General features: G+C 38.0%; 2 protein-coding genes across 2 annotated transcripts; one reads left to right on the top strand and one right to left on the bottom strand.

The window, feature by feature from the left end:
- Window positions 1-33,486: 33,486 nt before the first annotated feature.
- LOC149183054 (GEM-like protein 5) lies at window positions 33,487-69,310 on the top strand. The gene is made up of 4 exons (XM_089414804.1): window positions 33,487-33,565; window positions 68,509-68,634; window positions 68,728-68,885; window positions 69,005-69,310. Exons 1-4 carry the CDS (start codon window positions 33,487-33,489, stop codon window positions 69,308-69,310), a joined length of 669 nt encoding a protein of 222 aa, XP_089270930.1.
- Window positions 69,311-76,903: 7,593 nt separating this feature from the next.
- Window positions 76,904-96,263, bottom strand: LOC149183055 (cysteine-rich receptor-like protein kinase 43). Its single transcript, XM_089414805.1, has 7 exons — window positions 96,180-96,263; window positions 79,700-80,348; window positions 78,330-78,454; window positions 78,030-78,273; window positions 77,651-77,885; window positions 77,404-77,554; window positions 76,904-77,292 (listed from the first exon to the last, which is right to left on the bottom strand). Exons 1-7 carry the CDS (start codon window positions 96,261-96,263, stop codon window positions 76,975-76,977), a joined length of 1,806 nt encoding a protein of 601 aa, XP_089270931.1. The 3' UTR covers window positions 76,904-76,974.
- Between the last annotated feature and the right edge of the window lie 47,916 nt (window positions 96,264-144,179).

Here is a 144,179-nt window from a genome sequence, read left to right on the forward strand (position 1 = left end):
CATGGAATAATAAATTCAGGTGATCAAGAAGAATATAAAGGCAACACATAATAGGCAGAAGAGTTATGCAGATAGGAACAAGTTGTTCAAGGAATTCCAGGTTAAGGAACATGTGTACTTGCACATCAAACCGAAGAGGAGCTACTTGTGGATTGGATCATGTGCTAAGCTGGCACCATGCTTTCATGGACCCTTCAGTATCATTGATAGGATTGGGCCAATAGCCTATGGAATTGCATTTCCTCCAATAGTAAAAGTCCATGATGTTTTACATGTGTCTTTGCTTAAGAAGTATGTTAAGGATGTTGATAACGTGATTGACTGGTCTGTATTGTAGGTGGAACTAGATGAAGAATTCCAGTCAAAGCCTCAGTGTATATTGCAGAAAGATGTGTTCATGCTCTAGAACTGAGTAAGTTAAAGAGAAATGGAAGCACTTTGGGCCCGATAAATCTACATGGGAGATGGCAGATCAGATGTGGGCTATGTATCCTTCCTTGTTTGTCGGTTGAGGCAAAGCAGCTTCAATATGGTGGTTTGGTATATGCTTTATGGTGGTCGGTATATGATTTATGGTGGTTTGATATGTGCTTTATGGTGGTTTGGTATATGCTTTATGGTGGTTGATATATGCTTTATGATGGTTTCATATATGCTATATGATGTTTTAATATATGCTTAGATATGGTGTTTAGTATATGTTTTGATATATGCTTTGGTATATGATTTGGTATATGTTTTTGGTATATATTTTTGGTAATGTTGCTATATGTACACATGTATATGGATGTAAATACCACCATGAGTTATGTTATAAAGCTCCACTATGTGGTATGGGTGTCATGTTTTCATGTTACTATGTTATCATGTGGTTATGTTATCATGATGTTATGATATCATGTGGGTTGGTACTTAGTAGGATGATCATTATAAATACCGTAATGAGTTGTGTTATAAAGCTCCATGAATAGTATGTCTTCTTTTAGCAGGTTACTGAGGTATATGTGTGATTGAACACCGAGGATGGTGTCCCCCAAGGGGGAGGGTTTTGTAACAACCCTGGTGAAAATTCCATGTAATAAAAGTTAAAAACAATAACCACGGTTGATGGGACACTTATTCCAAGCTGAATGTTGGGCAAGACATCATAGGGGGTGTTCATTTGGTTGTTTATGGCTAAGGAAATTGGCAAAGGCAATGGCTAAGGCTTTGGAAAGGCAAAATGGCATTTTTGGCACATTTATTTATGAAAATAATGGAAATTAGGAGAAAAGGAAGGTGAAAGGTCATAGGTTGCATGTGAGGAGGAAAATGAAGGAAAATAATGGAAAATGAAGAAAATAGAGGCCTCATTCATAAAAAGGCTTATGGGGATCAATTGGTAACCTTTTGTCAGTTTAGCCCTGGAGCTCTCTCATTCTTCTCTCTCTCTCTCATTCTTGGGCACTTAGAGTTTCTTGGAGCACTTGAGAATTGGAGCAAGAAAGGAGAAGAAGGCAAGAGGAAGCAAAGATCAAGCAGGGAAAGACAGGATTAAACAACTACAACAGGCTTCATTGCAGGTTTCGACTTGCATGTGTATTTTCCTTGCTAGATTTGGCATGCATGGGATTTCATGTGTTTCTTTTATACGATAGCATGGGTTTTTCTAGGCGTGAAAGTATTTTTAGCATAACCTTGCCCTTCCCTGATAGATTTGATGAGATGGTTTCTCTCATTAGGTTTATGTGGGATGACCGGATTGGATTCGAAGTTCAGTGGGATGGATCTTCGAATTGACAAACACATTGTCTGAGTGGTCCTTGAACTAGACTGAGGATCACGAAACATGGGCCTAGTAACCCCTAAATTAGATGGTGGGTTGTGGTAAAGCCAGATTATGTGCCTTGGTGGGCCTAGGATTTGTTGCATATGAATGGAGGGATATACGGTAAAGCCAAGAGGTGGATTTTCTCTCAGTTAGGCCTAGTGGTCCCGAGATGGGATGCACGATAAAGCCTGGAGAGTATGTCTCGGTGTAGGGCCTAGTGATCCCTGGATCAGACTGTGGATGCATGGTAAATCCTGGAGAGTATGTCTCGGTGTAGGGCCTAGTGATCCCTGAATCATATTGTGGATGCACAGTAAAACCTGAGAGACTAGGAGGCACTCAAATTCCTCACGGTGTAAGCGGAGAACTCCTGTGGCATCCATGTTTATTGGTGTTTTTGATGTGTTCTATGAGTCCCACATTCATGCTTGGAATATGGCACAGGGGTGATTAGGTGAAGAGAGACTTGGCTCGGTCAATCTATTGTCGGGTGAAATGTGGTAGTCCCATCTCCGGTTGGTTCATTGCATTCATTAATGAGATTCATTCCTTGATTTTCATGTGTAAATGTATTGATATATATATTTGGATTTTGATGGCTGGTATGTTTATGGTATTTCTGTTCCTATTATGCTAGTTATATGTATATTTTATGACAACAACAATGTATGGCTCTCAACATGTTTTTACTTGTATATGAATGGATAATGTGTCTTTGACCTAATAGAGGATAATGGAGCAATTGACATGAGGGAACAATGGTTCATAGCAATTCTCGAATAAGTATGAGATCCCTACACTTAATTTTGTTGTTTACACTTGTAGCTTACATGTTAATGATGTGTTTGATGAAAGTTTGTCATGGATAGTAGAGGTCTGGTTATGGCCTTGTTCATCTTATTTCTTTTGCATCATTGTTTCCCTGTACTTTTACTGATTTCAAGCTATCACTCCATTTTGGGCAGTGAAAAAGTGACTTAAATCTTGGGGTCGCTGGAAGAGAACTAGAATTTTTGGTCTCTAGTCGCTGGAAGGCAAGCCTATAAGAGCGAATTTGGGTTGTTGGTCGCTCCCTTTCCCATAGCATGAGAGCGACTATGGCCTAAGAGATCCAGAACAATAGTGGGACCCAGGGACAGGCTGTTTGAGTGGCTGACTTGTCTCCTGAGGGTTCTGTTGATGATGTTGGATGACTGTGTGTGATGTTCTGTCGATTCCACTTCCTTAAGGTTACATAGGAGGTTGAATTTGATCATAGTAGCCTCTCGTCTCATGTTTACCCTAGTTGGCATGGTTACTTGGGTGGATGTGGGAGGAGGGTGTTACACCCTGCCCCATTCTATCAACCAGAAGAAAAAAAACCAACTTTGGAGTGTAGGTTTCAAGGGTGAGATACTTCATTTAAGTTCATCATCCCTATCCATCAATTTGATATGGCCATCCAAGAGGGTTTTTAGGTATTCCTGCCATACTATTCGATATTTCCCCCTCTGCACACAGATCCTCAATAAATATCCAACCCTATTTCTAAATAGAGGTGAGAGCAGGGTTTGCAATTTAAGCTAGTTTACAATATCCACAATCCCTTGGAAGATTAGTAAGAGTAGGGGGTAAAAAAATATTTATACCACTACCAGGCCAAGGATCAACGACAAGTTTGACTCTATCACCCCTCCCTACCCTCTAGTCGAAACCACTTCCAAGGATATTAAAGGATTTTATAACTACCCTCCAAACAATTGATATATTAGTTCTTGGCTTATCCAGTCTTCTTAACCATTCTTTTAAAGAATTGGAAGCAATATACTTTTGATAGACTACACACATCCACAAAGTATGAGTAGAGATTAGGTGTCATCCACATTTTGCAGCTAAAGCTTTGGAGAAATGGAATAATCATTTTAAACCATGACCACTTAAGGCTTTTGGTTCATAAATGGAGTCCCATTTTACTTAGGGCGACACCCCTGACTCTTTGTTACCTAGCCATAAAAAAAACCAGAACATAGATGCCTGATTTTATCCAAGACACTCTTAGGGATCCAGGCTAAAGACACCTAATAAACCAGAATAACTTCTAATACTTATTTTATAAGGATCGAATGACCAGATTTGGACAACCGCTTGCAGCACCAACATTTTAGGTGTTTTTCCACCTTTGCTACAAGGCACACCGAGTCTGTGTTGTTGTGATAGTTTGGTTTTAGCTGGAAACCTAAATATTTTAAACCAAGCTCCAATGGATTTAAGTCATAGGGGAGAAGCTGGCAAATTCTAAGGAGCTCAGCTTCAAAGGGATTGTGATGAGATAAGGATGCTTTATGGGATTTATTGACATACCTATGGTGTGTCCAAAAAGAGATAACGTCTCCACTAACACCGTAATTTATTTGACATCACCAATGAAAAAGATAAGAATATCATTAAGGAAAAGAAGGTGGGATATTGTCATATTTTTGGTAATAAGTGAACCATGGAAAACTCCCCTCCTCCTAGCATCAGACAAAAGGTGACCCAGACCCTTTGCAACCAAAAGAAAAATAATAGGAGAAAGGGGGCATCCCTAAGGCAATCAACTTTGTGTGTGGAAAATGAGGGATGTTGAACCATTTATGAGTACAACAAAAGAGACTAATTGAATAAAACTCATGATCCAGTTAATGAAGTCCAGATTAAGAGTCCTAGATGAGGAAAAAGAAGTTGGATAAAAATCCAATTTACTCTATCATATGCTTTAGATAAAGAAATTTTGATAAAAACCCTTTTTAGGTTTTGTGTTTTAATATTGTGAATACCTTCTTGAGCCACCCCAATAGCTTTGTGAATTTTTCTCCCTTCCAAGAAAGCAAAATGCTTGAGGGAGATGAATTTGGAGATGATGAGTTTAAGCATGGAAGCAATAACCTTATCTATGATCTTGTAAATGGATTTACAAATAGATACGGGTCTGTAGTCTGAGAAAGAAAGAGGGTGGCTAGATTTAGGAATAAGGGAAATGAAAATTGAGTTGAAGGGTGAATATATCTTATTCTCTGTCCTTGATTCTTTGATAACCCTTAATATCTCAGTTCCTAGAAATTCAAAGAGTTCCAGGAAAAATTCCACACCCCATCCATCTGACCCAGGGATTTTGTCTCTGTAGAAACTGTGGAGAAATCCTAGAGTTCCTCTAAAGAAACCTCCTCCATTAAATCCTTACTTTTGTCTTCATCCAGTGTTCTAAAAAATTATTGAGAGATTTGTATAATTTGACAATTGATGTTTTTGGAGGGGCTCTTAAAAGGTTTTCAAAGTGTTTTTTTCTCATCATGTCCAACCCCTCGAAGGAAGAGACCTCAACACCATCTTCATCATATAAGTTTTAGATGGTGTTCATCATTTCCTGGCCTTTAGTAAAGGTCTGGAAAAACTTTATGTTTTCATCACCACTCCTTAACCAATTGGCTCTGCTTTTCAAGAACCATACCTCCTCTCTTGCTTCGAGAAGGTCAATCTTCCTTTTTTTTAAGGATTCTATGGGTTTTACTGGGTTCCAAAGACGAGAATCCTTTCCCATATGAAGATGAAATAACCATGATTTTCCTTTCAATCTCCTCCAGTTCTTGTAGTTCCATCATTTTCTTCCCTTTTCCGCAATCCTTAGTATTTTGTCTAATTTCTTTTAAATTTGTTGCAAATTGGGTTGTTGTTGAAATCTCTGTGTGAGGGGAGAACATATTCAAAATATGTTTAACTAGGGAGAGGAAATATTTATCCTTTAGCCATGTTGAATTCATCTTAAAGGAGATTTCAAGTTTCTTCTGGGTTCCCCTTATTTATAAGAAAATGGAGTAGTGATATGAGATGCCTCCCTCACTAGTCCATTGTTTGATCAGGGGAAGTGAATCCAAAATAAATTCATCGATGAGAAATATATTTAAGCATTTATCCATCCAATCCTCACCAAAATGATGATTCTACTAGGTGGGGAAAATTTTGATAGGCTCCACATCCACTAGCCTGCTACGGGAAAACCTCCTTCTAAAAACCATTGTTAAAGGATATGGCCTGGCCCGAGGGCCCCAATATTCTTAAGGTCCTAGGGAAAAATTCAGGTCAATAATAATGATAATGTTCTCTATTTGAATGAGAAATCTATTAAGGAGGGTCTCCCAAAAATCAATATGATTTTGGAAAGGATCGTAGACATTAATCAATGAAGGGATTGACCCAAAACTAGGGGAGAGACCTGATTACCAATTCCATACTCCATATATTCAACACCAAAATTCAATGAGGATTCCATCCCACTGCAAGACCCCTTGATCGACCAGAAGCATCCACAACTGTGAAAGTCCAACCCTTTAGGAGAGATTCCAGACATTGAGAAATTTGACTAGAAGATCCAAGGATTTCTTGAAGGCATACGATATCTGGGTCATTGGCATTGATCAATTTCTTTAGGTCTTGTTTTTTAGAGGGAAAATTAATACCCCTACAGTTGAATGATATTGATTTCATTGAGGAGGCCTCACAAGGGTTGGGATTTCTCTAAGGATCCCTTTAATAGATAGTTGTTTACCTGTTTCAAGATATTCATAGGATTTTTCCTTAGCTTTGTATAGGAAGTATTTCCTACTATGATATAATCCTTCCATGGGGCATAGGGAAATATGACCTAGGCCCCAAACAATACCCCCAAGGAACAACCATGCATGAATAAATATTGTAAAGAATTGTGTCAAAGACATGGTGCTTGTTACCAACCACCAGTGGTTAACCCCTATAGGAGGAAATTTCTCTTAGATTTGTCTTTAGCCGACAGAAAAAAATCCCTTGCAGCCACCTAATAGCTCGATGTGCTACCATTCTCTACCACCTGAGCTAGCTATTGTGATCCCTCACTCACTTGTCATGATTGTATGCTTGAAGATGGTGCATCCAACCCCAAAGATATGATTTCTCATTATGTAACTGGGTGTTTAGGCTTGCTTTTCTTGGGCACACTTGGGCATGGATTAGTGTGGGGATTTGGAGAAAAGAACGAGCTTATGAAGAAGGATAGAAACAATAGACACAATATTTTTAGATGGAAAACCCCCTCCAGTTCAAAAACCACTAAACGCTTCTTAGTAATTGCCTTCTCCTCTTTTAAAAGAAAATAATTACATCAAGTTTCAGTTACAACTGAAGGAGGCTCTAACCTCCTGGTTTACATGTACCAACTTGAAGGACACACAAACACCTTGGTTTACAACCACCAACTTGAAGGATGCACCACTGCCCTGTGTTTTATCAACACCTATTGAAAGGATGCACCAATACCATGTTGCAGGCTCTGGCGTACCCTAGTACCACCCTGCCACCCTGAAGAGTCGATAGACCACATTTCACATTTTTCAGACTAGATCCCCTTGTACTCTTAATAAATATAAGAAATCTATAAATAATATATTGTTTCACTGTATATGATGCACAAAACTGCTCAAACTAACCACTACCCAATCAAGCTACTGGACAAGTTGCACATCAAATCATGTCTATTAATGTTGTCACATCAACTGACAACTGCTCAACTCGACCAATGCACATCACTGCTCAAATTGATCATTGATTATTGTACATCATTGCTCAAACTAATCAATGCATAACAAATTTTCATTGTACTGCATTGCACACATATGAATATGCGATCAATATCTCATGAAGCAGTCAAACTACATCACTGTACCAAACTACTTATATTGCTGCAATTATTGGGACAAATGTATGATGATGGCTCAATCCTAGATGCCTCAGGTCATCCCTATGACCTACTTGTAACGCTGTCAAACTTGGCCCAATGAGGGCTACCGGCATATTCCTTATCACTGCTACTGTTGATCATAAGTCATACACTGTTGTCCATGTCTTATATCAATAACTTGTATAACAAAATTTATTGTCAGTACCGATGTGTGTTAAGTCTATGTGCCAAATCACTAAACATGTCAAGCCACTAACATGTATATTGGTTTATGCCAAGTACAAGATCACTATAATCTATAGGTTAGGTCTTGGATATTAAGTTAGTATGTCAGTGTGTCAAATCACATTCATAATAGTTCTATTAATATAATCAACTATATGTCAAACATCCAATTCAAATCACTGTTAAGAGTCCCTATCTGAGGTCACTATAGATGCACACTTTCACAAGGTCATATTCATTGCTAAGCATATCATCAAAAGTTTATGGCCATACTGCACATACTCATTAAGACAAGACTCATTGTTCATCATGGAGGATTATTTTTACATATACATAGGCGTTACATATATACTTAATTCTATCACTTGTCAAGGGTTACAGTCATCAAATACTAGACCTATGAATAGAACGCTATCCAACAATGTCTCATGTTTATGTCATTAGCAGGTGTATAGATCTATGTCAAGTATAAATGTCAAATAAGGTCTTATAGTGTAAGGTTTTAGGTCATTAAATTCACTACCCTAAGATCGTTGTCAAGTCATGAGTTGTATATTCATTGCCATATCATCAAGTATTTATATATATCAGTTCACTATCAAGTGAACTATTGTCATTTCTTTCACTTCATCACAATGAATGTCATAAGGCACAATTCCATTTCTCAAACACAACTATGTGCATCAAGTTCACTACATAGTCAATATTAAAGTATTGTCCAAGAATGAATTGAACAAGAATACTTAGGGCCTAAAAACTATACTCCAACGAATCCAAAATTCCAACAAAAACACACAAAGACTCATGAATAGTACTATAAGAAGTGCCCTAATTCACATGTTTAGGTATGCAAGAGAAGCACAATGAACACACAAGTCAGAGCCCTAAAATTAGCTTAAGTATAAGCCCCAAACTCCGCTGTCTGGTAGAGTGATTTTCCTAAGAGGGATGAAGTCAGAGGTGAGGGAAAAATATAATGCTTTAATCCCTAGTCACCACAGGTTTGAGGCATTATCTACAGGTTCGAAATTACAAGAGTTTGATGCCAAGAAGAATAGATCGGTAGAAGGCTGAAACACCATCTCAAAATTAATTGAAACCAATCCAAAATTTATTCACCGCAAGTTGTGTGTATTAGAGGGCCAAAAATTTGCAAGGGATAAAGAACCCTAGCCGTAGGGATATATAAAAAACTTAGCCACAAGGATGAACAATGCTTTTTCAGTAAAGGAAAACCATACCTTGAGTTGTTTTAGAACTAATCACCAAGCCCAAAAATATAACTCTTCCTTCTTTCTAAACTTCTCTTAATCTGCCTCAGGTGTCCTTAGACAGGCTGAAAATTGTAGAGGAGGATTATTTTTTATGTTGTTGAGAATGTTGTGTTTTGGAAGGTTAGGATAGGTCTAATTTTATAGGCCTAGAGGGGCTATAAATAAGATGAACGTTGTGTTGAATTTCCATGATCTTGGGTATAGGATAGAATCTTAGAATCTCTGATGCTACCAAACCAAGAATCTCAACAAGAACTACTTTTCGTAGTGGAAAATATAAAGCAGTAAATCACATATGCACAAGTATACACAATTTTTAACAAAATATTGTACAATAATGTACAACCCAATATTCATTATATTAAACCAATCTGAATAATACAACAATCTATGGATCGTAAAATACAATGATAATCTTCGCTGCAACTTTTATGTCATATCTTGTCCAGTCTATCCTTTGCTTCCATACTGATCTCTAGCTGCCCCTTAGTCCTTCAAAGGAAAAAACATAGAGACTCCAGGAGGGATGCCACCTAACACTGCTATAAGTCACTTCTACTACATGTACATGGGCTGATCCAATCTGCTCTATAGGCTGGTCAATCCTTGAGCTCTAATCTACCAATCTAGCAGTCACTTTTGTCCATCAAAGTGTTGCACATTAGGCTTCAAACTTCATCCAATCTTCAACTCTCTTTGTCACTTTAGGATTGTTTTTCTAGGGCTACTTTAGGTAGCCAACACACTTCCATCCACTAGATCAATGGAACCCAACACTCCATTGTAGGATATGCTCCTAGAAAGGCTTTTGATCACCAAATCAAGCCTTCAAATTGGCTCCCACATGCTTCTCATGAAATCGATCCAAAACTGATCCAAATCATGGATCCAACACCTAAAAAAAAATACACTAAAATACATACCTTAAGCTCATTTTTTTAGGGTCTGTTCCTTTATAGTAACCTCGGCCTAGTTAGGGCAACATCATAGTCCCTTTCCAACCCTTAACTTCTGCCTAGAATTTATCCCCTCAAATGAGGTTATCCGTCCTTGAGAGGACAAGGTAGTTTTCTATTTTCTTAACCTTGAAATATACCTCAGTCTTTCTTCAAGTCACTACGACTACCCTATATCTCCACCTAAAGGTTTGCGACAACCTAGTTTTGAGACTATCTAACCTCAATTTGCCCTCAAACAATCCCTCTTTGCCTTGGCCCTCTAGCACATGTCCTCGGCCCTCCAACCATCAACTTGGTCACCTAAAATGGGCATCAAAACAACCCTACGATGCCTTCTCCTCTTTGTTATTCAACCTCCTTTTGTTGTGGCCTAGACAAGGTCTCCTTTTCTCCTCAATGAGTTATCTTCTTGTGATGTGTTGCACAAATTGATGAGGAAAAATGTCCTTCTTTCACCTTCCATTTATACGTAAAAGAAGGGCTTCTTCCAACATCCTCCATGGGCTTCTCCAGCTATTAAGAGAATTACTAAACTTAAGCCTACCTTAACACATTTGGTGCAAACCCACTCCACAACCTCAAAAATTCATATCTCCATTTCTACAACTCTGAATCAGATGATCTTAATTGCACCATATTTGTCTCAACGAGTGATATCATCCTCATCCACACATGTCTAAATTTTCTCATTGTTCTGGCCCAAATCACGATGGGTGCAAAACCCCAACCTTGGGTTCCAGGCCCCCAAGTGACTCTTATGGTGCTTTTCTCTCCAAACCCTGAACCCTAGGGCTTGGAGTACCTCTCAAGCTACTAAAAAATGAACACTCCCTCTTAGCAAGGGAGGTACATCTAAGACTAGGAATTAACTTATCATCATCGCCACTACTTGCAACACTTGCCCAACTCTTGGCATTCACCACTGCAGCAATCCCTGTAGCATGAAATACGCTTCTCTCGGAAGTGTCACTATCACTCGAAGCATCATGCTTCTTCTTCTTCTCCTATATCATTCTCTAGTCCCTCCATGATTCCTTCTTGGTAGATGTTGAAGCACCCTTGCTTCCCACTGACCACACACTTTTATTTGGCTTAAAATTATCCCTGTGAATCAAAACGCTCCCACTAGAACTTGACTCCCTATGAGCCTCTGGAACTTGGACCTTCTTCTCGGGAACTTGTACCTATACCTCTGAAGCCTGCACCTGTAACTGCTTCTCTAGAACCTACACCTGCTCCATCTACTTCTTCCCATGATCCATAGGCTTGATTGTCAACCTGTATAGACCATGCACTCTAACTCCAAGTGCAATCCCATCGGAGCTAGAGCCTCTAGGCGTGAGTCTTTCCTTCCCATCCTGGAACAAAACCTCAAACCCCTTCTTCTCGATCATCGAGACATAAATCATGTTATATCTAAGTCTTGGTACAAATAGTACATCCTGGACCTACATCACTCATCCTATCTCCATCTTGAGTGGCACAACTCCCGATCCTCAGATCTCCTTCTAACTCTTGTCGCACAACACCATGTGAAACTTCGAGTCTAATTCAATTAGAGTCTCAAAAACCTCTTGTGACCCTGCCATATGTTTCGATGCACCATTGTCCACATACCATCCATCCTCATCGATAGCACCTTGTGAGAAATGAGAGATCATAGGAAAGTACTCCTCCTCCAACCTCCTGACGAGAACATCTATCTCAGCAGAAGTGGAAACACCGATGAACTAATTTCCTTTCTTCTTCTCATCATCTCCCTTCTTCTTCATTGGACATATCGACGAAAAATGACCCAACTTGCCATAGTTGAAACACTTTACTTTACTCAAGTCCTTTTTCTGCTTACCCTTCATTCGTGCTACAAGTGTCATGTCATATTCTGAAGTCCTCTTCTTTGGATGAAGATCCTTGTCTCACAACTCTTCCTGAATGAAGTCATCCCACAATCTATTCGAGTATGACAACTTATCTATGGCAACAATCCCTTTGATGAAGGGCTTCCATTCCTTAGTGAACCCTTTCAAAGCAATCCTCATCATATCTGAATTTGAAATAGTCACACCCATGACAAAAATCTCATCTTTGACTTGAGACAATCTCGTCACTCTCATTATGTTCTATTGTTCACATCACAACTCACAAGAGGTAGTATAAATATTTCATTCTCACTCTAAAACCGCAAAATAAAATATTTCCCTGTTCATGTTAAATAATATAATTTTATGTCAACTTTAAAAATATAAAGTAACTAAAAGTAAAAAAAGATATTATTGCAAGGAGAGGCACATTCTATACTCCAATATGAGAAAGATGTGTATCTAGTTGGAACGTGTCCTTTTGAAAACAAAAATAAATATTTTCTAATTTAAAAAAAATATCACCCACAATGCATGTGATGACCACAATGTAAGCGATTGTAGCAAAAGGGGAATGATAATGGGCTATAAGAGGGAGTAGAAATGGCAAAAAAATCCCACTGATGAGAGTAGCAAGGGCTTCAAAATGAAGGTCCAATGTCTCCCTCACACTTGAGACTTTGGAAGTCCTCATGCAATATTGAGTGAATGGAAAAAGCTAAACCCAAAGAGGTTCCTCAAAATGGATCAATGTTGCCAACACATCCTTGATTATTATAAGATAGGGGTATATATCACATATCTCATATTGTCTCCTTAATTTAATTTATTACATTTATAATATTTGTAAGACTAATTTACATTTCAAATCTATGGGTTATTGAATATACACATAACAAGAGAAAAAGCTAACTAAATCATAATAGAATAAAATCATTTTATACTCGGAACCCAAGGATGATAAAACCCACTTAAAATAATAATAGTAGTTCAACAAAGTTACAACTTCTAGACAAGTTGGTCACCACTAAAATGCTCATGGATTAAACTTAGAACACTAGTGAAAACTACTTAAAAGCCATATGGTTCCCCAATTAGTCATCTCCAACATTGTCTCAATTTGTTGTAACTCTCAACCCTATTGCTCATTTGGCTTTGGTGTCCTATCAAGTATTTAACTCTTTATACTTTTCTCCAATTTCACTTCCTCACATGCTCCTTATCCATGTCAATTCAAGAACCATTTTTATTACTATACCTACACAAGTTGATGTAATGGATCTTTTGTTAAATGAAATTAAACGATAGGATTGCAAACAATTGGAGACAAGTGTAATTAGTATACCTTCAATTTTGGGATAATTAAAAAAAATACTATTTAATACTCTCATCGCTCTTTTTATCTTATATGGATGTGAAGTTTGGGGATGAAGTATCTGTAGATAATATTGAAGAAGGATAGATCAAATCTAAATGAATTTTATAACTTATAATCTTAATATTAAAAGTGCACGCCCTATCAGGTCTCTAGGGAAAAATCAATTGAAAATGGTTATGAAAGTGAAGTATTATGTTACAAGAGGTTCTAGGTTCAAATCCCCCAAGTTTACCTGTGGTTGATGTGCTGGGGAAGCGTGGCTCACCTAGAGGTTATAGTGTTAGTGGTTGGAATTGACCCCATGTCACGCGAGTACGAGACTAACCCAATTGCCAACTCCTCTAGATAAAAGAAGAAGAAGAAAGAAAGTGTACACCTTATCCTGTCCTCCTCATAGAAGTAAGCCTCTCCCTCATTAAGTGCAAGGCCTGATATGATTAACTTGATTATTTGAGATACCACTCTCGCCACTCTTACATCTTTAAAGAAAAATTAAAATGTATATGGTAATATTATAAAAGTAGTGTTACATCTTTTATTAGTTTATGGAAATGAAATTGTAAAATTTATAGGTCTTTAAAATATACATAAAATTAATTATCCACCCCTCATTATAGAGAGAATGGACAAAACTCTGAAGACCCCTGCGACGGATAGGGTTTTCCCCTAGCTGGCCAATCTATGACTAGATCGTGTGGATCTCCTTGTATATCTTTGTTTCATCCAGAAAAATGGTGAATCTTAGTCATCCAATGAAGAAGGTTTCTTTTGAAAGAATAGTTGTCAGTCAAGCAAGCTCTTCTTTGGTTACGTATAGTGCCATTTTGAACTCTAGATCTATTATTTTTGTATCTCAAGAAGCTACTTCCCTTAATGTTCTAATATAGGTGGAAGACTTTAGTTCTGAAAAATATTTTTTGGAACAAGGTCAGTTCTACAGGTTTAATGGGGTTTGGTTGTGGTTGACTAAACTTCAAAAATGGATCTTTGATTCATGGAAACCTCTCTTGATGAATGATATGAATATGTGCCCAATGTCATGGGAATTTTTTGATGTTTCTTTTGACAATATTGAGGAAAATAAGGTTTTTTGTGAATCAGGGTCGTGGTTTTGGAGTAGTATTGTTCTCTTCATGAATCCCTGGTCTCCCACTTTTGATCGGTTTACGAAATTAATCTCCAGAGCTCTAGTTTGGGTAAGGATTTTGAACCTTCCCCTGCATCTTTGGAATCTCCCATCATTATCTTCTATTGGGAATGCATTAGGAAAGTTTTATTGTCGCAACCCAAAAATAAAAAATTATTTTAGAACTACTTATGCTCGAATATGTCTGGAGATGGACTTCAATAAGGATTTTCCTGTTGATATTAAAGGGCTCCAAAAGATTTCTAGGTTCAAAAGCTCGATTATGAAAATGTGACATTTCCTTGTAGAGTATGTTATGAAATTGGGCATGTAATAAAAAAATTCCCCAAGCGTTTGCAGAACAACAAAACCTAGAAAAATAGCCAAAGGCTCAAATAGTGGCAAGGAGCTTAGAGTGAACATTATTTGGTTTACGAAGAAGAAGAGCCCTAGGATAATAAAGGAGTAGACTATAAACAGTAAGAAGACATTGTCAAAGAAAATGCAATGGAGACAACATAAAGTAGTCAAGAAAAAATGCAATCCAATGAGGACCCTTCGAACTCAATCACAGTGGAAAACCAGCAAACCCTCCTGAAAAAATGGATCGCCTCCTGAAACCACAAGGAATAAAGTTGGAAAAGTAACTTCTTGGGTAGATTAGGCAAATGAGGAAGAATTCAAAATTAGCAACACTCATCCATTAAAGAGCGACCAATCAAAATTAGCAGAAAACACAAGTTGGATTCAAGTTGGGAAGAAGGGAAAAAAAATTTTACCAAGGAAAACAAGAAGTCAACAAAAATCACATCAAAAGTAATGAAAAATGGAATGTAATTATATTTGGTACTAGGAGATTTTTGGAAATTTGTTAACTGGAAAGGGATTGAAATTTGTATATCATGGGGTTCTCACTTAAGGGTTTGGATTGAGTCTTCATTCTCAATATCAAACCTGCAAGGAAGATTGGAAGATGTAAATGTTTTGGCCTTAACCATATTAATTTTTAATACAAATTGCTACTTTTTATTATGTGTGTGTGTGTTCATTTTTTAAAAATATGCGGTCCATTTTTTAATTAATTTTTGGTAATGAAAATTTTAAAATTTATATCCTTTTAAAATATAGAAAATCAAGTATGAGGTGTTACAGATGCATGGGAAGATAGTATACAATTTGAAAGGAAAGTATGTGCATGTACATAGGGAAGAGAGGAGAGGGTACGAGGATATGAGCCATCTTAATTTCATCATAACATATAATAACTCTCCATCACTTGATTGCCAAGCTATTATTATTGCAAGAAGTGAAGACTCACACATTAAATTAGGCAATTATGAAAGTAATTAGGTTCAAAGTTTGCTTTATTATATATCAAGAATGTATAATGGAGCTTTGAATTTTTAATGGAAATGTCATAAACATTGGCTATTTAAATGGATGCTAGTAATTACAACCAACTATGAAGGTATGCCAAAGAGGGGAGGGGTTACAGTTGTTATTGATAATATAAATTTTCATCTAACTTTGTAATCTCTAAGTGGAAAAAATGGAGGAATTAGTTTGCAAGCCTCATCGTAGGGGTGGGTCCTTGTTTGATAATTTATGATTAAAAACTTTCGAGGCTAATTTTAGGCATATAATGACACCTTTTGTAATAAAAAAATTCCAACAATAGGTCTCAACTCCTCAAAGTTGTTTTACATACTAAAATAATTTCAACACTAAGGAAATCACCTCAATTAAAGTTCATATGTAGAATTTATGCCCCCTATAAGTTGACTTATCTTATTGGAAGTTATGCCTCCTACAAATTGACCTATATTATTAACCATCATGGCACTGAGCAGATGACACATCAAATCCCTATTTCACACACACAATGGTAGTTTTGTGTTAGACTTCCAAGAATATTCTAGAGAATCCAAAACCATTATATTGGTTAAGAATTGACACATGTGAAAATACTAACCCTAACTATAGATGAAAATGAGGTTATGTTAAATAATGGGCCACTTAATGATAATACATTGCATAGATATTGAGCTAGACCCTATTATTCACAAGCCCACATACTACTCATTCATTTAGAGTAATGTCTAGAATAAAGAAAATCTCCATTGTTTCAAAAGTTTGACTGCTCGATAAAATAAGCTAGTGACAAATTGTCTCAAGATCATTTGAAGCTGAGGATGAAGCCTAATGTGTGTGTGTTGATATATAAAATACTATTACTAGTATAAATACTAGTATATACAATATATCAACATAATATTCTTGTATATGTACTGACATAATATATACATGTATACATCCTAGGATATATAATACCATATTATGTTTACAAATACATACATACATACATGTGTTGACATTCCAAACCTACTATAATATTCTCTTATCCTTAATTTTGCAGTATGTGTATCCAACAAAATTCTAATATATAAAAACAATTCAACAATTCTAGAAACTATACATAATTTTTCTACTCTTTAAGTCCACTGGTTGTCTTCTTTTGATTTCTCAACAATTTGTGTTTCTAAAGTGAAAATTCTAGGTAGATAAATAAATTATACTCTTCAATATTCCCAATCAGTATTCCCTTTCTCAACTCTTAGTTCTAAGCAGAGATTTATAGTCTTCTGAATTTTTTGAATTTACCCCTTTTTTATAGTTGTATGCCTTATACAATTATATTGATGTCAACTTCTATCGATTGTAGAGGAGAGTCTAAAAATATATAGAAAAAATATTGTAGGAAACATTGATAATAATGATGATGTTGCACTCACAACAACTCTCATATTTATGATCTAGTGTTCTAGTTAAAATCCACAACAATTTGGAAAGATGTTACATGTAATTTTTAACCAAATTGGCTACATCACAAGTTCAGTAGTTCTAGAAAAACTTATTAAATAAAAGTTATCTAGTTTGACGAGTAGATAAAATGAGTATATATAAAAACCCCCGAAAATCCCACAAAAGTGGTTTGGATAAGTGGATGGCATTACGTTGTTATAGCTTCTTGTCCAAACTATTTGGAATATGGCTAATTACTTCATTGGGTATTTTCATGTCTTCTTTTCTGATACCTTATAAAAATATCACTAGTAATATCATCTATGATAGTTTCCTTCTTTATTTTGCAAGTTCATGTGCATGAATCAATAAGGGTTAGTAAGTTGATAGCTACTAGTATCTATCATAGGCTAATGGGAATGTGAGTGAGATAAACTCTCGAGCAATAGAGGCAAAATCTAGAAAACAAAAATGGAAACTCCACTAGAGAGTGAATTTGTTAAGATTTACTTATTTATTAGAGTTGTTTTACTCTTTGATGACTTAATTGTTTGTCACTTTTTCCTTTTTCTATTTTTGGGTTGTGTTTAGGGATTATGTAGGAGTTAGAGCTAATTTTTTTCTTAAAACTTGAGATTTTGGTTCAAAACCCTCATCAACACCCTTCTATAGTGTTGAAATAATTTCCTATGCACTGAGGCAAGATTCTTAGAGCATGGAAATGCTCGAACATGTCATAGCCAGAGTGTTGAAGCCTTATTTTTTTATTTTCTAAAGAAATCAACCCTTGTATTTTGGTTTTTTTGCAAAATTTTGGGCCTAGAGATTGGATAAAACTTATATTTAACTCATTAGAACTTGTGCACAATCACCAAACCTCATATCCACTTGGTTTTGTGGTATCTTTTCTTTTCTAAAAGTGTTTTGAACTCAATCGGTTTTGATTCTAAGTGTGTCTTTGTGTGTGTGTTGATAATATGTTGGTATATATATTTGTTTATATATCTACATAATGTGTATGTAATACCTTGTTCTTATGAAAATAGAATATTTTGAGGAGACAAGTAGGTTGGTAAATATTTGGATAAATGAAAACCAAAAACAATGATTATGTAGAATCATAAAAACAACCCTACTTTAGTTGGGAACTTGGACATGACAAAACACCATATTTGTTTTCATAAATTAGACATAATTGCTTCTATTGATAATAATAACAAGATACATAACAATGACAATAAAAATTGAAAAGCATATAAATAGTGTATGTGTTAAAAATCAGGGACACCACAAAACTAATCATCTAAGATAGAAATAATTTTAATGTTTTCAACTCTCTTTATACTCTGACCCTTTAATGCAAATTGAAGAAGAATGAAAGGCAACCTTGCTTGTACATGATTTTTGCAATGAAAAGCATATTTATTGTTTGAAAGAATACGTCTATCTCTTGATGATGAACTTTTTCTTCAAAGTTCAAAATGTCGAAGTCTTTAGACATTCTACTTACAAAAAAATTTCCACTAAGTTATCCCCAATATACATTTCAAAACAAGAATATTTTGTGAATTTTTTGTCACATCTTATGTATCCATTATTATTATTATTAATGGTAATAAGACCAATAATATTTATCTTAGGGTTTATATTATTCCCTCGGGTTTTTCGTTTAATCCCTTGGGTTTATAATGTCAATCATGGTCAAACATGATTTATCAAAATCAATCCTGGTCAACCATGGTGCATCGTTACATTGTGACAAAGGTTGTTTCAATATGAAAATAAACCATGATCAACCATGGTCCAATGTCGCATTGTGAACAAGATTGTCTCGATATGAAAATCATTCATGGTCAACCATGGTCCAACATCGCATTGTGACAAGGATTGTCTGAATATGAAAATCAACCATGGTAAACAATGTTTATTTTAAGGTTTATAATATTTATCTTAGGGTTTATATAACTTGGGTTAATAATATTAATCTCTTGGGTTTAATATTATTTCGTTGGGTTCATAATCCCTTGCAGTTTTAGTATTATTCCCTTGGGTTTATTATTCCCATGGGTATATAATATCAATCCCTTAGGTTTATTATTCCCATGGGTTTATAATATCAATCCCTTAGGTTTATTAATCTAAGGGTTCATTTTCCTAGGGTTTAATATTATTCCCTTGGGTTTATTATTCCCTTGGATTTAGGGTGTCAATCCCTTGGGTTTATAATATCAATCCCTTGGGTTTATTAATCTAATGGTTCATATTCCTACAATTTAATATTATTCCCTTGGGTTTATAATCCCTTGGAATTTTAATATTAATCCCTTGGGTTTATTATTCATCTTGGTTTATAACATCAATCATGGTCAACCATGGTCAACCATGGTCCAACATAGCATTATGAGAAAGATTGTGTCAATATGAAATCAACCATGGTCAAATGTGTTTATTCAAGGGTTTATAATATTTATCTTAGGGTTTATATTATTGCCTTGGGTTTAATATTTTTCCATTCAGTTTATAATCCCTTGGGTTTTTATTATTTATCCATTCTATTTATTATTCCCTTGGTTTGATAATATAAATCATGATCAACCATTGTCAATCATAGTCAACCATGGTAACTCATGGTCAAGGATTAACAACCATGGTCAACCATATTTTATAAAATCAATCATGTTGAATCATGGTCAACCATGTTAATTTTTGAGTTTATAATATTTATCTTAGGGTTTATATGCCTTGGGTTTATAATATTATTCCCTTGGGTTTATAATCCCTTAGGGTTTTAGTAATAACCATGGTCAACCATGATCAATCATGGTCAACCATGCTCATTCATGGTGAACCATGGTCAACCATGCTCAATAATGGTCAACCATGATCCAACGTTGCATTGTGACAAAGATTATTTCAATATGAGAATCAACCATGCTCGACCATGTTCCAATGTCGCATTGTGACAAAGATTGTATTGATATGAAAATAATCCATGGTCAACCATGGTCCAACATCACATTATGACAAGGATTGTCTCAATATGAAAATAAACCATGGTCACCCATGTTTATTTTAGGGTTTATAATCCCTTGGGTTTATAATATTAATCCTAGGGCTTATAGTCCCTTGGGTTTATAATATTAATCACTCATATGTATAATAATATATTAAGGTTTATAATCTTAGAGTTTTTAGGATTAATACTAAAAAATCAAGGGATTATGGACCCAAGAGAATAATGTTAAACCCTAGGAATATGAACCCTTAGATTAATAAACCCAAGTGATTAATATTATAAACCCAAGGGAATAATATAAAACACCAAGAATATTAACGCTTGGGTTTGTAATAATAATAATCTCTTGAGTTTTTAATATTAATCCCAAGGGTTCATATTCCTAGGGTTTTCTATTATTCCCTTGGGTTTATTTATCTAAGGGTTTATATTCCTAGGGTTTAATATTATTCCCTTTGGCTTTTAGTACTAATCCCTTGGGTTTATTATTCGCTTGTATTTATAATATCAATCATGGTCAACCATGTTTTATAAAATTAATCATGTTCAACCATGGTCAACTATGGTCCAATGTCGCATTATCACAAAGATTGTCTCAATATGAAAATCAACCATGTTCCAACGTCGCATTGTGACAAAGATTCTCTAGATATGAAAATCAATCATGGTCAACCATGATCCAACGTTGCATTGTGACAAGGGTTGTTTCAATATTAAAATCAAACATGGTCAACCATGTTTATTTTAGGGTTTATAATCCCTTGGGTTTATAATATTGATACCTCATATGTATAATAATATATTACAGATTATAATCTTAGAGTTTTTAGGATTAATACTAGAAACCCAAGGGATTATAAACCGAGAGGAATAATATTAAACCTTAGGAATATGAACCATTAGATTAATAAACCCAAGGGAATAATATTAAACCCCATGAATATTAATGCTTGGATTTGTAATATTAATAATCTCTTTTGTTTTTAATATTAATCCCAAGGATTTTTAATATTAATGTGTTAGGTTCATCGATTTGTTAGGATTGTAATATTAATAATCCCTTGGGTTTTTAATATTAATTCCTTGGGTCTATTAATTCCTTGGTTTAATGATGCTTTGGGTTTATAATATTAATCACATTGGTTTCTTAATTCCTTGAGTTTATAATATTAATAATCCCTGGGGGCTATAATTCCTTGACTTTATAATATTAATCCTTTTGGTTTAATATTATTCCCTTGGGTTTATAATATTAATTTTTGATATATATAATAATATATTAGAGTTTATAATCTTCAAGTTTTCTATATTAATCTTAGATTTGATATATTAATATATTTTTTTTTTCCCAAAGAAAAAAATTGAACTTTTTATTAAAATAAAAAGTTACATAGCATATGCATTAAGCATTCAATTTGGCTGTGTGAAAGAAGATCATACAGCCTGCAATATACAGCACTGCCTAAAAGCAGAAAAAGAAAGAGCTGCTCCAATTTTCCGGAGTGCAGCCAAAAAGGAAGCCCAGCTGGCCTAAGTCTTCCTGCCCTTCTTCTTCTCCACTTTTCGCCAACCATCCATGTTGGGAAGGGAGTCAATTACAGCTAGCTGGTTTTCCATCGTACTCATTGGTTGCTCCTTATCTGAATCCGATCCTTCAGGACTGTGACTTCGTTTGTTACCGCTTATTTCCAGCTGGAGCTCTTGTTCCTTTTCCTCATTAATCTCCTTGTCCTTATTGTCCTGATTTTTATCCTTTGCTGTATTTTGTTCTTCTTTCTTTTCTGTAGTTGCCTTCTTAAATACGGCGTCTATGTTCTGCCATCCTTTCGGCTTCCTTTGCTGTTGCTTGCTCTTGTTGAGGCTTGGACATGCATTGTACAGATGACCTGTTTGTTGACATCCCCGGCATTTGAAGGCTGTATTCTCATAGTCCAATGGTTGTTTCCATTGTGTATTATTGAAATTCAGGATGATGCTCTCAGGTAGTCCTCGGCTGAGATCTACCTCGACACATATTCTGGCAAAAGTAAATATTCCTTTTATGTGTCTCTCTCCGTCTATCTTTAACATTCTCCCCAGGGTATTTCCAATTGCTATTAGAACCTTTGAATGCCAAAAATGTAAAGGAAGATTATGCAGCCTAACCCATACTGGCATCCTTGATACCACCATGGTGTTAGCATCAAAATCAGGAAACCAAGGGGTAATGAAAAGTCCAGCACTGCCCCAGAACCATGGCCCTTGGTTGAGAACTGTTTCCTTTTCTTCCTCTGTATCAAAACATACTATAAAAAACCCTTTAGGGTATAGGTAGATTTGGCACTTTTTTGTCCAAACCGAGTGGATCCATTGATACAATGCATCAGTTCTAGGCCAAAAGCCATTAAATCTACAAATAACTGCATTTTTTTGTAGATCTGAATATATATTTTTTACCTCTGGTATTTCGATGGAGATAGATGGGCTCTCCGGCATTTGATCTACAATGTACTGCCCTGGAGATTCAGTGACAGCTGTGGGGTTTTTTCCTTTTCCCTTCACTGCTTCCTTAAAAGACCCTTTGCTTTGCGAGCTAGTTCCAGCGTCTTCGGCTCCTCCTCGTAATCTCATATTGAGAATGATTGTGGAGCCTGGCTTGATGTTGTATTCTTGCATGGTTCTGCATTCCTGCAGCGATCTGCCCTCATTTAACAGGTGTTGTTCCTCTGCCGGGTAGCCAGTCTGATCGACGATATTATTCTTCAAATCTGAAACCTTGTCGCTGTCATAAGTCCAGATCACGATTGTGGTTCCTTTTGGCGTCTTAACAAAGATTTGAAACCCGGACCTGGCAATCTGGGTTGGCTCGTTTCTTGTCAGATCTGAGCCATCAAACTCCGTATCCGAGAGAGGTTCCAGATCTCTTGGATTTTGGCGTTTTCTTCGATTGTTGTCCGGATCGGGTAGATCCAGGCCAGATCTGGGAGTCAATGATCCACCCGCTCTGTCATGGGCAATTGTATCCAGCGGGGAGATCCAGGTTTCCGGGCTCGTGGCCGCTATGGGTAGGGTCTCTATACCCGACTCCCATTCGATGGCGTAAACCCTCGCCTGTTCAGCAGGGTACTGGGGCGTCACAGTCTGCACAGACCATATACTCCTTCGTGCTGTCCGGATCGGCCTTCCCGCCTCGCTTTTGTCCTCTACTACTGGCTGATCTGACCAATTACCGACCTGCATGTTGCATTTGACGAGATCCAGAGGGGTTAGGCCAGTGTGGGTAAGACCGCAGCTGAGAATGCCTCCCATGGTGCAGGCTGCATAGAAGACTGGGGAATACATGGCAATTTTCCCCGGCTCGCTGGGCGCCGGCACGAAAAATGTCTTGGGAGCATTGGCGTTGTCACTTACATTTTCTGCAGAGCTCCTGGCGCTGTTGAGATTCGACAGAGGATTCCTGTTTCTGTTCATAAGAGTCTCTGATACAAACGAGCCTCCTCTGAGATGGCTCACAGAAGAAGAAGCAGGGGAGTAAAGAAAGCTTGGAATCGGAGATCGGGTGGCTTGCTCAGTGATTTCCATGGACATGGATTCTGAGGGTTTCCGCTCCTGCCCTCACTAGAGTTCTCAGTTCCCAGAACCTATTAATATATTAATATAGCATATTAAGTTTATAATATAGCATATATTAAATTGATTCTCACGACGTATATCAGCTACATTTATTAATGTGGTCGTGCTAGTTAAGTTGTTAAGAGTTCTCCTATTGATGTAGGGTTGCAATATTAATATCAGACTCCTAATCAAGTCTCTTTTTATGCAGGTTGGGCATTCAAACATTGTAGTGTTGTTCTTTTTAAAAAAATTAAATGAGAAGATTAATGTTGGTGAGAGAAATTTTATTATATTTGAATAAATCAAATTAGTAATAAGAAATTTTTAGATCACATTCTATGTCTAATTTAAGTTCATTTATGTTATGATGTATATGTTATCTAGTAGTCTTGAAATTGATAATGAAAAATATTAAGCATAAATAATAAGTTAATTGTTAATTTATTATGTTTCCATCTTGTCTATTGGATGAGAATAATGTGATATTTAAGGGACAATATAAGAGGTAGTAAGCTAATTATTGACTTAGTGAGGGGTGTTTAATATGTTACTATCGAGATACCATTATACAACCATTTGAGTATTTGACCCAACTTTCACCTACTCAGGTTCGTTAGAGCTATTTGACAATGATAGATTTGATCCAAAGTGTTCATATTTCAGACTTGTAATTCATGTTATAGGAATTGATATCATTGTATTCGTAGCATTTGGAATGAAAATATTAAGTGCCATGGAATTCCATTGGATGAGAATAATATAATATGCAATAGACAAGATGAAAAGACAATAATCTAATCATTAGCTTACTGCATAGTGTTTAATATTTTCCCATCAAAGTATCCCACTAGATGTGAAGGTTGTCATTGGATTCAAGTCTCACGAACATGTACTCATTTTTATTATCGAAAATAGGAGAATCCATTTACCACTCATAATAATTGATTTGCATTAGGTGAGGAAGAAGAAGATAAAGATTTGTTGATAGTTTCATTGATCGAAGTCTTCTATTGATCGTTGGGATTGATCAAATCACAATGATAATATGTGAGGGATTTAATCTCTCCCCCCTCATTTCTATAGAGTTGGAACTCCTCTTTCACAAATAATTATTACAGAAATGAAAAATAATAGGAAGAAGAAAGGGCTTAAGATAGGACTAGGCCTTAGGATAAATAAGAAAAAGAAAGGACATCAAATAGGACTAGGGCTTATATATTTACATCAATATGGTATACATTAATACAAACCTGAATAAAATTATAAAATCATGAATGTTTATTGGATACTGAATCGAGATATATCCTTCAAAAAATATATTGACTATTCATAATTTGCAGTTTTCAATGCTATTTCTTTGGGTCATTTTGTAAAATAGTCTATAAGTGTCAAAATATATGAATATCCTTTACAAGGATTTGGATTTATTGGTCCAATGACATCGAAATCCCTATTAAGGGAATTTTTGAGGTAAAATTTGGGCCTAAAAACAAAGAACCTACAAAGAAAATCAAATTAAAAAAAAAAAGGTTCAAGATGACAATGTCATCTATAAGGTGAAATGTTTTGTGAGGGAAAAGAATAAAACTATTTTTTATTATCTTTTTGGCTTAAATCCTCATAGGTTTACCCAAATGTCAAGTGTAGGAACCCATTGGATGTTATGCCACATATAACGAGTACACATTTTGCATGTTTTTTAGTATATGCGCACCAAAAAATATTGTAAACACATTAAAGAAACATGTCTCTTTTGAAAAACATATGTTTTAATGTATATTCAACATTTTTTGGTGTGGATCTACTCAAAAGTATGTAGAGTGGATATTCTTTGAGTATGGAATTACATTCTACATCCAATAGGTTTTCATGCTTGACACTTGCAAAACCTATAAGGAGATAAGCTGAAAATACAATTAAAATGTTTAGTTTTTTTTCTTTTGCTTTAAAATTACATAACTCTTATTTTATTATTTTAATCATTATTTTATTATTTTCCTTAAGATGCCCATTTTAGATCTCAAAATTCCCATAATAATTGTGAAAATGGGCTTTTCGGAGAAATGGGTTTCAAAGGCATTTTTCTTCATTTCATTTTTCTTGAAAATTTGTAGCAAGAAAAACATTTTTTGATTATCACATAAGCATCTTTAAATAATATCGACCATTAAACTAGTTAAGATAAATTTATGAATACTTACCAAAGGAGAAAAGTTTCCACCACAAACCCCTTCATGTAATTCATGAAGAACTAGTTGATATTTCCTAGGATTCAAACATCTTAATAACATTCCATTGAAATTTATTTTGAATAAAATCCCAAAAATTAAAACATTGTTATTGCTTTTTATTTTAAATGTGTTTCTCTCTTTTCGAGTTGCGACAACTGAGAATTGCCCCCTGTTATTAAATAAAAGACAATGTATTTGTACTAGACACATCTTGCAATGATAAGACACATCTTGCAATGATAAGATTTTCCTCATAATCTATAGTAATAATATTTACAACTTCAATACTTGTAATTACATTGCACAATCTATGTACCTTCACTTGTTTTTCAAAAAAAAATATTGTATTCTTATAGCTTGTTAATTAAGTTTCTGATATTCCTTCTTTGAACTATTGGTTGAGCATATGCTCAATAAGGAGATTTGGTATTGAAGAAATAACATGGCCTGATATGATATAAGTTCTAAAGTGAGCAATTGTTTTTTCCAAAGCATAAGCTTGCTTTTCCAAATCTAAATATTTCAAATCATAATCATGTATTATTTTACTCATGAATGAATTTGGTAGTTCCTATCCTATCATATACTTTTAAGTAGAAATGGTGGTGATGGTCTCTTCTCAAACAAAGGAATAAAGTATGAAATCTTGATCAAAATCAAAATTTTCCAGCACTAGGGTTGTTGATATCACTTATTTAATTTTTTTTTAAATCCATTAAAAAATATCATTATTCTTTAAAAGTTTGTTAATCATATTAAGAATTGAGATATAATCTAACATAAATCTTTGGATATTTTTCAAAAGAATGATTGCACTCTTTTACGAGAAGTTCGAGGTTGCAAATCATTGATTTTTTAAACTCTATCTACATAAATAAAATAATCACATGACACATATCATAACAAAGAATAAGACATATTAGTAAGGTCACTTAGCCTGTGGCTATATTTTGTTAATGTCAACTAAATTCTTGCTTCATATTTTAGACTGTGGCTATATTGTATTAATGTTAACTAAATTCTTGCTTCATATTTTATGCTATTGTATTACTATTAACTAAATTGTTGCTTCATACTTCATGGAATTAGACTATTAATCCCACCAAATGCATACAACTTGAAACACAAACAAACAAAGACAAATTGCTAAGCCAACCAAATACATGTAAGTTGAAACACACAAACTAACAAATGCATGTAAACAAAGGAATAACAAAGCACAAAAAAACCAACAAAATATTATTCAACTTGAAACACATTGAAAATAAATGCTTTGCAAACAAAAAAATATGTACTTAATAGTTTCGTTCATATATATATATATATATATATATATATATATATATATATATTTTTTTTTTTTTTTTTTTTCCCCTGGAAAAATCGTAATCTTTCATTAACTTTGAAAAATTACATATTGTAGATGCATTTTGCATATGCTGTAAGTTCTTCTGCCACATATGGGTATAGCTATATATCTATTCTGTTCAAAAAGCAAAAATCATCACGCAAGATGTTCATTGTTGATCTGTTATATATATACATATTGCCACGCAGGGTTGCAAGTAGATAATATTATCAGCTATGTACAATAAGTTCAAAAAGTATCATTTTTCAGATCTGTATCTCATGGGATGGCTGCACTGTGATAGTGTGTATCTATATACGGATGATGGTAGTATTGGTATGCATTTGATCCACGTTGCTCCTGGATCATCCACTCTCCTCTGGGTAGTGCCGTGGCCTCCTTGGATAGTTGGTCGGCACTGCTGTTGTATTCCCTGTAGATATGTTGGCAAGAGATATCAGTGAATTGTGCCTTTAGAATGTTTATATCATCCAATATGTTGCTGAGAGTGTGTGTGTGGCATACAGTAATATTGTTGAACCAATCAATGACTATCTTCGAATCTCCAAATATATGTATATGCATGCAGTTGTGTCCTAATGCAAAATGCAGGAGGTGTCGGAGTGTGATCAATTCAGCAAAATTATTAGTGCCAGATCCCAAACCCAGTTTCGCTTTGTAAAAGTGTTGTTCATTGATGTATAATAGGAAGCCTCCCCCACAGCCCTGCTGTTGGGCTGCGCCGTCGAAGAAAGCCCATGGAGTGTTATGATCAATTCTCGGAGGGTCGTGCGGTATTCTAGCTCTAGGCTGAGGCGGCTCAGGTAGCTCATTATAGGCCGATGTGATGAGGGCAGTAAGATGCACCCAGTTAACAGGTTTATCATCGAAAATCAATCGATTTCGGGCAAGCAATAGATACCAGCAAATGACAACAGGCAAACTTTGAAGCTTGGAGTTTTTGTGGTTGTAATACTGAGATTCCCAAGTTCGAATTATATCATCTCCCTCCCATTTTCCAAAGTGTTGAATAGAGGTTGATAGAGCTTGCCATAATGATTTTAATGAAGAGCAGTTTATGAACAGATGATCGCTCGATTCTGAGGTGAGTTTGCATAGGGTGCACCAGGTCGGTCCATGGACTGCACGACGCATGAGATATTCCCCAGTGGGGACAACACCTTTTAATATGCACCAGAAGAAAAGTTTCTGCCTGGGGGGAGCTGTGAGTTTCCAAACTGATTTCCACCAAAATGAGATAGTGTCTGGAACCTTGTGTGATATCAGAGTGAGGTAGCCAGACTTTGGAGTGTAGATTCCGTTTTCCGAGTGATACCATATGAGCTCGTCCTGCCCTTGTTTGATCCTGATATGCGAATCTAATAATGCATTGATATATGCATACCAGTCCTGGTGCCAGAGGGGAGGGATATTGATCTGAACAGCTGATTTCCAACGCTGGTCAAATATGGAAGAGTTTTGTGGATCTGCAATGTCAGCCAAAACTTTAATGTTCTGTGAGTGAAGATGATGGATGAGAGCTTCAGGTAGAATATGCCTACCGCCACTACCATTCCATGGGTCCAAACCAATACGAGCCAAAGTTCCGTCATTGATTTTCCATACCAAATTATCCCTGATAATTGGCATAGAGTTAAGAAGAGCTTTCCATACTGATGATATGCTAGATTTTGGCCACGTTGGGAGGCGAATCCAATCCCATAGATTGTTACCAGTGAGTAAGGTCCATCCCATTTTTTCCGCGAGTGCTTGAGCGAATGTAGGAAGATCTTTTAGGCCCCATCCTCCCCATTTTTTTGGAGTTGTGATCTTTTTCCATCCGACCCAAGCATATATGCGCTTATCCTAATTCCCGTTCCATAGATATCTATTGCAAGTTTGCTGTAACCTGGCCAGAATGCTTTGCGAGATCTAGGCTAGGGCCATCCAGAAGACCGGGGTCGCTTCCAAGACAGCTTTAACCAGTACAAGTCTGCCAGCTCGGGAGAGATATCGATGGCTCCAGATATTGAGGAATTTCTCCAATTTTGCGACTAGCCAAACCCAATCCATGATCTTTGAGCTGACAGGCTTGATCCTGAAACCCAGATATTTGAGGCCATTGTCTAAGGGTTGGATGCTATAAGGAAATAGATGTTGGGCCAGTTGTGATTCATGGATAGAAGTTCTGGAGAGAATAATGGAGGATTTTGTGTGGTTGGCAAGCATCCCTGTGGTGGATGAGAAAAGGGAGATAATGTTAGAGAAGGAGCGAGAATCTCGAATGCTGCCATCAAGGAAGATCATAACATCGTCTACAAAAAGAAGGTGAGTGAGGAAGCAGTCATCTGTAATTTTGAGGCCACAAAGATCCCCATTTCTCTTAGCCGATTCAATAAGGCGACTCAAGCCATCCATGATGATCAGGAAAAGAAGGGGAGACAAAGGATAGCCCTGTCTAAGACCACGTTCAGAGTGGAAGAACTGGGATGCAGATCCATTTATCAGAACACTGAAGGTGGGAGTGGTGATACAGGCCATGATCCAAGTAATGAAGTTATTAGGGAACCCTAGATGGATGAGAAGCATCTTGAGGTAGAGCCAACTGACTCGGTCAAAAGCCTTGGCTAGATCAATCTTTAAGATGATGGCTTTGTGATGCTTGGTCCAGATAGAATGAAGGGCTTCTTGAGCCACTCCATTGGCTTCATGAATCTGATGGTGTTCGAGGAAAGCAAATTGTTGAGGAGCGATATGGCGAGACAAGATGGGACGGATGCGATTTGCTATGATTTTGGGGATAATCTTGTAGAGCACGTTGCAGAGGGATATGGGACGATAATCATCAAAAGAGGAAGGGGAATCAGATTTGGGGATCAGAGCTATGAAAGTTGAATTGATAGCATTGTATAGCGATCCAGATACTCTACATTCCTCTACCACCCTCAGTAAATCATTGCTAATTAGCTCATAGAAGGCGATGTAAAACTCGATGGTCCATCCGTCCGGCCCCGGGCTTCGATCCTTCTTGAACCACTTAATGGTGCTTTCAAGTTCCTCAGGTGTCACTGGATCAAAGAGGTTCTCCGCTTCTTCTTCATTTACAAATCTGGGGAAGTGACTAGCAATGTTGATGATGTCTGCAATAGTTGCACCTAGTGGCTATTTGTAAAGGTGCCTAAAGTGGGATGATCCCAGCTGTGAGAGCTTGGGGAAAGTGTCTGCTACACCACCATCTGGCATAGGGAGGCTCCATATGGTGTTCTTTACCTTTCTACCTTTTGCATAATTATGAAAGAAGCGTGTATTGTCATCTCCGGCTTTTAGCCAAGTTGCTCTGCTACGAAGTCGGGCAGATTCTTCTCGCTCCCTTAATATTTTTAGCTTCTGGTTTTCAAGTTCCACCAGGTGGGCTTTGTCTTCAGCTGAGGTAAAGCCCAATCCTCTTTCATCTGTGAGAGTGGATAGCTCGGATTCTATGAGCATAAGAGCAGAATTCTCCTTTAGATTTTTTTCTCTGGCCCATTCGATAGTATGATGTTTGAGCTGCGATAGATTCATGCAGAAGCCTTTTGCCAGTGAGTCTGTTCTGTCAATCGGATGTTGTATCCAGAAGTCCTTAACCAACTTAATGTAGGAGGGGTCCTATAACCAGCCATGGTTGAACTTGAAGGGGGCTTTTGGTTTTTTGTTAGGGCCCGCAATCTCTAGGTAGATAGGATGGTGATCAGATATTCCTCCAGAACCGACCCATTGTTTGTACTGATGAAGCTGCTGAAACAGAGTACCTTTCATCATGAATCTATCTAGCCTGCCTACCAGGGCAACTTCTCCAATTCTTCTGTTCCTCCAGGTGGGGAGAGGTTTATTCATGGGAACATCAATTAGGTCATGGCGATCCAGGAGGTCGGTCATATATTCAGTTATCGAGTCTATCTGTGCCATAGACCCCCAAGATTCGCTATAGCCCAGTGAAAATTTTAGGTCACCCCCCAGGATGATATTCTCAACTGTGAAGATAGATAAACTCAATAGGTGATTCCAGAAGGATTCTCTTTGATGGCAGGGTCCATAAATGTTAATAACCCGGAGGTTTATACCCAGATCAGCCGAGAAGAGGTCGAGTCCCATGAATCCAGGTCCCCCCCATGTACCATGTGCCCTGATAGTAGCTGGGTTGAAACCAATCGCAAGACCCCCCGAACGACCCGTGGAGTCCATCGCCGAGTATTGCCATCCCGGGGTGATGGAGGAGAGAGAAGCAGATATGGAGTCGGCAGGGCCAAGGGTTTCCTGGAGGAGGATTATATCAACAGGAGATGATCCAAACAGTCTGTTCAGGGCTAGCTTCTTGGAGGCGCTAGCCAGGCCTCTGCAGTTGAAGGAAAGGCACTTCATGGAGGAAGATTCCCAGGGGTATTCATCGCTCTAAGAACCCCAACGATAGTGGATTGTCGCCCAGTGGCAACTTCGGCTTCCGCTCTCCTGATAGCTTTAGTAATATGAGATTTTCTCCCCCGAGCAGATAAAGGGGTCGACCCTGATGATGAGATGCCCAATCCAGCAATTTTCAGATGTGAGCCTAGGGTGTGGGTACGAGGGCGAAGATTATAGTTATGCTTTGATCCCCGGGAGGATGAGGGAGAGGATGATGGCGAGGGGAGCTTATGAGATGAGGGCGCAGAAGGTGCAATGGCCGGTGAGGTGGGCAATGTACAAAATGCAGCAGACAATGAGGGAGAGTGCAAAGAGGGAACATTTGAGAAAAAAGACAAAGGAGAGAGATGAGATGTACCTGGAGCTATTGTGGCTGCTGAGGTTGCCCGTGATCTGGTGACCGGCGCTGATACAGTGCATTGAGCTGCACCAGGTGCCTGATGAGCTATGCTGGTGGGGGTGCTCGCTGCCGGAGTGCGCTGTGCGACCGGAGATATGGTCCTCGAGGGTATGGTAGATGTCAAAGGAGCTTCTTGTTTTTTGTTGAGAGGGAAATCCTTGAATATATGACCCACTCTGTGACATCGACGGCATCTGAATGGCACCCCTTCATAGTCCAGAATCTGAACCCGCATGAATCTACCCCAGTGAAGAGTAATCTTTTCCTCCAAGCCTTCGTGAGTGTCCAGATGAACGAGGATGCGAGCAAGCGTTCTGTTCCTGGATTCCACAAAAGTGCGGTCATGGTCGAGGTATGATCCCAGTGCGTTCCCGATGCGAATGAAGACTTCTTCGCTCCAGTACTGTAGGGGGAGCCCAGGCAGACGAACCCATAAAGGCCCAGCCCCTATCTGTTCTCGTTCAGGGTCGAAGAGGGGGCTCCATCTCTTTAACAGCACCGGCGCCATCTCGATGTGCCAGTACCTGGCTAGTACCATATCAGTGTAATTTTCCTTGGCGAAATGCAGGGCGAACCAGCCTCGGGGCAGAACTTGCACCTCAGGGAGTTCCTTTAGAACCCCTCCCCAGATCTCCTTCACCCAGAGGGTGAGCCGGGCCACCGAATATGCACACCCTCGAACATGCCCTACTAGGATGGTGTTCGCCATTCTGGCAGCCTCCCCAATAGCCGAAGTCTCTCCAAACTGAATAGAAATGTCCCTGGAGGTAGCTTTGACGCACCTGGTTCTTTTCTTTCCCGAACACGGAGCTGAAGGGTGGTCCGCCAATGGATCCGGGGAGCATTCCAGAGGAGTCGCCTTCGATGAGCTGACCCTAACGGCAGGGGTTTCAAAACAACCCGAGGGTGAGTGGATGGGGGCAGAGGGCCCGACCGTCGACGAAGGGGGTAGTCCAGAAGAAGATGCGGCCAGGAATGAGGTGGACGGAGGGTGAGGATCAAAAGAAGGCGACGGGGGGATGACAGTCGACAGGAAGCGGAGGGTCCCAGGAGACAGAGGGGGGAGTTCCAGGCCCGGGGGCTCGTGAGGAGAAGAACCTTCAGGTAGGCGAGGTGGGTGGGGATCCGGGAGAGTAACCACAGGAGAGAGATGCGGCGAAAGGCTAGGGCCAGCAGAAGACGAGATGAAATTTGGGCGACCAAAAATTACCTGTGAAGGGAGCGGATCCTCAGAATAGTCAACCTCCTCCTCCGTTTCCATAACATCACCGACAGTATTCGAGGTCATATTGAAAACGACAGATGGGGCCTGAAAATCCGGGCCAGGTAACAGGCGGTTCAGGTGCACGGGTTGCTTCAGGCGGTTGCGGGAGGGCTTACTGTAACCCTAACCGAAACCCTCGCGGGCAGCTGTAAAGCGCGCCATCGGACCGTGTATATATATATATCTATATATCTATATATATATATATATATATATATATATATATATATATATATATATATATATATATATATAGATATATATATATATATATATATATATATATATATATATATATATTTCTTTTTTTATTGACGACTTCATAGACTTTAATCTCTATAATTTTCTTCTTCACATTTTTCTACAACTCCACGTCATAAAAAGTTTCACAACTATTTGTATGATGTTAAATGACTAATGAGTTTGACATCTTTTTGCAGAATTCTAGATGACTAATGGCCCTGTTGACTGTGTTGGACCCGCCAACAAAGGGGATCTCCACGGTATTAAGTCCCAACTAGAGCTCACATCGTTTTGTGTAGGAGTCCCATCTGATATGATGGCTTGGTTTATATTATCTTAGAGATTTTCCTTAGCTCTTGTTGTTCAGTACATGAGAGTGTTATGCTTATAACTTCAAGAAAGCAAGGTGAGTATGCCTGATGAGAACTTTATGTCCGGGTTCTCTTACTGTCAAAAGGGGGAAGTAAAGTGAGCCTCTTGATGAGAGGGAATAGTCCCAACCCAGGAAGAAACAAATGTGAAAAACAACAAGGGTCTTTCTAGCATCCAACAGAATAGTCCACAGCGGATGCGACAGTCGTGAAAACCAATGTTCAAGGGAAAACACGTACACTGTCCAACGGAATAGTCCACACGGGGGTGACGGTCATTAAAACCAAGAAAACATAAAGATGGTATGTCTAATGTCTGACAGAGTAGTCCACACGGACGGGACAATAGTGATAAACAATACAACACATCTTCAACAATATGAGTACTAAAATAACCAAAGTAGTTCAACTATCTTAGTACAGGTTAAGAAAACATGCATTACAAATGTTTAAAGAATAGTCTTACAAATGAATAAAAAACATGCGTGAAAATGTGCTGGCCTGAGAAAGGCTTCTAAATTAAGCAAAAGATCCAAGACACATCTGTACACCATACATCACTAGTCCCATTAGAGGGATGTTGTATCCACTCCTCGCTCCTCAAAGAACATACTGAAAACTCTCAACGCTATGCGGGAGGAGCCAAGGTTAAAATTCCTTTGCTCATACAATGAGGGGTATATATAGACAAGGGGGTATAACTAACACTTATGACAATTCGACTTCCCTCATGACTATTTGAATTCCTATGACTTTTTGGATTTACATGACTCTTCGACTTCATATGTGGGTATCTGTGAGTTCCACTTTACATTACATTGATCACAACAAGTATGGTGCATAATAGTGATGTGGTTGAGACAACTCATCACAAAACTCAACATGAAATTGTTGACATGTATCGGTTGACTATGGCATCGATGTCAAGCTCATGTGCTGCTGAGTTATGGTATGCTGTCGGTGTAATATGTCTTCACCTCTGCATGGAAAAGTGCGCAGGGTCTTCGATGGTCTTGGTATTTGCTTGATGGTGCATGTGAATGTGTCCCTTTGGCTCACTTGCTCGATGTGGTTCATGTGTTCATTCGACCGTGAGCAAGTATTCTAGCATGCACCTCTTTTCCATCCCATTCATTATCGCACATGTTTTGTCGATGTACCTGTTCCTGCAATCACTTATGATGAGACGACATCAAATACAAAAATCTCCTAGTCTATCATGATGCATTAATTTTATTTTCGGTGCAAGTGACAGGGAGAGGGACAAGGCATAGAAACTACATAGAGCACAACTCAGGCTGGGATGCAAGGCTCTGGAGCACTGTCGGGAAAAGCTGTGCATATGTCACTGGGAGAATGTTTTTTTCAATTTGAGATAGTAGTGATAACTGCGGGGAAAATTCCAGCTAGGAGGAAAAATGCATAGTTTCTGGGAGGAAGGCCAGGTGGGGTGTTGGGGAGTAGTTGGTTTAATCTGTGCAATTTTCAAGGGGAACACTGGGCAGGTCATCTACCTGGGATCTGCACAATTTCTCCAGGGAAGATAGTGCGGGTAGTAGGAGGCACTGGCAGAAAAATTATCGTAGTTTTCTGAGGAGGACAAGATCAAGCTGCAGGAGTTGCTGGTTAAAGTTGTGCAATCTTGGGATACTATCGGGGCCGAGACATTTTTCACAATTTCTTGGCTGATTGCAGAGCGGGGTAGAAGGGATGGTGACATCTAGTTCTGCACATTTTTTAGAGTGAGAGTAGAGCAGGTCAGCAGGGAAGCCTGCCTAATAGTTCTACGCAGTTTATAGGTTGGTTGAAGAGTGAGGAAGAAGGGATGTTGGAGGATAGCTCTGTGCAATTCCTGGGTTAGTTGCAGAGAAAGGAATAAGGGTTATGGAGGACATCTCTGCGCAATTCCTAGGTTGGCTGCAAAGTGGGGAAGAAGGTTTGTGGAGGACAACTTTTCACAATTCTTGGGCTGGTTGCAAAGCAGGCCAGCAGGGAATCCTGCCTGACACATCTACGTAATTTCCCAGGAAAATGTAGTGACAAGTAGCAGAGACCTGTCTCTCATGTCTGCGTAGTTCCTACAAGAAGCACAAGGCAATCAAGCTAGACAGGTTCTACACAGTTTTGGAGATCAGTACAACCCTGGGTCATAGCTCAAGTCATTTTTTCTAGTTGACTAATGGGAGGCTTGATGGCAGATCTCGAGGAAAGCACAGACTAGATCGGGTTCTGGGACAACCTCTGCGTAGTTCTGGGAGTCAATCAATAGGCTCATTTCCAAAATTATGTAGTGCAAGCTTCTCGGAGGATAGCCTCAAGCTTTGTGTAGTTCTGGGCAGTAGTGCAAGGTCATTGAGATCGGGTCCGGTTAATGGAGGGTTGTCCGGTTGACAGATTTTTGGGAAAACTGACTAGGTGTGAAAGTAAGTGTACTTGTGCATACAGGTCAATGTGATCACACACTTAGCAAGAATTGATGACAAGACACCTCAAACCAACATGACAACATGTGCTCAATGACACTGACTCAAAGGTTAAGAGCGATAAGTGCGATAGTTTAAATATGTCTGCGACTGACTGTGACGATGCTTACGCGATACTATTTACAACTTTGTGTGTGAGTGTGAGTGATGTCAACAGATCAAAAACAACTCATACACACAAAGACAATCCTTCAAAATTTCCAAAACAAACTCACAAGCATGAAATAGTGATCAACATGCCGAAAGATGATCGGTGGTCGATCAAGCAAAAAGGGTGTGAAGACTCAACAGGAGCTCATGGGATGAGCCCGAGTGTTTGCTACCATCAAGGGAAAAACCAAGGAAGGCTCTGAAATTTGGATGAAGGCCAAAATTTTTGAGGGTGTTGCAACCGCTACAACACTTGGCGACACACTAGTTGAATACCAGCTTCTTTGTTTTGGTTCATTTGTAGTACAGCGCCTTGGCCTTTCAAAAAGTATTGATTCATTGTGCAAGTTACTTTGGCTTCCCCACTTACCCCATGGATAGACATGGTTCACCTTGTACCAACTCAGTCAAACACATCAAAATTTTCATCTAGACCACAGTGTTTCAAAATTAGGAAGGGTAGTTTGGTTCGCGAGCTTAAGATTTGTAGAGTATAAGTTTTCATTTTTGGTGTTGCTCTACTACCAACGGGCCTGGACAGTACCCCGACGGAGTCACATAGGAACACAAGCATTGCTCCATTGCCAGCGAGCTCAGTCAGTACCCCGCTAGAGTTGTCTGCTTCACCTCTCTGCGGAGGAAGCCTTTCTCTTCTTTTGCCTTTGTATTTTTTTTAAAGAGGACTCTACATAGAAACTTATTTATTTTTGTGGCAAAAGAGGGATCCCAACTTATTGAGAGCAGAAGAGGTTGTTCCTTCAGAGAAGCATATAAGACCTCTGATTTAGGGTTGCTCATTTAGATATTTTCCCTTCTCTATTTCTATTAGTTGGATTAAGCTTGAACACATAGAGCAGAAGATAGAGTACATGCATGGGGTTTCCTAGTTTGGACACACGTTCATGGTCTGACTAGAGCTTCCCTTATAGATGGATCATATTTTTCGTCCAAGCTTCATCGGCCAAAAGTTACAACCAAGAACGGAGAAGACGGACAGAGGACTAGAAAAGTGTTGCAGTGTCACAAGACTCTTTAAATTCAACCACATACTTATTCAAAAGCCAGAACACAACATTGGACAACCCTTATTCGCATAGTGAAAACAATATGAAAACTCAACTTGAAAGGGAAAAACAAGACAAGGAAATGAGTACACAACAAGTAAACAAAACCAGAAGACAAGAAAGAAAAATGGCTAAAGAAAAGATAATGAAAATAAGAAAACCATGAGGGACTACGAGTGCAAGACGAGTGCAAGGAAGGAAAACTAAGATGCATCTAATCCTACTCCTATCCGAACAGTTAGATTATCGGGATTACATGAAATGAAATTTCCATTGAAGCCACCGTAGTCATTCCCGACCTACAACCAAAAAGATACAAGTAGTTAAAACATATAACAAATAGTGTGCAACAGAAAATACAAAACCTTCAAAATATTGCACACGGAGGGGAAGGTCTTGCCGGTGGGTAGAAAAATGTGTCACGACTACCCAATACACATGCTTACTTTTTCAACAGATACTATTGTCTCTTGAGAGTGTGTGTTCATTTGCAACAAGATTGTTAGTGAGCGTGGGGAAGGATTGAAGCTTGTTGCCTGCAACATGGCTCGTCAAGTAAGATTTTTCCAGCCATTGAGCAATTGGATCGTGAAATTCATAATGGTTGTTTGGAAGGTCTTGTAACCTCTAAAAAGATGGCTTTCTAATTGGAGAGACTATATCACGAGGGGAATCTTATATAGAAAAATAAATCTGATCATTCTCATCACTCATGCCAAGACAATGAGGACCTACCATAACCATCAGTGTAGGCTGAAGTACCTCACTCGCTTGACAAAAGTCTGAGGAGAAAGATGCTAAACAGTGAAGATCAGAGAGCATGAAGTAACTGTCATTGAATGTAATGTTGGGAAAATGATGAGCTACATGACATTCACCCGAGATGGGGGAATGATCAGATGAGTTTGTTGAGACAAAAGATTCCCAATTTGCAATGAACAAAGAAAAATTCATCTGAACAATCTTGTGAATGCGTTGAACAATGGAACCAAGTTCGTTGTGAGCTAGACATGACGAACCACCCCCTGAAACTAGTGAAAAATTGCATAGGCATCATGGTCATCACAGGAATGTAAAAGGGATGCCAACACTGTGAATGCGTGAAAGTAATTGGAGCATGGTGAAATGAAAGGAACTCGATTCACGTGATAGCTTGTGCGCTCATCATCACACACGAGAATTGTTGGTGTGATGAGCGAGCAAATTTGAAGTACAAGATTTGCAAGGAGACTGAGGAGCTAATCATGAGATGGAAAATATGATAAGTATGATTGCACGCAAAGACAATATTTAAGATGATCAACTTTATAATTCCATGATTTCATGAGGGACAGACATTCCCATCCCAAGTTCGATGCAAGACATGTGCATGAAGACGGATGCATTGTGATGGATTTATGAATTTGGTCATAAGTGAAATTTTCAAAATTTGAGAGATCACATCCAGAATACCAAACATTTTTTACATGTGAACTCACATCGAGTGCAACCATGAAGATAGATGGATTCCGCATGAGAAACCAGATCTGACTGAGTTTTGGGGGCTTACGAGAATCACGAGGTCCTAACATAACCATCAACGGACGTTGAAGTGCCCCAACTCCCTATCACGTCTCGAAACTTTCTAGAATTACATAATCATATTTTGAAGCTTGAACCAGATCGTGCATGGCTTGAGGGTGGTTGTTGTTGCTGATTTTAGAATTTCTTTCAGGATGGAAACCCTCTCTGTCACAGGTTGCACTAGATTTTTCAACTTCAGCAAGCTGACTTGAAGGGTTGTCTTCATGAAAGAGAAGATATTATGAGGAATGGGAAGTACGCTCTATGATTAAACTGTTTTCAACTTCATCATGGACTGCCTCACTTCCTTGTGTCAATTGAGGATATAACTCATCGAATGAAGAAGTGAGAGAACATGGAGTATCTCCGACGCATGTGGATGCGTTGTGAATGGTAGGACACACATGAAAGTGAGGTGAAGAAGAAGTTTCTATATGAACATCTTCTTTGACCGAAGGAAATTATAGATCTGAGTTAGAGTATTCATAATAAAACGGAAAATCACATGATGTGCTTGAGTGTTCATCACGACATATGGAAGCATGGGATTGATGACTGCCCAAGACTGGTGGTTGATCGAAAGAATTAATTATACAAGATGTTTCACCGAGATTAGCAGATTGAGAATTGTTAGAGAATGGAATCCCATTGTTTTGATGCAGACAATTTTGAATCAGAGAGGGGGAATTGATAATGTCCTCACCTTTCTACTCCTCTGCTGGTGTAATGTGACTGCCTTGCACTTGATCAAAATTTGAGCCAGTAGCTTGAGAATCGAGAGAATGTGCACAACTAGCTGGTGAAATAGATTGATCAAGCGAGTCATGGTACAAGGAGTCATGGCTTGTGAATGATGGAGGATGGCAAAGAGGAAAATAAACTTCGAGACTTGAGTTGTGAACGGTGATGTCCTCTTGCAGAATGGAGGAGTGAGTCTTGGCTATAGGCTCTCTAAGCCATTTTGGAACTTCCTCCATGGAAGCGAGAGACAAATGAGAAGATGGGTTGGGGACATGCTATGCAAATTCCTCAGCTATGTAATCAACGCAAGGGGGTACCCACATCAAGGCCAAAAAAGGAGGAGGACAAGGAAAAAACGGGGTGTTGGGCTCCTCCTCTATAATTTGAGGTGCCTCATGATCTGCAAGAGTTGGGGAAGCAGAAAAATCAAGAGGTTCAGGTTCACCGTATGAAGAGACACGAACCAAGTGCTTCAATTCTTGTTACAGGAAATGCCAGTTCAAATCTTCTTCTGGAATTTCATAGCAAAGGTGGAGAAATTGATAAAAAAATTTCTCAACCGATTCATTAGGCTCCATTCTTAATAGGTTAATTCTTACACAAAAATCTTGGTAGTTATACTTACCAAAGGCTTGATGGAGCTCCTTGAGGAAAGGGAGAACAAAATGGATGGAAGCAGGTGGCAAGGTATGACACCACCAATTAGCACAACCTTCAAGGGTGAGGAAGAAAAGCACACAAGAAGACTCTTCATTATCAATTTCATAAGGTTGGAAAAATTGAAGAAAATAAAAAATGTGCTTGGATATGGATGTTATGTCCTCACCATCAAACTTTAACTGGGACAAGTGAATGAGAAGCTCATCAGGGAGTCAAATTTTATCAAGGGAAAAATTGGAGAAACACCCCAGGAGCATGATTGGTGAATGAGCCATTTTAAATAAGAGATTCAAACCAGATGCAACGGGCTCAACTTGTCATATGGACCTCCTTCTAGCACCATTTTGTTGATGGTTTTGGACCCGCCAACAAAGGGGATCTCCTCGATATGAAGTTCCAACTAGACCTCACACCGTTTGGTGTAGGAGTCCCATCCAGGATGATGGTCCGATTTCCATTATCTTATATATTTTCATTAGCTCTTGTTGTTAAGCACATGAGAGTCTTATGATTGTAACTTCAAGAAAGCGAGGTGAGTATGCCTCATGAGTGTGTAATGTAACTTTGTGTCTCGGTTCTCTTACTATCAAAAGGGGGAAATAAAAGTGAGCCTCTTGATGAGAGGGAATAGTCCCAACCCAGGAAGAAACACACAGAAACAATAACAAGGGTCTATCCAACATCCAGCAGAATAGTCCAAAACGAATGTGGCAGTCGTGAAAACCAAAGTTCAAGGGAAAACACATACACCATCCAGTGGAATTGTTCGCACAGGGGTGACGGTCGTTAAAACCAAGAAAACACAAAGATGGTATGTCTAATGTCTGGCAGAGTATTCCACATAGACGGGACATCAGTGATAAAAAATAAAACACATATTCAACAATATGAGTACTAAAATAACCGAGGTAGTTCAACTATCTTAGTATAGGTTAAGTAAACATGCATTACAAATGTTTACAGAATAGTCTTACAAACGGATACAAAACATGCGTGAAAACGTGCTGGCCTGAGACAGACTTCTGAATTAAGAAAAATATCCAAGACACATATGTACACCATACGTCACTAGTCCCAGTAGTGGGACATTGGAGCCACTACTCACTCCTCAAAGAACAGACTGCAAACTCTCAAGGCTATGTGGGAGGAGCCAAGGTGAAAAGTCCTTTTCTCATACAACGAGGGGGTATATAGAGCCAAGGGGGTATAATTGACCCTTATGACTCTTCGACTTTCCTCATGACTACTTGAATTCCTATGAATTTTCGACTTTACTTGACTCTTCGACTTCATATGTGGGTCTCTTGGACTTCCACTTTACATTACATTGATTACAACAAGTATGGCCCACAGTAATGATGTGACCAAGACAACTCATGACACAACTCAACATGACATTGCTGACATGTATTGGATAACTGTGGTGTCCACGTCGAGCTGTTGTGCTACTAAGTGATGGTATGCTCTCGGTGTAATATTTCTTCACCTCTGTATGGCAAGGGGCGTGGGGTCTTCCATGGTCTTGGTCTTTGATGCTTCATGTGAATTTTTTCCTTTTGCTCACTTGCTCGATGTGATTTATGTGTTCGCTCGATTGCCAGAAAGTCTTCTAGCATGCACCTCTTTTCCGTCCCATTCATCGTCGTGCCATGTTTTGTCGATGTACCTGTTCTTGTAATCACTCATGATGAGACAACATCAAATCCAAAAATCTCCTAGTCTATCATGATGCATTGTTTTCCATTTCAGTGTAAGTGACTAGGAGAGAGACAAGGCACTGAAACTGCACAGACCATAGCTTAGGCCGGGATGCGAGGCTTCAGATCACTGTTAGGAAAAACTACGCAGATGTCACTAGGAGACAAATTTTCGCAATCTAGGACGACAATGACAGCTGCGGGGAAAAACGCAGCTAGGAGGCAGAATTGCGTAGTTTACGGGAGGAAGGCCAGGCAAGGTGTCGAGGAGATGTTGGGCCAATATGTGCAACTTTCAAGGGGAACACTTGGAAGGTCATCCAACTGGGATCTACTCAATTTCTCTGGGGAAGATAGTGCGGGTAGCAAGAGGCACTGGTAGAAAAATCTCCATAGTTTTCTGGGGGAGGACAAGATTGCGCTATAGGAGTTGCTGGTAAAAATTGTGCAATCATAGGAGAGAGTCTAGGCCCGGACAGTTTTGCACAATTTCTCGGTTGATTGCAGAGCGGGCAAGCAGGGTTACTGACAAAAATTTCTACGTAGTTTTCTGAGTGAGAGTAGAACAGGTCAATAGGGAAGTCTGCTTAACAGTTCTGCATAATTTCTGGGTTGGTTGTAGAGCAGGGAAGAAGGGCTATTGGAGGACAACTCTGCATAATTCCTGGGTTGGTTGCAGAGTGGGGAAGAAGGGTAGTGGAGGAAAGCTCTGCGCAATTCCTGGGTGAGTTGTAGAAAAGGGAAGAAGGGATGTGGAGGACAACTCTACGAAATTCCTAGGCTAGTTGTAGATCAGGCCAGCATGGAAGCTTGCCTGACAGATTTGTGTAATTTCCCGGGACAGTGCAGTGATAGGCAACAGAGACCTGTCTCGCATGTCTGCACAGTTTCTGTAGGAAGTGCAAGGAACTTAGGTTGGACAAGTTTTGCAAATTTTTGGAGATCATTACATCCCTGGGTCATAGCTCAAGTCATTTTTCTAGTTGACGAGCGGGAGGCTTGATGGGAGACCTCACCAGAAGCACAGACTAGATTGGGTTCTAGGACAACCTTTACGCAGTTCTAGGAGTCAGTCAGTTGGCTCATTTCCAGAATTGCGAAGTGTATGCTACCTGGAGGACAACCTCAAGCTCTGTGTAGTTATGGGCAGTAGTGCAAGGTCACTAAGATCGGGTCCGGTTGACAGAGGGTTGTCCGGTCGATATATTTTTGGGAAAATTGACTAAGTGTGAAAACAAGTGTACTTGTGCATACATGTCAATGTGATCATGCACTTAACACGACTTGACAACAAGACACCTCAAACCAACAACACAACATGTGCTCAATGAGACTGACTCAAAGGTTAAGAGCAAAAAGTGTGACAGTTGAAATATGTCTTCGAACGACCACGACGACACTTGCACGACAATGTTTACAACTTTGTGTGAATGCGACCAATGTCGATGGAGCGAAAACAAATCATATGCACAAAGACAAACCTTCAAAATTTCCAGAACAAACTTGTAAGCATGACATAGTGATGAACATGCCAAAAGACGATCGGTGGTCAATCAAGAAAAAAGGGTGTGAAGATTCAACAGTAGTTCATGGGATGAGCCCGAGTGTTTGTGATCATCAAGGGAAAAACCAAGGAAGGCTCCGAAATTTGGATGCAGGCCAAAACTTTGGAGGGTGTTGCAACCTATACAACAGGACCCTACAAATGCACCTCCAGTTCTCAATGCCATTTTTTTTTTGCGCCGAGAGGTGCATTCTACAACCCAATATGACCCTGATGTGTAAGTATGTCACGTCCTCAAAAAATAGTAAAAATATTTTTTATTAATATCGGCCAAAACATTAGCTTGAATCTTAAATTATATATATCTTGGATATTTAGATTATATATAACTTTTTAATCTTATTAATGGATTAAGATTAATTATTAAAATATAACTATATATTATTATATATAATTTGAATGGATAGTAAATTATTTCATGTGTTTACTAGTTCCTTTTATTAGATACTTGAATCTAAATGGATAATAAATTTACCTTTAACAAAAAAATTACCACATTAAAATTCCAAATTAGGTAAAATATTAAACATCTTTACTCAAATTTACTAAAGTCGATACCATTTCTTAAATCAAAGGAAAAAGGTTAATTCAACACAAAGAGTCTGAAATCTTGCTCCAAAATATTTTAATATTTCTTTTAATTAAATATTTTTAAAATGAATGTTTAAAGGAAAAAACCATATCCTATTGATATATTGAAGCTTTTAAAGACATAAATATTTCCACAGCAAAATTAGAATATTTGAAAATATTAATTTTATTTTAAAATTTGTTATCATGCCATAAAAAACATTATTAAATCTAATATTAATATTATTTTAAATTAATACAATATTAAATTTAATATGATATTAAATTTATTATATTATAATATATACTAATATATCCTGATATATATTAACTCTATATATATATATGGAGGGAAGAACAAATACATAAAGTGATAGAGGTGGAGAGATAGAGGGAGTGACAAAGGATAGGGGAGAGGAGGAATGAAGAGAGAGAGAGAGAGAGAGAGAGAAAGAGAGGAGTGAGAGAGGGAGAGAAGGGTAAGAGAGAGAGGGAGACACAAAGATGGAGGGGAGAGAGAGGGGAGATAGGGACAAGATTGGAGAGGAGAGAAAGCGATGTAGGTTTTAACCCCGTACATAAATTACCTGCATACTAATTCTAAAAACCACAGAAAATAAATAATGCGAGAGCATAACACATAAAACACATATACATAGAGATTTTCCCCTAGATCCCAAAATCGGGACTACCAGCTTGATTTTTCATTATGTTCCTTTCAATGTTATAATAAATATTTATACATGCTGAAGCATCCAATACCATGGACCAAAAACCATCACATCCAAAACCATGGACCGAAAACCATCGCGTCCAAAAACATGTGTGAAAATCATGCACAAAACCATAGGTGGGTCCGCCCAACCTAACATAGGTTCTAAAACCAAAATTTTCCGAGGCGTTGCCCCAGACCCCATAGAGTGGGGTTACCTGCACCACTCAAACCCCCTGTGATCCCCCCGCTATGCAATAAGCGCAACAAAGGGGGGACTCCGTCCCCCCTCTAACCCCCCGGTTAACTACGTGGGCTAGTCGTGGAAAGAATATAACACAACCCAACATTCTCCCACTTGTTGTTTTCTTTCCATAGGGGGACACAAGAGAGCTTAGTCATTTAGCTAGCCTTGCAACGCCCATTGTTTTTGTACACCAAGAGAACTTCTCAGAGCTCACAGATTTTGTCAATGCATCTACAGTATTCTTCAAAGTGTCCACCTTTACCAGCAACACCTTTTTGTCTTCTATCATATCCCTCACAAAGTGATACTGAACAACAATGTGCTTTGTCTTTGAATGATATGCAGGGTTCTTTGCCAAAAAAGTTGCACTTTGGCTGTCACAGTCTATCCTTATAGCTCCTGTACTAACCCCATACTTGAACACAATCTCTGCAACCAAACTGTTTCCTTGCTTGCATGAGTGGCTGCCATGCATTCTGCCTCTGTAGTTGATAGTGCCACTACAGATTGTTTCTTACTGATCCAACTGACTGCACCTCCAAATAGGTTAAACACATACCCACTTGTAGATCTTCTCTGATCCAGATCTCTAGCCCAGTCTGCATCAACAAAGCCATGAATATCCAACACTCTGTCCAATCCTGGTCTTGCTTGGTAGCACAAACCATAATCACTAGTGCGACAAAAATACCTGAAAACCCGCTTCACTGTTGTCCAATGCTCCTTTCCTGGTTTTGACATAAACCTGCTCAATACTCCCACTACATGTGCAATGTCTGGTCTAGTATAGACCATTTCATACATCAGGCTACCGACTACACTTGCATATGGAACACGGGACATGTCCTCTTCCTCTTCTTGTGTCTTGGGACACTGTTCAGCAGATAACTTCACACCTACAAGAATAGGAACCTTCAACGGTTTACTATCTTGCATATTAAACCTCTGCAATATTGTCTCGACATACTTCTTCTAGTTTAACCAGAGCTGTTGGCATTATGATACATATGTTGTACTTGATGGAAACCCACTCATCTCAGATAATAAATTATAGTGTAGAGAAAAGTTCACGCACTTATATGCAGAGAAAAGTTTATTTCATGTAGAGAAAAGTTCACGCACTTTTATGCAGAGAAAAGATTATTTCATGTAGAGAAAAGTTCACGCACTTTTATGCAAAGAAAAGTTTATTTCATGTAGAGAAAAAGTTCACGCACTTTCATGTTGGAGAACTTACCTTTGGTCCATGGTATTTGAACCTATGGTTTTGGACCATGGTACGCACTTTCATGCAAGGAAAAGCGCGTATATGTTGGAGAACTTACCTTTGGTCCATGGTAGTTAGTCCTTGGTATTTGAACCTATGAGGAAAACGCGTATATGTTGGAGAACTTACCTTTGGTCCATGGTAGTTAGTCCTTGGTATTTGAACCTATGGTTTTGGACCATGGTACGCACTTTCATGCAAGGAAAAGCGCTTATATGTTGGAGAACTTACCTTTGGTCCATGGTAGTTAGTCCTTGGTATTTGAACCTATGGTTTTGGACCATGGTACCTCGTCAAAAGTGTTGATCTCACGCACTTTCATGGTTGGTTCATGGTATTAGTCCGACAGTTTTTGATCCTATGGTTTTGGCCCGTGGTATTGCATCCAAAAGTGTTGATCTCACGTACTTTCATGGTTGGTTCATGGTATTAGTCCAACAGCTTTTTGATCCTATGGTTTTGGACCGTGGTATTGAGAAAGGACTAAGGCTATAAAAGAGGAAGGAGATCATTTGGCAAGGCATCTTCTGAATTATCGAATATCTGATAAAGTGCTAGATCTGGAATATTGTGATTGGGTTATGGTGCAGATCTGGATCTGAATGAAGAAGGAACCTGAGCGTAAGGAGAAGGATAAGTTCTATTGATGGGTCAAAATATTAAGGCTGGAATAGTGGTATCTCTATATGATTTTGATCTGTGATATGTGGCATACGCTTGATCTATAAATCTAATAATCTAGGTCTGAATTATTGATGCATGTTTTATTTTACACATGTTATGATCTGGGTATGTCTGATGTAACAACTGCAAAGTTATAAGGAAATATTTGTAGATCTGTATGCGGGTTGGCTTTGGTGAAATCAGAGATTGATGATGCAAGTGTAGTTGATGGGTTTTTGATGTTCTTGGATCCAGTTTGAAAATTTATGAAAAGTGGTCCTTGGAAGAAAAGAAGTAGGGGGTTGTAGCTCCCTTCCAGGAGAGACTGGAAAACGAAAGAGAGAGTTGTAGCTCTCTGCAGGTTGTAGCCTGCGTATTGGTAAAGGACTGCACCAGTACAAAATCATTGTAAAAGGAGTTTCTTATTAAAAGAAGATAGAGACATATTGCAGCAGGTGGTTTTCACCCACATTGGGTTTCCACCTTATATCTGGTGTTCTTTTGTGTGGCTATTTGCTTTTCTTGTTCCTGCTCATTATTTTATGATTCTGACATACAAAGTAATGATCAATATTTGAAGAATTATTCAAAGTATAAATAAGGAAGATATATTGAAAAGAATTTGATAATACTGATTCACCCCCCCTCTCAGTATTATTTCCAACAATTGGTATCAGAGCAGGTCCTTCTGAAGAAGCTTGATCGCTTGAAGGAAGATCTAACATCATGAGCAACTACGAGAGGGAAGCATCAATCAGGCCACCGATTTTTGATGGGACAAACTTCGTATATTGGAAGGTAAGAGTTACTGCCTATCTTCAATCTTTCGGTACAAAAGTATGGGACATTATAGAAACAGGGTATACTTTTCCATCAGCTACTCCTACAGATTCAGCTGAGAAGAAGAAATATGAAACAAATGCAAAGGCAGTTAATACTCTTCTAGGATGTCTATCTCAATCTGAATTCGTGAAGGTTATGCAATATAAATCCGCAAAAGAAATATGGGACAAGATTGTTTTGAGCTACGAAGGAGATGAACAGGTAAAACGTGCAAAACTTCAAACCCTCAGGATTCAGTATGAGAATCTCAGAATGTATAATGATGAAAGTTTGGCTAACTATTTTCTTCGTGTGGATGAGATTGTTAATTGTATGAAAAATTTGGGTGAAGAAATAAAAGAGGCTGTTGTGGTTGAAAAAGTTCTAAGATCTTTGTCACCTAGGTTTGAATCTAAAGTCTCTGTTATAGAAGAAAAGGAGAATCTACAAAATCTTAAAATGTCACAACTACATGGAATTCTAACTGCTTATGAAATGAGAAAAGGAGGTCCATTTGACAGGAAAGAAGTTGCCTTCAAGGCTTCAGGTAAAGGAGAGTACTATGAATCAGGACATGGGTCAGAAGAAGAAGAAGAATCAAATTTTGTCAGAAATCTTCAACGGGGTGCTGGACGATTCAGAGGTAAGTTACCCTTCAAATGCTTTTCTTGTGGAAGAGTAGGTCACTATGCTGCCAAATGTCCTCATAAGGATAAGATCGACAAGGGAAAGGAACCTATTAGATGGAACAAGAAACAGAATGCAAATAAGAAAAGCTACTACACTCATGAAGACAGTGATGGTCTATCAAATAGTGATGAAGATGAATGAGGTAATGAATATAAACTTTTAATGGCCTTTGAAGATGATGATTACATGGATGCTATAGATGTGGATAGTTTTAATGAAGAGATTTCTAGACTTAAGACATGTATAGAAGAAAAGAATATGATCATTGATACTCTACAATTTCAAATTGATGAAAAAGAAAAATATCTTGAAAAGTTAGAAGGTGAAATTGTTGGCCTTAGAAAAGAAATTGAGAAAACAAAGGCTATTAATCTTAAGTTTGTCAAAGGATCTGAAACTCTGGATGAGATCATCAATGTACAGCGTTCTCCGCTAAACAAGACAGGTCTGGGGTATAATGGAGAAACATCTCAAGCATCCACCTCAAAGAGTTATCTTGATGCAGCAAGAAGGAATGAGCAAAAGAACAATGGAGATCACTAGGTAAAGCAGGGACGAATTACATCAAGAACGAACAAAGACTATCAGGTAAACCAGGGGAAATCTGTCTTAAGGATGAACAAAAGCTACAACCAGCCACAGGTAAACTCTTCTCAATTTGCTTCAAGAATGGATGGCAATAGAAATTACAATCATTTGGCCGGTAGATTTGATAATCGCAGAAGTTTCTTCAATGGGCAATGTTTCTCTTGCCATAACTTTGGTCACAAAGCAGCTCAATGTGTTGCATATAAAACAATCATGACTAGAGAAGCTCAAAAACAAAGAAGTATGATCGGGATTACAAAAAGGACCTATAACAACTTTTCAGCTCTTGAAAATGAAGTTGAATGTTCTATTTGCAATAACTTTGGTCATGAAGATTCTGAATGCAGGAGCAGGTTTCAGTAGACAAAGGAACAAGCCTCAAGCACCAAAACATGGAGAATAAAGGAACCACAAACAGAAAGATGTGGGATAGCCTTTTATGCAGAGGGACAGGAAAATCTATGGTACATCGACAGTGGATGTTCGAAGCATATGATAGGTGATAAAGAAAAACTTGAATCATATTCTGCTTTAGAAAAGGGAAAGAAAGTTTCTTTTGGAAATGATACTCCAGCAGCTATAAAAGGAAAAGGCACAGCTCAGTTAAAAGAAAAGGTCAAAGCTGGAAATGTTTTGTATGTTGATGGCTTGAAGCATAACCTTCTGAGTGTCAGTCAGATGTGCGATCAAGGAACCAAGGTAATATTTCGATCAAATGGATGTAGCGTTCGTGATCTTGATACAGGGAAAACAGTGATCAAAGGTAGAAGAACTCCAAATAATCTATACATATTTGAAGAAGGACAACAACAATGCTATTTGACCAAGGATGATGAACACTGGTTATGGCACCGGAGGTTGGGGCATCTAAGATTTTCACAAATAAGGAAAGCATGCAAATATCAGGCAGTTCGTGGTCTTCCAGATATCAAAATTCTAGACAACACCATATGCAAATCATGTCAGTTTGGAAAGCAAACCAGAACTAACTTTCCAGAGAAGGAAGGATCAGCTAGCATGCCTCTTGAGCTAGTCCATACAGATGTATGTGGTCCATTTAGGAAAAGGACACCTCGAGGAGAAGAATACTTGATATTATTCATTGACGATTTCTCCAGGTTTGTTTGGTTAGGACTTATGAAGCACAAAGATGAAACATTCGAGAAATTCAAATCCTTCAAAGCCTTGGTTGAAAATGAATCAGGTTACAAAATTAAGTGCCTCAGGTCTGACAGAGGTGGGGAGTTTACCTCAAATGAATTTTTCGATTTCTGTGAAGAACATGGGATAAGAAGAGAATTCTCTACAGCTAGAACTCCTCAGCAAAATGGAGTGGTGGAAAGGATGAATAGAACAGTCCAACAAATGGCTCGTGCTATGCTGGATGAGTCTGGAACTCCTGCAACTTTCTGGGGTGAAGCCGCATATGCTGCAGTTGTTATTCTCAACAAAACAAATGTCCGAGTGAACAACACTCAAACTCCTCATGAGCTCTGGTATGGTGAGACTCCTTCGGTAAAGCACTTCAAAATCTTTGGAAGCAAATGCTATATTAAGAATACTGATGAGAAACTTGGAAAACTTGAACCTAGAGTAGATGAAGGCATTCTTCTTGGTTATTCTCCACACAGCAAAGCATATAAGTGCTACAATAAAAGACTTGGAAGAATTGTTGACAGCATTGATGTAGTGGTTGATGAAAAGGGATACATTCCTAGGCAAGTAAATCATGAAAATATCGAAGAAGATGAAGACTACCCTCAAAGACAGAATGATGAAGAAGAAGAACCTCAAGGAGCACCAGAGGAACAGATAAGAATAGAAGAGAAGACTCCATCCCGGTACGTTCAGAAGAATCATCCAGAATCTCAGATTTTGGGGCAGAAAGAAGCAGGTGTACAAACAAGAAGAACAATTGCAGAAGCTTCAAGCTATTTGGCATTACTCTCCTCCACTGAACCACAAAATGTAAAAGAGGCATGCAAAGATGAATGTTGGGTCAAAGTAATGGATGAAGAACTTGAGCAGATTGAAAAGAACAACACTTGGGAGTTGGTTCCTAGACCAAAGGATAAGAATGTTATAGGGACAAAATGGGTCTTCAAAAATAAGTTGAATGAAAATGGGGAAGTAATTAGAAACAAGGCAAGACTTGTCTGTAAAGGGTATGCGCAGCAAGAAGGAATAGATTTTGAGGAAACTTTTGCTCCTGTTGCAAGACTTGAGGCCATCCGAATGTTCCTTGCTCTCTCAAGCTTTCAAAAGTTCAAAGTATTTCAAATGGACGTGAAATCAGCCTTTCTGAATGGAGACTTAGAAGAAGAAGTATACATTGAGTAGCCAGATGGTTTCATTCTTGGAAATGATCCAAATCTTGTATGCAGATTGAAAAAGGCTCTCTATGGTCTTAAACAAGCTCCAAGGGCTTGGTACTATCGTTTGGGCAAATATCTTCATCAACAAGGTTTTTCAAAAGGATCAGTAGATAGCAATCTTTATATAAAAATTGAAAATGACAAATTGCTAATACTTGTTGTGTATGTAGATGACATTATCTTTGGCAGCAATGAAGAATCTATGAGTCAAAGCTTTGCCTTGGTGATGCAGAAAGAATTCGAAATGTCCTTGCTTGGAGAATTGACATATTTTCTTGGTTTGCAAATCCAACAAAATGGAGGGATCTTCTTGTCTCAAACTAAGTATCTCAAGTAGATTTTGAAGAAATATGGTATGGAAGAAGCAAAACCAGTATGTACACCCATGGTCACAGGATGTAACCTCAGTGCAAATGATGAATCAGCAGCAGTGCATCAACCAACTTACAGATCTATGATTGGAAGTCTACTTTATTTAACAGGTACCCGACCAGACATCATGCATGCAGTGGGAATAGTTGGAAGATTTCAGGAAAATCCAAAGGAAACTCATCTTCAGGCAGTAAAGAGAATCTTCAAATATCTTCAAGGGACTCAAAACTATGGCTTATGGTATCCTAGAGATACAGATCTCACACTTCATGCTTATACAGATGCAGATTGGGCCGGAAGCGTGGATGACAGGAAAATCACAAGTGGTGGTGCATTCTTTATGGGTTCCAGATTAGTATCTTGGTTCAGCAAGAAACAGAGTTCGATTGCCTTGTCTACAGCTGAAGCAGAATATGTTGCTGCTGCATCTTGCTGCACTCAACTCCTTTGGATGATGCAGACCTTGCAGGATTTTCAAATCACTTGTACACCACCCATCTCCATCTTATGTGATAATACAAGTGCAATCAGCATTTCAAAGAACCCAGTCATGCATTCAAAAACCAAGCACATACCAATCAAGTATCACTTTCTCTGGGAACAAGTGCTTGAACAAAAGGTCAAGTTGGAGTATGTTCCTTCTAAGGAACAGGTTGCTGATATACTCACCAAACCATTGCCTAGGGAGACCTTTGAATACCTCAGGCAAAAGCTGGGGGTTGTTGATGCATCATCTTGTTGTTGAATCTCTTCTGATTGTTGGTTGTACGCAAGGTTCATCTGAAGTATATGCGTACATGTGCTGGGTTGCGGATTGGTCAAAGATCGAATGGCACAGGTTCAGGGGGAGCATATCATGCATTGTTGGCATTATGGAGGAAGTACAGAAGGAGATCATGGATGCTGGTCTGAATATTGCTGCAATACGTCTCTATCTCTTTCATGGTCATGGATTATGGTTCTTCTTTGCAGATCTGGTTTATAGTCAGGGGGAGCATGTTCTTAGGGGGAGCATAACCCTTTGCCCTTGATGTCAAAGGGGGAGAGTGATTGGTTGTTGTTGCCATCAAGTCCAAAGGGGGAGATTGTTGGAATTATGATACATATGTTGTACTTGATGGCAACCCACTCATCTCAGATAATAAATTATAGTGTAGAGAAAAGTTCATGCACTTATATGCAGAGAAAAGTTTATTTCATGTAGAGAAAAGATTATTTCATGTAGAGAAAAGTTCACGCACTTTTATGCAGAGAAAAGTTTATTTCATGTAGAGAAAAAGTTCACGCACTTTCATGTTGGAGAACTTACCTTTGGTCCATGGTAGTTAGTCCTTGGTATTTGAACCTATGGTTTTGGACCATGGTACGCACTTTCATGCAAAGAAAAGCGCGTATATGTTGGAGAACTTACCTTTGGTCCATGGTAGTTAGTCCTTGGTATTTGAACCTATGAGGAAAAGCGCGTATATGTTGGAGAACTTACCTTTGGTCCATGGTAGTTAGTCCTTGGTATTTGAACCTATGGTTTTGGACCATGGTACGCACTTTCATGCAAGGAAAAGCGCTTATATGTTGGAGAACTTACCTTTGGTCCATGGTAGTTAGTCCTTGGTATTTGAACCTATGGTTTTGGACCATGGTACCTCGTCAAAAGTGTTGATCTCACGCACTTTCATGGTTGGTTCATGGTATTAGTCCGACAGTTTTTGATCCTATGGTTTTGGCCCGTGGTATTGCATCCAAAAGTGTTGATCTCGCGCACTTTCATGGTTGGTTCATGGTATTAGTCCAACAGTTTTTTGATCCTATGGTTTTGGACCGTGGTATTGAGAAAGGACTAAGGATATAAAAGAGGAAGGAGATCATTTGGCAAGGCATCTTCTGAATTATCGAATATCTGATAAAGTGCTAGATCTGGAATATTGTGATTGGGTTATGGTGCAGATCTGGATCTGAATGAAGAAGGAACTTGAGCGTAAGGAGAAGGATAAGTTCTATTGATGGGCCAAAATCTTAAGGCTGGAATAGTGGTATCTCTATATGATTTTGATCTGTGATATGTGGCATACGCTTGATCTATAAATCTAATAATCTGGGTCTGAATTATTTATGCATGTTTTATTTTACACATGTTATGATCTGGGTATGTCTGATGTAACAACTGCAAAGTTATAAGGAAATATTTACAGATCTGTATGCGGGTTGGCTTTGGTGAAATCAGAGATTGATGATGCAAGTGTAGTTGATGGGTTTTTGATGTTCTTGGATCCAGTTTGAAAATTTATGAAAAGTGGTCCTTGAAAGAAAAGAAGTAGGGGGTTGTAGCTCCCTTCCAGGAGAGACTGGAAAACGAAAGAGAGAGTTGTAGCTCTCTGCAGGTTGTAGCCTGCGTACTGGTAAAGGACTGCACCAGTACAAAATCATTGTAAAAGGAGTTTCTTATTAAAAGAAGATAGAGACATATTGCAGCAAGTGGTTTTCACCCACATTGGGTTTCCACCTTATATCTGGTGTTCTTTTGTGTGACTATTTGCTTTTCTTGTTCCTGCTCATTATTTTATGATTCTGACATACAAAGTAATGATCAATATTTGAAGAATTATTCAAAGTATAAATAAGGAAGATATATTGAAAAGAATTTGATAATACTGATTCACCCCCCCTCTCATTATTATTTCCAACAAGAGCTTCCTCTTTGCCCGATCTCTTTTAATTTCCATGCCCAAAATATAGTTTGTAGCACAAAGATCTTTCATGTCGAATTTGGAGGACAATTGGGTCTTCAAATCCTTGATAATTTCTTTTTCATTTCAAACCAACAACATATCATCCACATACAAGACCAAATAAATAACACAGTCACCAATTAATTTAAAATACACACAGTGATCTACTTTGCTTCTGGTGAAGCCAAGTCCCTGTATAAATGTATCAAATTTCTGATACCACATCCTTGGTGACTGTTTTAACCCATACAGAGACTTCTTTAACTTGCATACCAATTCTTTCTTACCCTTCACTGCAAAGCCTTCAGGTTGCTTCATGTAGATCTCCTCTTCCAGACCCCCATGAAGAAATGTTGTCTTCACATCCATATGTTCTACCTCAAAATCAAAAGCAACAACAATAGATAAAAGTAATCTAATAGAAGTTACCTTGGCAACAAGAGAAAAAATATCACCAAAATCAATTCCTAGCACCTGGGAATAACCTTTTGCTACCAACCAAGCTTTGTATTTCTCCACCTTTCCTTCTGCATTTGTCTTCTTCTTGAACACCCATTTGTTGCCAATGGGTTTCCTTCCAGCTGGCAACTCCACCAGATCCCAAGCCTCATTTTTGTGCAAAGGTGCCATTTCATCAACCATGGTCTCTTTCCAGAGTTTTCCATCCTCTGAATCTACTGCTTCCTTCACAGTTTTGGGATCATCACCAGTAATAGATAAAGCAAAATTTGAACAGAAAGCAGATGGACTATACCTTTCTGGCTGCCTTCTTTCTTGAAATAATCTTCTCACACTCGAAGTTTGTGGCTCTTCATCTTCTGATTCCTCCTCTGTTGTAGAGTCTGATTCTTCCTCCTTTAGCTCAAACTCTATCTTCTCAAGTTCCTTTAGTTGGACTTGATGTTTAATAACATCTTTCACCTCTTTGAACACCACATCTCAGCTGTACACAACCTTCCTTGTTACTGGGTTCCAAAGCTTATAACCCTTTAAACCATCCTTATACCCAATAAAGATGCACTTTTCAGATTTACTATCCAACTTGTTTCATTTCTCCTTTGGAATATGTACATATGCATCACATCCAAATACCCTCAGATGTGAAAGAGAGGGTTTCTTACCAGTCCATACCTCTTGTGGAGTCTTATCCTCCAATGCTGATGAAGGTGATCTATTGACCAGGTAACATGCTGTCTCCACCGCCTCTGCCCAGAATTCCTGTCCTAACCCGACACCACTGAGCATGCTTCTTTCCCTTTCCATCAACGTCTTGTTCATTCTTTCTACAACTCCATTTTGCTGAGGTGTATATGGAGTAGTCTTCTGCCGTACTATACCACACTTCTTACAGAATTCTTCAAATTCCTTACTGCAAAAATCTCCACCATTATCTATCCTCAGCACCTTTAGTTTCTTCTCTATCCGGTTTTCCACCAGAGCCTTAAATTCTTTAAACCTGTCAATGACTTCAGATTTCTTCTTAAGGAAATATATCCATGTATTCCTTGAGAAGTCATCTATAAATGATACATAGTACATAGACTTACCCAGTGATGGAACCTCCACAGGTCCAAACACATCACTATGCACAAGCTCTAATATATGTTTCGCCCTCTTACCACCAGAGGGGAAACTCACCCGATTCTGCTTCCCATATACACAATTTACACAAAAATCAAAATACAGACAGCTATTATTGATACCTTCTACCATACCTTTACCATGAAGTATTCAAAGGCCCTTCTCTCTAATATGTCCAAGCCTTTGATGCCACAGCATGGTCTTCTCTCCAGAGACCACTAGATTTTCTGCTCCACTTTCAGGAACCACAGAACAGTTGCACCCATCAACAACCGCGCTACGTTACAGCTTGTACAGAGTTCCAATCCGAACTCCCCGCATCAATGCCAGTGCTCCCTGAACCATCTTGTAGGTATCCTTATCGAACACTGTTTTTACACCTGCATCATCCAACTTGCTTATAGAAATCAGATTTCTGGCCAATGCAGGAATATGCAGAACACCCGGAAACGTTCTAACCCTTCCACCTTGCAACTTAAACTTTACTTTTCCACGATCAACGATTCTAGCCTTCCTATCATCCCCTAAGAAGACATCACCACCATCATATTTCTCATATTCGCAGAACCACTCTCTAGGGGGAGTGAAGTGAAAGGATGCACCTGAGTCAATCAACCATGTGTCATGATCTACATGTGTACTTGAAGAAGCCAAGTACACATCCCCAACCTCATCTGAGGTGGTTTTTGCCTCTGCAGAAGGAGCATCATCAGATCCCTTTCCTTTATCAGGAGCTTTAGATTTACAGTCCCTTTTGTAGTGCCCTTCCTTTCCGCATTTCCAACACACCACCTTTATAGGTTTTCCTAGAGATTTAGATCTCCCTCTAGATTTAGATCTCCCACTCGATGACTTATTTTTGTTTCTGTTTTGGGATCATCCTCGTACAAGACAAGGAATCACCATTCTGGCTCTCCATATTTTTCCATCTCATCTCCTCCGTCAGGAAGGATGAGACTATTTCATCAAACTGCAAGGCAGTTGCATTGATACCTATTGCAATGACTAGACTATCCCATGAATCTGGTAGAGAACACAACAAACTAATGCACTTATCTTCATCTGAAATTTTGATATCAACAAATGATAACTGACTTACCACAGTATTAAATGCATTCATGCTTTGTCACTGAGTCTCCATCTTTCATCCTCAGGTTATATAACTTTTTCGCAGGAACAATTTATTCACCAGAGACTTATATTGGTACAAAGTCCCTAACTTGTCCCACAAAGCCTTTGCCATAGCTTCCCCTAATACATTCAGCAATACTGAATCTGAGACACATAATCATATTGTGCTCTTTGCCTTCTAATCCAACTTTTTCCATTCTTCATCGGACACTCCTGTTGGTTTAGTACCTGGATCTACCACGATCCACTGATCTTTATCCACCAACAGATCCTCCATCTTGAGTTTCCACAATTGAAAACTCTGACCATTAAATTTATTTATCTCTATCTTTCCACTGCTCACTATCTTCTTTCACCACCAGAATCAATCTTGCAGATCTCCCACTAAACGAGGTCTACCACAGGCTCGAGCAAAACCCCTCAGCAACAAAGGTGTCCCCTTGAAGCCAAAACAACTCCGACACCAAATGTAGGTTTTAACCTCGTACAGAAATTACGTGCATATGAATTTTAAAAACCATAGAAAATAAACAATGCAAGAGCATAACACATAAAACACATATACACAGAGATTTTCCACTGGATCCCAAAACCAGGACTACCAGCTTGATTTTTCATTATGTTCCTTTCAATGTTATAGTACATATTTATACATGCCGAAGCATCCAATACCATGGACCAAAAACCATCGTGTCTAAAACCATGGACCGAAAACCATCGCGTCCAAAAACATGTGCGAAAATCATGCACAAAACCATAGGTGGGTCCGCACAACCTAACATAGGTTCCAAAACCAAAATTTTCCGGGGCGCTACCTGAGACCCCATAGAGTGGGGTTACCTGCACCACTCAAACCCCTTGTGACCCCCCCACTACGGAATCGGTGCAACGAAGGGGGGACTTTGCCCCCCCTCTAACCCCCCGGTTAACTACGTGGGCTAGTCGTGGAAAGAATATAACAAAACCCATCAAGCGAGAGAGTGATGGGGGTAGAGAGAGGGGAAGTACATGACTTGAGAGAGAGGGGGAGAGAGGTAAGGATGGAGAGGGAGGGGCTGAGAGATGGAGTTGGAGGGGGGAGAGGGAGTGAAGAAGAAAGTCATAAACTGCGAAAAATGGACAGAGAGAGAGAGAGGGAGTGACAAGGGAGAGATGGAGAGGGTGTGTGTATGTTTTGGAGTGAGATGGAGAGACAAAGAAGGAGAGATGGAAGGAAAGGGGAAGAAAAGGAGAGAAAAGGAGATGGGGAGGGAGATAGTGACAAAGTTGGAGGGTCAAGAGAGAGAGATAGGGGGGAGAGAGACAGAGGGAGGTGAGAGAGAAAGGGAGAGAGAGAGGAAGGAAGAGAGAGAGAATGTGAGAGAGAGGAGAGAGGGAGGGAGAAAGAGATGGAGTTGGAGGGAAAGAGAGAGGGAGGTAAGAAGAAATACATAGAGAGAGAAAGGTGGAGAGAGAGAGGGAGTGATAAGGGAGATAGAGAGAGAGGGAGAGAGGAGAGCAGGAGGGAAGAGAGATAGAAGGGAGAGAGAGAGTGAGTGAAGGGGAAGAGAGAGGGAGAGGAAGAGGGTGGTAGAGATATATAGATATGGAGAAAGAGTGTGCATGTTTTGGGGTTGATATAAAAATTCAAAGGAGAGGCAGACAGAGAAAGAGATATAGATGGGAGGTGAAGAGAGGGAAGAAGAGAAAGATAGAGAGAGGGAGGGAGAGATATATAGATATGGAGAGTGAGTGTGTGTGTTTTGGGGGGGCGGGGGGATGAGATGGAGAGACAAAGAAGGTGAGATGGATGGATATATAGATATAGATGGAGGGGGAGAGAAGGAATAATATTTCTTGTACTATATGCATTGATTTTAGTGTAGATGATTTCTAATCATATTTGATTTCTTAGACTAGATGCATTGATTTCTGTGCAAATGTTGATTTCTAATTATATTTGATTGCTTGCATTAGATGCATTGATTTCAGTTTAGATTTTGATTGCTTGCTCTAGATGCATTGATTTAAGTGTAGATGGTGATTTCTAATATTATATGTTTTCTTGTACTAGATGCATTGATTTTAGTGTAGATGTTGGTTTCTAATTATATTGATTGCTAGCATTAGATGCATTGATTTCAGTGTAGATGTTGGTTTCTAATGTTATTTGATTGCTTGCATTATATGCATTGATTCCAGTGTAAAAGTTGTTTTCTAATCCTATTTGATTGCTTGCTTAGATGTTGTTAATCTTGAAACTGTAAATTATTAAAAATATTTTCCAAGATTAGATGGATGGGGGAGAGAGGGAAAAAAAATCTTGCACTAAATGCATTGATTTCAATGTATATTTATTTCTAATCCTATTTGATTGTTTGCATTAGATGCATTGATTTCAGTGTAGATGTTGATTTCTAATTATATTTGATTGCTTCCAATAGATGCATTGATTTCAATGTAGATGTGCATTTCGAATCTTATTTTATTGCTTTCACTAGATGCATGGATTTCAGTGTAGATGTAGATTTCTAATCCGATTTGATTGCTTGCACTAGATGCATGAATTTTAGTGTAGATGTGGATTTCTAACCCTATTTGATTGCTTGCACTAGATGCATTGATTTCAGTGTAGATGTTGATTTCTATGATCATTTGATTGCTTGCATTAGATGCATTGATTTCAGTGTAGATGTTGTTTTCTAATCCTATTTGATTGTTTTCATTAAATGTTAATCTTGAGGCTATAGATTATTTAAAAATATACTTTTCAAGATATATTTAGTAATAGGTAGAGGAACACTATTAAGAAATAATTAGCTATCAAAAGTTGTGATACCTAGAATTAAAATGAAAAATATGTGCATAATCAATCCTCTGTGCATAATCAATCTTCCTACAAAGTGCAAATTAATTCTTGAAAAGATCACCTCTTTTTTTCATTACCAAATAGTTACTAATAGACAATTACATATATTCAAAATTACTAATAGAGTAATTGCATACAACAATGTATTCAAAAATATTTATAAGACGAAAATGTATATTTATAACATAAAAAAAAGGAAATCAAACTATTCTTGAAGTTCAAGAAATAAAATCTTTCAAACATAAACAAAGAAACAAATTATTTCAAGAGTAAACTTGACATAGTAAATTATTAAAACTACTCTTCAAAATATATTTTGTAATATTTGGAGGAACACTATTTAGAATTTTACTTAGTTGTCAAAAGTCGTGATACTTAAAATCAAATGAAATAGATGTGCAATTTCAATCTTCTTGTAAACTATTGTATCCCTTCTTCATCACCAACTAATTACTAATAAACAATTACATACACATACAAAAATATAACACATCAACTATAATATTCACAAATATTACCATCCAAATCCAAACACATAAACACACAAACCACTCAAAGCATCCAAACTGAGACGTACAAATCATTTAAGGAACGTAGCGCACAGACCAAAATAAAGAAGAAAATGATATGGTCATTCCAAGCAAAGTAAACATAACGTGAATTTGAATTTTATCTCAAAATATACATGATAATGATAATATAAAAATGTGACATTGTTTCCCTCAACTGGAACCAACTTAGATCCTTCTAACACTGATCTATCATGTGCCTAGAGGGATCATATCCCTCGAGGTGCAAACATTTCCTCAAGTTCTACACACCAAAAAGAAGGTTTGCACCTCGAGGGTTTGATCCCTCTCGGCGCATGATATATCTGGTGTTAGATGGATCTAAGTTGATATAGCATGAATCCCAAAATGTCCCCTCAATGTTCTTAAATGCCTAGAATATAAATTTCTTTAATTAAATTTCAATGTTCACTCCGATACTTCAAATTCCTCTTAATTTTCTTTTAATTAAATTTTTATTTTAATTAATTAGGATAGAGAGACTTTATTATAGTCTCAAATAAGCATATCCTTTTGTCAAGATTTCAATAGTAAGTCTTGCGAAACACAATACACATGTTATACTCTTTATTATTACTTTCAAATATATTTTGTCATATAAATACTAATACACCAATAGTAAATCAATTTTTAATATTTTTGAAATAAAAATATTTATTTAAAATTGAAACATTCATTGTCATAAGATTCAAGAGCGGTACTAATTAGTTAATCAGAGATCGATATTAATCAATTATGAACGGTATTGGTCAATTATGAATTTTAACATCCCAACCATAATATGCCATAGTCAGAGATTGGGTTGAAATTCTATCTGATGCCAATCACCGAATTTTTGGGCGAAGAAGGTTGAGAATTTGGCCTCAAATGTTGTTGAAATATAATTTCAACGCAGCCGTACGCTCCCCAAAACCGCCAGCAAAAACCACAAACCGGTTTAAAGATTTCTCGGACCGCCTACCTGCAGAGAATGGTTTTCGTACACAAGGGCCCGAGAAAATGTGGAGCTGACACGTGGTTCAGCCCTGACGTAACGCAACGTCATTTTCTCGGAGGATAAAGTTCAACACTTGTTGGTCCTCCGATATTGTTCTCCACCTTTGGATTTGCTCCCGTGTTCTCCGCCGTTGATCACCTGGAGCTGCATACGAACCCACATCAATTCAATGTTTTGCGTGGAGTAAATTAAAAGCATGGTTGACCATACCTTTCATTAATGCTTGTCATAAACTTAGGTGAATAGTTAAGTTTTTTACATAGGGCACGTAATGCATTTAGTTTTATATATACGGCATATATTTATTTAAGTGTTGACCATATGTAATGTAAAAAAAAAGGGGGCCACGGTAATATAGAGTTTTTACGCATTATGTTTTATATAGCGAGCAAAACATATATGCTTGAGTTTTTTGCTCATTGTATTTTTTGAAAAAGGGAAAACACACAGCAGTGTGTAGAAAAACAAGAACAGGGGTGTGAGTTTTTTTTGGTGATGTAATTTTTTTTGTGTTGGCCATAGCGAAAAACCATGTGTGGTTTTGCACAGCAGTGCATAAGGAAAATGGTGGAGCGAATTTTGTAAGCCTGTGTAAGTTTTGCTTTTACAGCAGTATGTAAAATTGTTTTACACCAGTAAATGTGAATGGAGGTTTTACAGCAGTAAATGTTAATGGGAATTTTTCCAGCAGTGTAAATTCTCATATGGAGACACAGTGAATGTTTTTTTTTGTTTTAATGAATAGAAATATTTTATGGTGAAATCCTCTGTTCCTCAGTGAATTTTTTTTAAGTCTTCTGTGTGCACAAAAGATCCTGGAGCAAAAGAAACAGAGCATTGCCTCTGTGTGTTTGAATATTTGGTTTTTGGTATTTTCCCCATCAAAAATACCCAACAGTGGTATCAGAGCAGGCTTAGGCTCTTTAAAAAAAAGTTAAAGAAGCTGAAGGGAGAAGGTTGTTGCTGCAGCAAAACTTCTCAGGCAGACAGAAAACTCAGACAACAAAGGATTCAGGTATTCTTCATAGCTATCTTGTTTGTTATTGAAGAGACAGTCAGTGTTTTAAATACACAGTCAAGGAATGGCCAGCACAAGCACTGGTATGGGTTTGTTTAACACCCAGCTCCCACAGTTTAATGGGAAGAACTATGACTACTGGTCAATAACTATGACAGCTCTGCTTGCTTCCCAAGATTTATGGGAAATAGTTGAAGAAGGCTTTGAAGAACCAGCAGATGAAACTGAGTTCAATGCATTAACTCAAGGAGAGAAGGATCTGCTGAAGAACAATAGGAAGAAAGATTCAAAAGCCTGTGTGTTGTTGTATCTAGCAGTAGACCAGAGTATGTTTCCAAGGTTAGAAGCAGCTAAGACAGCCAATGAAGCATGGCAAACCCTCAAGACAGCCTATCAAGGCATGGAGAGAGTGAAGACAACAAAGCTACAATTGCTGAGAAAGGATTTTGAGAACTTGAACATGAAGGAGTCAGATAACATTGACTCATTCTTCACTCATGTGATTGGTGTAATCACACAAATGAGAACTCATGGAGAAACCATTGAAGACAGAAGAATTGTGGAGAAAATTTTGAGGGTCTTACCCTCAAGGTTTGATGCCATAGTCACCACCATTGAAGAGACAAAGGATCTCTCAAGCTATTCAGTTGATGAGCTGCATGCATCACTGATAACACATGAGCAGAGGTTGAGTAGGAATGAAAACTCATCTCTTGAGCAAGCCTTAAAGACCCAGATGTCCTTTGGAAGAGGCAGAGGTCAAGGCAGAGGAAACAAAAGAGGAAGAGGCAGAAGCCAGAATAGAGGTGGAAGGAACAACTCATCAAATGCACAAGGAAGAGGCAACAATCCAAATCAGAACCAAGGCCAAGGCAGCAGCCAACAAGGAGGACAACATCATGCTCAAGGACAAAGGTATGATAAATCTAATGTTCAATGCTATTATTGCAAAAAGTATGGACATTATGCAAGTGATTGTAGAAAGAAACAACATGATATGAACAATAGACAAAATGCAAATGTTACAAGAGAAAACAGCAGTCAAGAAAATGTCCTGTTAGCTTGTAACATGGCTGAAACACATAGTGAGGACATATGGTTTTTAGACTCAGGTTGCAGCAACCATATGACAGGGAATATAGCCCTCTTTTCAGCCTTAAATCAGAATTTGAAATCAGAGGTCACACTAGGAACTGATAGTAAAGTGTCTGTTATGGGAAGAGGAGAAATAAAAATACTTTCAAAGCAAGGAGAAAGGAAAACCATAGCAAATGTATACTATGTCCCCGGAATGAGATGTAATCTCTTGAGTGTTGGACAGCTTGTCCATAAGGGGTACAATGTTTTCTTTAAAAATGATGTGTGCACCATCATGGATATACCACCCAGCAAAAGATGCATTGCTGAAGTGAAGATGACAAGGAACAGGATGTTCCCTTTGAGGATCAGGGCAGATTTGAAAAACAAAAATGAAATTGCAGCAGTTACCCAAGAGGCCTTCCAAAGCGTGCCAAAGGATGAAAATTGGTTGTGGCACTTGAGATTTGGGCATCTCAATTTTGGAGGTCTAAATTTGTTGAGTAGGAAAGGAATGGTAAAGGGATTACCATTGATAGAGAAACCGGACAGCCTATGTGAAGGCTGCATTTTGGGAAAACAACATAGAGAAAGTTTTCCATCAGGGAAAAGCATAAGGGCAAAGACACCCTTAGAGATTATCCACTCAGATTTGTGTGGACCAATGCAAGCTCCATCATTAGCAGGCAGCCTATATTTCTTGACATTCATTGATGATTTTACAAGAAAGACTTGGATATATTTCCTCAAGAACAAAAGTGAAGTCTTTGAGAAATTCCAAAACTTCAAAGCATTTGTTGAAAACCAAAGCGGGCTGCACATTAAAGTTTTGAGAACTGATAGAGGAGGTGAATATATCTCCAAGGAATTCCTAAGATTTTGTAGAGAAAATGGAATACATAAACAGTTTACAGCAAGGTACACTCCACAGCAAAATGGAGTTGCTGAAAGGAAGAACAGAACCATCATGGAGATGGCAAGGAGCATGTTGAAGGCAAAGCATTTGCCAAATGAGTATTGGGCTGAAGCTGTACATTGTGCAGTTTATATATTGAACAGGTGTCCTACAAAAGCAGTCATGAACAAAGTGCCAGAAGAGGCATGGAGTGGGAGAAAGCAAGGAGTCACCCACATGAGAGTTTTTGGGTGTGTGGCCTATGCACACATTCCGGATCAGCTAAGGAGGAAGTTGGACAGCAAAGGGGAGAAATGCATCTTCATTGGATACAGTGATGAATCCAAAGCCTACAGGCTGTACATTCCATCTACCAAGAAGTTCTTTGTCAGCAGGGATGTTCAATTCATTGAAGAGGAAGCTTGGGATGGAAGCATAGAGAAAACAGTGAATGTCAAAAACTGTTTGTCTCACGATGAAGATGAAGAGGAGGTGGCTGAAATGAATCCCCAAACAGCAGCACCAACACAAGGACAGCAAGGGACACCATTGAGGATAAATGAGAGTGCTTCTCCAAGCACACCACAAGGAGGAAATTCAAGTGCATCTTCAAGCACTTGCACACCAAGTGAACGAGGTAAGAAGTTTAGAAATCTAAGTGACATTTATGAAGAAGGAATGAATTCCTTATTTGCCTTATTTTGTCATGTTGATGATCCTATTCATTTCGAAGATGCAATCAAAGATAGGAAATGGATAGAAGCTATGGATGAGGAGATGAATGCCATAGAGAGAAACAAAACATGGGATTTGGTTGAGCTACCGAAAGGCAAAGAAGTCATTGGTGTGAAATGGGTCTACAAGCCCAAGAGCAATGCTGAAGGCAAGATTGAAAGGCATAAGGCAAGGCTGGTTGTCAAAGGCTACAAGCAGCAGTATGGGAGAGATTATGAGGAGACTTTCGCCCCGGTTGCAAGAATGGAAACCGTGAGAGCAGTGCTGTCCATAGCAGCTCAAAACAAATGGAAAGTCTACCAAATGGATGTGAAATCAGCATTCCTAAATGGAGTGTTAATGGAAGAGGTTTATGTGGAACAGCCTCTCGGATATGAGAAGAAAGGTGAAGAGCACAAAGTGTGCAAATTGAAGAAAGCTCTTTATGGGCTGAAGCAAGCGCCAAGAGCATGGTACAGCAGGATAGATTCATATCTATTGGATAATGAATTTGACAGATGTGAAGGAGAACCCACAGTCTACATCAAAGAAAAGGATGGTAAGATTTTGATTGTGGTCTTATATGTTGATGATGTTATTTTCACAGGTAATGATGATCAGCTCATTAAGAATTTTAAATCAGTCATGAAGGATGAATTTGAAATGACTGACATGGGTTTCTTGAGATACTTCTTAGGCATAGAAGTAGATCAAAATGAAAAAGGAATTTTTATATCTCAAGCAAGATATGTAAATCAAATTTTGAGCAGATTTAAGATGGAAGAATGCAAGGCAGCCATCACTCCCACAGTAATGGGATTAAAGCTCAGCAGAGAGGACAGCAGCAAGGATTTTGATCCTAGTTTGTACAAGAGTATTGTAGGCAGCCTCATGTACTTAACAGCTACTAGGCCTGATTTAATGTATGCTGTTAGTTTAATTTCCAGGTTCATGGAGAGGCCAAAGGAGGCACATTGGCAGGCAGCAAAGAGAATTTTAAGGTATGTCAAAGGCACCAAAATGTTTGGAATTTTATATCATGCCTCAGAACATTCAGATTTGGTTGGATACACAGACAGCGATTGGGCTGGAAGTGTAGATGATCGGAAGAGCACTTCCGGTTATGTTTTTAATATGGGTTCAGGAGCCATTTCATGGGCTTCTAAGAAGCAGTCCATTGTAGCATTGTCTACAGCAGAGGCTGAATATGTGGCAGCTACAGCAGCAGCATGTCAAGCAGTGTGGATGAGAAGAATGTTGAGAAGCTTAGGCCAAGAGCAGGCAAAAGCGACAGTGATTTTTTGTGACAATAGCTCAGCTATTGCTTTGTCAAAGAATTCAGTGTTTCATAAGAGAACGAAACACATTGATACAAGGTTTCACTACATCAGAGAATTAGTGAACAATGGAGAAATTGTCCTAGAACATTGCAGGACTCAAGAACAGGTAGCAGACATCTTGACAAAGCCACTTGATCAGAAGAGCTTTGAATTTTTGAGAAAGTGTCTCGGTATGACCGAATGCCCAGCTGTTGAAATTAAAGGGGAGTGTTGAAATATAATTTCAACGCAGCCGTACGCTCCCCAAAACCGCCAGCAAAAACCACAAACCGGTTTAAAGATTTCTCGGACCGCCTACCTGCAGAGAATGGTTTTCGTACACAAGGGCCCGAGAAAATGTGGAGCTGACACGTGGTTCAGCCCTGACGTAACGCAACGTCATTTTCTCGGAGGATAAAGTTCAACACTTGTTGGTCCTCCGATATTGTTCTCCACCGTTGGATTTGCTCCCGTGTTCTCCGCCGTTGATCACCTGGAGCTGCATACGAACCCACATCAATTCAATGTTTTGCGTGGAGTAAATTAAAAGCATGGTTGACCATACCTTTCATTAATGCTTGTCATAAACTTAGGTGAATAGTTAAGTTTTTTACATAGGGCACGTAATGCATTTAGTTTTATATATACGGCATATATTTATTTAAGTGTTGACCATATGTAATGTAAAAAAAAAGGGGGCCACGGTAATATAGAGTTTTTACGCATTATGTTTTATATAGCGAGCAAAACATATATGCTTGAGTTTTTTGCTCATTGTATTTTTTGAAAAAGGGAAAACACACAGCAGTGTGTAGAAAAACAAGAACAGGGGTGTGAGTTTTTTTTGGTGATGTAATTTTTTTTGTGTTGGCCATAGCGAAAAACCATGTGTGGTTTTGCACAGCAGTGCATAAGGCGAATTTTGTAAGCCTGTGTAAGTTTTGCTTTTACAGCAGTATGTAAAATTGTTTTACACCAGTAAATGTGAATGGAGGTTTTACAACAGTAAATGTTAATGGGAATTTTTCACAGCAGTGTAAATTCTCATATGGAGACACAGTGAATGTTTTTTTTTGTTTTAATGAATAGAAATATTTTATGGTGAAATCCTCTGTTCCTCAGTGAATTTTTTTTTAAGTCTTCTGTGTGCACAAAAGATCCTGGAGCAAAAGAAACAGAGCATTGCCTCTGTGTGTTTGAATATTTGGTTTTTGGTATTTTCCCCATCAAAAATACCCAACAAATGTCTGGACCAACTATAAGTATAACATCAGCTGCTTTTCTTAGGTTCTTGCGTGCCTGCTTGCCTACGTTTTCAATTGACGGATTCCTTTTAAATGCAGTGAAAACTAGGCACATCATATCGGATGGAGCATGGGGGAAGCTGAGCCTGGGTGCCAAAGCTCTAACAGAAGGCGGCTTTGAAGCTTTATTCCAACAGACGTTTCCCAAGCTCTATTCCGACAAACGTTTCTGTCTATCCAGAGGAGAAGTTTTTACCCAAAGCTCTAATAGAAGGCGGCTTCGAAGCTCTATTCCGACAGACGTTTCCGTCTCTCTAGAGGAGAAGTTAAGGAAAATGTATCCCTGCTATCTCTCGACATCCACCGGCCGCGTTGCCGGAACTCTCTACATTTCGACCATGAAGATTGCATTCTGTAGCGATTGTCCCTTGTCGTTCACTGCTCCCTCCGCAGAGCTATCATGGAGTTACTACCAGGTGAGTGCTGCCTACATTCTTGAATCCTTTTAAATAATAGTAATTCTTGAATTCTTGAAATTGAAGTAATAATGGTAATGAAGGGGAGAAGTGTAAACTTGAAGTAATAATGAATGTAGGTTGTAATTCCATCGGCGAATCTGAAGGTTGTGAATCCGTCTACCAACAAAGATAATCCCGTTGAAAAATATATTCAGATCGTGACGGTGGACTGTCACGAGTTTTGGTTCATGGGATTTGTTAACTATGAGAAAGCGGTGTGCAATCTGCAGGAATCGACTCGTCAGATTCAGTCCGCTCAGCTTCCAATTCATACGCATCATCCAGAACCTTCTACCTTCAACCCCACAGCTGCCCACGTTTATATTCATACGCATCATCTAGAACCTTCTACCTTCAACCCCACAACTGCCCACGTGTATTAATTTTAATGGTGGAATGTGTTCATGTACAAATGTATTCATAGTGGCAAGGAGAGTATTTGGCATTTTATACTTCACGACTACAACTATTGCTGGTTTGTAATGATAATATATTTTAAATATACTTTGTTAGGTCAACCTTTGTTTTATTCTTTCACCAAAAGGCTATTTTTTGAAAGTTTAAACAAAATAAAAATATTCTTAATTTTTTATTTTAATATATCTTATTTTAATTCTTATTACCATTATGAAGTGAAATGGCTATTTTTTGAAAGTTAAAAAAAATTAAAAATATTCTTATTTTTTATTTTAATATATCTTGAATTAAAAATTCTTATTACCATTATTATTATTATACAATACCTAAGTTTACATGGAACTATTAAACAATAAATATTTTTCAAGAGTGTTTCAATGGAGTGATTATCGACGGTAATAAGGATAGCTGGGGTACATGGTGGTCCAGAAGTATCATAGTTAATTTGAAAGCATGGAAAGGAAATTTTAAATAAAGTTATTATAATAGAACTTTATGAAATTAATTATTATTTTTTGATATATTTCTTTCTCGATGGATTCATCCTCCTAAAATTGCAACGTTAAATTTCCCCATTTGATTTGGTTAAACATTTATGTGAGGGAGGGCAACGTTAAATTTCCCCATTTGATTTGGTTAAACATTTATGTGAGGGAGGGCACCACAACGACAAGGTTTGGTCTGCTTATGTGGGTCAAAAGAATTTCAATACCGTTTATATGGAAGAATTTCAATACCGTTTATATGCGTGACGAGGTGATGAAGTGCACTAATGACCTTGCTGGAAGATTTTAATTTTGTCAAAGCCTTTACTCTATTTTGAATTAATCACATTTTAATCCATTAATTAATAGTTTTTAATCAATTAATTATATTATGAATTAATGGTGTAGTTTAGTTTTTAGACAAAATGGTATTTTGAGTGCATAAATAAATTTAACAACTTAAAAACCCTAGGGCACTGGAATTCTATAAATTAGACAACTTAAACCTAGGGCACTAAAAAACCCTAAGGCACTCGAATTTTATAAATTAGACAACTTAAATCTAGGGCACTGGAATTCTATAATCTATCAATTTTTACCAAGAAAACAAAACCTTAATTTTATTCAATTCGAAGTAAGGAACAAAATTAAATTTTGTAGATGTTTTATGCTTGGCCATTTAGTCTATCAACTTTTACCAAGAAAAAAAAATCTTAATTTTATTCAATTCTTACCAAGAAAATACTAAGAAAAAAAAACTTAATTTTAATTCTTACCAAGAAAAAAAAAACCTTAATTTTATTCAATTCTAAGTAAAGAACAAAATTACATTTTGTAAATGCTTGAAACATTTAGTGATATAAGCCTTAGACTTATGTGCAAAAGTAAAGAAAACCGAAATTTACATAAAATATGTGAAAGTTAGGTATCATAAAGATCTCCTAATTTGTCATATGTGAAAGTTAGGTATCAAAAAGATCTCCCAACTTGTCATTTTTGTCTTTGTTTTTCTCTACTTTGCACCAACCCAGAATTGGGATCAACCAAAACCATTGCCAATTCATCATTTCCAATTATCTGCATAAAGACTTCTTTATTTTAATCGAATCCCTCAAATGTGTAATTTCTCTTAATACCCCTAATACATTTTTCATTATGTTATTCATTTTCATATTGCTATTATGTCATTCATTTTCATGTTGCTCCAATGTTGGGTAAGTATTCTGATTTGGCCTCAATGTATTAAGAGAAATCATATAATAATATTTTAATAAATCTTTTTAAGTGATGATAACAAATCTTATGAAATGGTGAACATTAAATTTAGTAAAATTCCGTTACTTCATGATGATGATGCGGGGTAGAGAAGGATGTGATCACCACAGCAATTACGCAGAAGGTTCGAAGTGGAAAGACAACTGCCATTGATGAGGGAAGCATCCCATTTATTAATCCGCCACAAGTTGAGTGCTGGCATCCCATTCCAAGTTACCCTATGTCATCGTCGACCAGGTTGAAAAATATATCTCACAAATGACTTCACTTATATCCTAAGTCACAGGACACGTCCTCCAAGGTCCCGTGTCCCGTATTTTAAGTGTTGAACATGAAAACGGCTCTAAAATGTGTCGAAAACGTTTTTCATCATGTCCTGTAAAATGTAAAACGTATTCGCCGGTTTTCATCGTGTCCTGCATTTGGAAAACGCGTATTCCGTTGATAGAAAACGTTGCTTGCATAAGTTGCAATTTTTTTTGAAAGAAACAAATAATTTTGAGTGGGGCAGCTTAATGATCAAGTCTAGGCCCTAGTATTGATATGCTATTCATGGTAATGTTAAATTCTTAAAGTAAAAGTGACATTCTCCTTAATCTTCATTTTCATCCTTTTACTTAAATTTTTAACATTACCATGAAATGACTCAGGATGTTTGAGAGTGGCTCTGGCCTCATTGGATTTCATATGGAGAAAGTAGAATTTTAGATTTCATTCAAAATGCAGCAGACTTATCAGTTTTTCAGGATTTCAGGATTGGGAGATTGTAATGTTTCCAGGTGACACCACCTGCGCGTGCTACCCCTGCCACCAGTAGAGGACGTGGTCTACCTCCTATAGCTCCTACTTCTAGTTCTTCAACTTCTAGAGCATAGCAAACTCCACTGCCAACTCCACCAGCACCAGCATCTACATCTAGAGGGAAAGGGAAAGCTGTGGTATTTTCTCGCAAGAGGGGCAGAGGAAATCAATAGGATTAGACTTTAGTTATTTTCTTATGTGCTTGTAAGTTGTACATGAACAATGAACATTGAATATTCAAGAATCAAGACCAAGCATATCACATTCTAATTGCTAAATAGTAAATTTTGATTCTATTTATTTTTTTAAAGTGAACTATGAACTTTGAGAAGTAATTATATTTTAATTTGATTAGATAAGTTGCAACCTACAATTTAATATGGATAAAAAAATATATTTCGGTATATATATATATATATATATATATATATATTTATTTATTAAATATATATAAAACGTGTCCCCCGCGTCCTGTTTCCAGATCGCTGTGTTTCGTATTGAATACTCGTATTTACGTGTCCTCCGTGTTTCGTGTCCTCGTGTCATGTGACTTAGCTTATATCCATAAATTTCAAATTTAAATCAAGAACTGATAGGTAAATTATATGAAAATAAATTTAATTAATAAATTAACGGTGAGTGTCAATGTGTCATCAGCGGAAGAGTTAAAGGTACCGAGGCAGTAAATGAAGCTATCCGGTGGCCGCATCTAAAATTATATTAAATGGAGTCATGTAAGAAACAAAACGTTTATTAGAGTAACTAAGAAACAAAACGTTTATTAGAGTAACAAAGTTCAATTATATGTTTCTATATTTCTATATATATTAAAGAAACAAACCATTTATTTGTATATGTATAAGGCATATTGCTATTTATTAGTTTTTTTTTTGAATATTTAAAAGAATTTTATATTAAATTGTTGGAATTTATAGTTGATAAGACTTAAACAGTTGAATGGGATTGCCTAACTTCCCATTTAAACAATTGAGTAAAACTCATAAATAATTTTATGGAGATATTTTTTGTTTTTGGTTTTCTAAATAAGTTGAGTATTATTTATGGAGATATTTCTTTGTAAGTAATTATGTTCACATTGGTTATAAAAAAATCTTTTACATTTATTGTTATTATTATTATTTTGTTTTAAACACATTGGCTATAAAAATATATTTTACATTTACTGCTATTATTATTACTTTGTTTTAAAGATCTTATTTTTTAATGGGAGATTTGGGTTTTAAAGTTTTTATTAGGTTTTTGAGTTTGCTATGATTTCATTGAAAGCTTTTAGTATGAAGAGTTGTGAGTTGGACACATTTTGAGACAATTGATAAGCTTTCGAGATATTTTATTCTAAAACTTTGCAATTTTTGAATATTTTTAATGAGGGAGTACTTTAACAGAGAAATTCCAAGGTGGAATGTTATTACTATGTTCTTGTGAAGTTTAAGTTTAGTTTAGTTTAGATGTTTTTTGGAATAATTTATTTATTTTAAATGAGAAATAGGTGTAATTTTTGGATATGCCAGTGATAGGTGTGGATTAATTAACATTATTTATTTTTAAGGGCAGTAATTTTTTATGCCAGTTTAGCATATATGCCTTTAAAAGGACTAATTAGCATTATTTATTTTTAATAAAATAAATTTTAAAAATCATGTAAAGAGCAGTTTAAAAATAAAATTCAGAGATTAAACACTTACCACAAAGAATTGGTTTTTCAATGTTAAAATATTTTTTTTCATTTTTTCTTCAAATTTGCATTGCATTGTTTGTTCTTTTGGAATATTCATTTGTTGTTTCTTTTTCATTCCTATCTATGAAATTTCTAAATCAAATTGTAATAAATTATAATGCACATTGTTATTTATTATTTTTTCTTCTCAATTTTTTTATTATTTTTAATATTTAAAAGAATTTTATATTAAATTGTTGGAATTTATAGTGCACATTGTTTCTTTGTTGTTTCTTCTTCATTCAGGTCTAAGAAATTTCTAAATTAAATTGTAATAAATTATAATGCACATTGTTATTTATTATTTTTTCTTCTCAATTTTTTTATTATTTTTTTCTTGAATATTTAAAAGAATTTTATATTAAATTGTAGGAATTTATAGTGCACATTGTTTCTCATTCTGGCTAAGAGATTTCTATTTCTACCTTAGATCGTAAGAAATCATATAAATCATATAGTATATTAGGATTTTTGACCCTTTGGTATCTGTATTGCAACACTTTTAATATGGATTTGGTTTTTAATTATATATTTTTGCTTATTTTGTCAATTCTTTTAACTTTAGGAGTAATAAAATAATTTTATTATTTTATCATATATTATATTTCTTTTAACTTTAAGAGTAATAAAATAATTAGATTATATAAATGATATAGTATATTAGGAGTTTTGACCCTTTGGTATTTGTATTGCAATTTTATTAATGCTTTTAATATGGATTTGGTTTTTAAATTATATATTTTTGTTTATTTTGTCAATTCTTTTAACTTTAGGAGTAATAAAATAATTAGATTATTTTATCATATATTATATTTCTTTTAACTTTAAGAGTAATAAAATAATTAGATTATTTTTATACCATTGTAAAAGGAATTTTTTATAATTGAATAACTTGTTTTATTATTAATGAAAGAATAATTCTAATAATTTTAGTTTTTTTTTTTTGTTTTTTGGTTGCAAATAATCTTAGTAGGGTGTTTTTAGTGTGTAAGATCTATTTCTTATATCTAAATATTTAAAGAATATATTTCTTTTAATTGTGTATTACAATTAAGGGGGTTAGGTGTTTTTCAATATGGAGAGAAGTTGTCAAGAAAACATAATGTTACATAAAAAGTTCAACATAAGATTATATTGAAAAATTAAAAACATGTAGATCTAATCTATCTTCTTTTTTTCCCTTTGTATCTAGAGGAATTGGCAATTGGACCAATCTTCCAACCACTACTACTATAACCTCTAGGCTAGGCGCTTAGATATGACCATTACAAATATATATGTGAATTGGGGTGATGTGAACCGAAAACCTCTTCACATTTACTTACACAACCATCATTAGTTGAGTTGTCCCAGGGCTACAAATATACTCCATCATTAACAACATAAGATTAAATTATATATATATGAATGACAACATTTAAAAGAAGATATTTACTAATTGAAATATTTGGTTCCTCTCATGTAATCACCCCTTTAAACATTTGCATTCCCTTCTCTCCTATCACCTAGGTCTACTCCAAGAAAGGATAGGCCAAGTCTTACTTTTGGGTGCCATATACATGTAATTTACAATTTTCATCTCCAAAGTAATATTTCCTTTTGTTATTTCTATTCAATAATTTACAAATTCGGTTTCCAAAGTAATCTTTTTGTTATTATTATTCAGTACTTATGTCGGTATTCTCTCATTTTCATTTTAACACACAGTTGCTCTCCTCACTAGATCTCACTTTTTTAGTTGCATATCACCGTACTAGACCTTTATTTCCTCTCATACAATATTCATGTATGTAAGTAAAATCCCAATCAGGCCTCTCTATGTTAGTTTTAGCCTCAACATATAATGCTTTGACATTTGCAACCATCTTACATTTGGGTGCCATATACATGTAATTTAAAATTTTCATCTCCAAAGTAATATTTCTTTTGTTATTTCTATTCAATAATTTACAAATTCCATTACCAAAGTAATCTTTTTTTGTTATTATTATTATTCAGTACTTATATTCTCTCATTTTAACACACACTGGATCTCCTCACTAGATCTCACTTTTGTAGTTTCATATCACCCTACTAGACCTCTATTTCCTCTCATACAATATTCATGCATGTAGGTAAAATCCCAATGAGGCTTCCCTATTGTAGTTTTAGCCTCAACATATAATGCTTTGACATTTGCAACCATTGTCTCCTTCTACAAGCCACAATCCCTTGGCTTTGAAACCACTTGTCAGTAAAAATGAGATAGAAATAAACACGTTTTATAATACATGATAACACATAAACAATTTTTTTTTTAGGCTGTGGTTCACAGACACCCTGGTCAACGGGTGGCACTACGTCCACGGAAAAATTTGGGTTGATCGACCGTGAAGGGAATCTAGCCCCGCGGCCCACTAGCAAGGCCTGATCCCAAGGGCTTCGGGGAGATTGGACCCTGTGACTTCCCGAAGACGAGGCTTTGACCAACTTGACCAACTGAGCTAACCCTTGGGGTTGATAACACATAAACAATTAAAAATACATGAACACCATTATTTACCCTCCAATCCCTTAGGAGAAAATTGAATAATGTATCTACTATTTCTCATGGCTTAAAACAGCGAAACCAGCCAAAATTGAGCCCTCTACTCAATTCACGAATATTACAATAGAGAATAACAACTTCATCACATATAATCCATGGCCTCTAAGACCATGGGTCACAAAAGTGATGTGCCCACATTTATGATTTCCTTTTAACTTTATTGTTATTTAGTATACAAGCAAATGATGTAATCACTAGTCAAAAACATACTAAATTACTCCATAATGGCTTAGCTCATCATTTTTAATACTAATAAAATTCTTAGCTATATCCCTCATAACTTTGTAAAAATCTTCTTTTAATAAGAAGTCAAAGAAAACTTCATATGGATGATCTAATTAAATACTTTCTTTTCAATATTTATCCAGTTTCTAAAATTTTTTATAACATACACAGCCTTACGGCTTTTCCCTTGCAACATTGCAACATATGATACAATTGCTAGTTTTATTTACTTGACGTATCTCACCCACCTAAAAGATTGAAACTTCATTTACGAAGGAGACAAAAATCAATTATTTTATTTACGATTTTGTCATAAACATTGCATTTTACATAACATTACAATAAACTATAAACATTGCATTTTACAAAACATTACAATAAACTATAGCAAATTCCACAATTTTTTCAAAATCTATCGAATAGACGCATCTAACGCATTGACTTCTGGGTTTACTATAGCTGTTGGTGCACTTACTGGCTTTAGTGAGAGTTGCTGTAAAATGCTAAATACGTTACACACTAACGAGGGCCTAAAGACACGGTTATTGAGCCGTGAGATGGATCAGGCGCCGATGATTCAGAGTTAGAGGTGGCATTGGAATTCGTAGGCCTGCTTGTTGCCGCATCTATGAAATCTGGCTGCGTAGGTTGGACTGGAATATCGCCATCGTTGTTTAGCATCCTTAAAACATGTGACATCGCTGGCCGCGTCGAAGAGCCTTGAGTACAAAGAAATGCAATTGAGATTATTTTGAGCACCTGTTCTCTTGAGTACTGTCCCTCTACTGTTGAATCAACAATATCCAAAGCTTCATCCTGTTCGTACTTATTCCAAGCCTGCACCATCATCAAGTTTCTACTCTGAAATTTTATGCAAAATAATTTTCCTGTAATACTCAAACCAAATTATCTGATAAAAGATTCTTTCAAAGAGAGACAGAGACGCACCCATTGGAGAAGAATCTGCACAGGCTCTGGCAGTCTATAATCCAAGCACTTTCTCCCACTCACAATCTCAAGAACAACAATCCCATAACTATAAACGTCAGCTTTTTCTGATAATTGCCCATGGACGGCATACTCTGGAGCAGCGTAGCCTCTGCCTCATAATAAATTCATGGAAGGAACAATGCTGTGAGACTCCTTATAAAGAGGAGCTGCTGAGAGAAATTAATAAATGGATTGCACAACTTACCTTGTTCCTCCGAATCTGCTGGTAGAAACATGGGTTTGGTCATACGGGAAGAATCTAGCCAATCCAAAATCTGCTATTTTGGGATGAAATCTCTCATCTAAAAGTATATTTGCACATTTGATATCTCTGTGTATAATGCGCTCATTAGCATCCTCGTGGAGATATGCAAGGCCTCGAGCTGTGCCCTCTATAATCTTTAAACGATTTTCCCAACTCAAAGGATTCCTTATCTCTCCTGTAGATCTCGAAAAATATATTTGCAAGCTTCAATACAGATAATATTTGAATGCTTCAATACATGTAATTGAACCAATACAATTTTTTTTTTTAACGAACAACTTGAATCGCTAAAACCACAGCTTTAATGAGAACAACTTACCAAACAAATGCTTGTCAAGACTGTTATTTGACATAAATTCATAAACCAGCAAGCGTTCATGCCCTCGCGTGCAACATCCAAACAAACGAACAAGATTACGGTGACGGACGCTGCTGATGAGCTTCGCTTCTGTGAGAAACTCCTGTGCGGCTTGAGTAGTCTGATGCCTTCCATTCAGTTTTTTAATCGCAACTTCCCTCCCATCCGGAAGTCTTCCCTGCTCGTCTAAATCATTAGAATCCATCTGCAAATAATCCATATAATTGAACAGACTCACAAAAGGCACTTTTGATATTATACCTTATAAACTTCACCAAATCCTCCTCTGCCAATTATATTGTTTCTTTCAAAGTTCCCAGTAGAATTTTTCAGAACCTCGTAATCGAAAACCTCAAAGCTTTCCTTAACCGCAGTTAGGTTGTCATCTGCACACAGTATTTCTCACAACGATTAAATAAGACCAAGTCAAAGAAATCTGGAAAATGTAGTTTGGAAGCCCTAATAGTGATGATAAATCACCTGGTCGACTGTAACTCTTCCATTGTCTACTTCGTCGACATAACAGTACGAAACACACCACCGCAACCAGCACTGCTCCGCCAATGCTGACCGACGATATGGCCAGTTTTGATGACGAATATAGATTCGTTTTAAATATATCTAACTTGGAGTTAGAGGTATAAAATTTGTGTAATTTTTTTTTTGTAAGAATGTAAAATACATTGAGTTATTTTTCATTTTTTAAATTATATTTTTAAATGTTAAATAGAGTATATATAGGATTAAATAAAAATTTTAACAATAAAAATTTAATTTTTATATACCTATATATATGAAGTTTTTTTGTAAGTTTGGTAAAACTACATTTTTTTACATGTTCAATTTCTCACTTTAATTAGGAGATATCATAAATTTCCACAACCATTGTAAATTAAGCTACACCAAACTAACTTATTTCTTATTTTAAAAAAGTATAGACCAATTAATAAATTTACACATCCCCTCATACCCCTGGTACTAAATTATTAAATTTACTCAACAAAACAATCAACCCAAATTGTAAAATAAACTTTTTGGGTCAATAAAACAATCGACACAAATTGTAAAATAAGCCTTTTAGCTTAACAAAACAAAACAATCAACAATCCACAACAGAGATATTATATGCGAATTAAACTGCAAATAATTGCAACAGATCTAGAATACTCGTACCGGAAGTCTGGTTATAAAATATGTAAGTTGAGTAGCGCATAAAACAGCCCGCCTCGAGACCCCGTCCTTCACTCATGGGAGTACACTTGAGTAAAAGAATCCTAGTATCATTCAAGCATATTTGGCAACCGCGTAGTCTAGCGGTGAAGGAGTTGTTAGGAAAGTTATGAAAATTCAGGTAAATTTTTGCAAATTTAAATTATAGTTATTAAATATTAAAATGTAAGTGTTTTAGATTAATTATAGTTATTAAATATTAACATGTAAGTGTTTTAGATATTTTTGATGGTGTTGAATCTATTTCCACAATCAAAAATAAGATTCAGACATTATTTTTACAAAAAAATTTTAAATTACTCTAACCGAGATTCCAGCCACCTTTACTGACAAGTCTCCGCTAGGGTACTCCATTTGGCAACTCTTATCGGAAAGTCTGGCAAGGGTGGGCCAACACTGACCGAGACCATATAAAGATCTGTTAATGGAGCCGACAGCATAATGGTTATTTGCAGAAGCGTTCGTGATTAGTTGCGTGGATAAAGCCTGCGTTCTTTCAGAGAATCGCGGATCACTGGAGTTTGTGCTGTACAGACAGTTGGAGGAATTCCCAGCGTCCACAGCCTGACCATCGAAAGAAGAATCCTCATAGCGAACGAAACAACCGTCCAGATAAATCCGACCACCAAGAGATCGGGAACAGTATGCTTTTAGTTGAGTAACTGTTCCTGTAATGCATTTGGAGCACTCGCGCGAGGTTAAATACCTCCTACACACTGCAAGGGCATAGATATTACCATCGTTGTTAGTAGCATAAAGTTGTGGGTTAAGATCAGAGCTGAGGGATGCCAAAACGGAATCCCCCTTGCCCCTGAAAGCTGTGAACACTGTATCACTAACGTTATTGGGGCTGCACCCTTTACCCACCTCCAACTCGAACACCGGATCATTGGCCGAAAGGCCTACTGGAATCATAACTGCGATCATAATGGCCAGAAATGGAAAATGGGCAACTTCGGCCATGGAACCAATGTTTGAGACCCAGGGGCTGCTTATCTCAAAAGCTGCCGGTGTGTTGGAATATTGAGGCAGAAACCGAGTCTGCTGGTACTGCTAATGAATGCAGCCATGGAACGAATGTTGCAAACTCCTTGCAGTTCCAAGTTCCAACAATGCAGTTCCACAGCACTTTCTCGCGGGATTTTAATTAACATTTACGGGACAATATGAATCCACGGAACAAGAAGCTGAGTCTTCGGCGTGTCGAGACATTGACCGCCGGTCAATATGGATTTTCAGTAACATTGGCGGGAAAATATGAATCCACGCAACTAGTTGATATGTTACAATGTTCAGCCAATTCTGACCCGCTTTATGGTCGGCGTGTCGAGATCGTATTCAACTGTGACTTTGTGTTCGCCTAGACCAGGCGTGGAATTTGACGAAGTATTTCGTACTTTTTGACAGTTGGTGTAAATTTGTCCACGTCAAACTTGACATGCTTTATGTGCAGGCTCATAATGCAAACGCATACGGTATGTCTGTTTCACATAGCGAGCCTATCGCTATCCCACTTGGTTGTAACTTGTAAGATGACCATTTGTCTACCTAGCCGCAAAATTGCCCGTACTCAGAAAATCGTTCAATCTAGCTTATTTTAAAAAAATCTGAGAGGAGTGCTTATAGAGCAGTCCCTGTCTATATTATCTGGGGTATTTGGCGGGCTGGTAATGAATACATTTTCGATGGATCAGCTCCAGATTTTCTGTTGTCTTTACTACATATCGTTTCACATTTTATGGAAACAGGTCCATGGGTCCCCGAGGCTTCCCCTCGGAATGCAATTTTGGTAGATGTGAATCATTTTCATCCTATTTGTTATTTTGATGGAGCTGGAGGGCAGTGTGGGTGCGGAGTCACATTTCACATGGATCATTCTATATCTTTCTGCTAAGATGTTGGGGTTGTGGGGTGCATTACATGTTGGGGTTACGAGGCTCATTACAGGTAGCCTAGTGGCTCTGCCTTGATAGCATTCGGGTGGTGGTGATTCCCTATCTACTATCTGATGGATCCAAGGTTGTTTCGCTGTTCAAATTCCAGCTCTTCATAATTGGATGCAGCGCATTATTGTCCTCAAAGATCTATTCATAATTGGATGCAGCGCATTATTGTCCTCAATGATCTATTCTAAGTGTTCACCCTGCAGCCTTACAGAGAACAGAACTCTAAGGCAGATTCCCTCTCTAAGCGAGCTCTGGCTCTTCTGCCCGGTTTTATGCACTATGAAAAGGTTGTGGCCGGTTCTATTCTGTGACTGTCCTCGAGCGCTGCCTGGACCCTATTGCCCTGCATTTTTGTTGAAAATATAATTTCAACAGCGATCGCCGATATCGCATATCGGCAAGTCGGCACATCGGCAGGTTGAAGCATAGGAGGCAGGCAGTGGCAGCGATATAAAATATTGCCGACGAGCGATCGCCGATATCGCATCGGCAAAGTTGAAGTGAAGGAGTCATAAGGAAGCTCTTGTGTTTGCGATGGGCGATCGCCGATATCGCATCGGCACATCGCTATCGGCAATGTCATAGAGTTGAAGTCTTTGACATGAGTAAAGTTGCGATGCGATGGAGTGGACCCGATGGCTTCCCAAAACCAAATTGCATAATGTTTGAAATTCACCCGACGGCAAATATTAAATGTTGCCTGGAGTAAATCTAAGTTTTGGTTGTCCATACGTCTTAATGAAATGTCATAGTGGTAGGTAAAATATTAAAGTTTTACATAGAGTTCGTAAGTTTTTTTTTATGAGAAGGAATGGGCGTATGTACTTATCACATAAATTCTGTATGGGATAGGTGTATGTAATTTATTACTGTGTTGACTTGTGTTTTTATGAATGGCACACGGGAAGTGAATGTGATGTGCTCGCAGCAGCGAAAAGAAGAACCAGAGGGTGAATGCACAGCAGTGCACAAATGTATTTGGTAATGTTTTGTAAGGAATTGTAAAACAGAGGAATAAAAAAAAAAAAACCATGTGTGGTTTTGCATAAAGATAATGGTGAAGCGAGTTTTTGTAACTCTGTAAGTTTTGTTTTTACAGCAGCATGTAAAAGTGTTTCACACCAGTGAATGTAAATTTTGTTTTACAGCAGTAAGCTCATGTAAACTTTTGTTACAGCAGTAAGTTGTTTTTCACAGCAGTGAATATGAAAACAATTTTACAGTGGTAAATCCCTCTCAGTAAAAGAGGATGTATCAGTTTTGTTTTAATGAATAGAAATCTTTTATGGTGGTGAAATACTCTAGTTCTCTCAGTGAAATTTCTTTTAAGTCTTCTGTGTGCACATAAGATCTTGGAGTAAAAGAAACAGAGCATTGCCTCTGTGTTTAGTTTGAATTTGGTTTTTGGTATTTTCCCCATTTGAAAATAAATACCCAACAGTGGTATCAGAGCAGGCTTAGGCTCTTTGAAGGAGACAAAGAAGCTGAAGGGAGAAGGTTATTGCTGTAGCAAAACTTCTCAGGCACACAGAAGACTCAGACAACAAAAGGTTCAGGTATTTCTCTAAAGTTTTTTTTTCTTGTGTTGCTGAAGAAGCAGTGATTTGTTTTAAATACACAGTCAAGGAATGGCCAGCACAAGCACTGGTATGGGTTTGTTTAACACCCAGCTCCCACAGTTTAATGGGAAGAACTATGATTATTGGTCAATAACTATGACAGCCCTACTTGCCTCTCAAGATTTATGGGAAATAGTTGAAGAAGGTTTTGAAGAACCAGCAGATGAAACTGAGTTCAATGCATTAACTCAGGGAGAGAAGGATCTGCTGAAGAACAATAGGAAGAAGGACTCAAAAGCCCGTGTGTTGTTGTATCTAGCAGTAGACCAGAGTATGTTTCCAAGGTTAGCAGCAGCTAAGACAGCCAATGAAGCATGGCAAACCCTCAAGACAGCCTATCAAGGCATGGAGAGAGTGAAGACAGCAAAACTACAATTGCTGAGAAAGGATTTTGAGAACTTGAACATGAAGGAGTCAGATAACATTGACTCATTCTTCACTCATGTGATTGGTGTAATCACACAAATGAGAACTCATGGAGAAACCATTGAAGACAGAAGAATTGTGGAGAAAATATTGAGGGTCTTACCCTCAAGGTTTGATGCCATAGTCACTACCATTGAAGAGACAAAGGATCTCTCAAGATATTCAGTTGATGAGCTACATGCATCACTGATAACACATGAGCAGAGGTTGAGTAGGAATGAAAACTCATCTTTTGAGCAAGCCTTCAAGACCCAGATGTCTTTTGGAAGAGGCAGAGGTCAAGGCAGAGGAAACAAAAGAGGAAGAGGCAGAAGCCAGAACAGAGGAGGAAGGAACAGCCCAGCAAATGCACAAGGAAGAGGCAGCAATCCAAATCAGAACCAAAGTCAAGGCAGCAGCCAACAAAGAGATCAACATCATGCTCAAGGACAAAGGTATGAAAAATCCAATGTCCAATGTTATTACTGTAAAAAGTATGGGCATTATGCCAGTGAATGTAGGAAGAAGCAGCACGATATGAGTAGTAGACAAAATGCAAATGTTACTAGGGAAAACAACAGCCAAAATAATGTGTTGTTAGCATGTAACATGGCTGAAACACATAGTGAGGACATATGGTTTTTAGACTCAGGTTGCAGCAACCATATGACCGGAAATATAGCCTTCTTTTCTGCTCTAGATAAAAATGTGAAATCAGAAGTCACATTAGGAACTGATAGTAAAGTGTCTGTTATGGGAAAAGGGGAAATAAAAATATTTACAAAACAAGGAGAAAGGAAAACCATAGCAGATGTATACTATGTCCCCGGAATGAGATGTAATCTCTTGAGTATTGGACAGCTTGTCCATAAGGGGTACAATGTTTTCTTTAAAAATGATGTGTGCACCATCATGGATATACCACCCAGCAAAAGATGCATTGCTGAAGTGAAGATGACAAGGAACAGGATGTTCCCTCTCCGGATCAGGACTGACATGAAGAACAAAAGGGAAATGGCAGCAGTCACCCAAGAGGCCTTCCAGAGCGTGCCAAAGGATGAGAATTGGTTATGGCACTTGAGATTTGGGCATCTCAATTTTGGAGGTCTAAACTTATTGAGCAGAAAGGGAATGGTAAAGGGATTACCATTGATAGAGAAACCGGACAGCCTATGTGAAGGCTGCATTTTGGGAAAACAACACAGAGAAAGTTTTCCATCAGGGAAAAGCATAAGGGAAAGACACCCTTAGAGATTATCCACTCAGATTTGTGTGGACCAATGCAAGCTCCATCATTAGCTGGCAGCCAATATTTCTTGACATTCATTGATGATTGTACAAGAAAAACTTGGATATACTTCCTTAAAAACAAAAGTGAAGTGTTTGAGAAATTCCAAAATTTCAAAGCACTTGTGGAGAACCAAAGCGGGCTGCATATAAAAGTTTTGAGAACTGATAGAGGAGGTGAGTATATCTCCAAGGAATTCCTAAGATTCTGTAGAGAAAATGGAATTCATAAACAGTTTACAACTCGGTACACCCCACAGCAAAATGGAGTTGCTGAAAGGAAGAACAGGACCATCATGGATATGGCGAGGAGCATGCTGAAGGCAAAGCATTTGCCAAATGAGTATTGGGCTGAAGCTGTACATTGTGCAGTTTATATATTGAACAGGTGTCCTACAAAAGCAGTCATGAACAAGGTGCCAGAAGAGGCATGGAGTGGGAGAAAGCAAGGAGTCACCCACATGAGAGTTTTTGGGTGTGTGGCCTATGCACACATACCAGATCAACTAAGGAGGAAGTTGGACAGCAAAGGGGAGAAATGCATCTTCATTGGATACAGTGAGGAATCCAAGGCATACAGGTTGTACATTCCATCTACCAAGAAGTTCTTTGTAAGCAGGGATGTTCAATTCATTGAAGAGGAAGCTTGGGATGGAAGCATAGAGAAAACAGTTAATGTCAAGAACTGTTTGTCTCATGATGAAGATGAAGAGGAGGTGGTTGAAATACATCCCCAAACAGCAGCGCCAACACAAGGACAGCAAGGAACACCATTGAGGATCAATGAGAGTGCTTCTCCAAGCACACCACAAGGAGGAAATTCAAGTGCATCTTCAAGCACTTGCACACCAAGTGAAAGAGGTAAGAAGTTTAGAAATCTAAGTGACATTTATAATGAAGGAATGAATTCCTTATTTGCCTTGTATTGTCATGTTGATGATCCTATTCATTTTGAAGAAGCAATTAAAGATAGAAAATGGATAGAAGCTATGGATGAGGAGATGAATGCCATAGAGAGAAACAAAACATGGGACTTGGTTGAGCTACCAAAAGGCAAAGAAGTCATTGGTGTGAAATGGGTCTATAAGACCAAGAGCAATGCTGAAGGCAAGATTGAAAGGCATAAAGCAAGGCTGGTTGTCAAAGGGTACAAGCAGCAGTATGGGAGAGATTATGAGGAGACTTTCGCCCCGGTTGCAAGGATGGAAACCGTGAGAGCAGTGCTGTCCATAGCAGCACAAAACAAATGGAAAGTCTACCAAATGGACGTGAAGTCTGCATTCCTAAATGGAGTGTTAAAGGAAGAGGTCTATGTGGAACAGCCTCTCGGATATGAGAAGAAAGGAGAAGAGCACAAAGTGTGCAAATTGAAGAAAGCTCTTTATGGGCTGAAGCAAGCGCCAAGAGCATGGTACAGCAGGATAGATTCATATCTATTAGATAATGAATTTGACAAATGTGAAGGAGAACCCACAGTCTACATCAAAGAAAATGATGGTAAAATTTTAATTGTTGTCTTGTATGTAGATGATGTTATTTTCACCGGAAATGATATTTATCTTATTGAGAATTTTAAATCAGTCATGAAGGATGAATTTGAAATGACTGATATGGGTTTGTTGAGATACTTCTTAGGCATAGAAGTAGATCAAAATGAAAAAGGAATTTTTATATCTCAAGCAAGATATGTAAATCAAATTTTGAGCAGATTTAAGATGGAAGAATGCAAGGCAGCAATCACTCCCACAGTGATGGGATTAAAGCTCAGCAGAGAGGACAGCAGCAAGGATTTTGATCCTAGCTTGTATAAAAGCATTGTTGGCAGCCTTATGTATTTAACAGCAACTAGGCCTGATTTAATGTATGCTGTTAGTTTGATTTCCAGATTCATGGAGAGGCCAAAGGAGGCACATTGGCAGGCAGCAAAGAGAATTTTGAGGTATGTCAAAGGTACCAAAATGTTTGGCATATTATATAGTGTCTCAGAAAGTTCAGATTTAATTGGTTACACTGATAGCGATTGGGCTGGAAGTGTAGATGATCGGAAGAGCACTTCCGGTTATGTTTTTCATATGGGTTCAGGAGCCATTTCATGGGCTTCTAAGAAGCAGTCCATTGTAGCATTGTCTACAGCAGAGGCGGAATACGTGGCAGCTACAGCAGCAGCATGTCAGGCAGTATGGATGAGAAGAATGTTGAGAAGCTTAGGCCAAGAGCAGGCAAAAGCGACAGTCATCTTTTGTGACAATAGCTCAGCTATTGCATTGTCAAAGAATTCAGTGTTTCACAAGAGAACGAAGCACATTGATACAAGGTTTCACTACATCAGAGAATTGGTGAACAATGGAGAAATTGTGCTACAACATTGCAGTACTCAGGAACAGGTAGCAGACATTTTGACAAAGCCATTGGATCAGAAGAGCTTTGAATTTTTGAGGAAGTGTTTGGGTATGATTGAATGCCCGACAGTTGAAATTAAAGGGGAGTGTTGAAAATATAATTTCAACAGCGATCGCCGATATCGCATATCGGCAAGTCGGCATATCGGCAGGTTGAAGCATAGGAGGCAGGCAGTGGCAGCGATATAAAATGTTGCCGACGAGCGATCGCCGATATCGCATCGGCAAAGTTGAAGTGAAGGAGTCATAAGGAAGCTCTTGTGTTTGCGATGGGCGATCGCCGATATCGCATCGGCACATCGCTATCGGCAATGTCATAGAGTTGAAGTCTTTGACATGAGTAAAGTTGCGATGCGATGGAGTGGACCCGATGGCTTCCCAAAACCAAATTGCATAATGTTTGAAATTCACCCGACGGCAAATATTAAATGTTGCCTGGAGTAAATCTAAGTTTTGGTTGTCCATACGTCTTAATGAAATGTCATAGTGGTAGGTAAAATATTAAAGTTTTACATAGAGTTCGTAAGTTTTTTTTTATGAGAAGGAATGGGCGTATGTACTTATCACATAAATTCTGTATGGGATAGGTGTATGTAATTTATTACTGTGTTGACTTGTGTTTTTATGAATGGCACACGGGAAGTGAATGTGATGTGCTCGCAGCAGCGAAAAGAAGAACCAGAGGGTGAATGCACAGCAGTGCACAAATGTATTTGGTAATGTTTTGTAAGGAATTGTAAAACAGAGGAATAAAAAAAAAAAAAACCATGTGTGGTTTTGCATAAAGATAATGGTGAAGCGAGTTTTTGTAACTCTGTAAGTTTTGTTTTTACAGCAGCATGTAAAAGTGTTTCACACCAGTGAATGTAAATTTTGTTTTACAGCAGTAAGCTCATGTAAACTTTTGTTACAGCAGTAAGTTGTTTTTCACAGCAGTGAATATGAAAACAATTTTACAGTGGTAAATCCCTCTCAGTAAAAGAGGATGTATCAGTTTTGTTTTAATGAATAGAAATCTTTTATGGTGGTGAAATACTCTAGTTCTCTCAGTGAAATTTCTTTTAAGTCTTCTGTGTGCACATAAGATCTTGGAGTAAAAGAAACAGAGCATTGCCTCTGTGTTTAGTTTGAATTTGGTTTTTGGTATTTTCCCCATTTGAAAATAAATACCCAACAATTTTTTGCTCTGTTCAGCCTATGCTAGGTCCCTGTTTCTTTCTGACCATCTGGTGAGGTGTACAGGGTCATTTCTCTCCAAAAAAAACTCTATTTCTATTTTTTCCTGGGATGGCTGAATTGTTTACTGGATCATTTACCTCTCGATGCATAAGATTGGATAGGTGTGGGTGACACCCAAAAATGGGTGGTTTGTTTGATATAAGTGGTTGTCTGTTGGTAGTCTCTTTTTATCTATACTATTTTCTTTTACTGATATATCATGTATGGCTTCGTCAGTTTGATATAACCAGATAAGAGTGCTTAAATTCTTGTTTTAATGTTGGAAATGAATGCAGTACCATAAAAAAATTAATAGGCTCCTAAAATTTTGAAACTTTATAATTCAGATTTCCTGAAATTTCTACATAATTTTATCAAAATATTGAACAAATTTCTATTATTTCCTGAACAAATTTAAAGCATCATTACTACGTGAATAATAAATATCATAATTGCCGGTAGTACATGGTTTCTCCTGTGGCACTGGAAATAAATTATTATGGCCAAGACATGATAATCATAAAGCTGGGGAGATATTAACATCTTTTCCTTCCGAAACTAAGATGTATTTTTGTCAATTTTGACAGCCTTTGTCAATTTTTGATAAAGGTTGATACCTACGGAGTGTGTCAATTTTTGATAAAGGTCCGATACTTACGGAGTGACGGAACTGTAGGAATCGATTTATAATGAATAAGCTGTATCGGGTCCAGGTTGGAGGCTGGGAGTGACTATGCAAGGGCTATGCCAACTGTTGGATGCAATGTGCGCCACAAAGTTGAGATGAATGCAATGAAATTGACAAAAAGATATAATCTTCTCCTTATGAGCTTTCAGCCATGTGGGACAATTATAATTTAGCGTCCAACCACCTCAAAAATTATAATCGAGAATCGAAATTCTTAATAAAAGATAAAATTTGATCTTCGAATTATGTCTTGTACTTCGAATACGATGAAAAATTTAAACATTTCCATCATCAAAATGAAAAAACGTTTAAACAATCGTAGAAATGTACTTATAGCCCAAAAGATGACGCAGGAAACGATAGATATCGTCCCTTAAAGCCTAGACAATCAGCAAAGGGAGCTCCGAATAATGAGGGGCCAGATGATATGTTAAACGATTGAACCATGTTGAGTCGTTCGATTATGATGACGTAGTTGAACTCCTTAACCGCTTTACCAGCACAAATTTGATCTATCCAAAACGTTTCGGCTTCGTGTCGTCAATCGAACGCTGTAAAACATTATGAGCTCTCTATCACAATAATTGGACCGCAATTTTTTTGATTTGCTGAAATCCAAATGGCAGTCAATAGCAAAAACTCTCAGTAATTTTGAAGTAATGAACACCATGCAGTTTTAATGGAGATAAAATGACCAACAACTTATTTTTTTAAATGATATGGTCAATGATCCAGAGGGAGCAAGTTCCAGATATATATTGAATAGGGCAGGTTCGTTTTTCTTTCCCGGAATATTATTGATTTCAATACGGGCATTCAAAAAAGAAAGCACAGGACTAACATTTTCAATAAAACGAGCAGTAAGGAGGAAAAGAGTAATATTTTCAATAAAACAAGCACCAAGGAATATTATTAAATTGTTTTAAATTGTTATGGTACCAATATATATATATATATATCTTAACAACAGTGAGAAGGATGGAAATTTAAATTGTTTTAAAATGTTTTGGTACCAATATATATATATTATTTTAACGGTAAGAAGGATGGAAATTTAAATGGTTATGGTACCAATATATATATCTTAATCACGGCAAAAAATGGAATTTTTTTAGTACAAATCATATATATACAATGTCAAATTATTTTTTTATTATTTGTAGATTTTTTTAGGTGGAAATTATATATATATATATATAATTTTTTTATTATTTAAATTGAATATATAAATAGATTTCATGATTGAAAATTGGGTACTTAGATTGTATATTTTAAATAATTATTTGGGCTACTTGGATTGTGTATTCTAAACTTAAATTGTATTTTTGAATCTATAAATAGATTTCATGATTGAAAATTGGGCACTTAGATTGTATATTTTAAATAACTATTTGGGCTACTTGGATTGTGTATTCTAAACAACTATTTGGGTTAATGATTGAAAACAACAATTTGGATTAATGATTGAAAATTGGGCATTTGGATTGTGTACTAAACAACTATTTGGGGTAAGGGTACTTGGATTGTGTACTCTAAACAATTATTTGGAGTTCTTGCATTGTGTACTGTACACAATTTAAATCTACTTAACTTAAATCTGTAATTCCAATAAAATTTTAGTTGGACACTTACTGTATAGTCTACACAATTTAAATATGCAGTTTCAACAATTTTTTAGTGAAAATTGACAAAACAAATAAAATTTTAGTTGGACACTTATTTTATATTTTACACAATTTAAATATGCAATTTCAATAATTTTTTTAGTGAAAATTGACAAAAACAAATATACTTGAAAATTCTTCACAACTTAAATTTGCAATTCCAATAAAGTTTTAGTCAAAATTGACAAAAAAAAAATTATCCCTAAAAAAAAGACTCAAATATAAAATAGTAAAACTATTTGAAATGTTTTAGGAATATTTTTTTAAAATACAAGTTTTTTTTGTAATTAAGCTATAAGGGGTTCCCTCTCAAAGAAACTTTGCTTTGCTCTCTGGTCCACGTGCCATTACTGTGCGCCATTAGATGATATGTTAGATGATTGAACCATGTTAAGTCGTTTGATTATGGTGAGGTAGTTGGAACTCCCTAATCGCCTTACTAGCACAAATTTGATCCCTCCAAAACGGTTTCGGCTTCGCTTCTGGTTTCGACTTCGCTTCATCAATTGAAGGCTAGTAAACACTATGAGCTCTCTATCATAGTAATTGGACCACAATTCTTTTGATTTGCTGAAATCCAAATTGTAGTCAATAGCAAAAAGTCTCTATGAAACAGTTTTGAAGTAGTGAAAGACGCCATGCAATTTTGATGGAGATAAAATGACCAATAGTACACAGGACTTAGTTGCAAATAAATCAAAACACCCTACTTACTTTTGGCTACCAAGCCGACCAATTTTTAAATTACTTCATTTTATAAATATTCATTCTATTGTGAAATTCTCTGTAACTAGTTTCTTGATGTCTATTTGACTCTCTGTTCTATAAGCTCCAACTGAGTCAATGTATGGTTATAGTTATTTGCTTATATTTGTAGATTGGAGGTTTATTCTTATAGGGTAATTAAACCCCATAAAGCTCGAACTCAATCAATGTGAGGTTATAATTATTTGCTTATATTTCTAGGTTGGAGGTTTATTCATATAGGGTAATTAAACCCCATATTGGAAGAAGATCCTAGAGAAGATATTGGTTATAGTTATTTGCTTATATTTCTAGATTGGAGGTTTATTCATATAGGGTAATTAAACCCCATAGAACTCAGTCAATATATGGTTATAATTATTTTCTTATATTTCTAGGTTGGAGGTTTATTCATATAGGGTAATTAAACCCCATACTGGAATTCGTTCTTCATGTAAGTCTACTCAAATGATCATGAGATCCTAGAGAAGATATTATTTGTTCTTCATGTAAGTCTACTAAAATTATCATGAGATCCTAGAGAAGATATTATTCGTTCTTCATGTAAGTCTACTCAAATTATCATTTTATTTTCTTTTGGAAGCATGCAATTCAAGGGAGTTTGAAGGAGTATAGACTTTTGTCACACGAAATGATTGAATTTCTTGTAAATGAATGGAAGGAGGAAGGAATATATGGACAAACTAAGCTGCCCTACACTACAGGTAGACAAGATAAAATAGCAATATATTACAGTAAAAAATGATAAAGATGATAATTATGTTTTTGTTGAGAAATATAATAGTTAGTTATGCTTTAACGTTTCTTTTGCAACATCTGGGGCAATTGCTAGTTCTACTTCTCCTTAAATGAAGGCAAAACATGTGAAAAGAACTGTGTAAGTTATATTGTTTTTATTTTTAGTAAAAAATAAAAAATAGAAAAAATAATATTTAATCAGTTTTGAAAATTTTAAATAGTTTTTATACAGTTTATTAAAATTTTGAAAAAAAATATTAAATTAAATATTTTGAAAATTAAAAATATTTTTTTTATATATTTTTATATATTTGAATTTCTTTTTTTAATATTTACATGAAATGATTAATTTTATGGTGTTGAAAATTGAATTGTAAGAAAAAAATTATTTAGAAAATAAAAAATCAAAAAAATCTTGTATTCAATCAAGTGCCATAACATTTAATAAAGAATACACATATAAAATTTAAATATTTATGAAAATGAATTATCATTATATGAAATACCAAATCAATTATTATAACATTTAATAAAGAGTATGCATATCAAATCTATTTTAACATTTATTTTTATTATATAGTCTTACTAATAAGAATATACAAGACGATAAATATAGCCATTTATATATTATATTATATTTTTTTAGTTTGATAGATTTTAATTTTATAATTAATAATTAGATAATGAATTAATATAAAATAAATAACAACATATTTCTTAGTTACAATATTCATTTAAATTAATTTTTGATTTCAGACTTTTTTAATCCATATTGTTTTTTTGGAATTGGCCGTCTGAATAATCACACCTTTCTGAATAATCACACCTTTGATGGTCTCTAATATGGTTCATGATCAAGACCAAGATTAAATTAATTTATTTACATGAACAATTTAGATTTCTATTTAAATATAATTTATTTATTGAGACAATTTTAATTAATTTTTTATTTATATTTTTTACATGAAAAATATTGATATTACATTTCAAAATTGATATATTTTTAATTTTTAATACAATTTTTTACATAATAATAACAATAATTTAATTTTAAGAAATAAAAATATAATATTATGCGTAAAGTTATTTTAAATTGGAATTTATCACTATTATGTAACATATTTTTAGGTCCGATAGATCATTATTTGGTCTCAGTGGACGTTAACAACCATCATCATATATATATATACATAATTTAGAAATTTTTAATTCTATAAATATTTAAATTAATCCAAAATAATTATAAATTAATCTAAAATAATTATCAATTATTTTTACATTAAAAAACCCATATTAAGTAACAACTCAACTTATTACACTCGTTATATTTATTATCGCCCATTTGTTATTATCCACATTAAGCTAGCGAACTCTAGAAACCTCTCTATTCTTGTCTTGAGACTATTCCAATTTATTTTTTAAAATTGTTCGATGAACCAGATATGATAACTTTTCTCGAAAGTTTATAATTATTTAATTTGAATTAATATTACTCATAATTTAAAAGTTTATTGGTTGATTTCAGGATCATGTGATAATTGGTTTCGATTGGATACGCATTGAGACTCGATTGAATATACATATCAAATGGATATATCATTCACACAATCTAATTATATAAACAAATATTTTTACAATTATTATTTAACACAATCAAATGATTGGGATATAGGAGGAGCTTGAAACCTAACCCTGGCGGGGGGTGAGTTTGTAGTTGTTACAAGGAGTTAATCTCATCGAACGGGGTTATTTTCATAAAAAAAATGGTTTTATGCATCGTTTAATCTTTGGCATTTGGCATTCACTGGTCGGTTGACTCGATGTGGTTTGCCCTTTTGTTGGGTATTTCGGATAGGTGGAGGTTCGTGCTCCATTGGCACCGGTTGCCAGGAGGGTACCAGGTTTACTCGATGTTGTATTTTCTGATATCTGAGTATGGCGTTGGAGGATATAGAGGTATATGAACTTTAGGATTCCCCTTGTGCCCATATTTTCGTCGATTACTTGGGTGAAATGGAAAAACTCTTCTCATCGAAATAACGGTTATGCGGTCGGCTCTATTGATGGATTTTTATAGTGTTGCCATTTTATTTCCGATAATAGTTGCCAAACATGCTTGAATGATATAGGGAATTTTTTACTCAAGTGTAGTTCCATGAATGAAGAACGGTGTCACGCTCTTATTTTGCGGTAGTTTTTTAACTGCTTATAGGCAGGTGTGACACTATCATTTGATTTTTTTCAACAATGTTTTCAAGTGTGGACTACACCTAATATATAATAGTTAGTTTATTTTCACTTTTCTAAGTCAGTTATAATTTACAATAAAAACATTCATTTAATCTTCATTCATAAACATAAGCATACAAGTACACTTAGTCTTTTTAAGGGAGGGATAACTCCTTGATAAGAGTCTGCCCACAATATATAACAATATACTTTACAAATTCAATATACAACAACCTCTCTAAGGCAACCCCAAAATATTCTTGACCAAACAAGGCCAACCAACAATTCTGGAAAAATCACCTTGAACCACAGTTCAGTCTGCCAGACTTATTCATGCAACCTTGCCCAGGGTAGTATTCCCACTGTTCGGAAAAACTCATGCTGCCTGGCGCTCGTGCCAATCGTTCGCCGTCAAACTTCCAACTCGTCGTTCAATCGGTCTTTCAGTTGTTCGCGTTCAGCTCGCCTATTCAGCCCGCCCGTTTAGCCATTCAGCGCGTCATTCAGCTTGCCCGTTCATTTTGTCATTCAGCTCAAATGTTCATCTCGCTCGACAACTCGTCGTTCAACTCGCCTGCTCAGCTCAACCGTTCATCTCACCTGAAAACTCGTTGTTCAGCTCGCCCGTTCAGCGCATCATTCAACGCATTGTATCGGTCTGCCTACCTGCTCGCCTGGCTTGCTTTCCAACTCGATTGCCAATTGTTTAATCCGCCACCCAGTGCACTCGCTTGCATCCACCCGCTAGTAGACCCGCCCCTACGATTCGCCTGACCTGCATCCCTGCGGTTTGCCCGAACTGTAGCTCGCCCAACCTGCGTCAACTTGCTTGTGCCCATGCCTTGCCTTGGTACTTCATCCTCGCACCGCCTATACCTTGCCTCTCTTCGTATGGTTGTCCACTTGCCCTTCTCAAGTTTCCTTGTGAATGCTTGTTGTGAACTTCATTCATGCTTTTCCTCCACCATGCGTCCGCCTACTTATACTAAAACGCTACGGTTTTGTCATGGGTCGGCCTACCCAGGCCGACCTTCAATTTAGCTATCCGTGCCCACACTCAAGGTTGGTTCACCCACCAAGTCACCCCGCCGAGTCCACCTACCCGATCGCATGGTATAAGGTCGCCTTCCTCCAAGTCTTGACACTTAGCCAAATTTTTCCTTTTGTTGGCTCATCGCACACAAAATCGTCCGAAAGTTGCAACTATCATCACAACCGACTCGCCGCTCTCCAACTCGTCGCACCCACCGACTCGTCGCACGACAGCTCGTCGTGTTTAACTGAGAGATCATTGCCCCACTCCGTTGCACATTGTCCACACGACTCATTGGCATGACATACTCCCCCACTCTAAATGGTTGTCATCCTCGACAACTCCATCCTGACAATCACCTTCACCAAGACTGTTAAAACCACACAAATGTGTATATTGAAAATCCAGATGTGTCCACCTCTCGACCTGGCTCATGCTATAGATATGCCAAACTCTGCAAGAAATCATGTGCTGGTACCCCTCATGTCGGTGACTAGTTTGGTAGCTAATCCAACCGTGCATCGCCTCCATAAGAACTCATTCCCCTACATCATCATGTCTCATCACTGCATGCTATCTATCAATCTGTGTCATCTCACCCCTAGATGTCTGCTCAAAATGTTGGAGACTCACTTCCATGAGCAACTAACAATGAGCTTTATCTATATGGTAATATAAGAATATGGGGAGGAAGTGGAGCTTGAAGGCTTTCCCTCTTCTTCACTAATCAACTCAATCCATCTATCTGGATCCTCCACTTCTAACCTCTACAGGTATGCTTCTTGATCCTCCGTCTGAACATTCGGCCTAGTATCATCTTCTTCATCCTTCTCCATTGCCTGTAGTCTACTTGATAGATCCAAGATACTATCAGAAAATGTTCGAATTACCTGTGATTGTTCCATAAGATTTTCCTCCATAGAAGACAACCTCTTATAGACCTCTTCATCTTGCTTGACATCCTCCATATTCATCGCTGTCAGTTTACACTCGGACTTTGTGACTCCTACGGTTGGTACACCAATAGGTACATCCTCTCATTCGTCATAAATGAGCAGTTTCTTCATATGGGGAACTACCATAGCTTCAAATTGCTTCATAAATTCCATGCCTAGCACAGCTTTGTAGTTGTCTATCTGCACTACAGTGAAATCGACCTTCCCTGTCCATTCACCAAGTGTCACATCCACTCTCTTAGCTACACCAATCATAGATCATGGAGGAGATTTCGTTGCCTTCATTTGTGCCTGTACTGATACAATCTTCAGTCCAATCCTTCTCGCAGTATCCTCGCTCATGAAGTTGTGAGTTGCCCCACTATCCACCATAGTGAGTACAGTGTCACTACCAACTTTTATCTCGACATACTCCAACTTGTTTCTTTTAGGATCTCTTCGTGAGGTTGCTTCTGTAGCCACTGCAGCTCCTAGAATCTACATGACCCCAACAAAAGCTTCCTCTTTCTTCTTTGCATTGGATTGTGCTACAACAACCACTTTTGGTCTTGAAGGACAATTCTTCATTATATGTGGTTCCTCACATATACAACACTTCAACGATTTGCTCGTCTTCACCTTATCATGCGATATCGAAGGCTCCTCCTTTATAGACTTTTCTTTCGGTTTGTCAATATTTTTCTTCTTCTCTTTGGTTCCTTCATCATAGTGCTCTACCAAGCGATCCACAACAACAAATGCTTTTTCGAGTGTTTTTATCTTTTGCCTCTTCACTTCATTGCGTGCTTAATGCTTCAATCCTATAATGAAATTGAATACCTTGTCCCTCTCCGCCATGTCTAGAAGTTCCAAAACTGCACTTGAGAATTCTCACTGATAAGCTTGTAGACTCTCTATTTACTTTATATACTTTATCTTCATCCTTTCATCCCATGTTTTGTCTTGTGGATTAAAATGAGTTTGCAAAGCCTTCATTTCATCCCACGAAGTGATCTCCGTAGCATTGCCACTGGAAATCTGGTCCATCTTCCTTCACCACCACATCTTAGCATCCTTCTTCAAGAACTGAGTAGCTACCTTGACTTTGGCTTCCTCATCGGACGTCCCAAAATGCTCCAAGTACTGCTCCATGTCCCATATAAAGTTACCAAGAGTTTTTTCACTCCTCGTCCCGTCATAAGAATCAGGTTCCTTGACTTTCACATGAGCCACTCCTCCACCTGAGTTGTGCCCAACAACCTTTTTCAAAACCACTCTCATTCCGAGCATCATCAAGATCATTCTGCAGCTTCAATATTTCAGCTAAACCTTAGTCCCTTGTAGCTCCAATCTCTTTGACTTCCTTTTCTGTTTGCATATACTTCCACTCAGTATATTCATATCGGATCTTGAGGTTTTCAAGATCTCCCTTCAACTTCAAGTAGTCCTTTCGAACTTCAACATTATCACATTTCATCGAAGTTACCTCAGTAGTTAGCTCTTCCATTCGATCCAACACCCTATCCATGAAAGTTGTTTCGGCATCCCTGCTAGATTCACCTGTCATCACTTGAGGTTCTTCTGCTAGTTCAGTCATTCGCTTCCTTTGTAGTCTAGTATACACCATAAACCGATCAAAAGCCTTCGTCGTTTATCTGCTTAAAGTGTAGAGGTACACTTTTCTACTCCTGCAACCTTGTTTGACTGAATTAGGGCTCTAATACCTACTGTCACGCGCCTATCTTGGCGGTAGTCTTTCAACCTCTCATAGGTAGGTGCGACACCACCACCCGATTTCTTTTCAACAATACTTTCAAGTGTGGACTACGCCTAACATCCAATACTTAGTTTATTTTCACTTTTCTAAGCATTCATCAGTTATAATACACAACAGAAACATTCATTTAATCTTCATTCATAAACATAAGCATACAAGTACACTTAGTCTTTTTAAAGGGAAGGGAACTCCTTGTTAAGAGTTTACCCACAATATATAACAATATATTTTACAATTTCAATATACAAATAACCTCTCCAAGGCAACCCCAAAATATCCTTGACCAAACAAGGCCAACCAACAATTCTGGAAAAATCACCTTAAACCATTGTTTAGCCTGCTCAACTCGTTCGTGCAGCCTTGCCCAGGGCGGTCTGCCCACCGTGCGGCCTTGCCCACTGTTCAGCAAAACTCGTGATGCCCAGCGCTTGTGTCAACCTTTCACCGTTGCACTTCCAATTCGTCGTTCAATCGGTCATTCAACTCGCCCATTCAGCTCGCCATTTAGCTCACCCGTTCAGCTCGTTGTTCAGCTCGCCCGTTCAGCTCGTCGTTTAGCTCGCCCAACAGTCATTGTTCGTCTCACCTGTTCTACTCACCCGACAGCTGGTCATTTAGCTTGCCCATTCAACTCGTCATTAAGATCGCCATTCGTCTCGCTCGACACTTCAACGTTTCGTCCGTCTGCCCACCCGATGCGCCTACCCACTCGCTCGGCTTGCCTGCCAACTCGCCCGTCGACTATTCAACCCGCCACCTAGTTCACCCTCCTGCATCCACCCGTGGGCAGACCCGCCCCCGCGGTTTTCCCAACCTACTTCCCTTTCAGTTTGCCCGAACTGCAGTCCTGCGGTTTGCTTGAACTATAGCTCGCCCAACCGGTAGCCAACTTTCCTGCACCCACACCTTGCCTTGGTACTTCGGTCTCGTAATGCCTGTGCCTTGGATCTCTTTGTATGGATGTCCACTCGCCCTTCTCAAGTCTCCTTTGAATGCTTGTTGTGAAATTCATTCATGCTTTTCCTCGACCATGCGTCCACCTAATTATACCCAAATGCCACAGTTTTGCCATGGGTCGGTCTGCCCAGGCCAACCTTCAATTTAGCTATCTGCGCCAACACTCAAGGTAGTCTTGCCCACCAAGTCGCCCCATCAGGTCCACTTCCCCGACTGCACTGTATAAGGTCGCCTTCCTCCAAGTTGACACTTAGCCAAATTTTGCCTTTCGTTGGCTCATCATACGCCAACTCGTCCGAACGTTGCAACTATCATCGCAACTGACTTGCCGATCTCCAACGCGTCACACACCAGCTCGTCACGTTTAATTGAGGGCGCGTCGCCCCACTCCATCGCACATTGTCCACGCGACTCATGGGCATGACAGACGGGGTCTCGAAGTAGACCGTTTTATGCGCTACCCAAATTACTTGTTATAAAGCCAAACTTTCCGTATGAGTGTTGTAATATATCTAGGGGGGATATTATGGGGTATAGAGGAAGGTACTCAAGGGAATAATGTAACAATTTGATGGGGCATAGTTAAAAAATAAAGTGGTTAATCCGCATCATGTAAGGGACCACAAGTAGTTGGGAATAAGGTGATAAGCCCATTGTACTATATATATATCGTATTGAAAGACCCATGGTAATGACCTAGGGTGTTGTATGTATGAAGCCTACATAGAGGTTAGAGACTTCCCATGGAGATATGTGATATATTATTGTATTGGCAAGCATATGTCTTGTGGAGTGTTCTCCTTCCTTAAGGAGTGATTGTATGGTGTTACCCTACCTCAAGGGTTTGATATTAATAAAGATCTCAAGTTTATCTATTTCTATCTTGTTATTTCTGGATATATTTGTATTCTCATATATTTGTAGATTAGATTTATTACAAGTAAAATCAGAGCACTTTGTTGGGCAAAGTGGATAATTTTATTTTATTTTTTATTTATTTTTTTATATTTTTTTGTAGTAATTTTTGGGGCGACAAGTTTGCAGAGAAGATCTAAAACTTCTACAGAAAATTTTTAGAATCAAATTGCAGATCTGTATTATTTACGAAAAATACCCAAGTTCAAAAAAAAAATCGTTTGAATCGGAGTCCATATGAGGGAGATATCGCTGATTTAAAAATCAGTTGTGTTGCAGAAATGTTTTTGACGAAAATTCGTGGACGTCAGATCTATAGTAAAATTTTGCAGTTTTTGTGGGGAATTTTGAGAAATTAATTGTAGATTTGGGATCCTCTTAAAATATTACCCAAATAAAAAAAAAAAATCGATTGAATCAGAGTCCGAATGAGGGAGATATCGTTGATTTAAAATCAACTCTTTTTTCAAAAAAAAATTATGACGACGGGAGATTTGCAGCGCAAATATGAAATTGTAGAGTGCCTAGATCGGGATTTCTATCACATGAGAAGATGCAGATTAATTATTCAATTTCCGAAAACATGTCATAATAAGGATTCTGAGCAATATTGACCAATCTGTGGCCATTTTAAATTTTTGCCAAGTGAGTAACTTTTTTCAAAACCCTCTTCATGGCTTCTAACAAGGATTTTTTTTACAGGGAAAGATAATGGTCCTACTATTGAAGAATTCATAAAAGATCTTAAGAGAATCTTTCTGAAACATTGGAAAGTTTTAGTATGGCTTGGTTTGAAAGATGAGGCTACCATATGGTGGCGCTTAGTTGATAGTAAGAAGTTGTTAAGCCTTACTGATGAAGAATTTGAAAAATTTCGTTTAGACAAATGGTCTCATGCTGGAAAACGAGATAATGAGAAACATGTGGGGTTATTTTCTACTGGTATCTCCTTATTACAGGTTTATGGATGTATTCAGAAGGAGAATATTATTATGTCTATAAATCCTAGTTGCAAGAAAAATCTTATAAATGTTAATTTGCCAAAAAAGTTGCAAGTTCTAGCAAAACACATTGAAAACACACAGATTGATAATGAGGATGTTCAAGTTTATAGAGATTTGAATATTGTTATGGACAAGAATGTATTGCATTCATATTTATGTGCTTCAGATATGGCTAATGTGGATATTGTTTTAGGATACCCTTGGATGGAATCTGTTGGTACTATCAATATTAATGTGTAGAAGAAATTCTTGAAGTTCTGGTATAAAAAGAAGAAAATTACATTACAAGATATTTCCATCAATAAATAGGTAGAGTCCATGTTATGAAACCAGCTCAAGAAAAGATAGAAAAGAAAGATCAACGCCTTAGAATTCAGCCTCTTCGAGGGGGCAACCTCCTTTACATTACATAAATGAACAATTCTTGGATGATACAAATGACAAAACCTCCTTTCTATATATAGGAGTCTAAGGAGTCACAATATAATCCAGCCGACCTAACAATAATAATATAAAGCCACAAAAATAACAATAGAGGGATTCTATGGGGCACAAAAATAACAATATGGGGGTAATAGGGGCACAACAATATAAATAAGGGGTATAACTACAATAGTAATGGGGTAATCACTAGTATTATAGGGACCCAACATGCCCCTCTCCTTCAAAAAAGTGTTGTCCTCAACGCTTGAGTAGTTCTGGATACTTCTGCATAAAATTCTCATCCTCCCATGTGGAATCTTCAGCGGATAAGTTCTTCCACTTGATAAGATACTCTGAAATTGATCGATTTCGTAGCTGTCGAGTTCTTGTTTCTGTGACTGCTTCCGGTTCCAATATAATTTTTCCTTCCTCGTCAAGTTCTGGCAATATTGTTTGAACTGGGAGCTTGTCGCCTATAACCTTCTTTAAACATGAAACATGGAAAACTGGGTGCAATCGAGAAGCTGCAGGAAGCTCCAATTTGTATGCCATAGTACCAATCTTTTCCAACACCTTGTACGGACCATAATACTTTGGTGATAATTTATTATCCTTCTTAGCTTGCTTTAGGGACATTTGCTTATATGGTTGTAGCCGTAGGAATACCCAATCACCTACATCAAAACTTCTTTCACTGCGATGTTGATCTGCCTGTTGTTTCATTCTATTTTGTGCCAACACGAGGTTATCCTTTAAGAGTTGGAGGACTTGTTGTTGATGTTCGATGTGATGTTCCACTGCCTGAACCTTAGAATTTTCTCTTAAATATGATGTGATTGATGGTGGTTGATACCCATAAAGTGCCATAAATGGGGTCATTTTTGTTGCTGTATGGAAGGAAGTGTTATACCACCATTCAGCCAGAGGCAACCATTTGACCCATTGTGTCTGTTTATCAGATACAAAGCAACGAAGATATCCTTCCAAACATTTGTTTACTATCTCAGTTTGCCCATCAGATTGAGGATGATAAGATGAGCTATGAGCTAACTGAGTACCAAGACAAGAAAATAATTCTGTCCAAAAATTTCCAGTGAAAATGGGATCTCTGTCACTTACAATAATCTTTGGGTTTCCATGTAGCTTTTGAACTGTTTCCATAAATGCAGTAGAAACTGTACTGGCTTTAAATGGATGTGATAATGCACAAAAGTGTGCATACTTGGTAAGTCTGTCAACTACCACCATGATGACACTCTTTCCCTCAGACTTGGGTAAACCTGTGATAAAATCCATTGAAACCTCCTCCCAACGTTGGCTTGGAATGGATAAAGGTTGTAATAGACCCGGTGTCTTAATTGTTTCAACTTTATTTTGTTGGCAAACCAAACATTCCGCCACAAACTTTTGAATATCTGATTTAAGGCCATCCCAAAAAAATTCCTTCTTAACCCTGTGGTAAGTTTTTAAAAATCCTGAGTGCCCTCCTAAGGGAGAAGTGTGCAATTCCATAAGAATCTTTTGTTTTAGCTGGGAATTCTTACAGAGGTATAAGCGATCTTTGTACCATAACGAATCATTTTTCCAGCTAAATGTATCAGAAGTACTGGAATCTTGTTGTAGCTTTCGAATAAGTGCCCACACTTCTTCGTCATTCTTCCATTCCTCCCTTGCTTCGTTTATCCAATCTGGTTGGATAATAGAAATGGCACACAACAATGCTTCCACATCCTCATCCTTTCTTGAGAGTGCATCTGCCACCACATTTTGCTTCCCTTTTTTGTAGATGATTTCAAAGTCATAACCCAACATCTTTGTGACCCACTTTTGTTGCTCTTCAGAGGATAATCTTTGTTCTAAAAAGTATTTAAGGCTATCATGATCCGTTTTTACCTTGAAGTGTCTTCCCATTAGGTAGGGTCGCCATTTCTTAAGTGCATGGAGTATTGCCAACATTTCCTTCTCATAAATAGCTTTGCTTAAAAACTTTCCCTTGATTGGACGACTTTCAAAAGCAATGGGTCTTTCATCTTGCATTAGAACAGCACCAATTCCATTTCCTGAAGCATCACATTCCACAATAAAGGTTTTTGTGAAGTCCGGTGTAGCTAAGACCGGTGCTTGGCACATTGCCTCTTTAAGATGTTCAAAGGCCTTTGTTGCTTCCGGAGTCCATGAAAATGAATCTTTCTTCAATAATGTTGTTAGAGGTGCTGCTATTCTCCCATAATTCTTAACAAACTTGCGATAATACCCTGTCAACCCAAGAAATCCTCGCAGATGCTTTATGGATGTGGGGATTTTCCATTCCTTAATGGCTTTAATTTTGCTAGGGTCTACCTTAACTCCTTCATGAGATACAATATGACCCAAATATTCCACCTCCTGGACTCCAAAGAAACATTTGGATCTTTTTGCATATAATTGTTTCTCCTCCAATAGTTGTAGCACCTTGTCAACATGTTCAACATGATCCTTCCAAGACTTGCTGTAGATTAGTATATCATCAAAAAATACTAACACAAATTTTCTAAGGAATGGTTTGAAAATTGAATTCATCAAACCTTGAAATGTTGAAGGTGCATTGGTAAGGCCAAAAGGCATGACCAAAAATTCATAATGACCCTCATGAGTTCTAAATGCCGTTTTCGGAATGTCTTCAATCTTCATTCTGATTTGATGATATCCCGAACGAAGATCCAACTTGGTGAAGTAAATTGATCCATGCAATTCATCCAGTAATTCATCAATGACAGGAATGGGGAACTTATCTTTAATAGTGAGCTTGTTGAGCTCCCTATAATCTGGACACATGCGCCATGATCCATCCTTCTTGTGCACCAATACTACTGGAGCTGAGAAAGAACTTTGACTCGGTTGAATTATACCAGCCTCTAGCATTTCTGCAACCATACGTTCAATTTCACTTTTTTGGACATAGGGATATCTGTACGGCCTGATGTTTGGAGGAACACTTCCTGGAATCAGATGAATAGCATGATCATGATCACGCATAGGTGGGAGACCTTTGGGAGTCTCAAATACCTTGGAATGATTGTCCAGGACTTTTTGGAGATCTGGAGAAATAGATGATTCCAATGTGGAAACATCTAGCGAACATAATTGTGCAATTACACCTCTTTGCTCCTTTTTTAGAAGCTTTGTCATGCCATTAGAGCTGATTATCTTTCCTGGTTTCCCTGCAATACCCCTTAATTCAACTTCCTTTCCTTCCACAGAAAATTTCATGAAAAGTTCTTGAAAATTAAAAGCTATTGTACCCAAGGATTGTAGCCATTGGACTCCTAGTACAACATCAGCACCTCCCATTGGAATGGAAAGCATTGGGCTAGTCAATACATATTCTCCCATGGATAGCTTGATATTATGGCACTTTCCAGAACAATTTATTGTTCCTCCATTTGCAATCATCACTTGACACTCTGGTGCTGGATATAGGAAGCAATTCAATTCTTTTGCTACCCTACAATGAATAAAATTGTGGGTGCTTCCTGAATCAATCAACACTATTACCTTTTTCTTCTTGATTTGTCCTTCTATCTTGATGGTTTGAGGAGTGGTAATTCCCGCCAATGCATTACAAGATATGGTCGGATTTATTTGTTCTTCATCTAGGCTTTGTTCCTGGAATATATCCTCTTCTTTTGACCTTTCTTGCTCCTTTTCTTCTTCCTCTTCACAATCTATGTAGAATAATTTCTTCTCAGCACACTTATGACCTTTTGTGTATTTGCTATCACAATTGTAACAAAGCCCTTTTGCTCTTTTTTCTTCCAATTGTTGTGGTGTCAACCTTGTAGGTTGTGGAAGACTATGGGCAACAACACTTCCGTCTTTATAGTTGTGAATGGTATGCTTCCTAGTTGCCATAATTTTGCTTTCCATTTTTCTTGCTAACCTGAATGCCTTCTCTAATGAATCAGGTTCCCAAAGGCGCACATCATGTTGGATATTATCCTTTAAAGACCCTATGAACACATCAATCCTATGCTCCTCTGGAATATCTTTTACCCTTATGTTCAATTTTTGGAACTCCTCAATGTGCTCCATTATTGAACCCTTTTGTTTGAGACTTATCAATTGGCTAAAAAAAGTGTTGCTTTTTGTATCCTCATAATGTGCTATCAATTCTTCCGTAAAAATTGCCCAAGTGATAAATTGTTTACGAGAACAAAGCCATTGATACCATACAAACTGATTTGGTTCCAAATATAAAGTTGCCATACGTACCTTTTGTGTGTTTTGCACATTATTGAGATCGAAGAATTGCTCCATCTGTAATATCCATGTGGCGGGATCCTTGCCATCAAACTTCCTCATATCGATTTTTGGAACATGGTGAGTCTTCGATCCAACATTAGAGTCTATGGAATCATGATTAACATTTCTTTTGTTCTCATCATGAGTTTCCTTTAGTACTCTTTCACCCTTAGTGACCATTTCTTGTAGCAACTTATCCATCTTATCATCCATGCCGTCAATTTTAGCATCCATGCCATTCACCTTAGCTTCTACACCTTTCTTTAAACCGTCCATCTTAGCTTCTACATCTTTCCTAAACCATCCATTTTAGATTCTGTTGCTTTTTGTGCAAGTGACACTCGTTGCACTTGTTCTTGTAATTTTGATATATCATGTAGCATTTCTTCCTCTTCTTCATGAGTCATGCTAGAGCTTTCAGGTTCCTTACTAGGTGTTTGCATTTTCTTTCCTCGGGGCATCAGTTACCGATAATAATGCTCTACTATGCCCTTTGAATTCCTTCAAAATAAATTTTCAAACCAAGCTTAAGCAAAAATTTAAGAAAATCTACACACCTTTTTTCACTTTGTAGGAGCTCGATATTGCCTCTGATGTATCTCTGTACTTTCTGATCATCTAGTTCTGAATTTGTGACCTGTAGTAGCCCTCTGTGTCCTCTTTCCAATGCCACAAGTCTGACCCAAATTGGATTCTCCAAGGAAGAGTTATGCAAAATCTCCCACAGTGACTTGATTATAGACTAGTTCAGTAGAGCGAACTTGTACGACGTGCCACGTGTCACTGTTTCAACCTTTGACTCTGAAAAATATATAAAAGAAAACTACAGTCCGTCCTCTTTCTGTACCTTCTTACGAAATTTCAATCCGATGCTCAGAAAGAAAGTTATGACGATTTTCCCTAGGTCACCTGTTTTGAATGTAATTCAGGAGTCTGCAAAAAGACCAACTTCCTCAGATCATATCTCCCAAAATATCGCTCGAAAAACTCTGAAATTCGGACCCAAAGTTCAGCGCGATTTCTTCTCAAATGGGTTTTTTTTGCGACTTCTGAAACGTCACAGAAAAAAAGTTATAGCGAAAATGCCACGATGACCTGTTTGGAGCAGCGAAACCCTAGAATCCAAAGCTCTGATACCAAATGTTATGAAACCAGCTCAAGAAAAGATAGAAAAGAAAGATCAACGCCTTAGAATTCAGCCTCTTCGAGGGGGCAACCTCCTTTACATTACATAAATGAACAATTCTTGGATGATACAAATGACAAAACCTCCTTTCTATATATAGGAGTCTAAGGAGTCACAATATAATCCAGCCGACCTAACAATAATAATATAAAGCCACAAAAATAACAATAGAGGGATTCTATGGGGCACAGAAATAACAATATGTGGGTAATAGGGGCACAACAATATAAATAAGGGGTATAACTACAATAGTAATGGGGTAATCACTAGTATTATAGGGACTCAACAGTCCAAAGAGGCTGAAGAAGAAAATGTTACAGGTACTGATATATCAGATGAGGATTCCATGGCTGAAGCAATATTGGAAGATAAACAACAATTGTAGGTGCCACAACATGTACTAGATACCCATTAGGTTCCATTAGGTGGTGAATTAAAGAAATATACACCATTGCTTGAAACTTCAGCATATCACCACCCACATCACCCAGCAAGAAAACAACCAACCAGATGGCAACAAATTAGCAACAAGGACAACAACCCCCACACGACAGATAGAGAGGTGTGAATATTCAACCACAACACATCAACACAGAGGAACCACGAGGATCAACTTCCATCTCAAGCAAGCAAGGCATGAGCTAAATCGAGGGTTCACCTGTCTCTTGGATGGATAGATGCACGTGCATGGTACTAATGGAATACTCTTTTGATTAGATCTTATTATTTGTGTTCTTCTTATGTTTTGGGGACGAAACATGTTTAAGGGGGGTGGAATGTATTATACCTAGGGGTGATATTATGGGGTAAAGAGGGAGGTACCTAAGGGAATAATGTAATAATGTGATGGGCAATAGTTAATAAATAAAGTGGTTAACCCGAATCATGTAAGGGACCACAAGTAGTTAGGAATTAGGTGATAAGCCCATTGTATTAGATACATGGATTGAGAGACCCATGGTAATCACCCAAGGTATTATATGTATGAAGCCTATATAGAGGCTAGAGACTCCCCATGGAGATATGTGAAAGATTATTGTATTGGCAAGCATATGTCTTGTGGAGTGTTTTCCTTCCTTAAGCAGTGATTGTATGGTGTTAACCTACCTAAAGGGTTTGATATTAATAAAGATCTCAAGTTTATCTATTTCTATCTTGTTATTTCTGGGTATATTTGTATTCTCATATATTTGCAACAATTTGTTGTTTAATTCGCATATGATATGTATGTTCATTATTTTGTTTTTGCTTCAGATTCATGGAATTCATCATAAAAAATAGTGAACAATAATTGGTGGAGCAGCACTGCTTGCAGTGGTGTGTTTGGTACCATTTTATTAACGAAATAGACAATAGAAGTGCTACACTCAACTAGGTGATTTATCATCATTATTGGGGCTTCCAAACTACATTCTCCAAATTTCTTTGACTTGGTATTATTTAATCGTTATGAGAAGTAATATGTGCATATGAAAACATAATTGCAAAGGAAAGCTTTAAGGTTTTCGATTACAAGGTTCTGAAAAATTCAACGAGGTTATGACAAAAACAACATACTTCGCAGAGGAGGATTCCATGAAGTTTATAAGTGAGAATAGTAAACGTGGATTAATTATATGGGTTATTTGCAGCCAACTTCTAATGATTTAAATGAATAGGGAAGACTTGCGGAGGGGAGGGATGTTGTGGTTAAGAAATTGAATGGAAGGCATTAGACTACTCACGCCGCAGCGGAGTTTCTTAGAGAAGCGAAGCTCCTAGCAGCGTGACCGTAATCTTGTTCATTTATTTGGATGATGCACGCCACAACATGAACGTTTACTAGTTTAAGAATTTATGTCAAATAATAGTCTTAACCAAGCGTCTGTTTGGTAAGTTATTTTCAATAAAGTTATTGTTTTGGTGATTGAAACCGCACTTGAAAAAAAAATTGCATTTGTTCAATTTGAAAATATTTATAGAGGCAGAGAGGGAATAAGAAAATACACCTTGATATGGATTAGTGCTTAGTAAATTGTAGCTATTCAATTAGACTCAAAATTGTTAAGAATGTATATGTCAATTTTAGTTTACATATACATGATTGACATTTCCTAAATTTAAATTATGTGTAAAAGGTATGAAATGTCAATCTTAGTTCACATATGTCTTAAACTTAAATGGTATATAAATTATTTGGAACAATGATCTTTGTCAACATTCTTCCTTAATTAAGTCTCAGTTAAGTTAAAAATACTTCAGATTAAGTCAAAACTAGAGAGACTATTATTAACTCTCTTCCTTAATCTCAATTGTTACATTGTCAACACTAATAATTTCTAGTGTTGTTTCTGAAACTCAAAATCAATTCTTCTCAATGGTTTTGTGAAGATACCTACTAGCTGATCTCTAGATCCACAAAATTCTTAAATGATATGTCACCATTGTTGACAAGCTTGCAAATGAAGTGATAGCAAGTGTCAATGTGTCTATTTTTCTTGTGAAACACTTGGGTTTTTATACAATGCAATCATTGAATTTGTTGTCTCAAAAGATAGTAGTTGGCTCCTCTCAACATGTGCAAGATCTTTCAAAATTCTTCTCATCCATATTGTATGACATGTTATAGTAGTGGCTACATATTTTGTATTTATGAAATATATTAAGACATTTGACTTTTCTTAGATGCCCACGAGAACAAACTTGTGCCCAAATTACAAGCCGATCCTGAAGTGATTTTTCAATCATCAATATTAGTAGTGTCCTATAAGCTTCTTGTCTTTAGAAACTATGTACCACTATCCATAATTAGTTGTACCTGCAATATATCTGAAAATCTTTTTTCCAACTTTCCAATGAGTTTCCTTGGTGTTTTAGCCACTACAACACCACCCAAAATTTTGGGCATATCTAAAATTTTGGGTCCCCCTCTCCTCGCCTCAAGCCATTAAGGGACGCTCCATTTGTTCATTGGCTAATTCCCCCATGGATTGTTCTTATCAGACCCTATCGATGCATTCACTCATACAATCATGCAATATATATTGCATTAGTTTGTCATTCCTCATCTCATGCATCAACCCTACCATTTCATTAAGGTTTTGGAAGTGTGATGTCTTTCACATGACTTCAAAAATTATCCCTATGAAATGTGCCTTTTGATCAGTGATGACATTGTGCATGGGAAGACAAGACTCCAGTCTGGCTTTCATTATGTTGATTGGCACAAGAATGATTCCCTTCATGATTCAACCTAATTCATATACCTATAGAGTTGCATTCTCATCAAAACGGCTTGGGGTTATGGTAAGAGTCATTTTATGTCATGTTCCCCTTAGGTTCATGACTCGTCCCCATCCTAGCATGTGCATTAGGGTTTGGGAGAGTTATAACTTTCCCTTGCATCCTTGTAGCACTAGGCTCATGTGATTGCAAACACAAGAAGCATTTAACAAGTGCTTCTAGACACTTACTCTATAAGTAAGTCACCACCATAGGCAACACATAATATTAAAGTTGCTTAAAATTAGTGCCTCCCAGAAATGCCTAAATTTTAAATTGATTTCCAAATTGAAGCATGATTTTCTCAACCCAAGCAATTTGTAACACCTTGATTTGAAACGCTTGAGATTGAGGGAAGGTGGTTTGGACACATATCAAACGAGGGAATGGTTATGTTAAATTAATGCCATGATGTGACATCACTTAGATGAAGGGGTGAGGGATGTTTAAATTGTTTCACATGAACCTCATGAAAGCATGCAAAGTCAACGCGTACACCATTTAAAATGGACTAGGCATGCATAATGGAAATTCAAATTAAGGGGAAATGGTATGTGCTTTGGTGAAAGAAAGAAGAAATTTCTATGTCATACACAATGAGAATTACTACTAGGTATATCATAAAGGCAATGGAACGTGACCACAAGAGGGACAAAGCAAGTTCTTTATGAATGGCATGGGCAAGTGAAAGAACACATTGAACACAATCAAAAGATTAGATCTACCATGTGTGTGATGGCTATAAAATAAAGGAAATAACTTTTTAATAAGTGACCCTAATGCTGGCCATTGTAGACATGTTGGGACTTACAAACATAAAGAAAAAATATTCAAGAAGATGTCCAAATGAACACATCGAATGTGAAGGAGCTATCTATGTGCCCAGGATGGAAGGAGCACACTAGGTTTTAGTGTTGGGTGATGGCCATTGCGCTTAGGGCAACGATAAGGGAAAAGTCCAATTGGATAAAGGTCGTACTGACATTCTCGCCACATAGAAAGCTATGGTTTGATTTGGAACGTAGCACATTAAGATGACCAAGAAGCTCACACTTCAAAGCACGTGCAGTAAACCCATAAAAGTATTCCAACGGATTCTTGTGGGCCATCACAGAAGCAAGGCATATGAGCTTGAAGGAAAAGGAACTCAAAGTTATGTTGTGATTCAAACAATGGATATCCATGCTTCACGATTGGGACACTCGAGGGAGAGATATCACACCAATTTGAAAAGGAAATTTCCACATATAAACTATGTCAAATAGTAGGTTTTTGAGAATGCTTAGGAGTAAATCCTTCTCTAAGTCCTGAGCCATCGATGGTGCACTTCCCATAAGAAAAATCAAATGGTCATAGGTGTCAGTGGTAAATCTGAGGATTTCAAAACAACTTGAGGACCTTTATGAGGCGATTGCTTCTAGGATGAAAATTCTCCTACGAGGGACGTGGTGTTGAAGTTAAAAAAATATCTCCTTGGATCTTATGAGATTGTAGCCACCAGGTCGAAAGGAAAATACAGATTTAAGGTTGACTATTCCAGTTATTGATATATGTGCAAATAAATTTAAAAGCTCCTCCAAGCCTAACAAGATCATAAAAAATAACGCAATGAGATTAGGAGAGCACGAAATATCTTGTGAGGTAGCTTAAAATAGGCAATATTGGGTAGTTCTCCATTGATAGTGTCAAGTACCAAACCTTGGAGACCATATGCCACAAAAGAGGCTACGCATCAAAATAGTTAGAATGTACATAGCGCATTGGCTGAGTGTTGAGGTCGCAAGGGATTTTGTGTGATTTGGGGACTGTGTCAAATGGGATTGGCATTAATTTTTAAGTGAAGGTCGTAGTGGCATCCTCTGGTTATAAATGTAACCATGTGAATTTCCTAAGTCGCATTCCTCTGGGGAAACCCCTCCACAATGTTAACGCTCGAATCTGTCCCAGGCTAAGGAAGGAAAAACTCAAGGCAACATCAAACCACGCTCAGCCTCGTAGCTAGCCCTACGAGGACAGGAGAGGGCTCTCTCCGGGTCAATCTCGGAAAAATATAATCAATGAGGCTCGAGATGACTGAAATTGTAACTAATCTTAGGCTAGGTATTAAGTGCAGAGGTTTAAAGGTGAGTTTTTGGGGTTTTTGTTGAATCACAGGGAAAGGAAATTTTGGGTGCGGGGATGAGACACAGTTTCTGCAGAGGTCTGATTGGAGCAAGGTAGGAAATTGTTTTGATGCCTTAAAAGCAATGAGGTGAATAGATCAGACAGGTGAGGAGCTAAGGAGAGCAAGAAAACCTCAAGAGTTCTCCTTAAACAGATGAAAACATAGGAGATCAAACAAACTTAAAGGCAGAGCATTAAAGATTATGAATTCTACCTTAACACTTCATTTGTTCAATTGCAGAAGATGAGAGAAGGAAAATGATACACATAAAAAACTTACAAGTACTGAAAGAAGCACACCATCAAGACATAAAGCCACAAGAATTCCAAACAGTGCTGCAAAACCTTGGTCTTTCCTTTGCCAAAATGCTGAAGTAAAATATACAATAAAGTCTCAAAGCCTCTTCCCCAAGAGTCCAACCATGAAAATGACTAAGAAAATACATAATATAGGCAAGCTAACTCATTCCCTTGCCTCTAGGTGTCGAGCTCATCATCCTAGGAGCTGTTTCAACCAATTCTAAACAAAGCACTACAATCTAGGTAGTCAAAACAACATGCCTCTATAAGGTAGGAAACTGATTCATTCATTTAATTTTCACTTTTTAGTGAATGAATCTTCTAGAACAAGTAATAAAGTGCCAAAATTACATCATGTTTCATTAATTACATTAAGAGGAGTGAAAAAATCCATCAAAAGTCAAAATTGGTCAAACTAGCTTCGTTTCCTGAGCTGAAGATGAAAATTGTGCCAAAAAAAACCTGATGCGCCGCGCACCTTTCCACCTGTTTTTGGGGCACTTCCTAGCATCCAAATTGATCTCACGATAGCTCGTTGGAAAGGTATGGATGTCTACTTTCCAACCCAAGTGGAATTTTCCAATTGGGTGTCCATTTGCCCCTCAAAAAGTTCATTCTCTCAAGACTGCTTCCTGTGTGTCCAAAAAGGGGCAGTGAGGTCATTTTTTGCATGTTTTTTGACCTTTTGGGGACCCAAACCTTGATGAAATGCCTTGGCAATAGCTGAGCATGTATATTTCATCATGAAAAATCCAAAAATGCAAACCATTTGTGATTTGGACCTCCCAATCTTATGGGTCGCGCGCTGCGCGCTACGCGTTGAGCTAAAAAACCTGTTTTTTAAACAAAAAATTTCAAAATTGACAAAATTTTCCCCAAACTTGTTGAAATTTGGGCTGGGGGTCCCCAATCAAGTACCATGCTCAGCCAAAGAGGCTTCAGCCAAAATCCGAAGATGATCAAGCTCCTTTTGTCTTTTTTGCTTCTTGACCGCTTTCTTCAATTTTGCCTTAAGACTCCTAATTCGCGCCTTGCAAACTAGGTTCCGGACCTTGTAATGCATAGCCATGTGTTTCAATAATGCATTGTCTCTATTGGCCTTTTTCAGCCGTTCCTCCAAGTAGATGTTGACCCTCTCGAGATTAGCCTCTCGATCCTCATTTACCTGTTGCTCTAGAGAGGTGAACTCAATTTCTCTATGTTGGGCAGCTTGGCGATTCTCACGGATGTTCTGTAGCTCTATGATCACATGCTGGTCCTCAAGCTGTTTATTCCACTGCTCTAGATACCTGATATATTGGGTCTTCTCTGATTCTGAAGCTGTCTCATCATCATGAATAGTAACAAAACCTAATGGCTCACCTGAAGGCCTCTCCTCATGCTTGGGCTTCTTGCCCTTATCCTGTACCTGCGGTGCTGCTGTCGAAAGCAAGGCCCCTTCCACACGAGGTGAAGATAACACTCACTGTGCTGATGAAGTCAACGAGACCCCTTCCACCCTGGGTGGAGATAGTACTCGTCGTGTAGATGCAAATAATGCCCTGTGACCTCGCTGGTATGTCACATATGGAGGAGCACTTATATGCTCAGTCTCGGGAATGCCTGGCTGGTGTGAAGGTGCTCCCTCATCATGAACTATCTCAGGAGGTGGCTATAATGCTGCAAAGTAATCGCAGGAGATGAAATCTTCCCAAGTAATGCCCTGCTGTGCCAACTGATGCATCACTACGATTTTAATCAATGCATAATGATAGATGCTCTTATGCTGATGTGCTGGGCTCTTCCTTTGTACTAAAGGCACCATCCTCTCTATGTTGCGACACATGAAAAACGGAATGTTCATCATACGTACCCTTGTGAAATGCATCATCAAACGAACATGGTACGCATATAGACGTGAGAATCTGCCCTCGCAACTGAAATATCGGATGATGAGTTTCATCAATGGTGCATACTCATCCCTTAGGAATCTGAAAGGAAAAAATGCACTCAAATGTCTTATATACCCGGGCTTGATATATGGTTCATAGTAGAATCTGTCTAACTACTGGCGTTTATTCCATTCCTCCCCTACATTTGGTATCCCAGTGGCCTGAGCAATAGTCTTGGGTGACAAGGTGAAATTCACTTCGGTAAGGTTTACATGACCATCCTGTAAATGTAGAACAAATAAACGGACTAGTTCCCGATGATGCTGGATTTGTGAGATCATCTCATAGTATTGGAAACATGATTGATGCTGAAAACAATCCATTGCAAGTGGACAAGCTTGCAATTGAGCCAAAGAAGTAGGCTCCTCCCTGACATGCTGACCACTTTTGCCACTTCTGCGAGACCTCCATGGCACATTTCGCACATTTACCTCCGGTGTAGAATCACTATCATACTCTTGCTCATAGACTGACTGGGTCTCTAACATGTCTTTGAAAACAAGATAGCTGGAATATATATGCTGATGTATAAACTGCGTGCACAATTGCCTATAAACTGTTCTTTTGCCCTAAAAATGTTGTGACCAAGGGGACACAAATGCACAAGGGAATATTAGGAAAGGGGAAACATTAGGGAATTAGGGAATTTGGAAATAAAAACAAGGGACTTAGAGAAGGGAAGGGAAATGATAAGGATAATGTGTTTTATAATAGAGGTGAGGGACTTAGGATTTTGAGGGATTATAGTGTAGGATGAAGGAGGGAATTAATGGGGAGAATAAGGGTGAATTTGGGAATGGGAAACAAAGGGAAAGGGAGAAATAATGACAACCTTGGTTACACTCTGTTTTTGAAACCCTTATAGCAATTTTTGCATTCAAACCCTACAACAATTTCATTGAAAAGGAGGGCTCTCCACTTGGATTTCTAAGGCAAACATATCATGAACCCATTACATTTATCTTTCAAAAACCAAGCACAAGTGGTGAATGTGAGCCTACCTGCAATTTTGTGCGGAGAGGAGGCGAGTTCATGAACTTCTAACCAAATTTCGGGCTTAAAACCCCAGTGCGCCGCGCGCCTCTGATGCTCCGCGCGCGTGTATTTTTACACTGCGATTTTTTGCCTGATGTGCCGCACGACCCTGATGCGCCGTGCGCCTAATCCAACGTGTCGCGCGCCCCTGAAACTACTCCAACTTCCTTACAAATTCACAACTTCGCTTTGGAACGATGCTCTTCACTCTTGGCATGCAAAATGAGTTGAAAATGTCATGAAATATCTTTATAAAGACTCCCTTTTGATTTTTTCTTGGTCCATGACCCATTTTTTAATGTTTTGACGTTGACACTTTTTCAGGATTAATAGATTTCTGACCTTTTTAGTTTCCTCCTTAAATTTGATTGAAATGATGATTTTCTTTGCAATTTTTTGCAGGGATAGCTGTGATATGCTTTGGCAAAGGAGACCAAGGCTGCGCTTGGACATTTCAAGAACTGAAATTTTTGAAGATTTTTACAAAAATGAGATGACTACTTATCTTCAAAACAGAGTTTTGAAGAAAAGTTCTAATTTATCTGTATAATGATAAAAATTATTGAAGTAACCACCTATCGAGGACATCCCTCTGGCCTGCTGGTCTTCTTAGACTTTGCAAAACAAGATTGACTCAAACCCACGACCTAATGACCAAGAACCATTGTTATGACCCAGAAACTTGAAACAGGACTGTACATGACCTTTGAAGACTTGTTTTTATGAATAGACCTGAACCAGCAGTGCCAAGCAAGAGGGGAATGAGTAACACAACCATTCCGTCAGAGTTATGGCATGCCTAACGAAATGCAACTAATCGAAATTGATGGGACACCTAAACATGAAATGCTAAAAAGAGCTTTGATCTCTGACGGAGGGATAACTAGACCGACTCTAACACACAAGTTACAAATCACACCTGATATCCTTTCCTGTGATATGATGATGTGAAATACCTTCAGCTACGACTATACGACCTCCCCAAGTTTGCTAAGTCACAAAATCACTCCCAGAGCAGCCATGGGCGTGTGCGACTTCTCCTTCTCTGTGACTTTTGTGACTATGCAATACACGAAAACATTTGTGGTAAGTGCAGAAGGAATCCGATATCAAGCTAACTTCTTCATTAGCAGAGATAGTGCACCGGGGTTGGGAGATACATTCATAAACGAAAGCGCACTTCAACATATATTAGAACAAAGGTTTATTATGTGTATATAGCCACCAATGAGAGGTCAAAAGAGAATGCTATGTAGCCCACATCTCAAGGCCTCACTAGTGCTACGTTAGAGTGGCATTTGTAAAGAACACACACAATATTCCTGCATAAGGACAGAGATGCAACCAACAGACTTGGCTACACCACCACCTCACAATGAGTCGATTTGGAGGGAAGGGAATGATTCCAGTGTTCACCAAAAGGGAATTATGATGATCCATGCATAAATGAATAAAGAGTCTGATGAGATGTGTGTTTCAAAGGATATTCCCCATTACGATGCGACAATGCCTTTGTGGACTCAACACAACACACACCATCCGTTTGGCGATGCATGAAGCATACGAGAGTCAAGGCATGGGTCAAATTGCAATCTCCCAAGTTCATTAAGTCGCACTTTAGAGTCGCATCTAGATAGCTACGGATGCGACCCAATCAAACCTACGACTATGCGACCTCCCCTAAGGTCACTAAGTCGGAGAATCACCATTGAAAGAAGCCAGTGGCTGGTGTGACTTGTGCGACTGTTGCGATACCTCTTCGGGTCACAAGGTGTGCCCAATGACATGGTTAGGAATGCGACCTATGTTGTAATGTGACTTGGAGACCCACCTTGCCGTCACATTAGAGGAAATTTTGGCTTAAAAGTGCCCATGAAGTTTTCACGTAATTTGCATGTCATAATACGTAAACCAATTAAAAATCCCTTAAACTTAAAAAGAGGTACATATAAATATTTTGGAGGGAAAACAAGAAAAACTACTTTTTTTTTTTAAATTTTATTTTTGGCTTATCTCCTAATCCGATCACTGAAATTTCAAGTGTATACACTCATTGGATGCAGAATTAAATTCCACATCCAATGAGTGCCTATTAAGCATACTTTTGAGAATACTTACATTGATAAAAATTGAAGATACATTCAAAAAATGCGTTGAACATGATTTTTTAATGTATCTTCAATTTTTTTCAATGCAAATATTCAAAAAAATATGCAAGAGCTCAATGAAAACACTATATTTGGGCACATTTTTGGTAATTGGGAAAAGACAAATACCCCCAGAAGTCACAAGCTCATCAGTAGGAGAAAAGATGACCCAAGTGGCAGAAGCAGTGTTCTGATTGTAATGGCTTGCACCATCTACAAAGGCTCTATAGGGAAGTGAGGTTGTTGACATCTGTGTACCAAATACTATACACACGAATCACACACAGGAACCATGGGAAAAACCAGAACAAGAAAAAAAACTTATCTCACACACACACACCTATATACATTATGTACGAGTGACCATGCAAAGAAACTAAGCATAGTAGCATTTCAGGTAGATCCCATTAGGTGGCTTCGATAATAGATTCATATCACAAACAACTAACTCATAGGCCCCTTTCTTGAGAACAAATTTAAGAATGTAAGGACCATACCACATGGGTTCGAGTTTACCTCCTCCTAACTTATCATGGTCTTGGTCATAAACCAAAATGATATCACCTTTAGAGAAAATACGAGGTTGAATAGACTTGTCATATTGGGCCTTAATGTGTTTCTTATGAATTTTTTTATCAACCAGGGTGAGAAGGCATTGTTGATCTAGATGGGTGAGATATAAGAGGCGTTATTCCTCGGCTGAAGTGTTAGGGAGTAATTTGACAACTAATTGAAGTGAAGTGATTTCACATTGGATAGGAAGAACTAACTCAACTGCATAAAACAATTGGAAAGGAGTAAAGTCGGTGGAATATTTCATTGAGGTTTGATATGCCCATATGGCGTAAAATAGCATAATATGCCAATTAGACTTATGGTTCCCTACAATCCGTTGTGACATGGTTTTCAAATTTCGATTAACAACCTCGACTTGGCCATTAGCTTGAGGATAATAGGGCATTGAGTGTTCATGGAAAAAACCCAACATGGTAGTTAGCTCCTGCATGATATGGTTATGAAAATGTCTACCATGATTGGTCACGATGTATTTAGGAACACAAAACTTGGTGATGACATGACTGCAAAGGAATAAGATAGCAGTTTCATCATGATTTAATCATATAAGAATGGCCTCAATCCACTTGGTAAAATAGTCAACAACCATGATGATGTATTGATGACATTGGGATGAGGGTGAATTGCATTGCATAAAGTCAATACCCCACTATGTAAAATGTCTGATGAAAAGCACCAGGTGCAACGGGGCTGGATGAGCGCTCATTTTATGAGAAAATATCTGGGGATGGAACTTTTGGACTATCGAGATATAATCTTTAAAAAATGAAGGCCAAAAGTACTCTGCACATAAGATTTTCTAAGTGGTGACAAGCAAAAAAGTGATGACCACCACATGCCCCAGCATGTCAACCATTCAAGATGCATTTAACTTCCTCATGAGTAAGGAATCAACGTAACATAGTGTCAACAATGCGACAATATAACATATCATCGATAATAAGATAATTTCAAGACTAATGTCATATGCACTGATAGTCATCATGAGATGGTTTGGGCCAAAAAGGTTGGGTTTAGAGATAAAAAATAAAGTATCCATACCAAGGGTCAGAAATAATAATGAGGAAAAAGGATTTGTTAGGTAAAGGATCCATGGCCATAATTTCCTCATCAGCCTGAGGCAATTCAACAAGAAGCTCGGTGAAAGGTAAGGATTTTTTGGATTTAGCAATAACAATCTCCAAATTGAAATCTTGAAGGATAACAATCCATTTGGAGTATTTCCCCCCAATGATATGATGACTAAGAATATGCTTCATGTGGTTGGATTTAGTAATGACTATACTCTTTCGCAATAAGATATAATGCCTCAATCGTTTCATAGAAATCATAGTTGCTAGGGCCAACTTCTCAATGATTATAACAAAGCTTAGGACCAAGGAGACCTTTTCTAAGATAGTAAATGGGTTGTTCATTGTGTAAATCATCCTCTTGGACAAGAACCATACCGAAGGAAGATTTTGAGGCTGCAAGATATAACAGGAAATATCGATTGAAATCAAGAGGACTCAATAAAGGTGCGAACAACAAATCCTGCTTAAGGGCATCAAAATAATGTTGGTTTTTTCATCCCAAATGAAATGTACTCATTTATTTAATAAGCGCATGAAGCCTTAGGTAATGTGAGCATAATTGAAAATGAATTGTCGTAATAAATTAGTTTTCCCTTAAAGTTTTGAAAGTTGGCGAATAGTACGAGGAGTAGGCAGGTTGATGATGGCCTCAACCTTTATGGGATCAAAATGAATCCCCTTATTGAGAAACAATGAAGCTTAGCAGTCGCCCAGATCATACACAAAAAACACACTAGTGTAGATTAAGTTAGATTTTATAATAATGATATTGGAGAAAGACTTCTTGAAGGTGGGTAGGATGATCCTCACAAATCAAAGAATGGGCAGTAAGTTCATAAAGATAGAATTCAATGATGTGCTTGATATCGTGAAACACATAAGAAATGGCCTACTGAAAGCTAGCACCAACATTTTTGAGACCAAAGGGAAGTTTACGATAGGCAAAAGTTCCCCATGGGCAGATAAAAGTAATTTTATGATGGTCTTCAAGTTTGATTTCAATTTGATTATAGCCAGAAAAACCATCCATAAATGAAAATATAGCATTCAATCACATGCATCAAGGATATGATCAATAAAAGGAGTAGGATGATTATCTTTTGGATAGGCCAAGTTGAAGTCATGGTAATTGACACAAACTCAAATAGTTACTTGTTAGTTATCAATTGGAATAGGGATAGAGGCCCACTTCGTCAAAGGTACATGATAAATAAAAGCAACATCTAGAAGTTTTTGGACTTCTGCTTTGATAGTAGCTACCTTATAGGGGTTTACCGACTGGAGTTTCTATTGAATAGGCTTGGCTCAAGGATAAGTCTCAATCTCATGTTGTATAATTCGTGGATCAATTCTAGGCATTTCGTTGTGAGACCAAACAAAAACATCAAGGAATTATTTGAAAAGGGCAGTGTAAATTGCAATCTCATGAGGAGTACAATATGCCCTGATCAAAATATATTCTATGACATTGAGCCTCATGGAAATATTAATAGGAATTGTAGTGGATATATTAGCCAAATTTCCTTCAAAATAAATAGCGAAAATTCAATTGAGGTTTGGGGAAAATTTGGCAATACCAGAGGAAACCAAGATTAGACGAGGCTCGTTCAAACTCTCTACCTAGGGAAGTAAAGAAGAGAGATGATGAAGATATCCCCAAGGATGGTTGTAAACCAACATGACTTCTCAAATAGCTTTATCTGATGGTAGTGGGAAGTCGAGGAATTCATAAGAGAGAGTATGGTCAACATCCCAAAAAGGCATATGATAATCATCAAATGGTACCGTAATGGCATCACCAGACTCATGAGATGTAGAGGCTAGATAGATAATTTGATAATAAATTTTTGGAATTCAAGGCATATGGTCACCATATTGATCAATATCATATTTAGATGGCACCACCCAAATATCATAAAGAGGTTGGGGTCCACAGGTGTGTGAAGAGATCATATGGACACGAGTAGAAATAGATGTAGAAGGAGTGCTAGGTGGGGGTAATTGAGGAGAAAAACCCATAAGGGATGAGATTTTGAACAACCCTACATTAACACTCTAATAGTGACCAGGGTTATCCCCCACAAGTGGGACTCAATTCCCCGTAGTGGAAATTTGGGCCGATGGCATGCAATAGTCAATTTCGTCGATAGTAACAATCTTTCCTTTGTGAGGGAAGAAAAGTATATGGAATATAGATAAGAAAATAGTGGTCATGGCATAGAACCAACTATGGGAAAGGAGCATTTTATAATCCAAAGTATCATCGACGACTACAAAATCAACATAGACAAGTTTTCCTCCTAACTCAATGGAAAACTTGGGAAGAACCTCTTTGGGTACAAATTCAGACGTAGCGAGTGTTGGAGAGACAAAAGCCTTATAGCATGATGCTAACATGATGCAAGTGAAAGAACCTTCACCCACCAAAGTGCAATGAACATTCTTGTGAAAAACATGCACAATAATTTGAAATGCGATCTAGTGGGAAATTCAAATGGAATCCTTTTTGACATTAAACATGATGAGGTTCGTGTTGTAGGGATCTACTCCACTGATCATAGACCAAACAGCCTTGCGCTGCTAAGGATAACTTTGCAAAACCTCCAGAACATACATGGCATAAGGAGCCTAAGCAAGATCTTCAATAATACTATAGTCTTGAGCAACCCGGGTAGATGGATTGTCTGTTGTCTTATGAATGATACGCTTAGGTAGGAGGTAAAAAAGTTCCAAAGGCTTATCTAATGTGAGAGGTCTACTGGAAGGAGGTGGAGTGGGTGAGACCTTAGGAGAAGAACACGACTCAGGAACGTCATAAGACTTAGCTCGCATGGTCACATCGATATTCTCTTAACACATAAGGATGGATGAGCTATTTCCATGATTAAAATATGCCCCCTTGTTGCACCCTTGTAGAGGTGGAGGAGGTTGTGTAACCATTGATTGTTGAGGTTGTGTAGGGAATGGATGAGTTAAAAGGGCAGTTTGTTGAGTAGATGGTGGTGGTGCAAGAATTGTATGAACCTCATCCATTCGAGGGCACTCGCAAGTTAGATGTTCACCTTGAAAAAAATTACAAGGGAACTTAATCTTTCGATGACATTCAGTTGTGCCCACTCCCTAATTTGGTGGGTTTGGTTGAGATTCCTAATTAGGTTGATTTTTTTGTTTATTTTCCTTATTTGTTTTACCACCAATTTGTTAGTTGTTCTTAGGTGTTTGGGACTTCTCTGTAAGAACATTGGTGGAATGATCAGACAAAAATTCTTTTGCAGAGCCAAACACACTTGTTGGGGGTTGTGATGTAATGATCAAATGCCCAAGTTGGGTAGCAAGTTGGTTCACGAAATTGGAAACAGACCCAATCACACTGTCAGCGTGTGGGCCAGGGGTAGGCTTTGTTGTGTTAATGGAAGGCCTAAGAGCATTGGGAAATACTTCATAAAATATATCTGACTGTGAATAAATTAAATATATTTGTTGGGCAGCTGAGATAGTTCGCTTCTAAGATAGCTTGCAACTATGGTACCTTTGTCCCACAAGGGCGCATGAATCTTGAGATTCTAAGTGATCAGTCGCAACATGGGATTCCCTACTATGAGGTGGGTGGCCTCGAGGAGAATCACTCGCACTGTGACCTAGCCTAAACCCCTCTGAACCGAGTTTCTGATGTGCTCCGAATTTTCCAGGGGATGATGAAGGATTTTTCACTCCTTAACTCAGGCTGCTTAGGTTTTTTTTGTAATGTTGGAGTAGTTGAATCACACACCTATCTCCAAGACCCTAGCCTAACCTAATGTTGGTGTGCTACCAGCAAAAATAAAATACGAATCTAGTTTCTTTTATTATCGCGTTAATTTTAAATGGCTATTGTTTACTCATTTGGGATGAAGTGTGAAACTCTGATGGTGTGAATGACTCTTGTTAGTAGCCCTGATGAAGCTATATGTAAATTCTTCTTTTCACTTCAATGAATTCTAACTACAGGAGTGTAAGAGTTTTTCATGACACACCAATGCCTATGATGATGCACCTATCACTAAATTCTTTAAATGCAAATCCCATAAATTTATAAAAAAATTAACCTAAAACAAACTAAAAAGGAAAAGCAACAAAAAATAGGCAAAAGAAATCCCCAAGCTAGAATGAAAATTACTTCAAAAGCATCAAAGCTAGGAAGTCAAATCCAAAGATAGAATTACACTCAAGAAATAAAAGAGAAAGATAAAAGTGAAAAAGGAAGGCATGTCAACAAGCTAGGGATGTAGCACAATGAATCAACAAGGGTCAATGTTATACAATGGTCAAAACTAGACCATGAAGGTAGGAATTCTTAAAAAATATTAAATGGGAGTGGTAACAAACAATCAAGACACACCCAAATAAACTTTTATAGATGACAACTACACAACCAAACACAATACCACCAATTGTGATACAAACAAGCAAAAATAAAGGAAATCACTCAAACACAAGTGATAAAAATCAAATAAAGGTAGCAAAGATGTAGAATCAAGATGAAAAACAGATTTAATCAGTCAATTAAAGCAGCCAAACATATTTGAAAAGACGATATCCCAAGATGAGGACACTAGCCTCAACCAAAAACCCAAAAATCCCTCAAATAATACCTTAAAGGACACAAGTAGTGGAAGACCTCAATCAAACCAAACAATATTGCTTCAGACCAAAGACGTATCAACAATTAGCAGCAATAGAAATCATCAATCCAAGAGATCTCCAATAGATCTGGAAGAGAATTAATGATGGAATTCCAAGACACAACAAGAAATTATTTCAACAATGAAAGATCCAATCAAGAAAATTAGTTAATAAAAAAATATCTGGAATAGACCCAAGCTGCAAATACAAAGCCAAGAATAGTCTTAGATAAGAGGCTAGAAGTTTCAGAAGGAAAATTTTAAGTTTTCATGGTTACAAGTACAACCACACGAATGATTCTTGCTTCATGTGGTTACAATTGCACACTCAAAACAACCAGATAGATGTCAAAAGCTTACAACCACACAGAAGAAGCTTCATGCATGTGGTCGGGGAAAAACCCATTTTTTCCAAAAAAAAATTACACAGAAGTGGAAGTAAAAGACCAATATTTAGAAAATAAACCCCAAAAACAACCACAAATGATCAGAAAAATTCAGGAGAGGTTGGGAAACCAAAGTAGGAGAAAATAAGAGAAATTCGAAAGTGAAGCGGGAAAAGAAAAATAATGTTCCCATTGAAAGCACCAGTTCTAGTACAATAAATTCTACATGCAAGGAGTTATTGCTCAGTGATCTTATGTCCGATTAAGATCACTAGACAACAAAAAGAAAGGCTAAGAAAATTCAATAAAAGTTCCCAAACCAAATGGCCATGTAAGTAGCTTTTATGAAATTTCCAATGCTATAAATGATGAGAAAGTAATTTTTCTCCCCTAGGTCAGTGAAGGGTTTTGGGCCTACTGCAGAATCTTTGTGCTCCAATTAAGTGATCCTTTTCATCTTGTTCTGATCCAAATCCTACACCTAAACATAAACAAATAAAGATGACAAGTGATCTCTTGTAGAAGATCGTTAGCTCAAAAGATCTCCTGAAGTGCCCCCCCTCTAATGAAGAATGAATCACAAAGGCATGAAGCCCTCAAATATGAATCACAAAGGCAACATAGAACCTCTAAAGCTCACTCTCCAAATTGTTGGCTCTCAAAAACTAGCCTCACCCTCTGAGATGGTCTAGTACAAATAGGAAGAAGATCATTCCTAGGAGGATGAATGTAGATGCTTAGGACCAAAAGAAGTTAGAGAAGCTTCTCAATAATGATTCCTAGATAGCTTGAATAGATAGGATAAGATGATGAGTCAAACTGATCTCCTAGGAACAATAAGTCTCTAAACAAGTCTCCCAACCACATGCACAAAACAATGAAATCTAGGCTATTGGATAGATAGTGTGTCCTCTGTGCAGTTGGAAGTTTCTAACTGCATGCACAAGCCGTGATCCATGTGGTTGGGGCATAGCATTGGGGAAAAGGGTGGTCAATTCCGATAAAAATCTCAACATCATAATGACTCAGAGGTATTAATCCTAGGGAGAAAAATAGGCTAATAACAAAGGTCTTTAATGTGATCAAGGCCAATAATTTTCCTGAATGCCTTAATCTCATGTAATCAAAGAAAACTCTGGGAAAATGTGAAGGGTTTTGGTTTGATATTATCAAAGAATTTTATTTTTTATAAATCAATGGATTTAACCAAAAACATTTATATGCATTTTATTCATTAATTTTGATATTATTTGTAGTTTTTGACTTAATCTCTAAGACAAATTTTAATTATTTTAATTTTTGTTTTTGTTTTTGTTTTCATTAATTGTGCTTGGTGGATGTAAATTTTAGAAGGTGTGGAATTGACAACATATTTCTTAGATAATTGTGTTAATGTTTCATTTTGTTTTCTAATAATTTCTTGGTATCTTCAAAGTTGAAAAATCTTCGAGTTGGCTAGTGCTATTTACAACATATCTCCAAAGACTTGAACCTATGTTGCCTTATTTTTACTCAGAATTTCTTAGTATCTACAAAGGTAAAAATCCTTCAGTTGGCCATGGCTATTTACAACATGTCTCCAAAGTTGACCAAAACACTCGAGCTAAGATGTTTTGACATATAGTTGTCAAGTTAAGTAAGAAAAAAATTAATTATTTTTTAATAGAAAATATTTTTTTTTAGAAATTTAAGATATAGATCCTATATTTGGACTACATCATTTTTTCTTTACCACGGTGAATTAAACTAGTTGGAGTAAACACCAAGAGTATATCCAACAACCCAAATCCACATATACGAGGAATTTGTGACTTAGCAGGAGTTGAGACTCCAAGAGGGTGGGGAAGCCTACTCTTTTTTCCTTATCACAACGAGCCAAAGATGCGGGCTCATGTGATTTGAAACTGGATTAGGGAAATGAGCCAAAGATGTATGCCTATGTGATTTGAAACCTAATTTGGGCTACAACATCAATGATAAGGCATTCAAGTGGATGACCAAACCTAGAGACTCCCACTATAACACCATGAGTATATCCAACAACCCTAATCAAGATATATCAGGAATTTATGACTCAACAAGATCTTAGAATCCAAAAAGGTTGGGGATCTTATTCCTTGAGCCTTATCACAATGAGCCAAAAATTCCTCGTGAAATTTGAGACAAGATTTGAGCTACATCATCAAAGCTAGAGCATTCATTCAAGATTTATATGTCCCTACTACTTTCATTTGAAAGATTTATTTATTAAACCTATACTACCAATATATAAATTACTTCAAATTTGTAGAAATTACACTGTAGATTTACAACTGCTCATGACTTTTTAATCAAAAGCACAAGACACAAACCTACTCTACTGCTTTGCGGACATTAATTCACAATTCAAAACAAAAATCTCAAACATGCAAGAAGAAACAACGCACATGCAACAAGTATTTATATATGGGGAAAGAAATCTACTAAAAACCCCAATGCCTACTTGAATTAATCAAATGAATAGAGATGTATTACAATTTATTTTCTCAACTGAGAACACCTTGCAAGTGCGTAACCTATCTCTTCATTCATTGAAGGCCTATGACACAGACTTAGTCAATTTCTACCTCTACTTGAGCCCCTATTTTCTTAAGAAATTCCCAAGGAAATAGGCCCCTATTAATTAGGATTTTCCTCCAAAATTCTTGCACAATTCCTCAGGGTTGACCACTTGAACTCATGCAACACTTGTATACCCAACTAATTTACAATTGCAGGTAAGCTGCCTTGGAAACTCTACCACAACTGGGCAACTCATATTCTTTGCCTCCATGAGCTAATTTTTAGCTTATTGATCACTTAACTAGATGATCTATGAGTTAGGCTGATGTCCCACTAGTTAACTGACCACCAACTAGTTCTATTAAAAATTAGAACTAGTTTAACTGATTACAACTGAAATTAACCCAACATATGCTCCTAAAATTTAGGAATTAGTTCATACAATTGAACTTCATGCCCTTAACTTGATTTAACTAAGGTAGGCTCTTATTTTTTAGGAACAAACACAAGAAAATTTAACTTCAACTCATTAAATCGAATTGAGTGTTCTTAACTAAGTGACAAGCGCCTTGTCACCTCAGATAACTCCTCCAAGTTGTCTGCTAATGTGGAATTTCGAATTTCCTCAATTTGATTAAGAAAAATTCAAAATTGAGACTTTCTTATTGAATTTTCAACACTCCCTCTCAGCAAGAAAGGGATTATTAATCACCCCTATCCTGCACCTGTGGAATGTATTGCATGGTACTACAACATCTGCAAGTGAGAAGCATCCAAAAAAAATCTGAATCAACTGTTTCTACAACTGTATACAAGGAAAACTATGTTTTTGTTGACTCTGCTACTGAGCCTATTTCTTTTCTGTCGACACTCCTTTGCACTCCTCAGTGTTTGATGACATTGATCCTCCTCCTACTAAATACTATGGGCCTCTGTAGCAAGGTAATGATCCATGAGGAGAATACCTCAATGGACCTTGCCCAAATTTTTGCAACTCTTGGACTAAGCATCTACATTTCTCCACATCACTCCTTGAGTTATAGCTGCATTTCCTCCCTGTTATGAAACCAGGTCAAGAAAAGATAGAAAAGAAAAATCAACGCCTTAGAATTCAGCCTCTTCGAGGGGGCAACCTCCTTTACATTACATAAATGAACAATTCTTGGATGATACAAATGACAAAACCTCCTTTCTATATATAGGGGTCTAAGGAGTCACAATATAATCCAGGCGACCTAACAATAATAATATAAAGCCACAAAAATAACAATAGAGGGATTCTATGGGGCACAGAAATAACAATATGGGGTAATAGGGGCACAACAATATAAATAAGGGGTATAACTACAATAGTAATGGGGTAATCACTAGTATTATAGGGACCCAACATGCCCCTCTCCTTCAAAAAAGTGTTGTCCTCAACGCTTGAGTAGTTCTGGATACTTCTGCATAAAATTCTCATCCTCCCATGTGGAATCTTCAGCGGATAAGTTCTTCCACTTGATAAGATACTCTGAAATTGATCGATTTCGTAGCTGTCGAGTTCTTGTTTCTGTGACTGCTTCCGGTTCCAATATAATTTTTCCTTCCTCGTCAAGTTCTGGCAATATTGTTTGAACTGGGAGCTTGTCGCCTATAACCTTCTTTAAACATGAAACATGGAAAACTGGGTGCAATCGAGAAGCTGCAGGAAGCTCCAATTTGTATGCCATAGTACCAATCTTTTCCAACACCTTGTACGGACCATAATACTTTGGTGATAATTTATTATCCTTCTTAGCTTGCTTTAGGGACATTTGCTTATATGGTTGTAGCCGTAGGAATACCCAATCACCTACATCAAAACTTCTTTCACTGCGATGTTGATCTGCCTGTTGTTTCATTCTATTTTGTGCCAACACGAGGTTATCCTTTAAGAGTTGGAGGACTTGTTGTTGATGTTCGATGTGATGTTCCACTGCTTGAACCTTAGAATTTTCTCTTAAATATGATGTGATGGATGGTGGTTGATACCCATAAAGTGCCATAAATGGGGTCATTTTTGTTGCTGTATGGAAGGAAGTGTTATACCACCATTCAGCCAGAGGCAACCATTTGACCCATTGTGTCTGTTTATCAGATACAAAGCAACGAAGATATCCTTCCAAACATTTGTTTACTATCTCAGTTTGCCCATCAGATTGAGGATGATAAGATGAGCTATGAGCTAACTGAGTACCAAGACAAGAAAATAATTCTGTCCAAAAATTTCCAGTGAAAATGGGATCTCTGTCACTTACAATAATCTTTGGGTTTCCATGTAGCTTTTGAACTGTTTCCATAAATGCAGTAGAAACTGTACTGGCTTTAAATGGATGTGATAATGCACAAAAGTGTGCATACTTGGTAAGTCTGTCAACTACCACCATGATGACACTCTTTCCCTCAGACTTGGGTAAACCTGTGATAAAATCCATTGAAACCTCCTCCCAACGTTGGCTTGGAATGGATAAAGGTTGTAATAGACCCGGTGTCTTAATTGTTTCAACTTTATTTTGTTGGCAAACCAAACATTCCGCCACAAACTTTTGAATATCTGATTTAAGGCCATCCCAAAAAATTCCTTCTTAACCCTGTGGTAAGTTTTTAAAAATCCTGAGTGCCCTCCTAAGGGAGAAGTGTGCAATTCCATAAGAATCTTTTGTTTTAGCTGGGAATTCTTACAGAGGTATAAGCGATCTTTGTACCATAACGAATCATTTTTCCAGCTAAATGTATCAGAAGTACTGGAATCTTGTTGTAGCTTTCGAATAAGTGCCCACACTTCTTCGTCATTCTTCCATTCCTCCTTTGCTTCGTTTATCCAATCTGGTTGGATAATAGAAATGGCACACAACAATGCTTCCACATCCTCATCCTTTCTTGAGAGTGCATCTGCCACCACATTTTGCTTCCCTTTTTTGTAGATGATTTCAAAGTCATAACCCAACATCTTTGTGACCCACTTTTGTTGCTCTTCAGAGGATAATCTTTGTTCTAAAAAGTATTTAAGGCTATCATGATCCGTTTTTACCTTGAAGTGTCTTCCCATTAGGTAGGGTCGCCATTTCTTAAGTGCATGGAGTATTGCCAACATTTCCTTCTCATAAATAGCTTTGCTTAAAAACTTTCCCTTGATTGGACGACTTTCAAAAGCAATGGGTCTTTCATCTTGCATTAGAACAGCACCAATTCCATTTCCTGAAGCATCACATTCCACAATAAAGGTTTTTGTGAAGTCCGGTGTAGCTAAGACCGGTGCTTGGCACATTGCCTCTTTAAGATGTTCAAAGGCCTTTGTTGCTTCCGGAGTCCATGAAAATGAATCTTTCTTCAATAATGTTGTTAGAGGTGCTGCTATTCTCCCATAATTCTTAACAAACTTGCGATAATACCCTGTCAACCCAAGAAATCCTCGCAGATGCTTTATGGATGTGGGGATTTTCCATTCCTTAATGGCTTTAATTTTGCTAGGGTCTACCTTAACTCCTTCATGAGATACAATATGACCCAAATATTCCACCTCCTGGACTCCAAAGAAACATTTGGATCTTTTTGCATATAATTGTTTCTCCTCCAATAGTTGTAGCACCTTGTCAACATGTTCAACATGATCCTTCCAAGACTTGCTGTAGATTAGTATATCATCAAAAAATACTAACACAAATTTTCTAAGGAATGGTTTGAAAATTGAATTCATCAAACCTTGAAATGTTGAAGGTGCATTGGTAAGGCCAAAAGGCATGACCAAAAATTCATAATGACCCTCATGAGTTCTAAATGCCGTTTTCGGAATGTCTTCAATCTTCATTCTGATTTGATGATATCCCGAACGAAGATCCAACTTGGTGAAGTAAATTGATCCATGCAATTCATCCAGTAATTCATCAATGACAGGAATGGGGAACTTATCTTTAATAGTGAGCTTGTTGAGCTCCCTATAATCTGGACACATGCGCCATGATCCATCCTTCTTGTGCACCAATACTACTGGAGCTGAGAAAGAACTTTGACTCGGTTGAATTATACCAGCCTCTAGCATTTCTGCAACCATACGTTCAATTTCACTTTTTTGGACATATGGATATCTGTACGGCCTGATGTTTGGAGGAACACTTCCTGGAATCAGATGAATAGCATGATCATGATCACGCATAGGTGGGAGACCTTTGGGAGTCTCAAATACCTTGGAATGATTGTCCAAGACTTTTTGGAGATCTGGAGAAATAGATGATTCCAATGTGGAAACATCTAGCGAACATAATTGTGCAATTACACCTCTTTGCTCCTTTTTTAGAAGCTTTGTCATGCCATTAGAGCTGATTATCTTTCCTGGTTTCCCTGCAATACCCCTTAATTCAACTTCCTTTCCTTCCACAGAAAATTTCATGAAAAGTTCTTGAAAATTAAAAGCTATTGTACCCAAGGATTGTAGCCATTGGACTCCTAGTACAACATCAGCACCTCCCATTGGAATGGAAAGCATTGGGCTAGTCAATACATATTCTCCCATGGATAGCTTGATATTATGGCACTTTCCAGAACAATTTATTGTTCCTCCATTTGCAATCATCACTTGACACTCTGGTGCTGGATATAGGAAGCAATTCAATTCTTTTGCTACCCTACAATGAATAAAATTGTGGGTGCTTCCTGAATCAATCAACACTATTACCTTTTTCTTCTTGATTTGTCCTTCTATCTTGATGGTTTGAGGAGTGGTAATTCCCGCCAATGCATTACAAGATATGGTCGGATTTATTTGTTCTTCATCTAGGCTTTGTTCCTGGAATATATCCTCTTCTTTTGACCTTTCTTGCTCCTTTTCTTCTTCCTCTTCACAATCTATGTAGAATAATTTCTTCTCAGCACACTTATGACCTTTTGTGTATTTGCTATCACAATTGTAACAAAGCCCTTTTGCTCTTTTTTCTTCCAATTGTTGTGGTGTCAACCTTGTAGGTTGTGGAAGACTATGGGCAACAACACTTCCGTCTTTATAGTTGTGAAGGGTATGCTTCCTAGTTGCCATAATTTTGCTTTCCATTTTTCTTGCTAACCTGAATGCCTTCTCTAATGAATCAGGTTCCCAAAGGCGCACATCATGTTGGATATTATCCTTTAAAGACCCTATGAACACATCAATCCTATGCTCCTCTGGAATATCTTTTACCCTTATGTTCAATTTTTGGAACTCCTCAATGTGCTCCATTATTGAACCCTTTTGTTTGAGACTTATCAATTGGCTAAAAAAAGTGTTGCTTTTTGTATCCTCATAATGTGCTATCAATTCTTCCGTAAAAATTGCCCAAGTGATAAATTGTTTACGAGAACAAAGCCATTGATACCATACAAACTGATTTGGTTCCAAATATAAAGTTGCCATACGTACCTTTTGTGTGTTTTGCACATTATTGAGATCGAAGAATTGCTCCATCTGTAATATCCATGTGGCGGGATCCTTGCCATCAAACTTCCTCATATCGATTTTTGGAACATGGTGAGTCTTCGATCCAACATTAGAGTCTATGGAATCATGATTAACATTTCTTTTGTTCTCATCATGAGTTTCCTTTAGTACTCTTTCACCTTAGTGACCATTTCTTGTAGCAACTTATCCATCTTATCATCCATGCCATCAATTTTAGCGTCCATGCCATTCACCTTAGCTTCCATGCCATCCATCTTAGCTTCTACATCTTTCTTTAAACCGTCCATCTTAGCTTCTACATCTTTCCTTAAACCATCCATTTTAGATTCTGTTGCTTTTTGTGCAAGTGACACTCGTTGCACTTGTTCTTGTAATTTTGATATATCATATAGCATTTCTTCTTCTTCTTCATGAGTCATGCTAGAGCTTTCAGGCTCCTTACTAGGTGTTTGCATTTTCTTTCCTCAGGGCATCAGTTACCGATAATAATTCTCTAATATGCCCTTTGAATTCCTTCAAAATAATTTTTCAAACCAAGCTTAAGCAAAAATTAAAGAAAATATACACACCTTTTTTCACTTTGTAGGAGCTCGATATTGCCTCCAATGTATCTCTGTACTTTCTGATTATCTAGTTATGAATTTCTGACCTATAGTAGCCCTCTATGTCTTCTTTCCAATGCCACAAGTCTGACCCAAATTGGATTCTCCAAGGAAGAGTTATGCGAAATCTCCCACAGTGACTTGATTATAGACTAGTTCAGTAGAGCGAACTTGTACAACGTTCCACGTGTCACTGTTTCAACCTTTGAATCTAAAAAATATATAAAAGAAAACTAAAGTCCTTCCTCTTTCTGTAACTTCTTACGAAATTTCAATCCGATGCCCAGAAAGAAAGTTATGACGATTTTCCCGAGGTCACCTGTTTTGAGTGTAATTCAGGAGTCTGCAAAAAGACCAACTTCCTCAGATCATATCTCCGAAAATATCACGCGAAAAACTCTGAAATTCGGACTCAAGATTCAGCACAATTTCTTCTCAAATGGGTTTTTTTTGCGACTTCTGAAACGTCACAGAAACAAAGTTATAGCGAAAATGCCACGATGACCTGTTTGGAGCAGCGAAACCCTAGAATCCAAAGCTTTGATACCAAATGTTATGAAACCAGCTCAAGAAAATATAGAAAAGAAAGATCAACACCTTAGAATTCAGCCTCTTCGAGGGGGCAACCTCCTTTACATTACATTAATGAACAATTCTTGGATGATACAAATGACAAAACCTCCTTTCTATATATAGGAGTCTAAGGAGTCACAATATAATCCAGGCGACCTAACAATAATAATATAAAGCCACAAAAATAATAATAGAGGGATTCTATGGGGCACAGAAATAACAATATGTGGGTAATAGGGGCACAACAATATAAATAAGGGGTATAACTACAATAGTAATGGGGTAATCACTAGTATTATAGGGACCCAACACTCCCTCTGCCCACTTGGCTCAAACTGTCCCCTTAATGGAGGTATTTTCTTTAGTGGATGTCTCCACACTTCCTCCTCTCTGCCTCTCTATTTTTGGCTTCTCCACAACTTCCTGAGGCTCCTTCTGAGGTTGCATGTTGAGAGGTCTAACACGCTCCCTCTTAACCACCATATCTCTAGTCTCTGCTTCACTCCTCAAGGTTGTGCATGCATCTTCTACCTCAAGTGCATACAAGATCTTGATTCAAACCCTGAATTTCTTCACCTGTCCCATGGCTATGTGTCTCGGGAATGATTTTCCTTTGCTAAAGATCACATCATAACCACGGTCTTCCAAAAATGCAACAAAGATGAGATTTTTCTTTAGGCCTGGAATGAACATGACTTCCTTGAGTTTGAGAGGGGATCCTAACTCCCTCTCAAAGGTGATTGTACCAATCCCAATCATGATGTACCTTTTGTTGTCTCCAAAATCAATATTCATCTGGAGATCTTTCTACTCCAGGCCACTAAAAAACTCTCTACAACTAGTCATGTGGAATGAGGCACCTGAATCCAAGTACCACACACTCCCCATCACAGTGTTGGCCATGCATGCAATAAGGGTGAAATCTAGCTCAAACTGTGAAGCCAAAGCTTCACCTGCTTATGATATTACAAACTCCTCCTTGCTAGAGTTTTTGTGTGGACACTTAGTAACATAGTACCCGTATTCATGACAATTGAAGCATTTAATTTTTGACAAATCTTTTTTCTTTCCCTCTTTGCTAGATTCAGCGTCACCTTGGGAATTATTTTCCTTGGCCTTCATTTCTTCGCTAACTAGAGAAAAGTATTTTTCCTCTTCTTTGAATGAGGTCATATCTCTGGTGTTTCACCTTATCTCCTCCTGTACCAAATCAGACCATAAGCACTCCCAAGTTGGTAGTTTCTACCTCTCGTTCAGCGAGTCTTGATAGATATTCCAACTCTTCGGAAGGCCCAGAATGGCTAGTCTTACCAAGTCATGTTTAGGGATAGTGACAATGACCCCGCCTAGTTCATGACATTGTGTGAACCTACTCAAATATTGTGGTATAATGTCATTCTTTTGCATCTTGATACTTCAAAGTTTATCCTTGAGTGCCAGTTTCCTGTGGTCACTACTTTTCTTGAACAATTATGTTAGCGCTTTCTACATCATGAACAAAGTTTCTTTTCCATGGAGATTCGAGACAATATGATCTCATACTCGCTCCAAGATTATTCTCCTCACTTTGGCTACATATTTCTTCCATTGTGCAAGATCCTGGACATCAGTTGTTGGTGGTCTTGGAATATTTGTTGACATATTCAAGAAATCCATTGTCATCTAATACTACCTCCATGCGCTCCTTCCATGCAACAAAAATTGAGGTGCCTTCCAAGGCATACTCTAGCCTTAGTCCATTGAAGTCCATCTTCTCAGCTCTGAATAAATCACGCTACACTAATCTTCAAATTCAAACCTATGAGAAACAACTTTGAATTTCCTGCTCTAATGTGAATCTAACTCTATATTTGCAACTTCTCATGATTTTTTAATCAAAATCACAAGACACAAACTTACTCTACTACTCCGCAGACATCAATTCACAATTTAGAACAAAAATATCAGAGATGCAAGAAGAAATAACACACATGAAACAAGTATTTTTATCTAGGGAAAGAAATCTACTAAAATCCCCAATGCATGCTTGCATTAATCAAATGAATAGAGATGTATTACAATTGATTTGCTCAACTGAGCACACCTTGAAAGTACATAACTTATCTCATTTCTCACTGAAGGCCTCTAACCCAGACTTGGTCAATTTCTGCATGTGCTTAGCCCCTATTTGCTTGCACAATTCCTAAGGAAATAGGCCCCTATTAATTAGGAATTTCCTCCAAAATGCTTGCGCAATTCCTCAGGGTTGATCACTTGACCTCATGCAACACATGTACACTCAACTAGATTACGATTGTTGGTTAAGTACCTTGGAAACTCCACCAAAACTGGGAAACTCGTATTATTTGCATGCATGAGATAATTATTAATTGATTGATTAGCTAACTAGATGATCTCTGAGTTAGATTGATGTCTCACTACTTAAATGACCACCAACTAGTTCTATTAACAGTTAGAACTAGTTTAACTGATTACAATTGAAATGAACTCAACCCGGGCTCCTAAAATATAGGAATCATTTTATACAACTAAACTTCGTGCCCTTAACTCACTCAAATTAACTTAGCTAGACTCGTATTTTTAAGAATCAACACAAGCACACTAAAATTCAACTCTCATTAACTGGAATTGAACGTTCTTAACTAAGTGACAAAAACCAGGTCACCTCAATTAACTCCTATAAATTGTCTTCTTATGTGAAATTTCGAATTTCCTTAATTTGATTAAAACAAAATCAAAATTAAAATTAAAACTTTATTATTACATTTTCAATAATATTTATATTAAAAATTAATAAAAATACATATAATATATGTTAATAAATTTACATATATAAATAAATATCAAACTTCATACTAAGGGTACTTAACTTTTAATAAGCAACGCAACATAAAACTTTTTATCGATGAGCATTGTTATCGTTAAATTGAACCGTTATTCCCAGATTTGAATTTATTTTTACTTTTTTTTCCAAAGGAAAAAAACGAAACTTTTTATTGAGTTTATAAAAAGTTTACAAAGCAAATGCTGGAGCATCACTTGTCATCCTGTGTGACTATCATAACTGTTTTACAAAACTTACTGCCTTATGCGAGAGCATATTTCTTTAAGGTGCTGAGACTGTCTTTGATTTACCCTGCATTAAAATCCCTTACGACTGTAGACTTAAACAATATCAATGCACTTATCAAAATGTATACCTTCAGAAACGGGTCTCCTCAGAGTAGAGGAAAAACGACCCGCCACCATAGCCGAGAGTTAGTAAAAGCCGAACAACCAGAGCTGTAGAAATTTTAAGTTGTATATGAGAAAAAGAAACAAAAATTTCTGCCATAGAATAAGAGAAATTGGTTATAAGGCGGCTGATCCGATCTTCTGATTTGGCCTTGATCATCTTCTTCTATTTTCTAGTTGCCCAAAATCTGCTGTAGACCGTCTTTAGAAAGTTTATCCACTGTGTCATTCCTTTCCCTGAAAATATGACATAGTGAGAAACTGTTAAAAAAAGATTTAAGTCTCTGAATTTCTCCCAAGATTTGTTTTAAGACCTGATTTCTGCATGAACTTTGACCATTTACCCATCTGATCACATTTTGGGAATCCCCGAAAATTTGAATTGTGAGGGTGTGCCTTTGGATGAGCCAGCATATGAGGAGTTTTAGAGCAAGCAGTTCTGCAAGATTATTTGAGCCTGTTCCTAGTCCCACAGAGGCTTTAAGAATGTGCGATGGAGTTTCTTGGATGACTAGGCCTGCTCCTGCTATATTGTTTTGGGATGCCCCGTCGAAAAAAGCCCAAGGGATTCCTTCAGCTAACTGCACTTCTGGAACATTCCTTTAGGAGTGGACTACCTTAGGTTCGAGAATACTGGAAAAGATGGCAATGCTCTGAATGGCTGTGATAACTACGGGGGTTTCCTTGTCCTGGAAGATGCTCTTGTTCCTGGCTATCCAAACTCCCCAGCTGATGATTAGAGGAAGGTTGCGCATGTTCCCATGGGGATGTGAGTGCCACCACTTCTGCCAAGCTTCTTGCACACTGTTACCTTCCCATTCAGGCTTTTTGTTCAGAAGATTTCCTGCCTCGCTCCATATCTTAAGAGTTTCTGGGCACTTTAGAAAAAGATGCGTTATGGATTCTGCTTCTGATTTGCATAAGGTGCATCTCCCAGGCCCGTGCATGAATCTGGTCTGCAGAATGTCCCAAGTAGGAATTTTACTTCTTAAAATGCACCAGAACAGGATTTTTGACTTTGGAGGGCTCTTGAGTTTCCATAGCTGTTTCGACCACCATTCCGGCTCTCCCCATCCTTTCCTTGTCATAAGGAAGTTATAGCCGTTCTTTGGAGCATAATACCCAGAGTCTGCATGAGCCCAAATTAATTCATCCTGTCTGTCACTCAGCCTAACATTGGATCTGAAGAGTTCCTGGGTATAAACTCTCCATTCGTTCCACCATCTTTGCTCCAACTCCAAGTCTTCTCCATTCTTCCAAGCTTGGGCCCAGATGGATGAATAGCCTGGTTTCTCCACTTGGCTTAGGAAAAGGATACCTTTATCTTCTAACTGCTGAGTTAGGCCAGGGGAGAGGGCATAGTCTCCATTGCAGCCAACCCAGGGATCCTTCCCGATCTTGACCTTTTCACCATTCCCAATCTTCCAAGCTAGTCCTTGCTCGATCACCTTAAAGGACTCCAATGTAGCTTTCCATATGGCAGAAGTGTTCTTTTGGATCTTGACTGGGTTCCTGATCCATTCTTCCAGAGGGGTTGGGTCTATGTATTTCCTTTTAACCGTTCTTGTCCAGAGGTTTTCCATCTTAATAAGACGCCACCCAAATTTGGCTGCCAATGAAAGTCTGAAGTCAGGCAGGCTTTTTATCCCCCAACCACCCCATTCTTTTGGTCTCGCCACTTTCTCCCAGGCTACCCAAGGGAGAACCATGTTTTCTTTTGATCCTGCCCACAGAAATCTGCTGCAAATTTTCCTGATTTTCTCCAATACTCCTTTTGGAACCCATGTTAAAGCTGCCCAGTAGACTGGGATGGCTAATAACACAGATTTTATGAGGGTCAATCTCCCTGCTCTGGATAGCCATTTGAAACTCCAGTGGCTGATTCTTGCTTCAATCTTTGCAATTAGCCAAGACCAGTCCTCTTTCCTGTAATCATTTGGCTTCAACCAGAATCCCAGGTACTTAAACGGGGCAGCCATATTGCACATTTCATATGGGAAAAAAGAGCTGAACTGTTCCTTTTCTTGTCTGGTTAGTCCTTCCTCAATGATTTGGGATTTCCTGGGGTTGATCTGCATTCCAGTAGCTTTCAAAAAGAGTTCAAAAATGGTTTTTAGCTCCTTAAGTTCATTTGGGGAACCATTAGTAAAGACCAGAATATCATCTACGAAGAGAAGATGAGATATGAACAAATTTACCGCTGCCTCTATACCTTTTATCTTACCTTCTCTTTTGCTTTTTTGAATCAGCTGGCTTAGACCTTCAGCCACTAATAGGAATAACAAAGGGGACAGAGGGCAGCCTTGCCTCAGTCCTCTCTGTCCTTTGAAGAAAGGGGTGGCAGCTCCATTGATGAGTATAGCATAGCTTACATCTGTGATACACCCCATGATCCATCTGATGAAGTCCACTTTGAAACCAAGATGCGTTAGGAGCAGGCGAATGTATATCCAGTTTATCCTGTCGTAGGCTTTTGATAAGTCAATTTTGATTACTGCTCCCTTCTTATTTTTCACCTTAACACTATGAAGGACTTCCTGAGCCACACCAATTGCTTCATGAATTTGTCTTCCATTTAGGAACCCAAATTGTTCAGGTGAAATATGTCTTGATAGGATTGGTTTGATCCTGAGAGCTATCACTTTTGCAATTATTTTATAAATACTGTTGCATAAGGAGATAGGTCTGAAATCCTCGAAAGATTCCGGAGCTTCCTTTTTTGGAATGAGAGCTATGAAGGTTGCATTGAAGGGGCTGTAAATTTCTCCTTTCGTTCTTGACTCCTCTACTACTTCTGTGATTTCTTCTCCTATCTGATCAAAGAAGTGTAGGAATAGCTCTACTGACCAACCATCCGGTCCGGGACTTTTCTCTTTTGCCATAGATTTGATAACACTCTCCACTTCCTCCTTCGTGACTGGGTCCATTAGATGATCCGCTTCTTCCTCCTCCACATATCTGTGGAAACACTGAGCTGTTTGGATGACTTCCGCAATGGTGATCTCACCATTGTCTTTGAATAAAGATTGGAAGTGATTCACTCCAAGGGATGAAAGAGCTTCAAAAGTCTTAGCCTCCCTTCCTTCTTCGTTCTTGAGGTGCCAAATAGTATTGGCACTCTTCCTCCCTTTTGCATAGTTATGGAAGAAGCTTGTGTTCTCATCCCCTGCTTTGAGCCAAATTGCTCTACTCTTAAGTCTCCATTCTTCCTCCTTTGCCAGCAGGATTTGATTCTTGCGCTTCTCCAGGGCTACGATTTTCTCCTTAGATTCTTGCGATGCGTAGCCATCTGCCTCTATGCTTTCCAGCTTTTGGAGTTCCTCATTAATCCTTGATAAGTCCTCATTCTGCTTTGATTTTCTGTCCTTTGCCCATATGATTGTTGCCTTTTTCAGTCTTTTGAGATTTTCCATGAATAACAATCCTTTATTCTCTTGAGGTCCTCTGGCAGGATGTATCCAAATTTCTTTGAAAAGTTTATTGTAGGATTCTTCTTGAAGCCAGGAGGCGTTGAATTTGAAAGGGGCAGGGGGTTTAGGGGGAACTTTGGAGAGCTCAAGATATATCGGGAAATGATCCGAAGGACCCCCTTCTTCTACCCATTGTCTGAATAAAGGAATCACAGCAGATAGAGCCTCATTGATTAAGAAGCGGTCTAATCTCTTCGCCACCCTAGCTTCTCCTACTCTTCTGTTCCTCCATGTTGGTTTCAGCTTGATGAGGTTTGCTTCTATGAGGTTATTGGAAGCTAAAAGATTCAGAAAGAAATCAGATTGCGGGTCCTCTCTAGCTGCTGGGCCCCAGGCTTCCGCTCTTCCCAAAGAGAAATTCAGATCTCCTCCCAGCACCATGTAATTATTTTTAACAAGCGAGGACTCCATCAAATTGTTCCAGAAGGGAATCCTTCCTTGACATGGCCCGTAGACATTCAGGATAGTTAAAGGAAATTCGAAATCAGAAGACTGACACTCTATTCCCATCACCTGCTTCATTCCCCATTGATTCCAGATCTTAATTCTACCTTCTCTGAAACCTACAGCCAAACCTCCTGAGTGACCATCAGCATCCGTGGCTGTAAATTTCCATCCTGGAAGAAGGGCATTTAGCGATGATTCAATATCCTCTCCTTTCCCCAGAGTCTCCTGAAGAAGGAGAATATCCGCCTTAGAGTTCACAACTAACTCCCTAAGAGCCAGTTTTTTGGGTTTGCTGGCTAAACCCCTACAGTTCCATGAGGTTATGATCATTTTAAGGCAGAAGCGGGGCTTTGCACTGCTCTAAGTGCCCCTGTGATAGATTGTTGCTTCCCATCTGCCACATCGAAAATAGCCTGAACTTGGGCCACAGAGAGCTTGGATTTCCTACCCCTTTTTTTCCCGGGCTGGCTCTGGGATGAGGAGGGATCGATGCCCCCCACAGAAGACATAGAGGCAGGTTTGTGAACCAGGGATCGGAGGTTATAGGGGCATAGGGGCTGCTGGGCCTGAGAGGAGGGTTCAAGGCAACACCCGTCACAATTCAAATCAAGGGAGGGAATAGCGGCTGATAAGGTTTCAATACAATTTTCCAATTTGTCATCGACCATCTTAAAATTTTTGGCATTAATTCCAGGGGGGGAAGAATTAATGTGCAAATCATCAGCTAAGCCTTCGTCCATGCATACATCTTTATTTTCAATGTTAGGAAGAGGAGAGTGGATTGTATTCAAGATCATATCCTTTGGATCCTCGGCTGGATTTGGAGTTGAGCTCGGTGGAATCTCATCTGCGATCTCCTTTGCTTCCTTTAAGCCCGGTCCGTCTTCTGTCGAAACCTTCGGAGATGCCTGAAGGTCTGCTCTCTGAACCTGGCTCCCCTGCTGCGGTTCTACATCCATAGAATCGACTTCCTGAGCGACTGTTATCTCCTTGTTTTCCTGTGCCTGGGGGCGCCTGTTGTTCTTTTCCGGCCTCTCCCTCATTCTCTGGAACCTCCTCCATCGTCTTCCTAAGGGACATTCCTTAGCCAAGTGCCCGTATTCGTGGCATCTGTGGCAACGGAATGGCAAGTATTCATAATCCAGTATTTGTTCAAATACGTATTCCTTATATTGCAGAATGATCTTCTCTGCCAATCCTCCGCTTGGATTAAGGCTTACCAAGATCCGAGCCATTGCCCTGTTGTGTGTTTCCAGGAATGACATGTCCGCCTCCAGGTAAGTACCCAACCTATCCCCGATCGCCTTAAACACCGATTCTACCCAGAGGAACGAAGGCAACCCAGGCGCTCTTACCCACACTGGGAAGACATCAGCTTTTTCATGGTCTGCATCGAACATGGGGCTCCATTTCTTGAACAGCACCGGAATGTTCCCCAGTGACCAGTTCCTCTTCAGTACCCATTCTGCTGCCTCTTTGTTTTCGAAACGGACCGAGAACCATCCTTTAGCTAATGACGTAGCCCTGAAGTCTCTGATTAGGTCCGATTGCCAGTTCTGCTTCCCCCAAGATTGGATGTAGTCGGATGAGTATTTCTTCCCTCTTACCCTGCCAACCAGGGTGCTTTCGGCTACCTCCAACACTTCTTCAATTTGAACGTCCATTCCCAACACCAGATTTCCTTCTACCCCTTGGGATTTGATCAGTCTCTGTTTTTTCCTTTGCCCTTCTGTGGCTTTTGTTCCTCTGGATGCATCTCTTAGGGCTTCATTCTCCTGCTGCCCTCTGAGAGAGCTAGGGCCAGAGATCTGGGGTATAGGGCTTACCTCCGGGCAGATCTCCTTCAAGGAATTTTGAGGAAGATTTAAAGACTCGAGAAAGGATTGATTGATTACCTGAAACCCCTGGTTTGATCGCCTGTCTTCCCCTCTAGATTCCTGGTGTTCAGCGGAGCCCTGATCCGGCCACCCATTCTCCTTTGGGCTGATTCTGCTTTTAGCAATTGCAACCCTTGTGATGGCTGCAGATCTTTCCTCTATTCCTACAGGGCTTTGCCCTAGCTTTGCTCCAAGGTTAACAATGGCTTCCAGGCCGCCGGAGGGAATCGGTCCTGCAAACCCTAAGTTCCCTTTGCTCCCAAAATGAGGCTTGATCGGGCTTGTCTGAGGGTTTTCCTTGCTCGATCTTTGAAGCTGGTGCTGTAGCTTTCCCCCCTGTTGCACTGCTGCTGTCCCTTGCAGTTCCTTGGCCGTATTAGAGAGGGTAAGGGTCGATCTTTCGAGTTCCGGACAGAATGGATGAGAGGCGAGGGCTTCCACCGTTCCGAAATAACGCTCCACGTTCTGAGGCGTTGGATCTTTCCCCCAGACAGAGAGAATATCCTCCATAGCTGGGTCTAGGTCAATGCCTTCATCTGGGTTAACCATGGTTACTTTGCTAGTCACTGCTCGCTGTCGGCTTGTCGAGGGCTGAGGAGTCGTTGTCCGAAAATGCCTATTCCTGTTTTCCTTGGGGTAAATTCCTTCTCGATTTACAGCTGCTGTGTCCTCCAGGTGTCTGTTCTTTGCATGCAAAAACCTCCACCTGCCGATCTCCTACCTGTTTTCTCCGGTGCAAGACAGGCTGCCGCTGCCTGCACCCCGTCCATTGCTGATGGGCCCTATCCTCGGCCCTACGGGCCTAGATCCGGCTCTGCACCAGCTCGATCGCCATTTTTTTCCGTTTCACCTTTGGTCCATCATATTCATTGTGCTCATTTGAGTCATCTCATATTCTTGTCATAAAAGTCATCTCATATTGGCTAATGGCATAACCATCATTTTTCCCCTAATTTATTTTTACTTATTCAATTTTAATTTATTCTTTTTAATTTTAAAATTTAGAATATATATCTATATATATATATATATATATATATATATATATATATTTTAAATTTTAAATTGCGATACACTTACTCTTCACCATTATTGTTATTAAATTACTTGTTTTTCTCTTATGCATATAAATATTATGAAATTTTTTTCCATCTTAATGCATTATCCCTCTGAACTCTTAATGCATCATACTAATATTTTTTGTTTTTTCCATCTTAATGCATTATCCCTCTGAACTCTTAATGCATCAAAGTCCTGATGATGAGCCTTGCTCTAGGCTCGAAACGTCGACAAAAAGAAAATGATGAATACTGTGGATTATCCGAATACAATCTCTCAAAAACCTCTCCACAGAAACCTGCAATCCAAAATTTTTTGTTTAATTAATTCACTGTGTGCATGGATTTTGATGGCCTATGGATCGTTTCGTTAGCCATGGCAGCAACCACTGCCTCTCCTCCAAACGAACATCTCGAGCCAAATATTGAAGGTGAAGGGAGTAACTGTCTAACATTTAGGCAACCACTGCTCCATCTGATCAAACCACTCTGCAAGCCTCCTGTCCTCCAAATTTTGACAACTGCATTCAGTGCTGGAAATAACCTTTTCAACAGGTTTTCCGCTTAAGGCGACGTAGGGTTTTGAATCGCGGTTTTTTGTTTCTTGGCGACAGTTGCTTCTCCTCTT

Source organism: Pinus tabuliformis, chromosome 3_2 (assembly GCF_031772625.1).
Source record: "Pinus tabuliformis cultivar Carrire ecotype Pingquan chromosome 3_2, CPIR1, whole genome shotgun sequence".
NCBI classification, from domain to species: domain Eukaryota; kingdom Viridiplantae; phylum Streptophyta; class Pinopsida; order Pinales; family Pinaceae; genus Pinus; species Pinus tabuliformis.

Excerpts from the sequence above, each read along its gene's own strand:
- LOC149183054 (XM_089414804.1), top strand. The coding sequence starts at position 33,487 with ATGGGGCCTGAAAATCCGGGCCAGGTAACAGGCGGTTCAGGTGCACGG. Across the intron at positions 33,566-68,508 it reads CGGTTGCGGGAGGGCTTACT|TGAAAACTAGGCACATCATA; the intron begins GTAACCCTAACC and ends TTTTAAATGCAG. Across the intron at positions 68,886-69,004 it reads TATCATGGAGTTACTACCAG|GTTGTAATTCCATCGGCGAA; the intron begins GTGAGTGCTGCC and ends TAATGAATGTAG.
- LOC149183055 (XM_089414805.1), bottom strand. The coding sequence starts at position 96,263 with ATGAATATGGAGGATGTCAAGCAAGATGAAGAGGTCTATAAGAGGTTG. Across the intron at positions 78,455-79,699 it reads CAGATCTTTATATGGTCTCG|ATGACAACCTAACTGCGGTT; the intron begins GTCAGTGTTGGC and ends TACTGTGTGCAG. Across the intron at positions 77,555-77,650 it reads AGCAGATTCGGAGGAACAAG|AGGCTACGCTGCTCCAGAGT; the intron begins GTAAGTTGTGCA and ends ATTATGAGGCAG.